At 36.6% G+C, this 144,179-nt stretch overlaps 2 protein-coding genes across 2 annotated transcripts; one reads left to right on the forward strand and one right to left on the reverse strand.

The window, feature by feature from the left end:
- Positions 1 to 20,037: 20,037 nt before the first annotated feature.
- Positions 20,038 to 83,379, reverse strand: LOC145999270 (uncharacterized). The gene is made up of 4 exons (XM_083136207.1): positions 83,243 to 83,379; positions 66,188 to 66,786; positions 21,839 to 22,517; positions 20,038 to 20,199 (listed from the first exon to the last, which is right to left on the reverse strand). Exons 1-4 carry the CDS (start codon positions 83,321 to 83,323, stop codon positions 20,038 to 20,040), a joined length of 1,521 nt encoding a protein of 506 aa, XP_082992333.1. The 5' UTR covers positions 83,324 to 83,379.
- A 56,073-nt stretch (positions 83,380 to 139,452) lies between these two features.
- LOC145999271 (protein CFDP2-like) lies at positions 139,453 to 140,049 on the forward strand. The gene has a single exon (XM_083136208.1). It carries the CDS (start codon positions 139,453 to 139,455, stop codon positions 140,047 to 140,049), a length of 597 nt encoding a protein of 198 aa, XP_082992334.1.
- Positions 140,050 to 144,179: the final 4,130 nt, after the last annotated feature.

A 144,179-nucleotide genomic window follows, 5' to 3' on the forward strand; every position in this document is an offset into this window, starting at 1 on the left:
GCAATTTATTTGTGTTTGTATATTGCATTAAAGCTGTATTATTCTCTTTAAATTTATTTAATTCCTTTTCGTATGATATTCCTTCTTGATGTAATTTGTTTTGTAAAAATTTATTTTCACCTTTTAAGTTTTTTATATAAGCACCTTGTTTTTCAATAGTTATATCTTGCTCACCCATTACTTCTAAACAATCATTTACAAACCGGTCTGCTTTATCTTTACCAATAATTAGAACTTTGGCAGCTTCTGTTTTGGTTGCAATATTTGGTAACTGAAGAAAATCACTTTGTGTTTTTTCAACTTCTTTTAAGAAATTAACATCTTGCACATAATGTTTACTCGTTTTTGTAAAGTAGTTAATTCATCGCTGTTTTCTGATTGTGTTGTATTCTTTTTTATTTTTTCCATTAAAGCATTTTCTGAAGTACCTGCATTAAGGTTTTTAGACTTTCTATTTGTTTTTTGTTTAGATGATGTTTGCTCTAAAACACTATCTTCCCTGTCTGGTATCTGTCTAGATTTAATATGATTGTGTTTTGTAATGTTATTAGATGATTTATTAAATTTTATTAATGTTTCACCAGTTAAAAACTTTATTTGCTCTCTAATTCTATTTTCACCAATTTTATTTTTCTTAGCAAAATCCTTTAAAGTAACCTTTTTTAATTCTTGATCTCATATTAGATAAATTCTTAAATGATGGAATACTAGCCTCTGTCAAAGCTGAATCCTTTTTTAAAATAGTATTCATTTTTTGTTTAGGCGTTTGGACTCTCTTTTGTTCAGGCATTGTTTATTTATATATGAAAAAATATTTAATAACTTATGTGTAAGTATTATTGTAAGTAATAATTTTTTTACTATTAAATGGAGGTACCACAAGATATTACAAGAAGGTGTTCTACCTGCAAGACTCTTATAATTTTTAATGAATTTGTTAAAAATAAGAGTATGAAATATGGCTATGGATATACATGTCATGTCTGTCAAAATTTACGTAATAGTAAGCTACTTGAAAAAGTATATTGTGATATATATGTGAAAAATATGTAACAAACTTACATTTTAAAAGACACACAAAATCTAAACTCCATGAATTATTAGTAAAATTATCTAAACAAACAAAATAAATATTATCAAGTGAAGTTGTAGTATGTTAAAGTTTTTCTTTGCTAAAATTTTTTCGTAATAAATGGAGGTACAAAATATTGGTACAATGCAACCAAATAATTGTCTTATAAATAACACAATGGATCTAGAGAATATGAAAATACCTAATTTAAAAGCTATTGCCAAACAACATGACATTAAAAGATATAGCAAATATAGAACAATTGCAGAACTAAGAGAATATATTAAACATATGTTACATCTAAAACCATTTTCAGAACGTAATCTAGAATTTGCAGAACCGGTTGATATATTAATACTATTAAAGGTAGAGCTAACTTGATAAGGTTTGCTAAAGAAAATGGTATCACTGAATATAGTAAATATAAAAAAGAAAGTGACCTTAAGTTCTATATAAGAACTAAATTAGAAAAATTACCATTTGCAGAATTAAATTCAAGTGACGATGTGTTTAATCCTATTCCACATTATCAACCCCCATTTGCCAATCTCAAATAATAACGAATTTACTAATAAGAATTCCGAGGAGAGAGAAAGAAGAAACCAAATAATAAGAGAATATTTAGGTACACCAAGGAGAGCTTTTAATGACATGGTTAGTGATTTTCCATTTGTTTCTAACAATAACACAGATTTTATAGTACACTTTAACGAAATAAAAAATAAGGTAATTAAGTATATTAATAGTGGTTTAGACAAATATCCAAATTTACTTATTTATTTTACAACACATTTTCAATATCATATCTTAAACCCAGCTACAGGAGACGTAGTAAGTACAGAGACATGGCATCTTAGATGTCGTACTCTTAATATTGAAAGGTCAGCTAGAAATAGGTTGGGAACTATACATGAATTAGCAACAGAAGAGATCAGGACAAAGTTTGAACAATGGACTTATAGAAATACAAAATTTAGATTTGATCGAGTAAAGTATACCGTGCTTAGTAGAGATGTGTATCATCCAATAAGAGGTGGAACTTGGACAGAGCTACCAAAATGAATTAAAAATAAACAGTGTTGCATTAATGTGAAAAACGTAAAAAACAGGATTTTTAAGTGTTTTAACAGAGAAGATCAAAGATGTTTTGAGTATGCATTGGAAAGTATCTTAAATCCAGCTAAAACGAAAGATCGTAATAGACCGTCTAACTATAATATTGAAAAATATAATAAATTATGTATGACTTATCCTGTTGCAATTACATCAGAAAATATTGAAATATATGAAACATTTCTAAACATCTCTATTAATGTATATGGTATTCATAATGAAATAGGTAAAGAACAACTTTACACAATGCACACCAGTAATAACATCGATCTACAAAACAAAAAGCATGTAAACATATTAGCTATCGAAGCTGTACCTTCAAAAGTTCTGTCCCAGCAACACACCATTGTGTGGGTATAAAAAATTATAGTGCACTTGTTAGTGGAAACATTCATAATAGAGATAAACACATAGATACAAGTCCAAAATGTCATAAAAGATTTGGTAAAAAGGAAGCTTTTACCAATCACATTTCAAATGTAAATCTAATATAGACGATAGTGGAGTTGAGATAGTGATGCCAACAGATAAAAATAATATAAAAAAATATAAATCATGTGGTGCTGAGCTCTTTCATCCGTATACTCTAACTTTTGATATGGAGAGAACACAGGAAAAACCAGAAGGATTAAAAATAAATAACAAAGAGATTATAACTACAGGAGATAGTGTTAATATAGTAAAAAGAAGGGGTGATAAAAGCCAACTTATGAAAGAATTTAATGAAGATCTTGTAAATTTAGCAAAAAAGTATTATACTAACTGTATAAATAAAAACATACCTGCTATATATGATGAAGAGTCTATGAAAAAATTTGAAAGAGCAACATATTTGTGGGGATGAGTTTAAAAAAGGTGATTGTAAAGTATATGATCACGATCATACCACTGGCAAATATAGGGGTGCAGCACATACCAGTTGTAATCTTCACTTAACGTTGCCTAGATTCATATCTATATTTATACACAACCTTAAGTATGATAGCAAAATATTTATAGAGTGGATAGTAAACCTATGCAAAAACGAAAAAGATATACGTATTCTCCCTGATACAAGCGAAAATTACAAATATATTACTTTGCGAGTTGAAGTTGGTGAGTATAAGCAAAAATATGATCAAACTAAATGCAAACTATGTAATATAAGGTTTAAATAATTACTTGATAGTTGTAAGGTTTGTAAAAATGGGGGTTCTAATTTAAATATCAAAAAAGAAGGTAGCATACAAAAATTATACATAGAAGTTAAGTTTATAGATACGTATGCTTTTCTTGGTACAAAATTAGATAAAGCTATTAAAAATGAATTAGGTGTAAACTCGGCATTTTGTGCAAAATGCAAAAAACTTAGACCATTAAAAGACCCAATACTTCGTGATGTGCGCAATAGTATTATCGCATGCGAGTTTTGCAATAAAGAGATATTTACTGTATGTAACTATACACGATTTGAATTGTTTAACAAAGAATATGAAGATCTACCACTAGAAGATAAAGTTTATCTACTAACAAAAGGGGAATATCCGTATGAGTGGGTTGACACATACAATAAATTTAAATATACAACATTACCACCACAAGAATGCTTTGTTTCCAAATTAACCGGGGAAAAGATAAGTAATAAAAATTACCAATATTTAAAGCGAATGTGGGACCATCTTGACTTCAAAAATTTTGGTGAATTCCACGATTTATATCTTAGATTAGATACTCTCTTATTACATGATGTGTTTACAAATTTTAGAAAGATGTGCTACGACAATTATCAGCCAGATCCAGCATATTACATAAGCGTGCCACACTTAGCAGAGGCTGCTGCTTTAAAAATAACTGGACAAGAACTTGAATTATATACAGATCAGGAAATGTATGATCTAATGGCAGAGGGTATTAGAGGTGGCATCAGTATGGTAAGCAACCCCCACGCAATTTCAATTAATTGTTACTTCTATGATAAAAAGAAGGATAAAGTTGTTAAACTATCTAAAAACAAGCTGAAGAGAAAGGTATATACAACTCTAAGAAACATGTTAGTTTTATAATGTATCTTGATGCAAATAATTTATATGGATGGGCTATGTCTAGAAGATTACCTATTAAAAATCGTAAGTGGATGACCACAGAAGAAATAGATTATGTTAAAGCGAATATTTTAAATATTGACAATGAAAATGATATAGGATATTCATTAGTAGTTAATCTTAAAATATCTAAAGATTTGCATGACACATTTAATGACTATGCACCTGCACCAGAGCATTTCGTCCCAAACTTTGATGATTTGTCAGAGTTTCAACGATACATGATTGATAAAAATCTTGGGACAAAGCCAACAGGCAAAAATAAAAAGCTTATGTGTACTTTAAAAGATAAAACACATTACATTGTTGATTATAGAATACTTAAAGAATATATTAAGCTTGGTGTTGAGTTAGTTAACATACATAGTGGGATTAAGTATACACAAGTAGCGTGGTTAAAACCATATATTGAGAAAAACACAAAACTTAGACAACTGGCTAAAAATGATTCTTAAAAGGAATTTTTCAAATTAATTAATAACAGCGTGTACGGTAAACAGATGGAGAATGTTAAAACTAGAACTAATGTTGATATTGCAAAAACACCTGATAGATATCTCAAATTAGTGAACTCAAAAAAATATCAAAATAGAACTATTATTAATGAAAATATAGTGTTAGTTCATGGTAGAAATATGAGAGTAAAGCTAAATAAACCAATATTTGGTGGATTTTGTATACTAGAGTTGTCGAAATTATTAATGTATAGGTTTTATTAAAAAAGAAATATGGTGATAAAGTAAAGCTGCTACAGACTGATACAGACTCATTCATAATTTATGTAGAAAGTGAAGATTTCTATGAAGACATAAAACAAAATATAGAATGGTTTGATACAAGTGACTATCCAGATGACTTTCCAATAGACATACGTAAATCTAATAAAAAAATACCTGGGATATTTAAAGATGAGTTCAATAGCATACCAATTAGAGAGTTTGTTGGTTTGAGATCAAAGATGTATTCCTTTAAAAATGATATTACAGATAAAAAAGTGTGTAAGGGTATTAAAAAGTCTAACATAGAAAAAATTAAGTTTGATAACTACAAAGAATGTTTGTTCAACACAAAACAAACCACAGAAGATATACACAGAATACATTTGTGTAGTCTGCAAATGTACACGACAAAAGAAACTAAGATTGCGCTATCACCATACGATGACAAGAAATACCTACTAGATAGAATTACAAGCCTTAGTTATGGTCATTATAGTTTAAGTCAAAAGTAATATCCAGATCAGATAAGTCAATATCAAATGGATTAACAATGAAGTCATACCATTCCTTTAATTTGTTTATGATATATTGTAATAATCTGAAGAGCATTTATCATATAATATTTTTCTTATAAATTGAACCAAATAGTATAGAAAATATTATTACATTAAATAATGGTTGTGTATTATTACCAAAAAATATAGCTAATAAGACTTGTAAAACGTTTCAAGATAAAATTGGTTGGAATTGTATTTCTCAACAAACAACAATGACATCAAATACTAATGTATTAGAACTAACAGAAAATATCTTAACACAGCTAAGGTTACTAGCGGATATGAATATATTGATGAAAAAAGTAAGATTCATGTGGGGAATGAGATTGTAATAAATCCGTCAGACCTAGCAACATTTGAAAATGAGATCATCTCAGAAATTGAGAAACATTCTATAAAATATAAAGGACGAGAATATCCTTGTTGTAAGCATAATATAGTTAGTTATTTCTTTAACACCAACATGCATTATTATCATATAGATTTCGTTGACTGTGAAAATGTAACTTATGGATGTAAGTGTGAGTGTGGCTCCTGCAAATTCTAAAACAAGATAATCTAGTGTTGGATCACCATGTAACACTGAATTTGATACACCATAATGTATTAGAGTTGTAATTATTTTTCATTACCTCTTAACCCCGGCAAATTACCGGGGTTTTATAAAATGGGTAGTTTTCACAATTTTGACATTTTCAGCGATTTTCAGCAGTTTTGAGCCTATTTTGCTCAATAATGAAGTGTGTTTTTGTGTCATTGCATATTTTAATATATTTTTAGTTTTTTAATGTGATTTTGGATGGTTTTTATTAACTTTTTTATTTTATAGATTTCTAGATTTATTTTTATTTTTTAAATAAAATTGATATTTTAAAATTTTGATATTTTGATTTTATTTTTGTTTAAAACAGCCAAAATTTTGAACTTGCGGTCGGACCGGCGAAATCACTATACTACTATAACTTATCGATTGATGGCAATAATAAATTGTAAACTTGCGAAGATCAAGTTTTTTCAAGATGGCAACGTAGCTTCCATTGTATGCAAAATTAGTTGTTATGACAAAAGTTCAAATATGAATGGCATGAAAGTTCACTTGAAGTTACTTCTGCACCAAGATGTGTGCTTGCAACGTAATCCGCAACGGAACATTCACAAACTTCCTTTTTGTGAAAAGTAAGGAACAGTGTCTTACTTTCTATGCAAGCAAACCAGCATCGACGATGCAAGAACGGAACTTCTTATCATCTTATCCTAAGGTGACATCCACCTACCTCGCAGGTTTAACATCTCCTGCATGTCTTGCAAATGGTACCTGTGAGGCTGATCACTTCCAAATCAACCATATTCAGCTGGTTTCGTGCAGAATTTTGCACATTACACGCCGCTAAAACAGATGCGCATTCTCGCATATCCATCTTTTTACACCGACCTCTTGCAGCCCAACCCTAGCGTTGTTCCAAACGTCCCATGGCGCGCGTTGCTGTGAGCCAACTTGGCCAACGTTGGGGGCACGATAATTGCAAATTTGTTTTCAAACAATTGTCGCCTAAAGATTGCCTAAAGATTTAACAATGACATATCATTGTAGAAAAAACGTTACATGCTTGCCTATCATGACAACTCAAAATATTTTTTTAAAAAATAAAAGAACAAATGTCCCAAATGTTAAACACCATCTTGCAAGAATCACAAGAATCAGATGTTAATGCTGCCTATGCAGATCTGCCATCTGCCGAATTTTTGCAACACTATGTGAACGATACACTTCGTGAATTCACTGCAGACATGTATACCTCAAACAATCACACCTTTTGTGTTCGATGGAGACTTAGGACGAATAATGGACTATATTTCTGAGTGCATAGTCCAAAAATCGTTATACACTGACTGAAAAATGACTCACTCCTCCACCCCATTCCATTAGCAATCTTGTTCTTTGAAAAGGAAATGCACTGCATTTGTCTGATTACAAGAACAGATCGTTTTGCCTTTGAAAACCCATGTTTAGGGTACAGAATTGAAGAACAGGAGTGATATTCAGAAAATAGTTTATGTAAAATGTATGCCTCTAATATGGGACTCCCCCTTTCACAATATAGGCAGAATGAAATTACTATTAATACTAATCATATACTTCAAAGCTCATGTAGCAGAAATAACATTTATCTCGGAACAATATCTGAGTAAAAGAAAATTCCGAAAGATACAGTATTGGCAAAAAAAGAAAACCTACTGGTGCAGATCTTGGATAAAAACTGATAAAGAGGAACTCTACTAGATCGATATACAGAGTGACCACTCTAAGATCATGATAAAATTAAATTATAATTACTAGTTTTCAAGGCAAACTTTCCAAAAATTCAAAGGTACAAACAGATGCTATGCCTATTTCAACATTATGCATTACCACCTTTCATCACCGCCACACAAACACACACACATATATTAACAAAATAATGGGTCTGTGATTCCATTGAATCCACAAATTCTAATTTAATTCAAAGAAACGGTATGGTATATATATTATTTAATATATTCAATTCAAGGTGTAGAGTTTACATTTGCTATTTCACGTACTCAGGCTTCAAATACATGTACAAACAGAAATATACTATTCTATGAAAAGTTGTTAATTGTGTAAGTATTTCAAACTCAAAATTACACAATGAACTTCATATCTTGCAATAATCTGTCTGTCAGATAGATTGTTCTGCAAAGGACACTAACAAAGTAAATGTACTGAGAGAGATTTCTATTATATCTTCGATGCAGCTTTCATTTCTATTCTTCCTTGATAAAAATAAAAGCTAAACTGTGAAAAACTTACCTCGGGGCATTTGCAAATGTATGAATTCATTTGGATTTACAAAAGTTGCAATTTTTTACATAGAATTCACGCATAATTAGCAACCCTGATTTAGTATAGTTGATGCGGAAAACATATTTCAGTATGTATAAATGTTCTGAACATGTATAATTGATACAGTGTTGTACCATCATGATCAAAAGGGGGGGGGGGGTGTACTATAAGATTATTGGAAGTAGTCTCTTACACTCTGTCCTAATTATATTCAATAAATCTGAGGCTAAAGTAAAGTATTCATTAATGTCGTTGAAATATATATTCAGAAACTACACATGAATGCTATAGGAAGATAAAACTGATAGTTTTTTGTATCATGCTGCCCTTTCTTCTTGTGTGCAGGTCACATTTTTTCCATTTGCATTGTCTTCTGCTATGAAGTCTCACATGTATATTAAGTATCTTCATGGTTAAAATCTATGTTTATAATTAAGCAATTAAAAGTATTCTCCTTGATGTGAAACATAATATGCAAATAATATATGGAACTTTAATGTTGGGATTTATAAAGTTCTTCATTGTGATGAATACTTAGAACTGTTTCAACACCAACCTTTTGAAGTATTCACGATAAAATAAAAAATACAGTCATACGTAGTGTTTTATTATAAAAAGTCAGGATATTACATACACAGTGCAAAACAGAAAAGAAAACATAATTTTAAGGTTCTGGCAGTTCACATGACCAGTGAAATTATATGCTGGTTTTTCAAGAATGGAAATTTTTTAAATATATATTACATGTTATAACTAGGGACAAGAAGTTTTCTTTTTATTTTTTCCTAAATTTTGAGGTTATTTATTACTACAATTCAGTGTTATTTAAAGCAAAATTCGGTGACATTAATTGAAAATCTGTGTTATTTTTACATGCATTTTTACGGTTTCTTCTATGCATAAGATTTTCACATTGCCTTAGTTATGGAAAATTAAGGCAAATAGTTTTAATGACAAAAATAAATCAATCGAAGGCTTACCTTTGTGAGAACTGACTAAATTTCTTGCATTTGGAAAACTATTTCATCTCATCGGTCACTAAATATGAAATGTTTATTGATGGATATCACCCAAATCTTTGAACACAATCTTATTTCAAACCTTTTCACTCTCACAAAATAAAATTTTCAAAAATTGTTTACTTAAATTCATTTTCAGTTTACAATAACATTGATGATTTTCCACGCACAGATTGTACATAGTAAAAGTTCACAGTATTCACTCACCACACTTCCCATATTTATAAAAAAAAAAACTTCTAAATAGAAAGACAGCAGTTTTTTTTCCCCCATTCACTCTAATGGAATGATTGCTTTAACGAAGGCTTCCACAGTTCGAAGTGTGATTTGCACCTTGTCTTCTTTCCTTCTCTTAAGCTTCTCGAAGCCTTCGACGACAGAAAGTTGCCGGTTTCTAACACTCACTTTATTCTTGTTCTCGGGCCTCTCCGACAGCATAGTGGTAATGTCGCCACCTTGTAATTAAGTGGTCCCGGGATTGATACCTGGTAGAGGCACCACAGTGGTCTGGATTCAACAAACTTTAGGTCCAGTCCCGATTAGCCTTTATGTGCATAAAATGTATGTGAAACAGCCTTTCACTTCCATTGTGCTTAATCAAGGAATCCTTCCGCTCTCATGTTATTTTGCAATTCAGTGATTACAAAATAATATAAGTTCTATCTTAAGCATAAAGTCTTTCAGAAGCAAACTATGCATTCACTGCTGGCCTTGGGATGCTGCGGAGTACACCACAGTAGGAAAAGGAAATAAGACTGATAGGTTCGGAGTGAAGGATATGGTAATGTGGATTAATATACGTTGCACAAGATAAAAACCAGACGGTGAACAATTAACATATTTAATATAAACTGGACGTTATGTCCGAAACATTCAAGTACATTGAATCATGATATAGCAAGAATACATCTGCTTATGATTTATCTTCTTCTGGCCGTGAAGACCATGCCTTGTAGCCATACGCTTAATACCTGGACCGTATCATCCCTCCAGGTGTCCCATAAAAAAAAATCAGGTATGCTGATGACCGTATCGATCTGGTGGGCGGCGAATCCTGGTAGACCTTCTCAGAGACGAGTGAGGTGTGCTAGGACCTGGTCCTGGGTATCCGGCTCTGCCTGGGGTAGGTTCTGGTACTGTTCCACCAGGGTTGGCTGAATTTCTATTTGGTATTGTAACGTTGAAGTCGTCGTCATCTGCAGTGTCACGTGAAACACGTCTCTTCAACCACCTGGGATGTACCACTCTTTTGATTCCATCTTCCAACATTATCTCGTAGCGGATGCTATCCCCAATTCGACGAATGACAACTCCTGGGATGTAATTTGGAGTACCGTGCTTAGGTGATTGAACCCAAACTGCTGAGTTGATGGCGAAAGTACCATATTTCGACGAAGAGTCGTTCCGACACTTTGCTGATTTTCTCGGCTTGAATGGAGATTCACTCGACAGAGGCAGATTGTTTGGTTCCCACCAAAATCTGGGTCGGTGTTTCAAGACCGAAAGTGCTGGTAGGCTTCCTTTTCCACCCAGTCGCGTGTTCTGAAGGATGAAAAGAAGGTTGGCGATCCCCATATCAAGTTCAAGCGTGCTCAGATTGGGTTTGTCAGTTATAAGCTTGACAAGAGCGGTTTTGACAGTACGAACGTATCGTTCGGCTAAGCCGTTGCTAGGGCTGTGATAAGGCGGTGAAGTAACATGTTTGATGCCATTCTTAAGACAGAAGTTACGAAATTCGAGAGAAGTGAACGTTGGGCCGTTGTCGGATACGATAGTATTTGGTATCCCTAGCGTGGCGCAAGATTGCATAAGCCAGCGGATAGTTTCCTTTGTGTCCAATGTGTGTACAGGCCATACTTCTGTCCACTTGCTGAAGGCGTCTACTATCAGTAGGAACTTACGCCCTGCAAAGAAAAAATGGTCTATATGCCATCTCTCGTTCACGTACGAAGCGAGAGGCCATGAAGAATCGGGTCCGTTTCGGACCTTAGGAGCGTTTGCTCGGCATGTATTGCAGCTCGCTACAAAATCCGTAATCTCTGCTGACATGCCTGGCCACCAAAATCTGGATAGACACAACTCTTTCATACGAGTTGAACCTATGTGTCCATCGTGTAAAACTCTAAGAACTACATTCCGTTTAACTGTGGGAATGATAAGTCTACCCGACCACATGAGCGTTCCCTGCTCGTACGTAAGGTGAGCTCTTCTTTCGAAGAAAGGTGCGAGCTTCTTCCGTTCGGCGGACATGTCGAGTTGATCTGGCCAACTATTTACTACACATGAGACAACTAATGAGAGCAGCGGGTCTTCTGAAGTAGCGTTCTGTATAGAGTCACGTGAAAGAGGAGCTACAGCGTCTTCAATGGACCCGAAATATGCATGAAGTTCTTCTTCCCCAGCTGGTATTGTGTCATGTGTTTGCGTAGGTAACCTGCTTAGCATGTCAGCTACTTCTACCTTGCTGGAATGAATTATATTATATCGGTATGAAGATAAAAGTAGAGCCCATCTCATCAATCTATTGGATGAATGTTTTGAAATGGCTCGATCCGGAGAAAATATAAACTTTACAGCGCGTGCGTCTGTAACAATCTCGAACTTGGATCCGAGTAAAAATTTGTGAAATCGCTTGATACCGTGAACTATGGCTAGAGCTTCTCTCTCTACCTGGGAGTATCTCCGCTCCGTCTCACTGAAGGTGGTAGAAGAGCAGGCGATAGTCTGTAGACCGCTTTCAACTCGATGACACAATTGTGCGCCGCAGCCGAAAGGAGAGCCATCAGTGATAAGTACAACTGGCTTTGTTGGGTCGAAAGGCACAATAGGATTTACCTGTCGAAGTTCCGCCATGATGCTGTCGAACTCGTGTTGACAGTTATCGTCCCAGTTCCAAGAGACGTTTTTCTTGAGTAAAGAAAGTAAAAAGTGAAGTTTCGAAGCTAAGTTCGGTACAAACTTTCGATGAAAATTGATCATCCCGATGAAGGAACGTAATTGTGATTTGTCTTGAGGTGGTGGAGAATTTAGGATGGCTTCCAAGTTCTTGTCTGACGGCCGTATACCAGTGACGTCAATCTTGTATCCTAGGTACTCGATAGATGAGGTTAGGAATTGGCTTTTGCTGGCGCTCGCTTTGACATTGTGTTTGGCCAGACGATTCAGGACATCACACGTGCGTGTGAAGCATTCTTGCAATGTTTCACCTCCGATGATGACGTCATCAAAGTAGAAAGAAATTCTGGGAATGTCATCTAGAATCTTCGCTAGGACCATTTGAAACAGATCTCCACTTATGTTTATGCCAAAAGGTAGTCTGTGAGGTTTATATAAGCCCCAAGGTGTGTTGACGACAGTAATGCGTTTGGCAGCTTCAGAAAGTTCCAACTGTCCGTAAGCCATTTGAAGGTCAATTACCGTAAAGTATTTACACCTGGCCAACTTAGAGAAAATATCCTCGACTCTAGCAATGGGAAACTTGACGTTTTCAGTCATTTTATTCACCGTTCCTGAGAAGTCAGTGCAGAGACGAAGTGAGCCATCTTTCTTGGTAACAACGACAAGTGGTGAGGCCCAATCAGAATATTCGACCGGTTCCCATAACCCTACTTTCACTAGATTTTGAATAGAATTATGTCCACAGCGCCAAGTTGATAGGTTCGGAGTGAAGGATATGGTAATGTGGATTAATATACGTTGCACAAGATAAAAACCAGACGGTGAACAATTAACATATTTAATATAAACTGGACGTTATGTCCGAAACATTCAAGTACATTGAATCATGATATAGCAAGAATACACAGAATACATCTGCTTATGATTTATCTTCTTCTGGCTGTGAAGACCATGCCTTGTAGCCATACGCTTAATACCTGGACCGTATCAAAGACACTGCACAAATCGTGCATCTGCAGTAATTATGACTGACTGAAATTTCCCTATGAATGTCAAAAAATCCATCTGACCTCAAAATACAGTTTTGTGTACACACATACAACCACATCCCTAATGAATCATTTTAAATTTACACAATGTTAAGGATAAAGACTTCCATTGTTACGTGCATGCTATTCATCAATGTTTGTTTCTAGTTATGCAGTGAACCAACATGCCATTGATCAAAGAGCACATTGATGCTACCTTACATTGTGGTGGACAGTGCAAAGAAACTTGGAGATCTCTTCAACTGCAGACATACTGAGAGGTGGCTGGCCAATTGTTCATAGCGCAGTAGTGAAACTCGTTCAGAAATTGATGCAAAGGAAAAGTGTTTGTGGTCACTAAGAAGCAGCAAGCATGGTTTCAGCAATACTTGCGAAAAAAATCTATAGGAATGCTGATATTGTTGATATTGGGAAGCACATCTAGGAGAAAAGTCAAATAACGAAAATTAAATTCATCAATTTTCAGTTCACATTAAATGTTACAATATTAATTTTTCTCAGTGCATCAGCTGTGGGTGAGGGAAAGATCCTCTTATGAGCTACATCAGTGGTTTCTAAATATCATTTTAACATGTTGTATTATGTAATCTGCTAAAAAGTGATCATGTGTACATAGGTGACAATATGCACAGCTCAGGCCAATAAAATCACTATCCACAATGTACAGTGGGAACCATTCTAATTCCCGGATGATGGGGAGGGAAGCTTCTCCTTCCAGACAGCTGTCGCTGCTAGGCTGTCGGTGGGGACAAGCCATGACAGGTGGTTCTACCTGCCTGTTACGTCACACCGGGAATCGTCCTGCGTGGAGGTCACAAGCCCCAACTGCGAAGGTTGTGGGAAGGAAATGGAAAGGTGTTTCAGATGTATTGCATGTTATGTCTGCAAGGGGGATATGTGTATAGTAACTATCGTATGAAATATCGTGCCGATGCACACTGCATTTACAGTTCGATTCTGATTGAGGCTAAATGAGCATTATCAATTAATACAATTATATCAATTAAATAGAGGGCCAGTCTTCCCGAGTTCCAAACTATAGATGCATTTTTAAAAACATCAACGTGTGTTGACTAAAGTGATAACGAAAACAAACAAAGAACCTGGCAAAGGGTTGATAAAAAGCAAGGGAATTGCAAGGTTAGTGGCTTTATTAATATTTTCACCCATCTCACTCAGTGGCCACGGTGGCTCAGTCGGTAACGCATCTGACTACCATGCTAAAGGTCCCGGGTTCGATCCCTGGCTGGTTCAAATCCGGGAACTTTTCTAACGTTGGAAGTGGCCCCGGCACCCACCCAGCATCGAATAACATGGGTACCTGGGGAAAACCCTGGGGGGTAAAGGCGGTCAGGGGCATGATGCTGATCACATCACCCCCACTCACAACCGGATCAAGAAAGTGTGGGGCGTTACCCCCACACCCCCTACACGCCTTCATGGCATGGTGCTAAGTACAGGGGAGCACTTTACCTTTACCTTTTTACCATCTCACTCTATATACGCTTACATGGGAATAATGGTGATAAAATTTCTCAGTTTGAATTCTCCCTTTCTCCCTATTCAATTCAATTTTGAGAAGTGTGATTTTTATTAGCACAGATTTGACCTAAAAGTAAAGAAAGATATCTGAAAACTTGCAAATATTCCTTCTTCTTCTTTTTTTATTGCAATCTGTGCAGTGTGTTGAATACAAGGATAAAAATATTATTCAAACTCTTAAAATATGTTCAACTTATGGCTACTGTCAAAATCTTCCGCATCTACACTGAGGTAATAATGTTCCCAGAAGCACAAACACACATCAAGTTTCGTTTGCATAGCCTACTCTGAAATACACGTTGTAGAAAACGAAAAACGACTGACTGCCTAAAAAAATTAAACAAGTCACTGGTTGGACTTGAATTTTTATCACTCGTTCTAATTGCTTGTGCACATGACTAGATAAATGCAAATAATTTGTATACATGAAGGCTAAACAGATCTTTTGGCATGATCTGTAACATAATATTATACATTCATTGCTTTCTATAATCAGTGTCTTTCCTAAGGAGCAAAGGGTGGGGTGTATTGACGTTTTAATATGTAGACTGCTCTTTGACGTTTTAATATGTAGACTGCACTGCTCTTGCTATAGGCCCAAAGCTACACATGAGGATTTGACTGTTCGGGGGAGGGAGGGGACACAATTTGTTTCCAGTAACTATATTTTAAAGATGTTTACTCTGTACATCAAATGATGATAATTGCATATGTTTCTGCACATACAAACCTCAATAAAAACTTATTTATATGTGCCGTCTTGCCTAATTTGTAAAGATGTAATTTCAAACCAGTTATGTTGTAAGTTAATTATTTATTGATTTTCTATAATTTACTTCGCTTTTTTTGCCAATTTTCGCTAATTTTCAAAAATGGGGTGAGTGATGATTAGATGAAATTGATGAATGAACACTCACAAACATCCAGGCCAGGATTCGAACCTGGGAACCCTGCCACCATAGCGCAATGTGCTAACCTCTCAGCCACGAGGAATGGCATGTTGTTAGTTTAAAATCGCTTGATAGTTTGTCATTGTAATTCCTAATCAATACATGTGCAAGGCCTCCCCGATGGCATAGTGGTAACATCGTCATCTCGGGTTCAATACCTTGTGGAGACACGTAGTGGTTCAGATCCCACTTTAATCTGTAATTCCAATCCACGATTAGAGTAAAATTACACGCACGTATTCATATTAACTTTACAGAAGTCATGGTAATTTATTTCAATGTTTTGAGAGAGAAATGGATTACGTCTCGGGGAAGCACCGACCCCTCCACAAACACGTTATCACTCTTCTAAATGCCATTTAATATTACATGATTTTTATTAATTCTTTGTTCTGAATTCATGGACTGCGAACTTTACTTTTATTGCCTTTTAGGCCTCCCGATGTTGCAGTTGTAGCATCGTTGGCTTGTAATCAAGGGGTCCTGGGTTCAATTCCCTGTGGAGGCACATAGTTTGGATCCCACTTTAAACTGTAGGTCCAGTCCCGATTAGCCCTACTGTGCATAAAGTTTACTTTAAACACCAACTCAATAAATCAATCAACAGGGTAGGCTCTTTCCCTGGCATTCCTTACTTTTCATTTTCCACTAACTTTGGAAATTTATACTTTGATATGATGACAGGAATACAGAATTGATAAGGCAAAAATGGGAGATGATACCAAAGACACTTTTCACTTGGTCACAATTATACGAGGTTCACTATTTATATTTTGAGGCTAACAATGAAAAAAACAGGAATTTGGCATTGAAAACTGCTTTATTGTTTTTCGAAGTATTCTCCTTTATGGTCAATACACTTTTGAATTCGTTCGAACCATTTGTCAAAGCAGTTTTTCCAATCTTCTTGAGACACCTCCATTATATGGTTTTTCAACGCATCAACGGCGTCTTCCGCCGACGAAAATCGTTGTCCACGCAATTTATTCTTGACATTCGGGAACAAGAAGAAGTCATTGGGTGTCAAATCAGGACTGTACGGCGGATGACCCATCAATTCGATTTTTTGACTGTTCATAAAGTCGGTTGTTAGACGAGATGTGTGACAGCTGGCATTGTCTTGATGAAGAATGATCTGACGGCGTTTGTTTATTTTCCGCATTTGACCGAAGACCTCTGGCAAACAAATTGTTGTGTACCATTCAGAGTTAACCGTTCTACATTCCTCTAAAGGCACAGTTGCCACATTACCAGTTTTCCCGAAAAAACAGGCGACCATTTGTTTCGATGTGCTTCGAGCGCGAACAATTTTTGTTGGATTGGGTTCATCTTGAAACACCCATACAGTCGACTGCTGTTTACGTTCCGGCTCATATGCATATATCCATGATTCGTCACCTGTTACAATCTTATATACGTCTTTTGAAGCACCACGATTGTATTTATTGAGCATTTGTTTGTACCAATTGACGCGAGCGTCTTTTTGAGTTTTTGTCAAATTGTGAGGGATCCAACAAGAACATACCTTTCTCACAGCTAAATGATCATGTAATATTTTATATCTGCTGGTGGAACTAATGCCTATGGTTGCCTCAATCTCACAGTATGTCATATGAAGATCTTGCAGTATTAGGTTTAGCACAGCATCAATGTTTTCTTGAACAACAACTGATTTCGGACGACCTTCGCGAATCTCGTTGGTGAGCGAATGGCGGCCACGATTAAATTCGTTATACCAGCATTTCACAGTGGCAAAGGATGGGGCTTCATCGCCAAATGTGGAAGTAAGTTGATCGATGCACTCTTGTCTTGATAATCCACGTCGAAAATCGTAAAAAATCATCGCACGAAAATGTTCAAGAGTTAGGCAACATAAACAACACAAATGAAGCTATTGACAAAACATTTGAAGTACGTTATGGTCAAAAATGCCAGACGATTCCGTGCAAACGTTAAATCGCGCCTAACTTCAATCAGTGTTGCCAAGGCTCAAAATATATCCGATTCAAACCCGCCCATAGTTTGAACCAGAGACTAGTTCAATATGTCCTTAATGACATTATAGATTGTGATTGATGGTAGAAACATGATTGATTATTGCAAACCGAAATCTGGTTAGCTTATTAGTGCAGAAAGCATAAAAAGTTTGTGTCATAAATTTTATTTATTAGAATAATAATACGTAAATGACAAGAACATGTTGCACTCTATCTTCTCTACATTTCTTTAAATAAATTATATTATGAGCTAGGAGAGGCATTCAAGTTAAACCGGGAGTTTTGTTTTTTCAGAATAAGGGAACACATTTGGATGTATAGAAAATACTTTTATTTATCATGTAATCCTGCTCTAAACTAATGCACTCATTACAGTGTTTCACGGGCACTTGGATACCAACAGCGTAGAAAGGTATGTCAATGAATATTTCTCGGTCATGATCAAACTGCTTGCTTCTTCATAACACATGGCAAAGAAATTCATTGACAAATATATATATATATATATATATATATATATATATATATATATATATATATATATATATATATATATATATATATATTCTGTGCATCAAACATGTGAAGTGTATTTTCCAAAATTCTGTTAGTTAGACTTTAAAGTGTGCCAATAGCTAACCATCCTTCGGAGTTTCCAACTTCTATAACAATTCCAGCTAAAAGGATCTACATTTGTTGCAGTGATCATGGACACACAATTGGTGACGTCATCTTAGCATCACGCGCCCCATCTAAATTATGCACTATATTTATTCCATATTTTAAACCCTCTTGTGAGTCTCTGTCTCTAAGCTCCCCAGGAATCTAACCTAGGCAGTGTTTGAAAATGTCCAAACTGACCAAAATTTATAGCTATGTGTGTGAAGGTTTGTTGGCAGAAATTTGCTCCCAGCAAAGCAAATTCAGTCAGGATTTTAAAGTAACGAAAGTAGTTACTTTGTGAAATGATAAACTGTGCCTCAGGTTACATTTTCGGGTAAGGAACATGGGCGTCGGGAGGGGTCTGTGGACTTTAAACAACAATTCAATAAAACAATTCAATTCTATATTATTTCGACTATAGATGGCCTCAGCCCTCCCCCCTTCCCTCTCAGTCACAAAAAAAATTCTGGCTACGCCCATGGTAAGAAGTTCAATTGATTTACTCAAAGTTTTTTTTTTTTTTTTTAAGTTAATAGTCATGTGTATACATTTGCAATGTGGGTTATTTTGGATGATGTGGTTTTTCAGGTTCACTATCAATTTCGTGTCTATTTTCATGTGAGTTTATTATAATTTTTGAAAATGAATGTTCACTTTTGAGGATAAAGACGAGGAAAGGCTGTCTTCAGTTCAAGCATGTTACATGTTCTACGAGGTTTAGCTTATATGCAAATAACATCGTTACTCTTTAAAGTAATGGTAAATCAAATGCAAATCAGTTACACTCCATAAAAAGTAACTGTCTTAGTCACATTTTGGGCAAAATACTACAACTGGCTTTCTTTTACGAAGTAATTTTACAAAGTCTGAATGCAACAAGCACTTGATCTGTCTGTAATCTGTCTATACGTGGGAGAGGACATTTTCAGATCAGTTTTCAATAATTCATTTTCATTTCTGTCACACGCTTGGAAAATAGTTAACTGCATTAAAATTTATACGTAAAAATAGTCGTCCAGTGAGAATCGAACTTTTAACGAATCATGTTGATGAGTTAATAGCTCAAAATTTTGCATTTAGCAAATTTGATGAGTTATATTACGTGCATATGCTTAATGTATACTTTCTTAGCTTTGTGTTAATACTATTGATAATAAAATACTTGGGACAATAATGGTAATTAACAAGCGCTTTTCAAGTTGCCGCCCCTTCCCTCCTCCTACATGGAAGGTAATTGTGTAAATTACTGTGTCGTGCAATCTGTAACCTTCCTTTCTAAACATAAAAACAAATTGATGATATTGAATATAAAGGATCATTTTCAGAAGATTCAAACTCAAGAACGAACACCTGTTTGGTCTACTGGCAGATGAGTTATCATCTTGACCTGACATTGCGCACTGTGGTGATGATTTATTATTGTATATATATTTTTTTTAAAAAAAATAATCACATGTGCTTTAAAATTAATAAATACTTCACTCGTCTCGAAACACTTACGAATGAATTACTCCCTATATATTTCCTTTGGAGAATGCTGTTAGAGGAGTGTTGTGAGCATGCAAAAACTGGTTTTGCAGCTTGCCTGCAATTAGAAGTGCACCAGGTGGGGGTGGGGAGAGGCTGTTCATTGCAGACACCACTTGGCTCGTACCCAGCGACAGCGTCCTACCTGTCTGCAAGGAAAAACTTCCCCGCTGTCTGGGAATACAAATGATTCCCACTGTACAGGTTAAAGAGCCTGTTATGACAGCTTCCATCTCTGTTTTGTACCTTGGATGAAGAATAAGCATAAAAATTGGTTTGTCAGTTAAAAATCAAATATCGGTATTATCTTTCAACTACTGGTGGCATGTTTGAAAGCATGGATGAGATCCCTGCTGGATATAGAGACGTTCCTCCTGATGTGCAGACAATTGATTCTGAAATGCAGATGTCAAAATCCTGAAGCATGTGAGATGTGCACAGAGTCAAGAAATTTCTATTTAAAAATCCATTTAGAAATACCGATGTTTGCAAAACTTCCTTAATGAATTCTGTTAGGTGTGTAATCTCCTCACATGCATAATAACTTTATGTTTGCAGACAAAATATTTGATTCAAATTAAACAATTAGTAGATTTTGTTTCAAGTGTGTCCCCATATGTACCATGAAGTTATCTTTACAGGAAAATCTTGTCATAAATACAGTTTCTCTTTGAGATGAAACGTCCTCGTATGTCTCTATTAAACTTATCATTCAGGCCAAAACATTTGTTACAAATTGAACAATTGAAAAGCTTCTCTCTAGCATGAATGCACATATGCGAATTAAGACGTCTTTTATTCCCAAAACATTTGTTGCAAATTAAACATTTGAAATATTACTCTTGACTGTGAAGCTTCATGTGTACATTAAGTGTACACCTCCAGACAAAACATCTTAGCAAATTGAATAGGAAAAGTTTCTTCGTACTGTGAATGCTCACATGCACATTAAGTCGGCTTTTAGGAGAAAAACCTTTGTTGTAAATTGAACAATTAAAGGCTTCTCTTTTGAGTGAACACTCATATGTACACTAAGGTCTCTTTTAGGGGCAAAATATTTATTGGAAATTGAACAATTAGAAGGGCCTCTCTTTATTGTGAACCTTCACATGGTCCCTAAGATGTTCTTTACGAGCAAAATCTTTGTTGTCAATTGAACAATTGAAAGGCTTCTGTCCAGTGTGACCCCCTCACATGCTTATTAAGATAACCTTTAAGGGCAAAACTTTTGTTGCATATTGAACAATTGAAAGGCTTCTCTCCAGTATGACGTCTCACATGCTTATTAAGATGAACTTTACAGGCAAAATCTTTGTTGCAAATTGAACATTTGAAAGGCTTCTCTTTCATGTGACCAGTCATATGTACACTAAGATCTCCTTTACGGGCAAAATTTTTATTGCAAATTGAACAATTGAAAGGCTTCTCTTTAGTGTGAACATTCATATGTACACTAAGAATTCCTTTACGGGCAAAATTTTTATTGCAAATTGAACATTTGAAAGGCTTCTCTTTCGTGTGAACAGCCATATGTACACTAAGATTTCCTTTATGGGCAAAATATTTATTGCAAATTGAACAATTGAAAGGCTTCTCTTTAGTGTGAACATTCATATGTATACTAAGATGTTCTCTACGGGCAAACTTTTTATTGCAAATTGAACAATTGAAAAGCTTCTCTTTAGTGTGAACATTCATATGTATACTAAGATGTTCTCTACGGGCAAACTTTTTATTGCAAATTGAACAATTGAAAGGCTTCTCTATAGTGTGAACATTCATATGTACACTAAGAACTCCTTTACATGCAAAATATTTATTGCAAATTGAACAATTGAAAAGCTTCTCTTTAGTGTGAACATTCATATGTATACTAAGATTTCCTTTATGGGCAAATTTTTTATTGCAAATTGAACATTTGAAAGGCTTCTCTTTCGTGTGAACAGTCATATGTACACTAAGAACTCCTTTACGGGCAAAATATTTATTGCAAATTGAACAATTGAAAGGCTTCTCTCCAGTGTGAACCTTGACATGCTCATTAAGATGAAACTTACGGGCAAAATACTTGTTGCAAATTGAACAACTAAAATGTCTCTCTTGTGTGGGAACACTCATAAATGTATTATGCTCAGCTTCATGGACAACAGTTTTCTTGGAAACTGAATCCTTAAAAAACATCTGTGGTTCATGGGTTATAAAATCACCTTTGTCAGGGAAAGTGTTGTTGGAAATGGGGGCTATACATTGCTTTCTCCTGTTATTAGGCTTGGAACCCTCAACATGTGCCTTGCTTGCAAGGGTTTTTGTTGCAGTTTCAGCTTCTAATTTTTCAACTGTACTAATACATTCTGCAATTTCTTTTGGCTGCTCTTGTTTTCTCAAGTTTCCTGCGGACACTGGCAAATGTGGAACTGACCTTGGGACATCTTGTACTTGTTCTTCCACATTGTTCTTGATCCTGTAGCTGAAAAAAATATGATACAAATGTAGTTTCACTTTCTGAGTAAATAATGAGAAAGACTAACATGTATAAATCAATGGAAAGAAAGGAGAGTAGAATAGACTGTTGAAGGTGACGTATATATTATTGTGTAGAACTTTCAGCAAAAAAATGAAGGCTGGACCAGGATTCGGACCCAGGTCTCTGGCATTCGATGCCATTGCTCTATGACTGAGCTACTGAGCCAGCTTGACTTTGAATGAGCCTTCACTTAAAGTTCTATGTAGTACATCTATGTGTGCCTAATTTAATGTATATTACTCCTGCAAGAATAAATACATAATATTTTTTTCTACTACTTAGTCAAAAAATATTCATATCTTTGCTTTAATTTTCATTAGGTTGGCCATAAAGCTTGGTACATATCAATAGTGTGACAATATGTTGTCATTGTCTCGCATAGTTACATTCATTCAATCTTCCTTTTCTTCTTTCTGTTGCGGGGTAAAAAAGAGTTACTACAACCATATCTACTTGTGACCTCCATTTGACTTAAGGCTGCCACTGCACAGTGTCAAAGCTCAAGGTCAACGTCCATCCTCACATGCCCTCAGTCTCTGAACTCCATCTAGGTCTCATCCCTCTCTCAGTGCTCAAGGTAGACCCCTGGTCTAAAATGAACTCACTTGTAAGTCTCTTGCAGGCTGCAGACCAATCTCTGGAAGCTGTATATTTGCAAAAGTAAAACATTCACAGTAGTCGTAATTGGGTGATGGCTCAAGTAATTCAGAAAATGATTTAGGTGTTGTATTCAGCTGAAATTTTCAGCCACACTATGTCCACTCCAATAAAATTTATTAGGCACAAATACATGTTACCTTTCAACTTTCTCTTTTTTACAATGCTTCCAATTTTTTTTTTTTTTTTTTTGATATGATGTTTTAAGTCTACTTTATGCACAGTAAGGCTCACTGGGACTAAACCTACAGTTTAAAGTGGGATATGAACCACTATGTGCCTCCACCGGACCCCTTGATTACAAGGCAACGATGCTACCACTGTGCCATTGGGGAGGCCTACAATGCTTGTAAAGGTGAATGCCACAGAAATTACCAATTGTTTCCAAAAATATTCTCTACATATTTACAGGTACAAGTATCCTGGGTAACTGTAACAACTTTTCTCATGGGATTTCGACCACAGCATGGGACCATGGCCACTCACCATCGTGGGAAAATTGGGGAGCTGTGAATAAGTAGCATAAACCAGTCATGGATACCTACAACAACGACTGGGGGTTTGTTGTGCTGACCACCTCTGCTGAGGCATATGGGAGAGAGACAGGCAGTCATTAGGTAGACCCTGAACCTTACGGGCTGTTGCACCACAGGTTGAAGGAGGAAAAAACAACTGCCTTCAACGCAATTTTTATTGGATAAAAAAGTCCAAATTATATCATTTTGGAAGATATTATCAATGTACATTAATATTTCGATTTGGTATCTATTGCCACTGAGAGTCTCATGTTAATAATAATGGAACCTACTTTCTAGTAAGTACAAGTGCTAAGCAATTATTTTGAATATCCATATGGTTGGTTTATTTCTTATGCAGAAGTAGTAAAGCGGCCATTATCACATAGAAGGAAGTGTATTTTTGGTAAACATAGATGTAGCTGTAACAAAGTTACATTTTTGGAAGATTAGCTGTAGCTGTAGAGAAGCTACTTTAAAGTGTAGCCTTCTGATTACTGCTAATATATTTGCTCAATACTGGTGCAGTACAAAGCACAAATAGTGACAGGAAAAAATGAAATGCTGTCTACTCTAACTTTTATATTATTGAGATACAAATAAATTATGTATATAAAAGCTCATAAAAATGAAAAGTGTGCTGCATTTGATGAAAGGATGAACCGAGATTTATAGACCAGTGCAGGTGCGATAGAAAATGAGAGCTTTAGCTTGGGCAGTCAAAATTGGAGAGGCCAGACTCAAGACTTATTACTGAACGTAAATACTGAAACCAAAAAACCTTGGAATCTTGCCACCTTTTGGTATGGTGATACTCAACTTTAGGCTAGGAAGAAGTAAATGAGTTGAGTTGCTTGGTGGGGTTTACTGCCTCTGTGTTCTCTAAAAATTGTTCTTAATATGCCGAACAGTGACATATGTTGAATTATGTATGAACAGTACATATGTTGAATTATGTAATCTGCTGCAATATGATCATGTGTACAAACAACGGCAAAGGTAATAATAGACCTCACGGCGAAGTGGGTTAGAAACCCTGTATGCTTCAGGACAGCTTTGATAAGGCACCTGAATTGTCTCGAGCTGAACCAGGAAGATGGCGATCTTTAATCCTCAAGGCCATTCTGCAAAACGAATGCCAGAAGAGGTTAGTGTGTCGATTTGCTGGGTGATGATAAGTAGATATGTTCCTGTTTTCTGTTTTCGTTATTTTACGTTGCTTTGTTACTTCTGGAATTTGAATGACGAATAGAGTGATTCGATGAACTGAAAACCAACCCCATGACAAATTGGTTAGCGTAATGCGCTTCAAAGTCGAATAGCTGGGTTTTGAACCTGGTCTTCATCCTGCCTCCACCTATCACATCTTTAATCTTTATCATCGCAATTAACGGAAACTGGTAGAACAATGGCATGAAATAACAAAAATCTAAGTTTCGGTGTCCGCTTTTGAGCTTGAAGCATTGTTGTTTCGTCAATCAACAAACAGCAACGATAGATCGTGAGAGTGAAATGAAATAATTCTTATTTTCTAATGAATAGTAACAAGAGAAGAACGATAGGTATTCCTCGTATTTTTCGCAAAAAAACTAATTTCCAATCTGTGGTGATAATGAACTTTATTTAGTGTCCAAAATATGTTTAAAATGAATTTACGTTAATCCATGCACATGTAACCCACTGCGGAGGGTCTTCAGGATGGCGTAGTAATAACGTCAAGCCGTGTAATCAAGGGGGCCTGAGTTCCATACCCGGTGGAGACATATAAAGGTTTGGATCCCACTTTATACCGATTAGCCTATCTGTGCATAAAATGGACTTGAAACAAAAACCGAAACTAATTAAGAACTTCTTGTAAAATGAAGAATATTTTAAAGAGTATATCAAGAATGGTAACAACAAAAATGATTTCGAAAAGCAACAATACGCAAAGCACCTGAAATCCCCACTGGCTTACAACATGATACTATTCGTCATATAAGAATTATTATTTCAGAGTTCAAACTCTGACATTTGCAGAAATTTGCAGCCTTGAAATTCATTGCTACTCTCAATGATTAAGTGCTTTCTTAGCTTTGCATTGCTCTGGTTCGCTCAGTCACTATCTTTGTGTGAGCTTAGATTAAATGTGATAGAAGCTTATAGTCAATCCTTCACACAACTTTGCTGTATGCTTGCTACAGGTTTGACATATTAACATAACATTAGCGTCGCTTTTCTGCCAGTTTTTTTTAAAATTGCGACGATGAAGATGAGTGAACATATGATAAATAGAAGATTCAAAAATAACACCAATGAGCAGGCCAGTATTCGAACCTGGGACCCCTGACGTAAAAGCATCTAGTGCTACTACTCAATCAATTTTCACATAGAAACTTACACTTACACATCTCTTCCTTACATATGTATTTTGTTTTACCTGCTGCACTTCTCTTATGGTGAATACTAACCCCTCTTTTCTGGTTTATCTCATGTTTATAGCTATTGTTTGTAGTGAATGATACTTAGTTCTATTAAGCCCTCGCGAATCTTATTCCGAAGAAAATCCTGTTAGAGGATTACATGTGCAGTGTTATTCATAATATATAATAAAGTCTGCTTTGGTCAGCATTTTTAGTGTATCTAATTAAAATTGCATTTTCATTTCGTGTTGAGGAACATTTTCGTCAGCCAGACTTTGCATTTAAAAAATGTAGGTCAAGTATATATTAGTCATTCTGAATTCGAGTCAATTAAAACATTTTGCGTTCCGAGATTATCCATTAGGATAAAATTTGGACGTAATGAATGTAAGTAGAGAAAATGCAACTTCAGGGTGGCTACAAACAAGCAGAAATGAAATTCCCTGACTTTTCCAGGTTTTCCAGGACAAAATTTACATTTTTCCCTGACAATTACAAGCTAAACTAAATTGATGTTTTTGCAAATGGAAATAATAAACTCATAGAGATCCACATATGGTTTTGTTAAGTACCAATATTATCTTCTATGAAATTGACTTAATTTCTTTATTCTCTATGATTTAAATTCAAACTGCAAAATAGTGAATTTGGAAAATTATTACAATTCACAAGCTAGGGAAAGATTACGGAATTTTGTCATACACAGTAAGTTTAAAATAAAATACTTGATTATTTTTAAAGTTACGACTAAATTAGATAAGAGAGAAGAGTGATTGTTTAAGATATACAATTTGTAATTTATCAGTCTCCTTATACATTCTCGGTATAATATGTTGATATTTCCAGTGTCCACTGAGATTTGGAACCCTCTGCTTGCAAGAACCGTGAGTGCGGACTCATTTTTCAATGCATAAAGCTACTTCTCTCTTCTCTGTAAAGCAAACAACTTAACTCTTGCATATGAGTGAAACAACTGAATCGAACAAAATAAAGTGTCATATTTCCTTACATTATCAATGGGATTTCTGCTTCAGTACAGTATATCCAAATGAAGTACTGTGAAACTGGCAAAAAGCAGTTATACCATTAATGCTGATGAAAAGGGTATATAGGTATTAGAAATATAACACAAGGAATTTATAGAATTGCATTGTATAGGTACCTGATTTAGCTAACCACACATTAAAACAGGAACACTCTAATAATAATGGTCGGAGAGCGAGACACACACATGCAGGCAGGAAGAAGTGGCATGTAGCTGTAATCTGGTACAGTTGCAATGCAGCCGTTTTAGGACAGTTCTAGGTTAAAAATTGCAGCTCTCATACAGTCTCCCACCGACTGCGATGTAGCCTACATTGCATGCTCAGAATTTGCCACAGAGCCACCAGCAATCGTGTGGTGTGCAGACCAGACGTCGTGAGTGATAGTATGGTCACACGATGGTGCAGACAATTCACGGAAGGCCAATCGAATGTGCACAACCCCATACAGGTGAGTACACACGGGCCCTTTGCATCACTTCAGGTGAGAGATCTTGGACCACTCCCTGTACAGCCCTGGCCTTGAATGTACCGACTTTCATCTCTTTGTTTAACTGAAGAGGTTTCTGGCAGGGCAAGGATTTGACAGCTACGCTGCGGTAGATATAGTTGCAGTCTTTGCTGTCACACATATACCATGGGCATATAAAATTTAGTGCCATGCTACGACAAATGCCAGAACAACGGTGGTGATTATGCCGAAAATTAGGTTAGGAATCACTGTTACGAATGCAATAAACTACAACTGATATTCTTGTTTTATTTATGCCTAATCGGTAAGGACCTTGATATTTTGACTTTCTTTTTGAAATTGGTGTATTTTCTTATTTTTTTATTTTTTAATATACGGTGTTATTTTTCCCAAAATTCACATTTTCATTTTAGCGCATTTTCTGGCAAATATCTGAAATTATACCTTCATGGTGTTTTAAAACTACTGTTTCAAATTGTAAGTCGCATGGCCTACGCCTCTTCGTGAGAGTTTCATATCTTGAAAGTTATTTTGGGAAAGTTATTTTCCATACCCCCTTTTAAATTTTAAGGACGGGTTTTAGATAATGGAATTTTCCCCATATATACTGAAGGGTGCAGAATGACCATAAGTGGCGACGCACCAAAAAAATTACAATCAATCAATCTCACGTGACAGTTATCGATATATTATGGCACCAAAAATTGGCATTATCTTTTTTTGACTTGTTAGTGTTACGTTTCCGAAAATTCGCGTTTTGGTTTTAGAACATTTATCTGCCAAATATACCAAAACTTAATACTCCATTGTGCTTCTAAACTATTATTTTAAATTGCAGGTCACATGGTCTATGTATTTTCGTGACAGTTTGATATGTTGGAACAGATTCTTGAGGAAGTTTAAGTAAAGTACTTCCCTGCACTTTTCCATGAAGGGGTATAGGGGTGTGGAGTTAGGCCCCACACTTTCTTGATCACGGCTGAAGGTGGGGGTGATATGATCAGCACCATGCTCCTGGCTACCTTTATCCCTAAAAGTTTCCTCAAGGTACCAGCTTCATATGATACTGGGTAGGTGCTGGAGCAGTTTGAATAGGTGGAAAACATCCCGGTTCTCTCCTGCAGGGGATCGACCCCGGGTCTCTCGCATAGTAGTCAGATGCCCTAACGACTGAGCTCCATTTTTACTCGCTCGACAAATGCCGATGGTGCGCACTTAGCTTGGTAATTCAAAACATATCTCGTGTGACAAATACGAAGATGTGGCTCCCGTGTGATGGTAGATATCTCTCGATCTCCTGTTAGAACCCTGCCACTTTGATGAGTGATGGAAATGGTTTTGATAGAAGTTGAAAAAATCGTGGGAAATACATGATTTAATGTGGCTGTCGGAATTATTCCATGTACGTATAACTCTATAGTAAAATGTTGGAAAACTTGCATGTTCTATGTACACAAACATGGCCTAGAAAAGACAAGAATGTTGGATTTCATGGAATTATTCGTTGTTATAGGGCATTTCTTTTTTAAAAAAATCGCTAAAAACGCCAACAATTCGCATTTTATGCCAAATTCGCATTACTTCGATATTTTGAACGCTAAAAATATGTCCAGACATCAATGGACATTCCTAAACATAACTTCGCAGCAATTGCTTTTTTCACGGTTTTGGCGTTTGCGAAAAATCAATGTCCCTACTAATCGGAAATTACTTTCTGACCACCCCTCATATAAGTCAGTAGATGGAAAGTGAAAATTTAGCAGGGCTGGCAGAGAAAAGTCAATTCTTGAAGAAAGTGATTTGCTTTTATGATTGAATGATTCGAGTAAATATGATATTAAAATATTTACATATTTATTATTAGTATTTTATTTCATAATATTGGACATTAACCTTACTCAGTGAGAGATTAATGACCATCTCTCACGAGTTTAAACAGACAGGACAGAGTGTGGTGTTAATTTTTTGAATTTTTGAATTTGAATTTAAAATTTTGGGAGCGTCAGCACTTAGGCTAATTTGCTCCCGTCACATTATACGGGGTCCAGCCCCTTACCATTACAAATTACAACTCAAACGTTGCATAACTAAAAACTTTAAAACCTTAAAATATTCTGACTTGTTAAAAGCTGAGGCTGTAAACGCGCACTCAGCACACACAAGGACATAAAACAGGACAACACACACAAAATTATACTGGCAATAGCGCCAGTCGCCAGAGCCTCGTTAGTCTCTTGTCCAGGGTGCACTACGTGGAAGTGAGGTTGACTTTTGGGTGCACTACGTGGAAGCAGCACCCCTTACACCCCTGTGGTGTTAATTTGATTGCAATACTAGTGTTGCAGTAAATTTGAGGTTGGGAGCATGCACTGTCAATTTGTATAACATTCACCAATGCAGATTTATGTTTCACTTTTTCGTGATAGTATTCAATATACACTGCTGGACAAAAAAAAGGGACACTTGCATTTTTTGTGTAAACACATAAATTCTGATTCGAAGGCTAACTAAAGGTTGCAGAAATTATTGGAAATAAGAAAACCTGAATATATTCAACAGAAGGCAAATTAAAATTTATTGTTAATAAGATAAATTAGAACAAAAATGAAAGTTACAGAAAACTACCAAAAAAAAAAAAGAGAAAAGGAAATCTTAACAATATATTTTTTAATATTGTTAACTGGTACTGGTGGGGTATATAAGCTGTCTAGTAGTGGGTGTTACCTCCCCTGGCATCAATTACAGCTTGTAACCACCGTGGCATACTTCGAATAAGGTTGGTAATCACTACTTGGTCCAATTGCTCCCATTCTTCTTGAATAGCAAGTCTTAGCTCTTCAATTGTTTGTGGAACTATTGCGCGGTTTCTGATATGTCGTTTCAGTTGATCCCAGACGTGCTCTATCGGATTTAGGTCTGGACTTTGTGGTGGCCATTATAATCGCGTAATCGCAACTTTGTCCAAGTACTCCGTGACAATATTCGCAATGTGAGGATGCGCATTGTCATGCATAAAAACAAAGTCCGGTCCTATGAATGGTGCATATGGTACTACATGATCTTCCACACATTCTGTAATTTATCTGCAAGCTGCCATTGGCCCATTCTCTACAAGAACCAACTCTGTACGTCCTTGTAAAGAGATACCTTCCCAGACCATGACACCACCGCCTCCAAAGGGTGATATTTCAAAGAAACAACATTGCGCATAACACTCATTAGGTCTTCTATACACGTGTTCACGCCAGTCTGATGAACGTAGATTGAATTTTGACTCATCGGAAAATAAAACCTTTTCCCACTGCTCCACATTCCAATGTAAGTGTTTTGTAGCAAATTCCAGTCATTGCTTCCGGTGACGTGCTAACAACCTGGGACCTGTAGCCGGCCTCCGAGATGATAAACCACTTTCATTCAGATTTCTACGAACTGTTCGTGAAGAAACCACAGGTCTATGAACATTTCTCAAACGCTATACCACAATATTTGAAGTCGTACGACGGTCTCTTAAGACTATGATACGCATTAACCCTTAGTTCGTCGCCGTAACACATATGTTACAAAAAAAAGTATGTCCCTTGTAGCCGCTGTAACACATATGTTACAAACAGCTCTAGATACAATTATCGAGGGTTTGTCACACTTATATTTGTATATTGAGGTTGAAACACTGACAGTTCGTTCGGGAAATTGTTTTGCAATCTTGTTTCGAAAATTTCAAATCCCCCCCCTCCTTTCTCGGAATATGTTACGTGTTTGGGCTCACCCAAACACGTGTTCGCTCTTCAGTTGACATACACAATAAATGCTTGGTATTTACGATGCTGTTTTCCTCCAAGCTTCCAACGCTGTGATTTAGTACTGATAAGGCACACATTCTTCTTTCTGGTGATCCAGCTGAAGTAGTGGCGGGGGGGGGGGGGGGGCAAGGAGAGAGGGGATTGGATGAGGTTTGGCAGGTGTCAGCTTTCTGTCGCCTCTCTGTTAGAAATGCAATGAAGCTTGACGATAGCCAGAGGCCAGAAGCATGAGTCTAAAGCGTGCGTCTATCCAGAAGTATAGACAAAACAAACGATTGCAAAGGCTCCCTTCCCTCCTCTGTTAGGAAAGGCCTCACCATAAAACAGTTCGTATCATATATCAGCTCATCGATTTCCCTAACGCACAATCCTTTCCTTCCGGACATATTTCCACAAAGAGCCGAGTCAACATCGAAGAAAGATTCACAGTAGCTACACAAGATGCAAGTACAAACGGAAAAAAGCAAAAGTTCGGGTTTTCTCCCCAAAGTAGCTGGAGAAGAGGGGGCAAAGTCCACATTTTTATGTTTTTTCATTGAAATTCGGGGGATGCAGCCCCCGCCCGTAACCCCCCTACGGTTGGGGCATCCAAATTTTACATGGTTGCATGCACCGATGTATTGCCTGCAAAACAAAAGTTATTCGAAGTAGATTGGTCCCATAGTGCCAGAGTTATTACGATTTTTCTCCATTATGTATACGAATTCAAATTTCCCGCTCAAAGCCTCGGCGACACTGGGCTTACTTTCGTCAGACCGCGCGGCGTACTAAGGGTTAAAAGATCTTTCCGTGCTGTTGTGCATCATTTCTGACCAGAACCCGGTCTTCTACCATAGGAACCAGTTGAATCATACCATCTGAGAGCTTCATGGATAGTACTTTGTGCCATATTTAGCACCCTAGCAATATAGTGTACACTACGACCATCATTGCCAAGAACTACTGCTTTTACTACCTCTTCACGTCTCATTTTCAAGCTAGCAAACTTACAATACACTTGCAAGAAAAATACCAGCAATGACAATGTCAATAATATCTGTTACTATGGTTACTATGAACCAAAATTCATGGCTCTCTAGACATTAAACAAAATAACATCAACAGGAATCGAAAATCAATAACTTAAAACAAAATTTCATGAAATTGTTTTTGAGCCTACTAGGTATTCCAAATAAGTAAATAAGAGTAAATAAATAAATAAATAAATAAATAATAAACGGAAAAACTATGGAAAATGTTCAATCATGAATGTTCAATTGTTCAATACTTAACTGAGAGCGTAATTCATAAGTAATTGCAAAATAGATGTTAAATATTAAGGTGTCCGTTTTTTTTGTCCAGCAGTATATATCCCGTTTGGTTGGATTCTTCTTGATATCTAAGAATAGGGCAATGCCATTGTAAACGTATGTTAACTTGTGCTAAACCAGTAATATATCAGGATGATGAAAGAAAACCTTCGTAAGCACTGCTACATTAAATAAGGTGAAGTGAGCCAGAAGAGTAATAAAATTCCAGCAGCATATTTGCAGTCTAAAGCTCTTCTTGTTTATGCATGCGATTTTTGTTGGATGTTGCAGTCCATGCAATTTCTGTCGCATGTTGTAGTGAGATACTTTGTCGGGTGGCGATATTCGACAAAAATCGTATGTATCAATGGAACCTATTTGTTTCCATGTTCCTTCAGTTTGACCAACAAAATTCCTTACTACGACGTCCGACAATTATCGGACGGCACCAACCACTCTTATCCCCTCCATCTGTTGACAAGTCCCCTTACTACTCCCATACAGACAAGAAAAAATGATAATTCAATGCATTTTCCACGTAATATTTAGAGGCTTGACCTTTACTCCCCCGATGATACCATATGGTATCATGGTGCTGATTACGAAATGAATGTGCTTTTTGGACCTTCATACTCTTATGTTTGGGTGGAAATTCAACACAGGTCTGGAGCAAGCCTGGGAAATTCATATTGATGACCAACCTCCACCCCTCTCCGCAACATATCCGTGCCACATTTCCGAACAGAGCTTCACATCTTGGCTCATTATTCATCTTGTATGGCACCCAGGAACATGAAACATATTTCAATCTCTTTGGAAACGTCCATTCTTTGAAAATAATACTAAAGTTCGCGCCTTCTCCCCAAAGAGTGGAAGAAGAGGGGGGGCAATCTCCAGATTTTTGTTTTTTCCGTTGAAATTCGAGGGTCGTGCCCCCAAAACCCCCTTCATTGTTCGGCGTTCTGAATTGTACACGGTTGCATGCTCTGATGTTTTAGCTGCAAAACAAAACTTATCCGAAGTAGATTTCTCCCATAGTGCCCGAGTTATAACAATTTTCCTTCAAAAATGCAAATTACATATTTTTTGTAAGAAAAAAAATTCACATTTTCGCTCATTATTCAATTTGTATGGCACCCAAGAACATGAAACATGTTTCATTATCTTGAGAAATGTCCATTCTTTGAAAAGAATGCTAAAGTTCGCGCCTTCTCCCCAAAATAGCGGGAGAAGAGGAGGCAAACTCCAGATTTTTGTTTCTTTCCATTGAAATTCGGGGGACGTGCCCCCCAAGCCCCCTTTCTGGGTCCGGTGTTCTGAATTGTACACGGTTGCATGCACTGATGTTTTAACTGCAAAACAAAAGTTATCCGAAGTAGATTGCTCCCATAGTGCCCAAGTTATAACAATTTTCCTCCAAAGAGTGTTCGAATTTAAAATTCCCGCCGAGAAGACCGGGCGAGAGATTCTCTCTCTCTCTCTCTCTCTCTCTCTCTCTCTCTCTCTCTCTCTCCTCCTGCCATCACTGGTTTCTGGCGCCGTGGTTGTGTTGCGCATAAAAAGGACCTAAAAGTTGAGGCCGAAACTTACGAACGAGATTTCCTGTTCCTGTGCAGAGATCCACAACGATATCTTTAAATAAATAAATAAAAAATGTCAATGAAGACGATATTCCCTGACACTTCCCTGACTTTCTTTGACACCTCAAATTCCCTGACTGTTCCCGGTTTTCCAGGTCTGTCGCCACACTGAACTTTTATATCGAAATTAACATGTCCAAATGATCTGTGAAAGTAGTATTTAGCATGTGCCTGCCACCGTGGCAGAGTGGTTAGCACATTGCGCTTCGATGCCAGGGGCCCCAGGTTCGAATCCTGACCTGGGCATGAATGTTTGTGAGTGTCCATTCATCAATTTCATCATATCATCATTCTTAGCAAATCAGATAGAAGTGGCACAAGAAGCGAAGTAACAATCAATCAATTCAAGTATAGGCCATGATTGGATCTGGTAGCCTGTATGAACGAGATGTGACCCTCCTCTCAAACAATACGTGCCTTGTCCCCACCGAACGAAGTGTGGATTAATGTCAGTTATAAATTAATTGTCCGAAAGCACGTATTAGGCATGAACAGAACAAAATATACTCCTGAGGAATTACAAATGTTATAAGCCAGTTCATGGCCGGGAGCATGCTGTCTGTCTATACAATTTCCTCAAAAAATGGGATAAAACCCGGAAGATTGAACCCAACATCGGTTTCCACGTCACTCCAGAAGTTATCCAAGCTGCTCGAGAAGAACGAGAATTCACGTTGGATTTGTGACGTGATAGTGAGGGGGAAATAAGAAAATGAAGGGGAGAGGAAAGCGTTCGTGGAAGAGTGACCTTCACGTAGATTAGGAAACACAGTTCAGCAGGAAAAGCCGAACCTGCAAGTTGTACATAGTGATACATGCAGGTTTTTAGTCTTTTAACATTCTTAACATGGGAATAGGGTAATTGTGCAAGTTTTTAGAGAACTACGAGTTTTTCAAATACGTCTAGAGGGGGTATATATCATAAATGTATCCACACCAACCCTTGTCCACTATCCTTTTATTACATTTCGACGTGGTACCATGTTAAGTACCTAGTTTTTTATACGAACCTGAAGAAGGGGATAGTTACTTTTTAACGTTAATTTTTAATGTCTTTTTTATAACTATTAACTTAGTTAAACTAAAAATCCCTTGTTGTTCGTTATCCTAAATAACATTTTGTTTCTTTACGCTAACAAGATTCTATGATTATTGAATGGGTTCATTTCATGTGTTAATTACGAGGCATTTTTAAGTCAAGTTACTAGAAGGGGTGATTTTGTGTTTCCCTTTCATTTAGTGCTTATGCCGAGGATTGTGCATGATTGGTGAATGGATGATTTCTGCGTGATTGAAAATTGACAAGTTGCATTAGAGAATTTGTTCTTGAGGGTACAGCAGTGGTGTACTGGTTCAATTGCCCCTAGAGATTGTTTCTGTGTCTTGGTTCTCATTAGAGACTGAAACAACATGCAAAAGTGCATCATTAGCTTCCTACTTAGTGACTTTTGTGATTACTATACTGAAAACAACTCCAACTGGTGGCTGACCTTGAAGGCTATTTCTGGCCCTTTCTGTCCCCCAATCATTTTCGGGGGAGTGTGATCCAATGGGTGTCCACAAGCTCAGTTGCGAAGTAAAACTGAAGGTGACGTTGCCAAGTGTAGTTCTGATTTTGCCAGTTGTCTTTATATGACTGTGTGTCCGCCTGCATTCCGACCTGTGGGTGGTCCTTCTGGAAACTTCATCGCTCAGAACCGCATGTTCAGTTCCATTATAAATTTATATTGCCCACCTAGCACATTACAATTTGCGTTTTTCAGTCATAAAGATATTGTGTGTACCCTGTAGAATCCCATAATAATTTACTACAAACAATATTTATGATCTGCTACAAATGGCCATGATTGGCTGCTGCTACACATTCATATGATGTATGATTTATTTCATTCTGTTGACCATTGTACAGTGGTTGTTTTCCACACATGGTATGGAACATGTCAGTACATAATTACAGTTAATAATCATGTTCAAATACGTACAAGTATATGTGTGTGTGTATGTAAAGATATTATACTACATTACTATATAATTGTTTGGTAGGTAGATCAGTGTCACCGATTGCTTGATGACTTACTTACTCCACCTACTACCCTACATATACCTGCACTGTGGCCACTGAAATCCTACTGGCCCCATTCCAGTCACACACATCAAACGAGAGACAAAAGATCAACATTTCAACACCTCAAAGAGTAGACTAAAAATGAGCATGACAGTAAGAAATTAGGTTTGCTTTTATATTCAAGAGAGCTCTTCTAGCGTGCATGGACTGTTACAGTGTAAAATCTCACTAAATGCTGTCTTCCTGGTTTGTTTATGATGAAAGGATGATACCAAATGCTTCTCAGTAATTATAACTCAGTTGGGCTTGGCAAAATTTGCTGAGATTAAACAAAGAAAGCCAGCATTGAGGGGGAGGGGAGGAAGGGGGGTTGAGTTTTGATGCACAATCCATGCAGGTCACTCATAAAAATAATATCAACCTGAGGCAAATGTTGAAAAAAAATATATGTTTAGACATCATTTGGCATATTATTTTTGTAATGCAGGGAGGGATCACGGTCATCTATAGTCCAAGGGAGGCCGGAGCCTTCAATTTGGCAACCCTGTAAACCATGACATCAGCCAGCCAATGTTACTCTCAAGAAACATTAGAGAATGAACGTCCAAACGTAAAAAAAGTAAAAGTTTCTCCGTAATCACTTCATTCGCTCAAATTGCATTCGCTAGTTTATTCGTTATTTTGCATAAGTAAAGCAGTATGTTATTAAGTTGTTAAAAAAATGCATTAAAGTTTTTGAGATGCATTCCAGCATTTCACGGAGCATTCCGTACTTTTCATATGTGGTGAATCATAAAATATAATAAATATCCAATCATTATGTCATTATGATTTTTAATTATGTGCAAAATAAATCAGCTATGTCAAAAAGCTATAACCGTGACATAGAGAATAATTTAAAACATGTTTATGCAAAAAGCAAATTCCACGCTGAGAAAAGTTGTGTGCATGAGGCACCACATGCTAAGCTTTAATGTTACTTGTATTAAGTACAAGGCCGAAACTAGAACACCCATAAAACAACAATTCATATAACCTTTAAGAGCATAAAACTTAAAAAGCCTAACCTATCGAAAACAGTATAACACAACACTCATTCCTTCACTGTAACAAATCTCCACAAGACAAAAACAATGGAAATGTAAAACTAATTCCTAAACCATGCAAAATTATCCACTTTCTCTCTGAGAGTATTTAGCCACCAACATCAAAAATGCCACTTGTTTGGAAATATTTATTTTAAGCTAATTAATTTCGTGGAAGGCATTATTTTAGCCTGTACATATGTATGCATTAGGGTGATGACTTTTTCATTTTTTCTTCTCAAAAATTATTTCCTGTAGCACAAATGGATGAACTTTTGCCTATTTATGACTAAAATGAGGTATATTCCATTGAAATATTGAAAAAGGTCACGCACAAACCATTTTTAATTTTTTTTGTATGCCATTTTACCATTTCATAAAATTGTATTAACAATATTTATATATAATATAATTCAGCAAACGGAGTTGTGCAATAATTGATGCACCAGAGAATTGTATCGAATATTCCAGAAAATCATAGAACGCGGTGCACCGTCCGGCCAGACTGAGACGTCAAGGTGACGTAATTACTCGGGAAGCTTCTGTACAGTACTAAAATTTTCTTCAGCTGTTTCGCAGTGTGGTATAAACTGCTATATAAGCAAGGTGTTCAAAGCGGATAGTTGAGTTTTAATTAGATTAATTTGGTGTCAATATTATTATTGCCTTATTATAACTATTGCGCAATATCCAGAGTATATTATAAAGAAATCCTTGTATTATTTGGTGAGCTACATTGAACTCATTTGCTAATTATAATTGAGCATCTAATATATTATTAGCGTATGTCTTTTTTTTTATTTTCTATAATTCCTTTTTGCTTGTTTTTAAATAAAATATATGGAAACTCAATAACAGTTTCTTTAATTTGTTAAGTATTTAATATTTACGTTAAGGCCTTTTCTATTTCAGTTGCTGAGTAGAAGACAACATGTCGTTCAAGAAGAGCTCTTCTAACACGGAGAAGAACAAGGAAACCTGGACAAAGAACTTAGTCCAGTTTCAAGCGCCATCAAGAAGAGGCAACGTGGCAATATATGAAGCACCCTTGAGTGAACGGAGTCGCATGCCCCTGAAAAGCCACATCATTGGATGCTTCAAATTTCTTGAATCCACTGCCAAAGAATGGAGAGAGAGGATCGGTCTAATTGCTGTGGAGCTTAAAGCCCTATGGAGCAAACATTGAACTTCCCGCATGTATCTGATCAAGCATTTGTGCAAAACTAGCAAACCTTCTGAAAGACTATGAGCGATGCAGAAAGAAGCAAAACTTTGATTCATTGAATGAACTGTTTGATGTGACCAAGGTGAAAGGCGAAAGGATGTGCAAAGAGGATGCAAAGAGGATGAGAACCTCTACAAACTGCAAATTGAGAGCACGGGCCAGGTTGGTTATTTCAGTTGCAAACGTGCTAGTGCAAAGACCATCCACCCATCCAAGTGAAAGAAGGCAATGGAAGCGACTGTGTCAACACTTAACAGCTCGGCGCCACCTGATTGTTCCGACGGTTACACGGACTCATCCGACAACAGCAAAGACAGTCCTTGGGAGGATGAGAATGAAGCATCAACGAGCACAAGGAAGCATAACCCAACAGGCATTGCAAGACACCTTGTTACAAGCTCAAAGCTGTTGTCCCACGGAGCAGCAAAGGTGTGATGCCAGCTTTCTGGTGAGGGCATTGAAATCCCAACCCATATGTCAGTCAGCAACCCACAAGTCTATCTACACGAGCTGTTCAGATGAAGAAGCACTTGGTGAGCACGCTTCATCTGGAGAAGTGGAGCATACACTTTGACGGCAAACAAATTGATGGCTTTGAATATCAGGCCGTGGTCCTCAAGAATGAAGCAAAATAAATTAAGTTGTCTGTACTCAAATTGAAAGATGTGAAAGCTCAAACAATCGCAGAAGGACTCCAGGATGTGTTAGAGGAGTTCAACCTGTGGGGATCAGTTGTGATGGTTGTTGCCGACACAACAAGCGTGAATACCGGCAAGAAGACAGGCGTTGTTGTTCGGCTGCAGCAAATGTTTGAAGAGAAAGGTCACCTCAAACCCAAGTTCATCAGTTGCCAGCACCATGTGCTGGATCGTGTTCTTCACGTTGTCATGGACAATGAGCTCCATGGTTCGACTAAATCACCAAACATCGAGTACTTCTTTGTGCAGGATTTGATGAGCATAAATTGACAGCAGCCTTCAGCAATGGTAAAACTGAAATTAAGGAAACAGGCAGCTGGAGAGACGACATGAAGTTTCTCTACCACCTCACTCGTGTCTTCCGCCACTTCACTGACAGGAATGAGATCCCCTTCGTGAAGTTTCAACAGATCCCAAACATCAGCAATGCACAATGGAACTCTTGTGCCATTCTAACCCTTCTTGCATTTATTCTGATGCCTGAAACCCGGAACAGGCTGCGTAAAATTTGTTCATTCATTTCCAGCTAATAGGCTGACCATTGGTTCCGCAGTCAATTGTTCCGTGCTGAAGATATTGATGAACTATGTGCAGTTCTGAATGACTACCCAACAGGTCTCAAATGCTTGAAAACCCGATGGAAAACAGATGAATCACCAGTCAACATTGCCTGAAGCAACCAGTGCTGTGAGCGTGCGATCAAAGTTATGCAAGATTTGTACGACTACTGCCGCAACAAGGACAACCTCCCACTGAGATTCATCCTGTCCAATGACATTATCGTGAATAATTGACTTCCTTGTGTGTTTGATGACACTATATAATGCTGTATATATGTACTCTAAAGCTTGTGTTCAATTTTATATCTGCTTACAGTGACTTCAAAAAATGGGCAAAAACACTGATAAATATTTTTTATAAAATCATTTTGTGCGTGAGGTTTCTTATCTAATCACCTTGAAAGTAAGATTTTATCTAATCTTTAATGAAAGCTCATCAAATTATGATGCAGGGAAATGAGGTTGTAAAAAAGTCATCACCCTAGTATGCATACAAAACAAATATATGCTCATATGTACATTGTAATTACAATGTATTGTCTGTTGAATAAAATATTGGCAAATTATTGTATCAGATTGTTAACAGAACTTTCCGGGAAGAAAGAAGCAAAAGGAATCGAAACACCCCTTTTTGAGATAATAGACTGAGTCCGGTACACAAAGGGAAGTAAGCGCTCGTGGATTTGCACGCAGAGTAGTTGAAGCAGTTGGCGCGGAGATTTTCACTGGAAGGTGGTCGTGCAATTTAGTGCTCTGTCTGTTGAGTTTTGCATACCTCCGGTGACATTTTCTTCTGCCGAAGTGGTAAAGTAGTCTCTTCAGTCGGAAGACCACGCTAGTCCGCCGTTGTTTGCAGAGGCACAAGAAACGTTAAATCGGTATTAAGGCTCTCCGGAAAACAGATCGTCCGGGAATGAACTTTGTCTGTAGCAGTTTAGCAGATTTTCATTCAGTGTAGCCGAGATTGCAGAGAAGGATTTTCTCCAGCCACAAGACACCGAGGATCGTCGGAAAAAGAGGACGGAACAACGAGGATTTTAGTGAAGTGGTCCCCAGTGACGAGAGCTCTCATGTTTTAACCCCCACAAGCTTGATCTTCTGATGAAAAAATCCCACTAAAGTTTGAAAAGCGCTAATTCTTTCTAAAGGCCGGACATGTAATCGTGAGTAAAAAGGTTAAATTTGTTCTTTTTTATAAATATACGTGAGAGTAATTTTTCTTATATTTCTTTTACCAAGATAATCTAAAGTACTGGTGTCAACTCTTGTATTGGGTTTACTCATGTAAACCAAGAACCACCAGCAAATCAGTGTGAACCTTTAATTTTTGTTGTGAAGTTATTTCTTAGTTTTCTTCTGTAATAAAAGAAAGTAAAGGTAATTGGTTATTTTTTTCCTTCAAACATTAAAATCTATAATAATATTTGAAATCAGTTTATGTCAACCGAACTGTAGTTAAAAAGCAAAGCTAAGTCTAATACTACTAACAATAACGACAAAATCACGTTTTATAGTTATATGGTGTCCGAAACTCCCGGGAGTTGCCTTAGATTGTCTTGGTTAAAGAAAAAAAATGAAAGGGGTAACAGGCATTGTGTAGCGTCATTGTCGGCGATGTTTATGTAAATATTGAGTGTTGCAACCTGCATTCTTGTTTGTCGGCAGCATGGCTCGTACAATATGGAAAGCTCCTTGTTGCGGCAGATTGTTGATTTCTGACGTTTTCCTGCAAGCAGTGCAAAAATGGAGCTGGAAATGAAGTTCATGATAATGAAACTATAGACGACAAAGAACAGGGTGTTTCAAAAGAAAGTGACGAATTTGGTTGTCAAGTTGACGTTGGTCGGGGAAAGGAAAATGATGTCTTGAATTCAATTTTGTCATTTATGGAACAGAGTAGGCTAGCGCAGGAGAACTTATGCCTAAAATGGGAAGAAAATAAGGAACAAGATAAGCTAAAATGGGAGAGATTATACAAAAAAATGGAACAAGATAGAAAGCAAGATAGGTTAGAATGGAAACAGAAAGAAGAACAAGGTAAGCTGAAACGGGAAGAAAATAAGGAACAGGATAGAGTGAAATGGGAGAGATGATGCAAAAAGATGGAAGAACGTAGGCAGGAAATGAAGGAAGTAAGTGTTGGTTTCCAAAAATTGAGTGATCGAATGTCAGTTCCAGAACAGAAAGTACAGATGGCGGCGGCGTGCAAGCAGCGAAAAGTTAGCTCCGTAACAAAGACTGTATACATATGTGTTTTTGTCCTCGTAACGGTCTAACCCTTGCTGATCAGGGCTATGGAATGCAAACCATCAAGAAACGAGACAAAAATGACCAATGTGCTGCTCTGGAAGTGTGCTGTGAGAAGAAACATTGATAGTTCTGTGTGCGACAGCGAGTTGCTTAGTGACCATTACATGGTATTTAGGAGAGATAGGCAAGATGTGTACCCTGAATGTGCGGATCATTGTGGTGGCGTCCTGACTGCTGTTACATCGGACATAGGACCGAGAAGACTGACTTCCACCGAGACCGACATGGAAATAGTTTGGGTGGAAATCCCCTTGAACGTAAGTAGGAAACTTTATCTAGGAAATGTCTACATTCCCCCTCCCCCCTCTCCCAACGATCTGGATAAGCTTCAACATTCACTTCTCCTCGTACAATCGCAGATGAGTGAAAATGACATATTAGTGCTGGTCGGTGATTTCAACTTCACAACAATAATGTGACAAAGAAGTAATAATGAAAACAAGTTACATCCAGAGTGTATTAAAGACTCAGGAATAAATCGTGACTTTCTAAATTTAGTATCCGAAGCAGGCAGGCCTATCTCAAGTCAACCCCTTCCCCACCCGCAAGGACCGGTTTCTAGACCTTATCTTTGTGAATTCAGTGGAAACCCACCTGAACGTATCGCTGGAGGAATCTGCAGTTCCCTCTGACCACGTAGCGGTACAATGCAGTGTTGCCATATCTCGTGTCACCAAGGCTGCTAACATTAAAAGTGGTCACTCGTATGCTTGGCACAAAGCGAGTATTTCTGAGATCAAGAGCCTACTTGAACGTGTGCCGTGGGGCATTATGCAGCTGACAGACGATGTTGACGAAATGTGCGAAACCTTCTGTGAACTGTTATTCTCATCATTTGATGACACTGTACCATTAGCTCGTAATAAGCGAAGGAAATATCCGGCCTGGTTTGATGGGCAATTAATATGTCTCTTAAAAGCAAAAGAACGTGCACATAGAAGATGGAAGCAATCACGACTACAGAGTGACTATGTTGAATTTTCCGCACACAGATCAAACTTTAAAAAGATGCAAAAATCAAAATATACGAAATATTTAACCAGCATGGATGAACAAATTGACAGTAACCCGAAAATGATGTGGAACTTCCTTAAAAGCAAATCCCGCACGAGTAGAATACCATCCCACCTTTACTACGAGGAAAAATCATCAACACATCCAGAATCCTCATGTGAACTCTTCTCTGAATATTTTTCTAGCTTCTATTCTGCCGAGCAACGCCAGCTGCTAGATAACACACTGGAAACTAACAACCTGCTCGCGATACCTCAACTCACACTGACAAGTGGGGAAATAACATCAAAGCTTAAGGGCGCACAAAAAGGCAAATCCACAGGTTCAGATCTTCTTCCCTCACACTTCATCTCTGCTTGTGCAAATGAACTCACTACTCCGTTAGTAACCCTCTACAATAAAATCCTGGAAACAGGTTTCTTCCCCCGCCGATGGAAAAAAAACTCTCATGACCCCAGTTTTTAAATCAGGAGACAAACACAATATTAGCAATTACCGTCCAATATCCCTTCTGCCAATATTCTCCAAAGTATTCGAATCACTCATTTTCGATCACCTCAGATGGAATCTAAGAACCGTCATAGCACCTCATCAGCATGGTTTCGTGCAGGGCAGATCCACAACCACGAACTTAGCAGTGATAACACAAAGCATAGCGGACTGTATAAACAACAAAGGACAGTTGGACGTAATCTACACAGACCTCAGCAAAGCATTCGACAGAATGAATCATTCCATCCTTCTCCGGAAACTACTTAGTGTTGGAATCTCTGGTAACTTGCACAAATTACAAGCAAGCTATCTTTGTGATCGCACACAAGCAGTTGTACTAAATGGGTTCGCCTCTGCCGAGCGAAGAGTTTCGTCGGGAGTCCCCCAGGGATCCAATTTAGGTTCGTACCTTTTCCTTCTGTTCGTCAACGATATTTTGAGCCACCTGCAAAAAGTCAATATTCTAATGTACGCAGATGATATGAAACTGTACTATCCAATCAGCTCATTGAATGACTGTCATACGCTGCAGGAAGGCCTAAACTCCTTCGCAAACTGGTGTATGCAGACGGGAATGATCATAAATGTGAATAAGTGCAACGTAATGTCATTCACCAACAAGAAAAGAACCATTACACACGAGTATAAAATTGGCAGCTCGACGGTGAGGCGTACGAGAGTTGTCGTTGACCTAGGTGTCCACTTCACATCTGACCTGTCGTTCAACATGCATTATCAAGCCTTAGTGAAAAGGTGTATAAAGTTAGTTGGTTTCATTAGAAGAAATTTTCTGTTTAATTTTTCTGTGCCTACGGTTGTAAAAATATACGTCGCACTCGTTCGTCCAGTACTGGAATACTGCAGTCCCATATGGAATCCACAGTACAAAACATGGCAAGAGGAAGTGGAGAGCGTCCAAAGGCAGTTTGTGAAATGGCTGTGCTTCAAGGTGAACATTGAATATCATAAAAAGAACTATACATCTCTATGCAAGCATTTCAGTCTGGAAACTTTGTTCAACAGAAGAGTCGTCAGTGATGTCATTTTTTTACAGAAACTGATTAATCACGGCTGTGAGTGTTCTGCACTGTTAGAAAGTATAAACTTTAATGTAGGCCGACACAGTGCAAGAAACCGAAAATTATTCTACACAGAGAGGTCAAGGGTGAACACGCATAGGTTTTCACCTGCAGTGCGAATGCAGGACACGGTGAATGAACTATTAAAAACTGTAGACTTTGATATGTTCACAGACTCACATAGTGTTCTGAAAAAAAAAGATAATCACAACAATAAGTTCATAAATTGATGTAAATATTGTGTACATAGACGTTCATACTTTCATGTATTCTTTTTTTCTCTTCTATCTTCTTATTTATTCACAGTGTATTATGTTCGACATAATTGGGAAATGTATCCTGTGCTGAACAAACAAATAATAATAATAATAATAATCAGCTGTAATGGAGATGAAGGTCATTAAGGTGAACGCTATCCAGGAAAGTAAGGTTCGATTTCAGGCCGGAATCGATGAAGTAAAACATGATTGTAATGAGGTCCGTGAGAACAGCGAAAAGATAGAAGATAATTCTGATGAAGTACAAGTGGATATAGAAAATGAACAAAAAGAGATATATTGGAAAGTACAGGCTCTAGAGGAACGAGTGTGCGTGTTGGGAATGAAAAGGCAACAAGTTGAAGATGAGTCACTTGGAATACAGCAATCTCAGGAAGTGATAAGTAAAGATGAAAGTTTTCACGAAAAACCTGAGAAAGATGATATGTTTTCTAAACTGCAAGAATGTATAACTTTAGACGTGACGATACTGAAAATGACTCTGATCAGTAAACCGAAGAAAATTAGAATGAGACCTAGATATAGTTCAGTAAAGGAAGTGAAGAAAATGAAGAGAAAGAAATTGAAAGCTGCAAAGAAAATTGAAGAAGCGTCAGTGAAAGCGAAGAAGAAAGTTCGTAAAAGATCTAAGAATGTTAGCGCAGAAAGATCAGACACAAGTATGAAAGAGATGAAACCAGAAAAGAGAGCAATGCATTCATCTAATGAGCATGAAAGAAAGTCCCAAAGAAACAAGACAGGAAAGAATGGAAGAAAGTTAAGAAGAAAGTTGCTTGTGGTGATTCTCATAGTGAGAAAATTGAACCTACGGAAAATCGGAAACAAAATGAAAAGACTTTAAAGATGAGAGAAAGTTCAAATATTGTTGAGAGATTGTTAGTTTCCCTACTTGAAGAAAGTTGGAAGAGGAGGAAGAAGAAATTTGAAAAGCAGAGAAAAGAGATGAAAAAAGAAGAAGAGGAATACGGAAACTCTCTAATTTGTTGGGTAATATAATAAAATGTAATTATTAAGTTAGTAAATTTTAGAGGAAGATCTAATTTTCCATTTCTCTTGATGAACATTTTGAAAATTACTAGTTTATGTAAATTTTGATAAAATAATGGAAATTGTTCAAAATGTAAATAAGCTGTTTAAAAAAATGTGTGTATGTTGTTATGAGCTAAGTATATTGAAAATGAAAATAAAAAAAATATTTAATGTCAGTTGTTTTGTATAGGATATGTGAAAACTAGTTGTGGTTCAATGTAAAAAGTTTAATGGTGGTTTTGATAAAAGCTCTGGTAACTATTATTGTCAATGAGTAGGTAGATAATGAAAATTTGAATTTGAAAATAACTTTGTAATAAGAGAAAAATGCCAAAGAGTAAGAGAAAAAATGGAAGTAAGCCTCAAAATCGTTAAGAATAATGAAGAACAAATGAGAAAGAAGATAGAACAGTCATGCTCAGAAGAAAATTATTTGAGGAAATTCTTTGGAAAGCAAGGTTAAATAGCATTAATAGAATGTTGAAGTGATGAGAGTTCTTGGACATAGCTTTATGAGGTAAAAGTCAGTGTGTGTTAAGATATAGTGCGAGAGAGGCACATAAATATAAGGTCGAAGGCGGACTGGAAATGTTGAAAAATAGTAGGTCGAAGGCGGACTGAAAATAATGTTAAAAATAGTAGGTCGAAGGCGGACATAAAATAATGTTAAAAATAGTAGGTCGAAGGCGGACTGAAAATAATGTTAAAAATAGTAGGTCGAAGGCGGACATAAAATAATGTTAAAAATAGTAGGTCGAAGGCGGACCGAAAATTTGATGATATTAATGTGCATGCTGATATATAATAAATGTTGATGTGCATAATTCTGTTGCTAGTCTGAATAATAAAATGCTATTAGAAGGTCAACATGTTAAAGATGAGAAAATTTCCTTAAATTAGAAAAATGAGCCAGCTGATACTTTGTAGAAAGAAGAAGAAAAAGAGGGAAGAACTAATTATTAAAGGCATGATAATGAGGTTTACTAATTAAGGTTATTTTGAAGGAATTTATACATATTTCGCATCCTATTTGAAGATAGTAGTAAAAGTAATAATAATTTTTGATACTATTCTGCCAAAACCAGCCGAAGGGCATATTTCAGAGTAGGATTGTTAAAAAAATGTGGTTTTTAATAGTCATAAAAAGTCAGGTTGATGATAAAGAAAAGGCTGTAAAATTTAGAAAATATGTTTATTTCTGAAAACAAGTTAGAGAGTTTGATGATTTTGCAGATACAAGGTGGGTACATGAAAATGATACTATGTGTTCAAAATTAGTTTTATGTAAAAGTAAAAGAAAACAACTGAAAAAGTGAATGATGGTAAACAAATAAAGGATTTTTGTAAAATATATATATATATATAATAAATATTGTAATGGTGTTGATTAGAGATATGTAATGAATGAAGATATGTACTATGTGATGAAAAGATTGCATAGGATGATGATTACGCTTGAATGTTTACAAAATGGTGGTTATGCATATACTTTAATCGAAAATGTCCATACTATGAGATTGGAAAATAAAATAAAACGGAATTGAATATCACTATTATGATTGTAAAAATTGATCTGATATTATCTTTCTTTTGAAATTTTTGTTTAAAAAAATAGAACGATAGTTATGTAAAACAGATGGAAAGGTTGATGGTATTTTTTTAAAATAAATTTGAATAATATAATATGAGTAAAGAAATATATATATATATATATATATATATATATATATATATATATATATATATATATATATATATGAGGTCTGGTCGAAAATTTAAGGAGATAAAGAGACTTGTAAAGACATTAGCTCTCCTTGATCAGTCCATCTAATGTCTCTTCGGGGAGGGGGCATCTGTAACAGATTGTTAACAGAACGTTCCAAGAAGAAAGAAGCCAAAGGAATCAAAACACCCCTTTTTGAGATAATAGACTGAGTCCGGTGCACAAAGGGAAGTAAGCGCTCGTGGATTTGCACGCAGAGTAGTTGAAGCAGTTGGCGCGGAGATTTTCACTGGAAGTTGGTCGTGCATTTTAGTGCTCTGTCTGTTGAGTTTTGCATACCTCCGGTGACATTTTCTTCTGGAGAAGTGGTAAAGTAATGTCTTCCGTCGGAAGAACACGCTAGTCCGCCGTTGTTTGCAGAGGCACAAGAAATGTTAAATTGGTATTAAGGCTCTCCGGAAAACAGATTGTCTGGGAATGAACTTTGTCTGTAGCAGTTTAGCAGATTTTCATTCAGTGAAGCCGAGATTGCAGAGAAGGATTTTCTCCAGCCACAAGACACCGAGGATCGTCGGAAAAAGAGGACGGAACAACGAGGATTTTAGTGAAGTGGTCCCCAGTGACGAGAGCTCTCGTGTTTTAACCCCCACAAGCTTGATCTTCTGATGAAAAAATCCCACTAAAGTTTGAAAAGCGCTAATTCTTTCTAAAGGCCGGACATGTAATCGTGAGTAAAAAGGTTAAATTTGTTCTTTTTTATAAATATATGTGAGAGTAATTTTTCTTATATTTCTTTTACAAAGATAATCTAAAGTACTGGTGTGAACTCTTGTATTGGGTTTACTCATGTAAACCAAGAACCACCAGCGAATCAGTGTGAACCTTTAATTTTTGTTGTGAAGTTATTTCTTAGTTTTCTTCTGTAATAAAAGAAAGTAAAGGTAATTGGTTATTTTTTTCCTTCAAACATTAAAATCTATAATAATATTTGAAATCAGTTTATGTCAACCGAACTGTAGTTAAAAAGCAAAGCTAAGTCTAATACTAATAATAATAACGACAAAATCATGTTTTATCGTCATATTATGTCATAAAATATGGAGACGCTGTACGGAAATATTATGTTCAAGATACATTTTACACTCTGTAATACTCGCCTATACTGGTTTATCGCATCCAAAACTACTCTTACGTCTTACTTTTAAAACTGTAAAACCAGTGTATCAGATCTTCCATCACCTAAATATTTAGTTTCTAAAGAGTTTCTAATGTCATTAAGACTTTCTAGCAAATAAAATAGGTTCAAACTACTGTACACGTTATTGGAAAGTTCCATGCTGCATACGATATGTAAAGTGTGCCTTGCATTTTCTGTATATTTCCAGTTATTTAACAATAACTTTCCATTTGTATTGTTAATGTATGTTTTCCACTTACATCATAATGTCAATCTTCTGTCCAGGTTTGGAAAGGGAAAAACATTTTACATGGATTCCCATGTTTCTTTAAAAGTCATCAGCAATCTTGCTATTCGCGCTCATACCTTGTAGCTTGATTTTTAAGCTGGCGAGACAGGATTGCCAAATTTAAGAATTCTGGCCTAAATAGAACTGGCCGTGGAGGGATGCAAATATCCACAATCATTTTCTCACCTTGTAGTAAATTGTATGCTTTTGTGTGCATCGTGTAAGATACTATTTTACCATCTATATTGATTAATTACCATCCTCTAAGAAGTCTCAAAACATACAAGTTGGGTTTCATCGCTCTGAGCAAAGATAGAAAATGTACATTTTGTGTGTGTGTATAATTTAAATTTGTGTAAATTGAAATTTAAGTTTAGTTGGAAAATAAATCTTTCTTGTATCCTACAAATGATATTTAAGGATAACAATTTTGGAACAGTAAATTATTTTTAATGTCAGATAGACAGAAGATAATGTACAAGACAAACTTTTAATGAATCAAATAAAAACATGTGTATGGTCAAAGTTAAAAATTCTGTTTAATATTTATGGGTATGATCTTCCTCTGCATTTGCATATGATGAACTTTCATTGTAGCTCCACAGTACAATATTTCTTCTGTGGTAAATTTACTGCATTACGGGCAGTTTGTTATTTTAGTGCAAGGGGAAGATAATTTGGTCCTATTATTGTTAATCTCATTGCATATCACGTGGATTGATTTAATAAACTCTAATGTAAATAACAAATCTAGACTCAATTACAATAATGAAGTATTAAATAAGATTTTTAGTGTTATAATTGAAATGTTTCTTGTCTTGAATTTTATGAAAACCATAAAATGACCCAATATCATATATATTTAGTAAATATATAACAAATTATAAATTTTCCAGGTATTTCCTTTGCACAAGACAAGATGCAACAATTTTAATTAATCCTTTTTTTAATTTATTAAATTCCAATGAAAAAAGTCGATTTGCTTTCCAAGTATTGAGCTCAAACATCGATATGTGTATTAATTGATAGTTCCTCACTTTTCGAGTATGTTGTCTTCACCCCCCACATAGTTCTGCTTGTACTGGATATGTATAGTCTGTGGTTTATAAGGCCTTAGAAAATTGATTGATTGATTGATTGATTTAGTTTATTTTACTTCGCGTTTTGTGCCTCTTGGCTAATTTGCGAAGATGGGGATGAGTGATGAAATGATGAAATTGATGAATGGACATTCACAAACAACCAAGCCCGACCGGGATTCGAACCCGGGACCCTTGCCTTAGAAAAGTGTTCACACAAGTCAATAGACAATATGCTCAGTGTCCCATCCTGTAATAGGTAATCCTTGATAGCACTTTAGTTACCAGTCACTTCCTCATGTGGGAACTTTGGCTGCACACCATAGTGGGCATGGGTGGAGGGCAAAAGGGATTTACTACAATAAGTTTATAATCATTTAGATAATTTTTTAAGTAACTAAGAAAATTTACTAAACTGCAATGGTATTGCATGCAAGCAAAATTTGATGAGGTGTATCAGGATGGCACATAAACAATTTTTCACAACTTGCACACACTATTCTGTGTTGTACAAATATTTTAGTCATCTGAAGTTTGCTCTATCATATGATCCAACCATTCTGCAAAAAAATGTAACAAATTAGTGCATAATATATGCACACTATTCCACATTTTCTATATACATGGTTTGGCAGGAATTTGTAATTCAAAATGGTTGTGCCAACTTCACACTTGCTTGACCATTGGCTCAAAATGGACCTAAACCAGTGCCAAAATTCAGTGCACAATTTTGCTACTTTGAGCATGCTACCCTGGAATTTGCACACACTCCTATCAGGCATTCAAAGTATTAGAAACTATCAGATCAATTTCTAACCTGACCTGCATGACCACATCAAACAAACCAAAATTAGTGCATAATGTGTGCATACTTCTACAAGGGATGTGAAGCATTAGAAATTCTGATAGTTCACCAGCATGACCACTTGTTCCAGACTTTGATATCTTCGAGGAAGTTTATTTAATTAAGAGTTGTTGAATGTTGTCCATAAACACACTTTCGGAATCATCAATAGCTTGACTGATCATTTTGTCAAGTGAACAGTCTGTGATGGGTATAACCTAAAAAGGACTGCTGTATTCGTATTCCTCGCATTGTGGTCGGTGGAAATTTTGTCAACAGACACAGATCAAATATACTCAAGTATTGGCCATACACAGTGTTTGAATTGAATTTCCCCAGGGAAATTCCCCCTTCTACTTTTTCCATCCCCGGCTCTACATTTATATTTTTATTCCCAACCAGAGAAAGAAAATTCCCTCCTCTGAATGTGTATTCTATTATTAGTTTGGATGTCATGACAGTTATTCACTGCTTGAGTCATAAATTCAAGCTTGCTGTTGTGAAGAAAAGATACAGCCATTGCACTTAAAATCTTTTATGGGTGTACTTTATTTTTGTATATTCAGTCAAAACAGCAAAATCAGAGGGATCTCTTCGAGAGTTGTCAAGCAGTGGCAACAGCAATAATGGAAATTAACAAAATGTTGAACATTTGTTGGGTGGCATCTTATCAATTTGTGTCAGCAGTAGAGTCCTGAGCTCAGTGCAGCTATCAGTTGAAAAGAAAGAATAAATTTCCTCAAACAGTTTTCATTGCTTCCTTCTACAGGGTGCTAGTGTATTTACTGCATAGCAGAAACTGGTTGTGGAAATGAAATCACTAACTTCAATGAAAGAGTACCTTGGAGAAAGTGTAAAGATGCAGAATTTTAGTTTTCTCAAAACACAGCATTTATGAGTGTACCGCTAACCGAAACATCTGAATACGTTGAAAAAAAAAAATAATATTTTCAGATCATCATTTCCTTTAGGGACTTGCTGATAAACATTAATTCCAGATTTGAAGATCATTAAATATTCGAAGGAACTACTGTTTTGAACCATGAGAAGCAGCCAGAGAATGAAACAAAACATATGTTTTACGGTGACAAAGAAATCACTTTGATGTGTGGTAGGGTTAAAATAGAAAGAGACTGGTTAGTTGTCAATGAATGCAAAAACAAAGACAAGCTCAATAGGTGCTTTGCTGAGTGAACATTTTGTAAACTACAGACCATTCCAATATCAACAACTGATTGTGGAAGAGGTTTCAGTAAATGTACAGGGTGGCTCAATAAGTCACTTAACACCCCCAGTACAAGGCCACTGCGGCATGGAACGTGAAAAATGTCGATGACCAATCGTTGACTGGCCAAGGGGGAACCACATGGTCCCCCGCATGGTCGGCAGCCATCTTGATGTCCGCTATCTTGAATTCAACTTCAGAAATTTAAATGGGAAGGGGGTCGTGCGACATATCAAAATGGGCTAGAATTTCACCAGGAAAACAACTGTGACATTTGTTTTCACCTAACTTTAATGGTTGCAGAGTTAACAATACCACAAAGTTATAACACATGCTCAATATGACGTCCCTCTTGCGCAACACACACGTGTAATCGTCTCTCCCATGACCTTACCACATTCTGAAGAACCTCAGGAGTTATTGCAGTACAGGCGTGTACAATGCGTGTGCGCAAGTGGGCCAGATCCCTGATTTTCGTAGCATACACAATGGCTTTCAGGTGTTTCCAGAGGTAGAAGTCCAATGGTGTCAGGTCAGTTGAGCGCACAGGCCATTCCACAGTCCCTCGGCGACCAATCCAGTGGTGAGGGAATTGTTGATCCAGGTACTGACGGACTATCATCCCATAGTGCGGTGGAACACCATCTTGCTGGAACCATTCAGGATAGCTCCCATCCTCAGACAGTAAGGATGGTAAGATCTGCTCCCGTAGCAGAAGCAAGTAGCCCTCTGCATTTAAGTTGCCCTCAATGAAAAATGGACCAACAAGTCGGGAACCCCAAGTACCACACCACACCATTAGCTTCCCGCCTCCCGTCACCTTGCTGGAATCTGTCCAATGTGGATTTGATTTTCGGGTGACCAGTACCGCAGATTTTGCTTATTCACCTCTCCCGAAACATAAAAATTAGCCTCATCACTGAACAGAATCTTGCTACCGACGGCAGGGTCACGTTGCAGTTGTGCTATAGCCCACTCACAAAACTGCAAATGCCTGTCTGGATCATCCTCACTAAGGTGCTGCTGCAGCTGTATCTTATACGGATGCCAGTGGTGGTCACGTACAATCCTTTGAATTGAACCCCTGCTGACACCGCTTTCCAGCGCCAGTCTCCGTTTGCTACGGGTTGGGGACTATGCAAATGATGCCAACACCGCTACAGCAGTACCCTCATCCGTGGCTGTTTTGGGACGTCCATGTCGCGGCTTGTCGTACACATATCCTGTATCTTGAAACTTTACTTTGCCAGCAACTGGCTGAAGGCCAAATGTGACACCGGTTGTCTTGCAGGATTGCGGTTATTGAAGTCTGCGACAATGTCATGCGTACTTCTCTCCCCTGACATCAATATGATGGCAATCCGTTCCTCACGTGTTAGTGGCATTTTCGTTCAGATTAGTGAAAAAGGAAATATGATACTCTTGACACGATCAATTCACATCATCACTCTTCTAAACTTTTATGTAAAGACAAAACACAATCGTAATTCCCATGCCAACCAATACTACAAGATATGTACATACCGGTAAGTCAATATCCGGACATTTTCAGTGATTGGTCTAACAATAAATACCACATAATCACATACTAATGATTATTTGAACAATAAACATTTAAGCAAAAAGGAAAGGATGTGTCACCCTACCATGCGGAAATCGCCTTTAAATTTAAAGTTAGGTGAAAACAAAACTACAGTATTTCACTTCCAGCTTTAGTTGTGAGTTTTGAGGTATGTAATGACAAATTTTGCAAAAGAGGTAGAAAGAAAGCTAACAAAAAGCCACAGGAAAACAGATTCCCCCACCTCCCAAAAAGCCTTTTTTCCAGGTAATTTTCAACTCTACCTTCCTGTGACAAAATTTTCTGAAATGAGGCTACAGGAAGGAGACCATACTGCAACACATCATTTACACATTAAAATCCGTAGCAGTGATTGGGTGCCAAAACTGAGGGGGGGGAGGGGGAAGCAAAAGGAGTTTAATTTTTCCTTGTAAACAAGGCTTAGCATTAAGAGGTCATAATGTAGATCAAAAACTGGCTGGGAGGAGAGGGCAAGTGCCCCACCATGCTCCCTTAGTCCTTCCCCCTACTGATCAGTAGTTCTGAAGTATTTCCCCTCTCTGCATTTTCTTCAATTTGAACACTGCATTTAAATGAAACACCACAAATCCTGTATTTTGCACCAAAACTGGGAATCCCAAGTGGATCGAATGCAACCCTTGCTACACTACTGGATAAGTAACACATGACTGCATTTGAAACAACATATTTTCAAAACTGTTAATGATACTTCTAGATCTGTTTGTATTTCATTAATATACTATTGATTTTATGACATGCTCGAATAATGAAATACATTGTAAAAATGATTTTTCTGAAGGATTTGTGTTATAGAAGTCAGGCTCTCGCATCGGCCCTGTGAATGCAAATAGTTTGAAATTTGCAGGTAATCATGACAAAATAACACTTTTGAACATGTCACCATCATATTTAAAAAGTGCCTGCCTGGAATGTCCAGTTCTCAAAAGGTTCATTGGAAAAGCACGTGTGCATTCTTAGAGCATTTTCTGTACTACTTGTCCTTAAACTTGTATGCAAGAGTTTGTTTGAGTTCCTTGTTTTAAATCCACTTTATGCATATTTGGGCTAAATGAGACTGGACCTACACAGTCCGGGTGCCAAATGGAAAAGCTTGACTTGGGATATGAATAAAATATTTTGACTGATTTTGAATGCTTATGTTATGTACATTTGAGATCCGATTGATGCCACACTGTAAACCTTGAGCGATTTGAGTAATTCAAGATGGGTTCAATATCTCAGTAACCAATGGCCATAAACAGAAAATATTTTTTTTAGTTTTGATCGTCATTAGATGCACTACGAAAAAGATTCTGTGTAGTTTTTTGCTAAATTACCATAATTAAAAAAAAGCTAATACTTAAAATATGTAATTTTTCTCGCACCTTTTGAAGTTTTTGCCTTGTAACTTTTGAATAAATTAAAAGACTGGAAATTGTTTTGAATAAATGTGTTAGCCCAATTAATAACCTTTACATAAAATATGTCCCAAAATGGAGGATAGTGCCAAAAAAGTGCTTCATTATAACATCTGTCTAGATTTAACAATTAATCCTACCAAGTCTCTTGCTTTTATCAAAAAGTCAATGATTTGAGACTTAGCCGCCGGCTTGTGATAAAGATGCACTTTTTTGGCACTATCCTCCATTTTGGGACACATTTTATAGTGTATTTTTCAATCAAATGCATTAAGTCTTATATTGATGTAAAGGTTATGAATTGGGCTACCACTTTTATTAAAAAATAATTTTCTGTCATTTAATTTGTTCAAAAGTCACAAGGCAAAAACTTCAAAAGGTGCTAGAAAAATTACATATTTTAAGGATTATTTTTTAAATTACGGTAAAACTACTGACATTAGTGAAAAACTACACAGAATCTTTTTTGTAGTCCTTCTAATGAGGATCAATAATAATAATAAAAAAAATCTTTTTACAAACATTGGTTACTGAGATGTAGGTCATTAACTGCATAGTCCGCCATATTTGGATGCCATCTTGAATTACTCAAATTGCTCAAGGTTGACAGACTGGCATCAATTGGATCTGAAATATACGTAACAAAAGCTTTCAAAAACAGTAAAAACATTCTATTCATACCTCAAAACAAGGTTATGCCATTTTTTGTCATTTGGCACCCACACTAACAGTTTGGAGTGGAATCCAAAATGCTGTGTGCCTCAGCTTTGTGACATGTAACCACTACATCACTGGGGAGGTCCTTGCATGCAAGTGTGTTCCAAGAAAACATGTATGTGGAACTGTATAAATTTATTGACTCAATGATAGCGTACATCATTAGATTGAAGACTTAGTTGGCACATTTAATGGCCAAAATGTACTTTTTTTTAAAAGGAAGTCATAGAGATTAAAATGAATATCAGTTTGCAATTTCAAAACAAGTTACATCATCTGGCATGTGCTGATAGCAATGCCAGGTGCATAGAATTTTACACCTAGGTGTGAAATTTCGGTGGGAAATTATAATTTATGATTTTCCTTGTAAATATATGGTCCCTCACCATGGCTGTGCAGTCTAAGGTGCCATGCTTTGCGCTAAGACTATGAGACCTGCACAGGTTTGAGTCTCGTAGGGAAAGCGTAACAAGAGATTTCGGCCTATGTGTGGGACCGGTGGCCACTCACCATCATGAGGAAATTGGGGAGCTACAATTGAGTAGCGTAACCTGAGCATGGAAACCTACAGCAAAGACTGGAGGTTTGTCGTGCTGACCACATGAAACCCTGTAATGGGTTGGATGATCTGCCACCTCGGGCAAGTGAGTGAGTAGGATTCAGGTGGGAGTGAGGCTGACAGTTGGTGGTAGGCCTGGGCCCTCATTGGGTTGTTGCACCATGGGTTATATAAATATATGGCCAATATTAGGCACATGACGCTTCTGTATGTTGACAAAACTTTGGCTCCGTAGTGTTGTCTATAAGCTCTAATACTAAGTCTTGATTCCCCAATTGGTCGAAGAAACATTTTTCCTCCCTGCCAACTGGGTGCATTGTAAAATATTTCACTGTCATCTCAATACTGTGGCCTTATGCTTTGTTTGTGTTCATTATCAATATGATTACACATTTATTGCTTGTAACAGTTACTCAATTTACAATTTTGAGTCTGGACCGTATGTTTCTTTATTGTGTTACTGCTAAAATTCAGTGGTTACAACAATCAGTGCTATAAGAACATGGCAATAAAATGTACTGGAAGATAAAAACATTAATATTATTAAAAAAAAAAAAAAAAAAGGGCCACTGAAGTGCGAAAACGAAAACTGCGGATGATATTGGTCAGTGTGCTCTGTCATTCATGCAGTACTTCCCTTGTTTAACACACACACACATATGTAAAGCCCCTATCACATGGGATTAGATTTCTAGTAGGAATGCCCTAGTTGGTGCTGAATTAACTTTCTAGGTAGCAATCATGGCCGCCTGGTTGACTGCTTCACTGGTTTGGAAGAATAGGACATGTGCTAATTGCTACTTACTTTTCTCGACTGGATTCTGTGGAACAGCCAATCAGAGCAAAGTTTCACCATGTGAAGATAATCTGTGAGTGTCCAAAGGAGCACTTTTGTCTGTGGTTTCCGAGTGTTACTCCAGCAATGTATAACATATACAGCATGAAAGGTGCATTGAGTTACACCATCTATGCTGAGTGCACGGTGTTTACATTTGAAACAAGTAAAGTATTCTTCCATACGTGTACAGTAAAAGTTGTAAAGTATGTATTTAAGCAGCACCATTGTTTTGTACCTAATAACATTCAGTTGAATAGTTATCAGCTTTTACAAATGTGAAGTGATACATTGTTGAAATCTCATGCAGCTGCCATTACAACTTCCCTCGTATGGGAACAAAAGTCTATCGACAAATACGCTGATAATTATTGTGTGAGGCGAAAACTAGTAAATTGGTAGTCAGTCTAGCACCAACTAGGGCATACCTACTGCAAATCCAGTTCCGTGTGATGCGGGCTTTAGTGACTGGGTCCAAACTTGCTTCAGTAATTTTTGGATGGGAGGGGGAAATACTGGTCAAAATTGTAAAGTCAAGTTATATGCTTCAGTCTGGTTCAGTCAGGAGTTATTACTAAAAACAAGTTTCATATTTCATTTGCACAATAAATATGCAAAATCTCAAGCTTGTTTGAGAATTGGATAAATAAATCAAAATGAAGTGCAAAAATTGTGAGTCCTATAGTTAAGGTGGTTTGAGTTATCTGATGAGATTTTGGTTATAACCTTCACATGAAGAGAGAAGAAAACAGGTTAGTTTTATGAGGTAAAATTATAATCTAGACAGTACAGTGGGATCCATGAGTATTACTGTGCAAATTGTCCACGACTATTTTCATTAATATTTCTCTTTCAACCTGTGTGATTTTAAGCAATGTATTTTTATGTATGCTTGTGAGGAAGTTGTCAACAGCTTGTTTTGAGTTTTCTCTTCATTCTTGAAGCTCTTATTGGGTCAAATAGAGAGCATGAACATGGTGATGAACAATTTGCATGGTAATACTCATGGATCCCATTGTACATATAGGCATAATGTCCACAAAATTAAACTTGCAAGAATGCACAAGACTACACCAGCAACGCCCTTTCTGCATTCAAAACTAGGGCTGCTCATACACATATGGGTTAAAAAATCTTTTCTGATCTTTTTGCATAGTTGCTCATTTTGTTCCACTTTGTCCAATAAACTAATGTGTGAATTTTCTTTCAGATTGGATAACATTCAGAGGTTGCTCAAGGAACATATATTTTGACTGTGGTATTGTATACTTTTGTATAGCTTTCTTATACTATGAAAGTCTCTGTACTGAGAAGAAATTAATATTTGTGTGTGCAGTTGTACTGTTGAAAATGTTGACAGTGTTACTGAAATAATATTACTTTTAAAGGTTACTGAGCTGTTTTGAGCAATGGAGTCCCAACACCTCACCACTAGAAACAAGACCGCTGTATGGCTTATTGGACATCAAGAGCCTCATCTACCGGATTATGTGTTACCTACAACAGGAGATGTTCTTCGAACCTTCTTCCATTACCATATTTCACTGAAAGAGACAGTTTCTGCCAGTTTGAAGAGCACTTGTGAGGAGCTGGTGACCATATGGGGAAAAGCCAGTATCCCTACTGCTCTTGAGCCAAACATTATCTCGAAGATGAAGGGTGTTGTAGATGAATATAATTTGATCAAGAAAAACAAATCACGAGTGTCACAAGCACAGAGAAACAGGAAGGAAGTATTTTCAAAGAGAATGTCAAAAAATTTTGACATTGCTCATAAAGAAGCAATGACTTTGATCAAGATTGAAGAAGACAGACAGTTCCTGAAGGATCAGCGTGAAGACAGAAAGATGTGAATGGCTGGTGTAGATGTGCATTTGGCAAAACAGGAGAAAGGGCAAAATTACGGAAAGAAGCAGAAGAAAAGTGAATGGAATGTGAGAAACGAAGAAAAGAGGAAATGACGCCCATTGCAGCAGTTGGCATTTCCAGTAGCAGTGAGGAAGACAATGGTGGTGATGCAAATAGTGATGATGACACTTATCAGATTCAGATACCACTGTATTATATATAAAGAAAAGTTACATATCTCGGGCTGAATCTGATGGTCCTGCCCCAAGTACCTCCAAGAAGTCCCGAATTTTACAAAACATGCTCAGTTCCCCAGAAGATCGTATTAATTTGTCAGACACCAAAATTTACAATTTTAGCTGCAGCTATAGCAAAAGCAGATTGTCAGCATCTTGCAGACACTAACTGTGCAATGTAGAAGGTCAGCTCATACTGCCAAAACCACAGGCAAAATATAAGCAGATTTCACACAAGCAACGAAACCAGCCCTTACTGTTCACTGAGATGGAAGAATTATGAAAAACAGTACAGCTGATGAAACTGCTACCAGAACAACTAGTTTAGAGAGACTGGCTGTCGTTGTCACTGGCCATAACTTGGAAAAAAATACTCGGAATTGCCAAAATACCATCTCGAACAGGAGAAGCACAAGCAAAGCTACTTATGAGCTGCTTCAATTCTGGGAAGTGTGTGATGACATTGTAGGGATGAGTTTCCACACTACTGCATCAAATACAGGACTAAGAAAAGGTGCTTGTTCACTTCTCGAAAATAACATCGATCGTAACTTGCTATATTTTGCTTGTCGTCACCATATACAACTAACAAACTCTCTAGTCTTCTTAAACCCGAAGGTTCATGGCTGCAGCAACACAGGCCTTCCATCTGTCCCTATCTTGAGCAAGACCTATATACTCTTTTCCATCCCTACCAATTTCCCTTAGGTCCATCTCAACGTTGTCCCTCCATCTTCATCTTGGCCTTCCTACAGGTCTCTTACCATCAGGTTTCCCAACAAGAATCCTGTGAACTCCTCTTTCCTCTCCCATTCGTGCCACATGGCCTGCCCACCTAAGTCTTCTTGATTTAATTATTCTAATAATATCTGGACATGAATACAAATTATGTAGTTCTAAATTATGTAACCTTCTCCACTCACCTGTCTCCTCATCCCTTTTAGGTCCAAATATTTTCCTAAGGATCTTATTTTCAAATACTCTCAATTTATGTTCCTCTTTCAATGTAAGGGACCAAGTTTCACATCCATATAATACTACAGGCAAAATTACTGTTTTGTATATTTTAACTTTTAGTTTCTTAGATATTAAACGAGAAGACAAAAGTTTATGAAGAGAGAAGTAACATGCATTTCCTGAATTGAGCCTGCTTTTTATTTCCTCTTTAATATCATTTTCATTTGTTAATATTACTCCTAAGTATTTGAATTTAGAAACTGGTTCAAACGAGTTGTTATCAATAATTAGATTTTGATTATTACCTAATACTTGGTTTCGGCCTGTAAGCATATATTTAGTTTTCTCTTTGTTAACTTCCAAACCTATCTCTTTAGCAGTTTTGAAAAATATTTTAGCATTATTCTTAATTGTATTTATATCATCCCCTAAAAAGTCAACATCATCTGCATGTGCTAACAACTGAGTCACACCATTTCATTTTAGTCCTTCTTTAGTTTCTCTTACCTTCCTAACAGCATATTCTAAGGCAAAATTAAAGTACAATGGATATAATGCATCTCCTGGTTTTAACCCATCATGAATTGTAAGTTTGTCAGACACATTAATACCCACACGAATTTTACTTTCTGTTTCACTGGTGCATACTTTTATCATACTAACAAGCTTCTTAGGTATTCCAAACACTACTAATATATTATATAATTTATCTCTTTTGACTGAATCATATGCTTTTTTGAAGTTAATGAATAGCTGATGGACATTTTGATTATATTCCCACTTTTTTTAAGTGTCTGTCTGATGTGAAAAATTTGATCTGCAAATTGATCTGTTTTGTTTATGGTGTTAATCTTGTTAAAAGAATGTTAGATAATATTTTATATGTTGTTGAGAGTAGAGAAATTCCACGGTAATTATTGCAGTTCATTTTATCACCTTTTTTAAACACAGGAACAATTATGGATTCTTTCCACTGTTGAGGGATTTCTTCTTTATTCCATATTAAACAAATTAATTTATGAATTTGACATAGTAATGAATTTCCACCATATTTAATTAACTCAGCTGGTATTAAATCAATGCCAGGTGCTTTGTTATTCTTTAGCCTTTTAATAGCATCTTTAACTTCAGTCAAGTTAGGTTCTGGAACTAAAGGTTCTGCTGTGTGTACTTCATTTACTTCTGATTTATCTCCTACATGGGCATTTGAAAGGTCATTAAAGTAGTTCTTCCATCTATTTAGAATATCACTTGTGTCAGCTAGAAAATCACCGTCTTTATCTTTTATCAGGTTTACTTTAGGTTACCACCCCTTTCTAAATTCATTTACACCTTTATATAAATCTTTGATATTTTTGTTTTTGCTGTTTGTTTCAATTTCGTTAATTTTGCTTTTGAAGAAATCTCCTTTTTTACTTCTAAACATGTGGTTAACTTCTTGCTTTATTCTATTATAATTGCTTAGATTTGTATCATCAGAGTTATTTAACAACCTAAGTCTAGCCTGATTTCTTATTTCTATTAGATTATGACATTCATTATCAAACCATGGCTTACTTTTTCTTGGTTTATGGTATCCTATACTTTCTTTAGCTGCTGATTCTATTGCATTACGTATGTACTCCCAATTCTTATTTACATCTGCTTCATTTATATTTTCATCATCATTTAAATCCTGCAAAACATCAAATCTATTTGACAGTTTAATTTGGTAATCTTTCTTAATTCTTTCATCAGAATTTTCCTGTATTAAACTTTATACCTTTAGATTTTGTTGCTTATGATTTATCATTGCGAGTCTTTCTCTTGATTTAGCAATTACTAGATAATGGTTCACTGGCACAGTCAGCACCTCTATGTGTATGAACGTCAATTATACTAGTATGTCTTCTCTTATCAATGAGAATATGATCTATCTGATTATGAATTTTACCATCTGGAGAAGACCAGGTATATTTATGGATATCTTTATGTTTAAAAGTGGTACATCTCACAATTAAATTCTTTGAGGTTGCAAAAGTAATCAATCTTATACCATTGTCATTACTTAATTCATAAAGACTTTCTTTACCAATCGTGGGTTTAAATGTATCTTCTTTGCCAATCTGTGCATTACAGTTACGACAGTACGTCAGAGGTGAGGGTTACCTGCACGCAATCACGTTATGAGAGCATTCAAAAACTAGTGATCCAAATATAGCTCTGTTTCAACGATTCAAACTGAAATGGCCAGAAATCAACCAAAATGATTTCAATTCTCTTTCTAATCCATGAGCTCTACCTGTTCCATGAGCAACTGAATTTAACAGTCAACGAGGAAAACAATCTCAATGAGTTTTGCTTTTTTGCCAGTATCATTTATGTAAAAGCTTGGTTATGCTCTCCCATAGCCAGTGATGCTGCAGTAAATGATTTGCATCTTTACAAGGAACTGAAATACTATAAAACAGTCAACAAATCTGTGGCTCTAAAATCGTCAAAGAAATTGAAATCACACCTATGGTATTTAGGTTCAGAACTGGTACCACTGTGTTTATTTTCAGATAAGCTGTCTCCTGAAGAGAAAAAAAAATGGTTATTACAAGGATGAAAAGCAGTGGAGAAGATTGGAAAAGACGGGGAATTAAGCTCACAACTGCAGATGGACTAGAAAGCAAGAACCTACATGATCTGATAGACTCTGCCTCTACTTCTGCCTTAACCTCTTTGAAAGTCAATATTGATTTCATGTTTAATATAGACCCACAATTGTGGAATGATATTGAAGAATACAAGGAAGCAAAAAAGATAGTAAATTCATTAAAGGTCATCAACGCTGCAGCAGAACGGTCCATTGCCCTCATGAGTAGTTTTAATGAATCCATTACTAAAAAGGAATCTGAAATGCAGAGACTGATTCAAGTTGTAGAAGAAAACAGGAAGAAAATCCCTGCTGCTACAAAGAGATCCCTGAAATTGCAAAAAGTTACTTATAAGACACATATTCATTAGTGTAATTGACATCTTTAGTTACTTATCTTAAAAATTATGCCTTCCTTTATATTTCTTAATTTGTTCATCAGGAAGTTTAAAGAAATGTTATTGATTTCTTTCATGAACAACATATCTACACACTCTTTCTTCAATATTTTAGACTAATTATTGTATTTCGTAGTGTCTAAAAGCAGTTGAGATATAGAAAAAATACAAGTTCCGTAAATCAATTTAGTAGTATTATTTCAAGGTCGCTGAGCAACCTCTAAACACAAACCATCTTCTTGAATTTTGGAAGGTATATTCTTTAATGTGAAAGCAACAAAATAAGCCACTATGTGAAATTCCACCTCACAATTTTTTTTTTCCTGTACACTCCTACTACGCACGTAATGCCACAATGTGGTATCTCATCTCGAGTGTGCACAGTTTTGCTTAAAACATTGATAACAACATTTATGTTGTTTGGCATGGTGATATGCATGCTGCATCAAACTATTTTTTTTTACTATTTTAAATAGTATAAGGAGAAACGCCACATAACATATCATCATGCAAGTGTATAATTCTGCTGACAGGCAACCAACATATGGTAATGGTTCCGACTGTTTTATGATTTTTTTTAAAAAAAATCTCCTAGCAGAAAGACTAATTATCGTAGAATTTTGGAAATCATTGTCACTCGAAATTTGAAACTTTCTTAAAGAAGAACTGCTGGATTCTAAAAAAAGTTATTTATGTAGATTGATTGATTGAATTGTTGATTTAAGTCCACTTTAAGCACAGTAAGCTAATTGGGACTGAACCTTGAATTTAAAGTGGGATCCAAACCACTATGTGCCTCCACCAGCACACCTTGACCACAAGGAGACGATGTTGCCACCACACCATAGGGGAGGCCCTTTATTTATGTTGAAAAATAAAACTTAAAAATTACCTTACACAAGCATGCATGCTTCCCATGGACAAGGTATTCTTCATTGACAAGCGACAGTTAGCATTGTAGACTTGTGGAAATGAATGTAGAAGCAAATCAGAACCTTAGTAGAATGCATTTTGGGACTTCATTTTAATGGTAAAACTCCCCAGTATGTGTTAACAAACATAAATTTAAAACAAACCATGTAAATATTCCATTCGTACCACATGATGAAATCGCAATAAAACATAAAGAACTTGGACCCAAAATATTTACATGCTGTGTAACCTCAAGGGGATGGGAAAAGGCAGGGGACATAACTCCTCTTTAGCCCTGTATTCCTAAAAAAAATTAAAGGCAGGAAAAGATGACAAAATGAGGGCTGACTATCAAAAAAGTATATATAACCCCCCTCCTCCTTGCAAAAATCCTGGATACACCACTCTACACATGGCTTGATCTCATAAAAAAAAGGCATCAAATGGAAGGAAATTTCAGAGGACTATAAATTCAAAACTAGAGTTCATATTCCAAAAGCAAAAATAAATATATGGGTTCTTATACAGGGTGGCTACTTTAGAACCATGATAAAATTCAAGTATAATTCCCGGTTTTCAAGGCAAACTTGCAAAAAATTCAAGCAGATTTTATTTTTCTATTTCAAACTTACATATATTACCACCTCTCAACATCCACACACAAATGTCTTCATAATATAAAGGGTCTATGTGATTCCAACATCCAAAAATTCTGATTCAATTAAACGGTATACGCAATATAATTAAAATATTTAATTTAAGGTGTTGAGCTTCTATTTACTATCAGAGGCAAAACCACGAATTTTTGTTGGGGGGCAAGTACCAGAATAAACTAATAATAATAATAATAGTGCTAATAATAATGTTATGCTAATAATAATGTTATTATTATAACATTATTATTATTATTGATTTGCTTTATTTCACTTTGTTTCTTGTGTCACTTTAGACCAATTTCCAATGATCCAATTTTTTGCAGCCTGAAATCAATATTGATTTAATATGTTGCAACTAATTTCACGGGATCCAAATGCATTCTCTCTTTTACAACTTTTGTGCACCCCGATGGTATAGTGGTAACATCGTTGCCTTGTGATCAAAGGGTCCCGGGTTCGATACCCAGTGGAGGCACATGGGGCAGCGGTTCGGAAGACTAAGAAAATTTTATGCAAATATTTTTATTTGCATAAAAGGTGAAGTTGTGGGCGGTAATAAAAATTGTAATTTTTCACGTCTATGGAAAAAAAATCAAGTAGAATTCAAACATAATTCCCGGAGCCAATAATTCATGCATAATTCCCAGAATTTGAGGAATTTATGTCTAATGATATCATGTAACAAATTTTATCCCAATCTGACATGGTGGGATGGACACTTTTGGAAAATCTTATATTGAATGACCAGTAACCCTGCAGCACTGGTGGCACAATACAGAAATTGAAATTACATGAATCATAATCTACAAGCAATAAGGTCCAATTTTGAACCTTAGTACTGCCATGCTCATTTTCAATCCTTGTACTAAAATTTTCTTCACCTACCTATCTGCAGGATCTGCCATTTCGCCTTCCACCTCATCAGGATTCTCTACAGAATACTTCATGTCCTTATCTTCACTTAAAATTAATTCACCATTGTCACTGTCCTCAAATGGCATTTTTTTAACAAGTTGTCCATGATAACATGGATAAAATCCTTCACTTTCATGAACATTTTGCCCACTAGGAACTTCCTGATTTCTGCCTTCAAATTGAATCCAACTATAACCACTCACATTTTCCACTTTACAAACTAAATTTTCTTTCATGTACTCACTCAATAGTTTGCTGTCAACAGAAGCATCATCTATGCACTCATTAGATTGTTTGAGGTCAACAGAAGCATCCTGTTTGCAGTGATTAGATGGTTTGATGTCAACAGAGATATCAACATCACGAGGCTCCTTGAATGATTCTGTTTCAGTCTTGACACATGACTCATCCGGAAGCCACACATTCTCCAGAGATGTTTGTTCACAAACGAATGGATCGGCACTTTCTGATTCAGACTTTATGAGCACTTTCACAGGAGAGAAACTTCTGTCAGACACTTGAACAGCCAAACTGTCTTCACAATCATCAGACCAGGATGCAGAAACCTTCTGAAAGACAATCACAAGCAGTGTGGATTAAAAATTATGATCTTTAATTTAAATGTCTTTTTTACTTCTTATAAAAAAATAATCAGATTTTTTTTATTTATGAGGCTCAGTCAATAAATAACGAGGCAGAGGATATTTCACAGTACTTACGTAACGTCCCTCAGAAGTAGTGCCTGCCACTGTTAGGCATTTGTGACTCCAGTCACAAAATGGCATGCTCGTAGAACTCCTTTGGCTGCTGTTGGAACCAACTGGACACGTACTCCTTGACGTCATCGTCCAATTGAAACTGTTGTCTCCGCAGCATTTTCTTTTTTGAGCTCATCGAAGATGTGGAAGTCACACGGGGACAGATCTGGACTTCCCACTTGAATTTTTTCTGACATTCCTTTGAGGAGGAATGAGAGGAAACAAGATGGCACCAGTTGAGTCGGTCGAATCCTGTGTAGCTCTTTCAAAAAATCGTGTGATCACCGATATTAGGTGTGTTAAATGTAGAAGAACTGTTCGAAATGGTATCTTATGCAATTTGTGGAACCATTTTTAGATGCGTAGGTATAAGTGACAACGAGTTGGCAAGTGAGGGAACTGAATGGATGTGTCCGAGGTGTGTAGGTCTACAGTCCAATGTGGCCGTTACACATGTGGCGAGTGCACAGAGTGGTGGTGGTAAGGGGGAAGAAGGCACTCTTCTGGAGATAATATCTGTGCTGATATTGAAACATTGTAGGGTGAGAATGCGCTGTTAAATAAAAACCTGGAGGCATGTGACCTGCAGTTGGGCAAGGGATGATCTTGTGGTTTAGTGGTATCAAGGGCTGAACTGTGTGGCAAATTGTTTCGCATGGGAAGAGAATACACTCTATGAGCCAGAAGAGGAATCACATAATGGGTGATGGTGTTGTTATTAGTGATAATAGGTATGCAGTCTTGGGCAGAGAGGAGGATACATAAGGGGACCAGGTTGGTGAACCAGGGCTCACTGGGAAAGTTGAAATAGGTGAAGTGCAACCTAACCTACAAAGAAATAAGAATAAAAGAATGGGCAGGATCAAGATATACTCTGATAGTCATGGGCGTGGTTTATCTTCAATGCTAACTTCTTCAAAATGTGCTGATAATCTAAAAATTGAAAGTGTTGTGAAACCAGGTGCAACTTTTGAACAGGTGGTAGGGAACAAAGAATATTCAGAATTATCATCTGATGACTTTGCCATATTAATTGGTGGATAAAATGATGTAAGCAAAGATCAAACATTTGATGCTGTAGCTACACTGCGAAAGACTTTGGGGAGGCTGACTCACACAAATGTGATTGTAGTAAATGTTCCACACTGCCATGATCTCAGAAGCTGGTCTATTGTCAATAAAGAAGTAGAGAAAGCTAATAGCATGTACAGTAATGTATGTAAAAATTTCAAAATGTAACGGTTATTAATAGTTCCAAACTTGCTAGACAAATGCATACCAGGCATGGCCAACATTCGAATGCAAATGGAAAATTGGAATTGTGTAAAATTATACACAGGATTATTCAGGATAGGCTAATTGTTAGACAACATATGAATATTGCTGTAACTGATCATACGGAGCAGGGAAACCTGTAATAGTGGCCAAGTGTAATACTAGTGAAACTTGGCCTATATCTATATCTACAAACCAATCTAACTTATATATGCCTAACAATATCATCAGTAAACCCAAATGTATCACTTCTTCATATTCTTAACAATCAGGTGTTAATTTTGGTTTTGAGAATGCTCATGGGGAAGTTAGAGCATGTTGTTCTAACTCTCACACTCCATTGGACTTAAAGATAGGTTATCTCAATATACAGGGATTCGGCAAAGAACATGAAATTTATTAATGATTTTGCTAATGGAAATAGTTTTGATGCTGTTTGTCTAAGTGAGGATTTGTGTTATAAAAGTGAAATTTCCTTCGAAACACTAGATGACTTCTATCTGTTTAACAGTTATAGTAGGGAAAAATTCAACAAGGTGTAGTGTCTATATATATAAAAAATGCATTTGTACATGCTAGTCATAAGTTAGGTTTTGAATTCCTCTGTAGTGAATTAAACTTTGAAGCCACATGTTCATTTATTAGAGACCTGAAACTAGTAGATCACCTAATGGGAATCCTACTCTTTTTCTTTAAAAACTTGAGGAAATGTTACATTTATCAGTAAGTCTCAATGGAAACACTTTAGTATTGTAATTGGTGGTGATCTAAACTCTCACTTTGATGTAACAGAAGATAAACAAAGTGTGACTGGATTTAAAAATCTGCTCAGGCAGTTTAACTTTTAACTATATGAATAATAAACACACTAGGGGTTCAGCATGACTGGATAATATATTTACAAATATAAAAACATCTCGTATAACATGTGATGTAACTGCATTTGCATACTCAGATCATGATTCTCCTTGGATAAAAATACATAACTTAAAACCGTGTGATTGTAACTGTAAGGAATCTAAAATAGAGATCTCAAGACCAATAACAGATGATAAAATATTAAACTTCAGGAACTTGCTCTGTAATATAAACTGGCTAGATCTGTTAAGTAAACCTCTAGTCCTTGGATACAGAACCCACATTGGCTGATGTAACATTTGAAAAGTTTCTAACAGTATTGTTAGATATTGATGATAGGGGTATTCCCCAGAAAAAGTGTAAAGTTAGTCTCAAAGTTAATAAGAAGAAAATACCAAAAATAATGCTGGTTGGTACACTCCTAAGTTAGTCAGTATGAAATGTAGGGTTCTATTATACTTAGATTTGTTTAAGAGGGATAAGACAGATCTGGCTAAATCAATCTACCTGAGGGCAAGAAAGGAATACAAATGGGCTATAAATGAATCAAAGAAATTGTATAATCTAACTAATATTGAGGCATCCAGGAATAAATGCAAGACTGCCTGGAAATTAATTAATTTGATTGCCAAATACACCAAAAAAGATGTTATAGAAATCTCCCCTAATGACTTTAATAAGTTTTGTATTAATTCTGTTGAGGAAATTCGTAACAACATTGTACGACCCTCTGAAACAGTATCCAACTTACTTGAACAGTATAGCGTAAGACAATCTGAAATAACATTTGTTTTTTTCTGAAATAACTCCAGAGATAATTATAGATGTTGTGGAAAAGCTGAAACCATCAGATAGTGTAGATATCTATGATATATCCAGTAATCTTGTGAAAAAAATCATACATTGTATAATTCTTCCACTGACCTTTTGGAACTTTTCCAAATGTGTTGAAATTATCAAGTGTTGTACCAATTTATAAAAAAGGTGAGAAAAATTGTTTAGCCAGCTACCTTCCCATCTCACTGACTCCAGCATTTTCAAAAGTTTTAGAATCAATTATGCAATTACTTGGACCATAATAACTTAATTTGCAAATCACAGTTTGGTTTCAGGAAGGGTAAGTCAACAGTTGATGCCATGGACTCTTTAGTCAAAAATGTACTTAAGGCTTTCAAAACTAAGGACTTTGCTCAGGCTTCTTTCTGTGACCTGAGCAGGGCTTTTTTGTGTAGAGAACACTTCACTTTTAAAAAAGATCACATACTACGGCATTGGTGGTACAGATCTATTTCATTCAAACCTTCAGAACCGTAAACAAATTGTCTGCATAGGAATGGAGAGGTCAAATGTGGTGTACCTCACGGTTTGGTTCTTGGACCTTTATTGTTTGCTCTCATGATGAATGATTTACAATTTTGTGTCACTGCTCACACAATACTGTATGCAGATGATACTACCTTCTTTAATGCCAGCTCTGACTTTAACACTACTAAAGCCATAACTGATAATACCCTGTATCAATCTTCTTTATGGTTCAGAGCTAATGGTTTTTGCTGAATGAAAGTAAAACCCAGCACACGTTTTTCATCTTAGAGACATCCCGATTGATAATAGCTCAGACAATGTGAAATTTCTAGGTATTGTCATTGATAATAAATTATCATGGGAGCTATATATTAAATACATAACTGCCAAGCTCTCCAGGGTCATATATTTGGTAAGGAATCTAAACAGTCATGTACCTAAAGATTACGTAAGATCAGCTTACTTTGCTTTCTATCAAAGCATTATTTCATATGGAATTTTACTTTGGGGGAACTGCAGTTATGTACAAGAAATTTTAATACTGCAGAAAAGAGACATGAGAATAATTACCAACTCACACAAATTAGTTCATTGTAAACCACTGTTCATTAAGTTAAAATTTATGACTGTGATAAATCTATATATTTACACAGTGTTGTTGTATGTAAAAAAAATTGCCACAACTACAAAGTAGAAAAGATGCACATTCATATACTACAAGAAACAGCAGGCATATAAATATACCCTATCCTAGACTCTCAAAATCCCTGAACAGTTATAAAACATATTACAATGGTGCATTTTACTCACTAACTATTCAAATAAAAATATATAAATAACTTACGTGAGTGAGTACTCACTCACGTAAGTTATTTATACATTTTTATTTAAACAGTTTTGCTATTTAATAAGCTACCTCTTGATGTGACAAATATGCCTATGAATGTATTTAAGCATAAAGTGTATGCCTGGTTAGTTGCTACACCATTGTACTCAACTCAAGAATTTTTTGAAATTAAAAATATTGTATTCTAGTGCAACTTAAACATAAAAGGGGTTATAATTTTATATTATTTTATAATATATTTTACATGTATTTTGTTCTTGATGTTGTCTATTGCTGTACAAGCTTAATGACAAAAAATATTATTATTATTATTATTATTTGTTGTGTTGGTTGTGTGTGGTTTAGCATTGTCATGCAATAGGCAAGATTGGTATTTTGCCCAGGTTTTTTCCAGGTGGGTTTTTCATTATTATTTCTTTCAGATAAAACCTGGGCAAAACTGGGTTTTATTGTTTTTTTCAGGTTATATTTAAAATATATAAAAAAATTAAATACATTTTTCCCCTAGTAGTAATGTATCATAACATTCAAATGTATTGCTTTACACCCTGTCCCAACTCTCTCTGGAGCAAGCAAACAAAAACAAGTCTCTGCACAAGTAGTAAAGTTAGATGGCTCCATCAATGAACATGGGAGAGAGAGAAATGGATTGCCTGGAGAGGAGTAAGCGACTGCAGTTACCAACCTTCACAGCAGCATGTACTGCTTTGCTCTGCCCACTCTATTTCCTTCCCTTTTCTGATGCTAAGCACACCCTTGCTCCAGAGGGAATAGTTATTTAATATTTCTGTTCTAAAATATTTGTCCAACAACTTGATTCAACTCTTCCTGGATGGTGTAATAGTTAATGCTGTTGCTTTGTGATCAGTTTTCAGGGTTGCATTCCCAAAGGAGGCACATACTTTGGTGTATCCAAGAATCAAATTAACGGGTAGGGGGGGGGGGTACAGAATATGTCATTACCAGTGTTTTCTTTCTTTCTGGTAGTCAACAACGGTACTCTACACTGCCACCTGATTATAGGTGAGGACTAATAACATTTTACTCTAAGATGAGAAATGCCTAGGATGCCAGAGGTCCTTGGTTCGAATCCCAAACTGGGCATGGGATATTCTTTGTATGTCCCTTCATCAATTTCATCATATCACTAGTTTTTATCTTTGCAATTAGCCAAATGTGGCAGAAAAGAGGAGTAAAATAAAGCAAATCAATTGTTCAACCAGTGAAACAACAAACAAGAGAAATCGATATGTATGTATATGTGTGTGTGTGTGTACTTGGATGCATCATCGTTTATGAAAATGACACAAATTTGAGTAGTTGTTTCGATGAACACTTTAACAAACAACACGGTAACATAACATAACAACTTTAATAATGGAGGAATTTTCTTAATTAGGTTTGCTACCTTCTTCCTCCATAATGATACTCAAATTTAGATGTTAAATTACATGTTTTTCAAGGTTATGCACATTTTCAGTTAATACCATTAGTGAATATTTCATTCTGAACTTCGCCGGTCCCTGTGGTGGAGTAGTTAGAACATCGTGCTACAATGCCAAGGGTCCTGGATTCAAATCCCGGTCTGGGCATGGATGTTTGTGAGTTTCCATTCATCAATTTCATCACATCATCACTCATCCCTATCTTTGCAAATTAGCCAAAAGTTGCACAAAAAGCAAAGTAAAATAAACCAAATCAATTAATCAAATCCATTCTGAACTTCAGTTTATGAAACAAATTATTTTGCGAATGCAGTGTTGTACATATGTTGGAATGAATTATGCTACAAACACAGTTTTTCTAATTTATTTCATATGCCATAGACCATAAAATAATCCAAAAATACTATGTAACACAATGTTTTAAATCTGCTTCAAAACAGTTTGTTCACAGTTGTGTTTTCCCATTATTTTTTGGACTTTTCAAGCATAAATACCTCCTCCATGTATTAACCATGCCAAATTATAAGTTTGTCGTTTTTAATTGTCTGGCTGATTTCATCCAAATGGAATAATTTATACATCTTCCAAATATCTGGCTAGCATTAATGCTGAATAAGAAAGGGAACGAGTAATTACTCCTGCTTGATCGAGAGAACTTGCAAATGCAATCATACCAAAATGTGAACACCTTCCGTAAGTTGGCTTTATTCCAACTACTCCACAATAAGCTTTCAAATGCTATAAGAATGGCAACTCTCATGATCTATTTTTAATTCACCCAAATAGTATAAATGATAATCATATTGGTAAGGCTAAGGTTAGGGTAAAGACTAAGTGACTTGATCTAGTAAATACATAGGGGAGTAATCCTATTGAATTATTAAATAAGATTATTGAAAATATACTAATAAATATTAGAGTTCTTCCTTGGTGATTAATTATTCCTAAAAATGTTTTGAATTCTTCATGTAATTTTACTATTATTGTGTTATATAACATAGAGGTCCGTGACTGTATTAATCAAAATGGAGTTGGGAGTATTAATAATCCCAAGAATGTTCTTATTCAATTTAGTAATAAATGTATAATTGATGATGTTGGGTCGAATAACGAGAATAATCTTGTTATCATTTTCAGTATTTAATTTTTGGTTTATTTTCTATTTTAAAATTGTTATTATTTAATAATTTATTATAATTATAGTAGTTAATAATTATAAATAGAAAATAAATTAATATAAATGTTGTAAATAGAATAATTCAGTTTAACGAAAACTCAACCGAAGAAATTTCCGAGCTGGTTCTCATGGGAAGTTATAAAGAATATCAGGAAAAAAGCATATCATAGGCAAAAATGGAAAAATAACGCTCCCCACCCTGAACATCATCATGAGAAATTTAAAGAACTTCGGAATATTGTTAAACAAGGGATTCAAAAAGCATATACGCATTATATTTCAAGCACAGAGTATAACATACTTCATACCCCTAATCTCATCTTCAGCTTTGCCAAAAATATGAAAAAACAAAAAAGAGCAGAACCTTTTCAATATCAAGGTAAAGTACTTTCTGACACTCTAGAAGTAACAACAGCATTTGCTAAATATTTTCAATCGGTGTACCGGCAGGATGATGGAAAAAATAAGACTTTGAATATTCAAACTTACAGTGAAATCGATAAACTAAACCTATCAGATATTAGTCTTAAAGAAATGAAGATGCCATTAAAAATCTTAAACCGAAAAAATCTATTGGTTCCGATAAAATTCCGCCTTACATACTTAAAGGATGCGGTGATATACTCAAATACCCCCTGCACACGCTGTTCAATCTTGTACTTTCCACCTCAACATTTCCAGATATTTGGAAATTAGCAAAAATTACCCCGATACCAAAAACAAATAAGCAAAATGATGTAGAGAATTACAGACCGATAGCAGTCCTGGCAGCACCTGCCAAGCTCTTAGAGCAAATTCTTTACAAGCACATTTCTTATCACATACGATCAGTGATCTCTCCTTATCAACATGGTTTCTTATGTAAAAAGTCTGTCTGTACCAACCTATCCGAAATAACTCATTTTATCGCAACCGCGGTGGATAGCGGAGCTCAAGTAGATGTAATATATACAGATTTTTCGAAAGCGTTTGATACCGTAAACCATAGAATGTTAATAGAGAAACTGAAATCACACAATCTATCGAATCCGATGTTACAATTGTGTCAATCCTACTTAACAAACCGCAAACAGTACGTAACGTTTCAGGGAAATACTTCCGATGAATTTGAAGCTACATCCGGAGTTCCCCAAGGCTCTAACCTTGGTCCCTTATTCTTTCTCATGTACATAAATGATCTTCACGAACATCTGAATCAATCGGGTAAACTACTTTTTGCGGACGATATAAAAATATACAAAAGAATTTGCAGTTACAGTGACTGTACCGAGTTACAAGCGGACATAAACAGTCTTGTGGAATGGTGCAAAAGCAACAAACTAATCTTAAATAGCGAAAAATGTTACCAAATGTCATATACTCGAAACACTACATCAATAAAATACGACTATTGCATAAATAAACAAAAAATAAAATGGGTAGAAACAATCAAAGATCTAGGAGTTCTGTTTGATTCTAAACTTACATTTCACGCGCACGTTAACTTTGTAACAAACGACGCTTACAGACTTCTGGGATTTATAATGCGTACATGCAAAGAGTTCAAAAATGTCGGAACCATAATGATGCTTTATAATGCTTACGTTAGAGTGAAAATTGAATACGCAAGCATAGTGTGGCACCCTCAAACCCAGCAAGATATAAACAAAATAGAACAAATTCAAAGTAAATTCTTAAGACACTTAAAGTACAAACTAGATGGTATATACCCTCAAATGGAATCCCGTGAGAACCTTCTCAGATATTTTAACCTAACAACTCTCAACAACAGACGCATCATGCATCAGCTCATTTTCCTCCACAAAATTTTAAATAATCTCATTGAAGCTCATTTCGCCCTGTCACAGCTCGACTTCTACGTGCCCTCAAGCAAATTACGACCAAGAAGGCAACTCTTCAGCCTCCCTCGTAATAGAACCAACGCTCTGACAATATCCCCAATTTGGAATGTGTAAAACATTTAATGATACCATCAAAAGTGAAAACAGTGTGGACTTATTTTGCCCGACCGCAATTTTGAAAAGGAGTATACTAAAATTACATAAATTACGATAGAACCTAAGATTTATATGTTTGTTAAATGTTTTCTGTCTATATACTACATTCATCTGTGCAATATTTCAATAATGTTATCACAAAATTATTGTATAATGAACGCCATTAATGGGTAATATACCTGTTGCGTTCAATTTCTGAAATAAATAAATAAATAAATAAATAAATAAAAAAGTATCCATAAAGATAATTTAGGTTTGACACTCCTATGTTATGTATTAACTAACTCTTTTCATTAGAAGTAGTTGTTATATTACTATTTTGTGGTTTAAGAGACCATTACTTACTTTTCAGTCATCTAATGATTCTTGCATAATTTTTATTAATTAATAAGAGATTTGTGAGTTGTAGTTTCAATAATAATTGGTATAAATCTATGATTAGATACACAAATTTCTGAACATTGTCCAAAAAATAGACTAATTCGACTAATGTTTACTCCTGCTTGGTTAAGCCCTCCAGGAGTGGCATCTATTTTAATTCCTATGGATGGCATGGCTCATGAATGTAATACATCTGCAGATGTAGTTAGTACTCGAATATCTATATTAATTGGTAATACTGTTCGGTTATCCACATCTAATAATCAAAATGAGACTATTGTTATTTCATTTGTCGGGGTCATGTATGAATCAAATTCTGCTTTTATAAAATCGGAGTATTCATAGCTTCAGTATCATTGATGCCCAATAGTTTTTAGGGTTAATGAAGGTTGATTAATTTCATCTAATAAGTATAATAAACGTAGTGAGGGTAGTGCAATAAAAACTACGGTAATTGCTGGCATAATTGTTCATATTGTTTCTAGCACTTGTCCTTCTAAAAGTATTCGGTTTGTTAATTTATTATTAAATAATGATGTTATTAGATATCCTACTAATACTGTAATTAAAATTAATATTGTGTGGTCATGGAAGAATATTATTTGTTCTATTAATGGAGAGAATCTATCTTGTAGTCCTATTTGATTTCAGGTTGCCACTTTTACGTAAAGGTAATCCTTATATTTGAAGCTTAAATTCAATGCACTTCTCTGCCACCTTAAAAATTAGTTGTTAATAAGTAGTATCGGAAGTTCTGAGTATGTATGCTCGGAAGGAGGTGATATTTGATATCATTCAATTAATGATGCTTGTTGTAGGTTAAATAATGTTGGTCGAGCACTTGTTATACCCTCTCAGGTAATAAAAATTATAATAATTACTGCTGTAAATGATAAGATTGATCCTAATCTTGATACAATATTTCATATTGTATATGCATCTGGATAATCCGAGTATCGTCGTGGTATTCCTCTTAATCCTAGAAAATGTTGTGGAAAAAATGTTAAGTTGACTCCAATAAATATGGAGATAAATTGAATTTTAAATCAATCTGGGTTTATTATTACTCCTGTAAATAGTGGAAACCAATGTACTAGTCCTGCTATAATAGCAAATACTACTCCTATAGATAATACATAATGAAAATGTGCTACAACATAGTATGTATCGTGTAGTACAATGTCTAATGATGAATTTGCTAGTTAGTACTACTCCTGTCAATCCTCCTATTGTAAATAAGAAAATAAATCCTAATGCTCATAATATTGAAGGGGAGTAATTAATTTGTGTTCCGTGGAGTGTGGCAATTCATCTAAATACTTTAATTCCTGTTGGTACGGCAATGATTATTGTAGCTGCAGTAAAGTATGCTCGCGTGTCAACATCTATTCCTACAGTAAATATATGATGTGCCCATACAATAAATCCTAGAAATCTGATTGCTATTATTGCATAAATTATTCCAAGAACTCCAAATGTTTCTTTTTTACCTCTTTCTTGAGTTACAATATGTGAAATTATTCCAAATCCTGGTAAAATTAGAATATATACTTCTGGATGTCCAAAGAATCAGAATAGATGTTGATATAAGATAGGATCTCCACCACCAGATGGATCAAAAAATGAGGTGTTTAAATTTCGATCTGTTAGTAGTATGGTGATTGCTCCTGCTAGAACTGGTAGTGATAATAATAGGAGAACTGCAGTAATTACTACTGATCATACAAATAATGGCACTCGTTCTATAGATATTCCTATAGTTCGTATATTAATTACTGTTGTAATAAAATTTACTGCCCCTAGAATAGAGGAGACTCCTGCTAAATGTAATGAAAAAATTGATAGATCTACAGAGGCTCCGGCATGTGCAATTCCTGCAGATAGGGGAGGATACACTGTTCAACCAGTTCCTGCACCACTTTCTACAACTCTTCCTGATAATAGCAGAGTTAATGATGGTGGTAGTAGTAAAAATCTTATATTATTTAATCATGGGAAGGCTATGTCGGGGGCCCCAATTATTTATTAGAGGTACTAATCAATTTCCAAATCCTCCAATTATGATAGGTATTACTATCATACAGTATTATGAAGATGCATGACTTACATGGGTATGGAGCTCCTAACCAGACATAAATAAAATTTTACTGCATAAGCAAGCAACCCATTAGGATGAGAAATGACAAAAATCATTTAAAGTGTGTTCCAAGTTAATTATGCCACAATTAACGACATTTCAATAAAATGTACTCAATTCTCCCTTGTAATGTTTATGCATGCAAAAATTGATTGTATCAATTGATTGTCACAGTTGAAACTATGATCTGCCACTATCATTTCCACTCACATAATGAAGTAACTGATAACCAAAATGTTCCCACATTTAAAAATTATAAGCTTTATTAAACTATGCTACATCAATAAATGCAAAGGTTTTATCTAAAAATTTGTGATACTTTTTCTATTTTGTTTCTTAGATATATATAAGTCCATTTCTAGCATGATTTGAGGAAAATAGCCTGAAAAAACTCACTGTGACTTGTACTACATTCATCATTTTTAGTATTTAAAGCTCTGCTAAGCCTTTCTTTACAAGTTTTCCAAAAAATTTTGACAATTGTAGAACCTCACAAGTATTTAAAGCAATAATTTACAACATTTTCTTAAAAAACTACACATTTTGTCTGTCTTTTTGGTGGGTTTTTCTAAAAAAAAAAAAATGCATGGGGAAAACTGGGATGGGCCCACCTGGGCCAACCCTGGCAATTGGACATTGCGAGACCCATTGAGTGCACACTTTACAGAACATCAAGGTGTCCTTGATGATTGTGTGGGCAGTATCATGATGCCAAAATGTCATCCACTCATACATGACGGTCTGTCTTGATGAGTTCATCCACCTGCATAACATGCTGGTCTGTGACACACTTTGGTGCCCCACTCCACGTGTCCTTTGGCAAAGAGTTTGTTCCACTCCTGCACGGGACATACAGTGCAACCAATATACCCATATATTATTTCCATTCGTCGATGGATTTCACGACCCCCTACACCTTCCGCTGTCAAGAAGTGCACAACACCCCCATTGCTCCTCTTTGGAAGCCTCCATTACGCGTTTCAGTCAAACATGGAATGACTGGACATGGCCGCTGCTCAGTTAGCAGCCTTTGCGCATACCTTGCCAGACACGTAACGCCATCCGGCGGGAATACATGTGTGAATCAGTTTGTCACACCTGCACCTCGATTTCAGACCCATCGACCCATTTCTAACTACCATAGTTTTGGTGTAATATCCTCTGCCTCATTATTTATTGACTGAGCCTAAAAAATCACAGGTTGTTAAAAAAAAAACACACAAAAACTTCTGCACACTGCATGTCTTAAGACTTTCTAAAACAAAGGGGATGTGAGGTTTGATACACCCTAGTGGATACAGGGACAAAGAAAATTGGCTATAACCAGATGTAGCAACTCTTTTGAATGTCAATTGTGGCGTACACTATAGTAAAGTCCCCCATGCATATTGCATTGTGCCATTAAGACTGTCATTAAGACACATTTAGGGGAACGGGATGTGGGGGATAGAGCTACACACATTCTCGATCTTGGTTCACAATGTAGGTGATGTGATCAGCACCATTCTCCAGCTGCCTTTACCCCCAGGTACCTATATATTTGAGTCTGGGTGATCTGACCTCAGATCACTCACCTTGGCATGAGACATGCTCTATGATTTCAGTAAAAATACAGATGGGCAGAAACTTGAGTAGACAGGCAGAATACTTGAAATAATACAGAAGACAGTCAGCATGTTCCAATGGAGCAATCTAATATAACAGTGGTAAATAATTCTTTGGTCCATTTTGTCCATGCTGTATCTGAATGCTGCTCCAATTCAGAAAATCATTACAAGCTATGCATTTACAGTGTAACTTAGAATAAATATTCCTCAGAAGGTAGTAGCTAAAGAGGTAAACTAAACTAAACTTGAACTTGGGGTTCCAGTGTATGTGTGATCCGATTTTCTTATGTAAAATATACAATAGCTAAGAAATATCTTCTATGACTGGTTATTAAATGATAAAATACTGTGTTTTGATCTTCTGAACAAAGGTTTCTATCAGGGATGTTATACAGAGTGTCCGAAAAGTCACGCAACCCGGTGTTTTCGACCGTATAACAGAATAGCGAAACGGAATGAGAAAAAACGCTTTCTGCCAAGAGAATGTCCTGTATATTGGGAAAATTTAGAGAGACAAACATATGTAAGAACATGCATGTTTTAATAACAAATAAGTAAAGTGTTGCCAAAGGCGGAAAAAAATATTTGCAAATCGTGTGTATTGATGCACAGAACTCATTGAGGTAAATTATTGCAACATTTCACAATACCAATGAACAATTTGGATGGCCATCTAATGAATTTGACAGAAAAATAACTTTGACGAAGTTTCAAAAACATTGCAGAAGGGAATAAATGGGCTGTTCCAAAAATCGATGTTTTCACAATATTACGAGGGACACTGGCAACACTGTTGCTGTCACGTGTCACTAACAGACGTGTTTCACCTCAGGCTATCACACTAAGGCACTTTTAACGACAAAGGAGAAAGTTGGTTATTCTCGAACATATGCAATAAATTACATACACCTTGCAACCCTGAAATGTGGGTACAGAAGAACGTGTATCAATTGTTATGTTTTCTGAACCTTAGGTGGTTGTTGTTTGCCGCGAACGGCATTCCAGATTGTGTCTACTTATGCTGACGTCGTGCGTGTGTTTTTAAAATTCCATATTCTGCACAGGAAAGAGTGTTTATTGTTGAAGAATATATCCGAACATCGTCATATTCTTGCGTAAGAGAAGCATTTCGTGCCAAGTTTCTGACTACTCCCTCTCCAGATATGTCGTCAATTTTTCGTCTTGTGCAAAGGTTTCGCCAAACTGGGTCAGTACATGACAGGCAACGTTCAGGGCGCCCTTCTGTGTTAGGAGCTGTTGTTCTGCAGTGTGTTAAACAAAGAATGGTGACGTCGCCACAAAAGTCTGTTCGGAAGCTCGCCTCAGAATTGGACTTACGCAAGTCAACTGCTCACAAGGCTATACGGCAATTGAAATTTTACCCGTATAGAGTTTGTGTTGTTCATGAATTGAAAGCGGTGGATGTCCCGGCATGGTTGCGTTACTGCTATTGGTTTCAATCATTCGACAAAATGGTGTCAATGTACTGAATAAAGTTTTTTTAGCGACGAAGCCTGGTTTTAATTGGATGGGTATGTCAACAGCCAAAATTCCAGGCATTGGTCGACAGAAAACCCACATCAGTAACATGAACTACCCTTGCACTCTCCGAAAATCGGTGTATGTTGTGGAATATTGTGACGTCGTATTTTGGGACCGTTATTCTTTGAGACAACAGTGGATACTGCTGTGTACGGGGATCTCATAATGCAATTCGTTGCTCTCCTGGAAGAAGACGAATGTGATGTTTGGCTACAACAAATTGCCATACATCTAATGAATCTCTTCGTATGCTGAGAGAATTTTTTGGTGATCGTCTAATATCCAAGGATTTATGGCCCAGTCGCTCGCCAGATTTAACATCTGGAGATTTTTTTCTGTGCGGTTCCTTAAAGGGGAAAGTATACCAAACGGAACCCAGAACATTGGAGGAGCTGAAACGAAACATTACACAGGAAATTAATAATATCGGTGCTGCAACCCTCAGGAAGCTATCTGAGAACATGATCAAGCGAACCAACTTATGTATCCAAAAAAATGGTGGACACTTCAAACATTTGCTTTAATTTGTAGTGATACCCACATTTCAGGGTTGCAAGGTGTATGTAATATATTGCATATGTTCGAGAATAACCAACTTTCTCCTTTGTCATTAGAAGTGCCTTAGTGTGATAGCCTGAGGTGAAACACGTCTGTTAGAGACACATGACACCAACAGTGTTGCCAGTGTCCCTCGTAATATTGTGAAAACATCGATTTTTGGAACAGCCCATTTATTCCCTTCTGCAATGTTTTTGAAACTTCGTCAAAGTTATTTTTCTGTCAAATTCATTAGATGGCCATCCAATTTGTTGTTTGGTATTGTGAAATGTTGCAATAATTTACCTCAGTGAGTTCTGTGCATTAATATACACGATTTGCAAATATCTTTTTCCGGCTTTGGCAACACTTTGCTTATTTGTTATTAAAACATGCATGTTCTTACATATGTTTGTCTCTCTAAATTTTCCCAATATACAGGACATTCTCTTGGCAGAAAGCGTTTCTTCTCATTCCATTTCGCTATTACGTTATACGATTCGTAAACACCGGGTTGCATGACTTTTCGGACACACTGTATATATAAAAAAAACTACATTTGTCTTACAAATTAGCATTTCAACCACCTCATTTTAAAAAGTTCTCGATGAACACTCATGTTATAAGATTGAAAAGCTAAATGTGGTGTTTATTATTACCCACTCTAGGTACATCTTCCATTACTAGTATTTTATTATGATGAGTGCATTAACATAGACATTTATCAAGAATGTATGGTAAAATATAATGAACACATGCAACTCTTGCACATTACGTAACTCAATTGAAATTGAAATATATTTTTTTAACATGGCAATATCTTGTTCTGTAGATATATTCCATTCCTTATGTATTTTAAAATAGTTTTACAATGAGGTCCATGCCACACACAAAATTTATTTGCTGTGCCAAACAGGAGAGGATAGTGTAATATGAAACACAATTTTATTCACAAGAACCCTGATACTTACATATCTCTTTCACAGTGGTTCTTCAAGAAAGTATACATGATTACATTATTATTATAGTAACAGCAGGTGTAAAAATAATACTTTTTCATTTCTTAGAAATACATCTATTACCACCCCAAGAGCAAATAAGGGTTGACTGTATTTTTTAGTACATCACAACTCCTTCAAGTAAAAAATAGTAACTTTACCTCAAAGCCCATCTCCCTTCTCGGCTTCTCGTCTGCAGATGATGGGTTTTCATTCAGAAGGTTTTCTGATTCAGAAGACATGTTATGGAAGTCCTGCAAGACTGTCTGGCTTGTCTATGCATGGATAGCTCACAAACTTTGGCAAACTGTCATCCTCTGAAACCTAGAATGAAGAAAACTGAAGACATAAGTAGGGTAGGGTTGGGACATGGGTATTTAAACAGTGGGTAGCTAAATAAAATTTGGGTAAATGCAGGGTATTTATGAAAATTATAGTCATCTACCAAGAACCACCATAGCTCAGTTCGTAGAGCATCTGGCTATCACTCGGAAGACCTAAGCTCATCCCGGGGCAGGTGATCTGCACAACGGAAAATTTTCCCTGTTTCTGCATGGCTCTGAGGTTCACCCAGACTCATATAAATCAGTACCTGGAGGTAAAGGCAAGATGCTAATCAACATCACAACTATGGCTATGATCAAGAATATGTGGAGCTCTATACCTCCACACACCCCATGTGCTTTCACATCATGTGTGCACAACAAACAGGGATACCTTGGCCTTTTTATTTCTTTAGTTACCTACCTCAAAAGTAGATATTTATTACAAATTAAATGTTCCCTTTATATTTTGTCTTGAGACAAAAATATAAACATTCCTCTTTGCAATTGTTACAGTTGAACATCTGGATTCCCTACCAAACCTGTAAAATTTATTGTAAACTGCATTCTTAAATTATACAAAGCTTTGTATATTTCTATTCCTATTATATTTCGGTCATTCCAGTTATATATTACATATCCTCACTTTCCTAGCTACATTCACATCTCTTACTCAGTAAATGTTTTTTCTATTTCAACCTTACATATTACCACCTCTCACCCTCCCACAAATATAATTAACAATCAAAAGGGTCTGTGTGATTAAAGGCCGACACACACATCTCTGCTGCAGTGCAGATCACAATTTTCATTTCATCTCCCTGCCTCTTAGCATCACATATTCTACCCTGCTCGCCAACCTTTGCCATTGTTGCCGATTGTCATTCTATTCCTGGACACACTCGCGCAAACATAATTGAAAACAATTGAATAGCGCTCCAGCTCACAGTTCACAACGTTCAACAGGGACATTAATGTGACAATATAGCATGGCGTAATGGTTACTTCTTTTAGGCGGTGCATTTTCATTGGCTAGTTAGAAACTAGTGTGGCCAATTGTATTAATGAAGTACTTATGTGGATGCATGAGCATTTCTGTGTTTCAACTCTTGGCTCCATCACATGTTCTTGTAGGAATTGTACAAAGGAAGGAAGCTGGTATTTTTACTGCTTAATGCGATGCATATTGTTTTCTTTGTTAAAATTGGCATGCTTTGATGGCAAGTTCATAACATAACAAAGAGAAATCCACACAGCTTATCGTCTGGTGGCAATATATGTACTTGTTTTATTCTTATTCTTGTTATTGTTGCGGAAGCCAGTATAGTTTGTAAAAGTACAACAAAGTCAGCTGACTGTCACCCATCATAGAGAGGCAATAATTCTGCATAAGGAGAAGTGTTTGTGGTCCAATTGTCGAGGTTTAACACGTTCGCAGCGCAGATTATTAGTTCTCAAACCAGTAGTAGTGTCAGTCATGTATCACATGTTGTTGCAGTTCCAGTACCAGTGTGGATGGGCTTATTGGGAGTGAACAGTTAAAATGCCACTAGGCCAACTAATGCAATGGAAAAATAATACAGTGTTTACTTTATTTGAAATCACACAAATAATCAATCACTATGAAGAAGTCTTCTTTGCATCATTTTGGGTAATTTTATGCATGCGTTAGTCCAAATTTAGCAAAGTTTTAGTCCATATGTATGTACATATCAAGCCACTTGTTAGCACATATTAATTCCAGCCCTCGTTATAATGCATGGTGTCTAAAACTCAATGTTTAGATAGAGCTGAGTTCTCTAATTTCCTTGTTCTATGAACAGATGTGCCTCGGTGCACTGTAGCGATTTCTCTATCGAACAGATTAGCAACACTGGTTCTCACATTGCACTGCACCGATCGTGCCAGAGATATGCGTGTCTGCCAATACAACATATCCACAAAATACTAATTCAATTAAATGGCATATGTACACACTCACATATATATATATATACTTATACATATATAATATTTAATTTCAAGTGCAGAGTAGTTTACATTTGCCATTTCACTTGTTCATGCTCAGAATACATACATCTACAAACACACGTCACAAATGTTAAGGAATACATTAATCAAATAAAAAAAATGTTAATTGTATAAGAATTTAAAATTCAAATTTTAATATTTTGAAATTAAGTTGTTGTATTTCCAGTGGTACTCAAAAAGTTGGTAGTGTGTGCAGCAGGACAATATTTTAAATATTATTAAAATGACACTTTATTAAATTGTGAGTGAGGCATGCACCCATGACTGATTGCAGGTTAATATAAGCACAATATTATGGGTGCATTCCGAAAGTCTTAACGAAACAAACACATTCAATGAAAATAACTGGGCTCGTGAATTTGGTGAAACCAGTTATTTTGCAGACTGATGGGACGATCTAGGCAAAAGAGCAGGCATAGTTTTTTTTTAGAGAACCTTTCCGCATGGTGTCCAGCAGAAGGAATGTTCTTAATGGCAAAAATAAACACTACAGCGGACACGACACTGTTACTCATTCTAATCACATTCTAAGGACAGTTGAGGCATACTCATCTTGTGCATGTTGCTTCATGTTGCTATCTATTAAAATTATAATACATTTTTGAACTAGTTCAGTTTGAATCCATCAAACACACGCGTTGTCTGCAAGCACCGAACAAACCAGCCACTCGAAAATGATCCGCTAGAGGCGCTGCTGTTGAACCCGGTGCTTGGTATTCGTCTGCTTTATACATTACCGTATGAGGGAAACGGATTCCTTCAAATTTACAGGAGAAAGTACTTACGGAAAGTACAAAAAGGTGTGTATTGATACCTGTTTATCCCCCTAAATATATTGTATTTTTGCCACCTCCCATCACTTTTTCTAGCTGTATAGATTTAATCGCAATAAGTAGCTAATGAAAAGTCATGAGAGCAATCATAAACAGAGGACTCCGGACTCCAGATTTCACAGTGCCCTGCAGATGCACTATTTTCTTTTTGGGTAACAGTTTACTATGGGTGGTGATGGATTTCTTCAAATTTACAGGAGAAAGTACTTACGGAAATCATTTTCTGTAGCGTTGTGGAAGTTTGTGAATGTAGTTTTGATCCATTTTAATGCAAATACATGTTGTTTTCTGCAAAAATCTCTGTCAGACACGCTGTTTCTGCTGCCGCCATTTGCTATCTGCACGAGAGCACAATGTTCCATGTGTTAGATGACGTAAACACCTTACTCAGTGTTTCAAACTCACCGTGTTCTCACTAGAACATGACGTGACGAGAATTTTGAATTTTTTAAAATTCTTTTTGCCTAACCTAATCTTATGGAAAATGGTTTGTGGGGATAACGTGAATGGTTTTTGGGGTTAACATGAATGGTTTGTGGGGCTAACATGAATGGTTTGTGGGGCTAACGTCAATGGTTTGTGAGGCTAACGTCAATGGTTTGCGAGGTATTAGCATAATTTCAAATCCAGGCACGAAAGTAGGTATTTTCCAGTGAACAAGGTTCCAACACTGCATAAATCGACAAAACACTCACACAACGGGCGATGAAGCAGTACACTATCGCCATAATGTGTGTTACAGAATCAAAATAACAAGTAACAGTAAGTATTCGTAAATGTAAGACATAGACATTATCTTAGTTAGAAATGCATTATTTCACCTTAGGAAATGTTCCGCATTGCAAAATAGTAAAATAAATAAAAAAAGAGTGAAATAAATGATTTATAGGTGTCACCCCCATACTATAATAGTACCTCTTTTTGTTAGCATTGCTCTTCCATAACTTTACCTAACTTCTGTAATGACAATTGAATGTTGATTAAATTTAATGGGTGAAGGGTGGATACAAAGAGACACTCATGCACAGACTAGGGCTTGAACTCTGATCTTTCAGTAATGAGATCGTGAGATGGAGAAATAAGGGAAATCAAGCAATGCAAACTTTTGGAAAAAAGTTAATCATACACAAAGATGGTGTTTCAAAAAACCAATTGAAAATTATCACTGGGACAAAATGCAGTTTGCTTTACTGATACCCACGTATCTGAATGGTTAGCCCTTTTCTCTAGGGAATGCAAGCTAGTGGATTTTTTATTTGCTTTATTAAACTTTGCTTCTTGTGCCACTTTTGACTAATTTGCGAAAATGGGGATGAGTGATGACATGATGAAATTGATGAATGGACACTCACAAACATCCATGCCCTTGCCGGGATTTGAATCTGGGGCCCCTAATGTCTTAGCGCAATGTGCTACGAGGGCCAGCGGTACCCAGTGGAGGCACATAGTGGTTCAGTTACCACTTTAAACTGTACGGCCAGTCCCGATTAGCCTTTCTGTACATAAAATGGGCTTAATACACCAAATCAACCAACCGTGGGGGAGAGGTTATCACAGTGCACAATGACACCAGGAGTTCCATGCTCGAACCCCCACCTGGGAATGGGTGTTCTTTGTGTTTATCCAGTCCTTAATTATATCGTATCATCTTCGCGATTAACCTAATGTGACAAAAAATCGACGCTAAGTAACAAAAATCAAATCAAATCATTGATTCAATGTTAGATTTGGTTTATTTTAGTTCACTTTCCTGCCACTTTGGGCTAATCGCGAAGATAATAAATTGATGAAGGGACACACACACAAAGAACACCCATGGCAAGCAGGGATCTCTGGCTTAGTAGTCAAATGAAATTGTTTTATATTTTCGAAAGGCGGTGGGAGTTACGTGTACTTTCTTTACAAATACTGGGCACTAAAGTGTGTGTGGGTGGGGGGGGGGCTATCACCCACACCAACCATTCTTGGGCACCTCTCCTACACCAAGTGTCAAGGTCACCGCACCTCACTGATGTTAACAGACGTAAATCTCAATTGAATCGAACCATGTAAAAATTGCTGGTATGAATGAAGAATATAGAGAATGTTGTTAATCTTTGGTATACTAACTACATTTGGCCTTCTAATAACGAATCTGTTGTTGAAATGCCTTGGTCTATATATATTGCAAAATTACATTCTTCATTACCACATTCATTCTCCATACGTAAACATAACAGCCATCTTTGATGATATGAAAATGTGACATTCAACATTTTGTGCTGTCTACAGCATTGCCACACTGTTCCTTCCTTACTTGCAGAGCATTAGTTGTTGTATTGCACTTGTAGAACATTATTCGTTAAAGCATGGCGGAGCAGAGGAGTGATAAAATTGATAATGTGCAAGATTTACTTAAGTGGAGTGCGGAGGAGGATGGACGTGGGCTAATTACGAAATGGATGGATTTCAGTGTTTTACCCAATGGGAAAAGATTTAACTGATGATGCCACGAAACTTTTTCGAAGCTTAGAGTAAATAACTATCTTGAATTTCATTAATATTTGGTATATTAACTACTATTTGCCTTCTGATCAGTTATAATTGGTACTACTTTCAAATAGGTGAGACACCTTCAAAACATTTATTTCCCACTCTTTTGCATTGATATCATACTACTATGTATTGCGGAACATTTATTTAGGTGAAGTAATGAATTTCTACCGAAAATAATGTCTATTTCTTACATTACCGAGTACTTACAGTTCTTCATTATTTCCACACACAATATGGCGATAGCATCCCCATTCATCACACGCTGTGCCAGTGTTTTGTCGATTTCCAGTGTGCATGCAGTGTTGCAACCATGTTCACTGAAGAATACCTACTTTCGTGCCTGGATTTTTTCATGAAAAAAGTTCAATATTTGACATAAAGAGTAATTATTAAACCATTGGCATCAGCCCCAAAAACCATTGACGTTAGGCCCAAAAACCATCCACGGGTAGCCCCACGAACCATCACAGGGTTGAGGCATGCCTACGAGGTTAGGTTAGGTTTCATTAGCACTCATATCATTCAATTTAGCATATATGGACAACATTGTTTTTTTTCTCGATGAAAGAAAATACACGGAATTCTTTTGAATTTTAACTTTCCGCATCCTGCATTCCACTTCTTTCTTCACGATTTAGTGTTGAATTAAAAATTCAACGGCATCTTCCACACCTGGCAACAACTTCACGGCGCATCCTTGACGCGTCATCTTGTAGCGATAACACGGCATGGTTTGAAACACTGACTATGGGGTTTACGTCATCCAACACACGGAACATTGTGCTCTCATGCGGAAAGCAAATGGCGGCAGCAGCAACAGCGTGTCGGGCAGAGATTTTGGCAGAAAACAACATGCATTCAAATTAAAATGGAACAAAACTACATTAACAAACTTCCACAATGCTACAGAAAATTATTTGCATAAGTACTTTCACCTGTAAAAAGTAAGAAATCCATCTCACCTATATGCAAGTGTTACCTTATAATTTTGTTCGTAAAACAATGCATTACAGATTTAAAAAAAAAAATCAAATTAAATCTGCTTTTTCACGATTTTCAAACGTGACCGCAGCATTCATCAACAGATTTGGGTAACTATCCGATATCGCCCGAACAGATTTATTCAAATTTACAGGATAAACAACTTACTGAAATCAGTTTCTGCAGTATTGTTGAAGTTCTTGGAAGTATTTTCTTCCACAGAAACTGAAAACTTCACCATAGAATGCTACAGAACAAGAAATAATCACTTGTTACGTAAGGAATTTGCAACTTCTGCAACATAAGGCCATTGTTTCCATTATGTACATGCAGATGGCGCAAGCGTCGAAAGTCACGCCAGTGATTTCAAACGTGCCTTTTTTAAGAGATTTTTTAAAATTATTTTGGTAAATATGCGATATCGCCCAGACGAATTTCTTCAAATTTACAGGAGAAAGTACTTACTGAAATGAGTTTCTATAGCATTCTGGGCGTTCTTGGAGGTATTTTCTTTCACGGAAAGTAACAACTTCGCAACTTCGGAGTTTAATGCTGCCGAACAAGAATTAATCACTTTTTACATAAGAAATTGGCATTGCCTGCCACATTATGCCATTGTTTCCATTGTGTGCGTGCAGATGGCGAGAGCATAGAAAGTCACGTGATCTCTGCAGTGTTTCCAAACGTGCCTTCTTATTACGAAAATTTCTATTTTTAACTATGTTCGCCGCGCTTTCTTTTTTCGATGAATTTAGGGGTGAAATAAGTGCTAATGGAACCTAACCTAACCTTGTATGAATGGTTTGTGGGGCTAGCTGTGGATGGTTTTTGGGGCTAATGTCAGTGGTTTGTGGGGCTACCCATGGATGGATTTTGGGGCTAACGTCAATGGTTTGTGGGGCTACCCGTGGATGGATTTTGGGGCTAACGTGCATGATATGTGGAGGTAAACATGAAAAAAAAATCAAAATAGTACGTAATTTTCCGTCATGAGGGTTTGAAACACTGCTTGCGCACTGAAAATCGACAAAACACAAGCTGGAGTGTCATGACGCACGATGATCCGTTACGAGTGCATGCCATATTGTCTATTACAGAAGGGGAACAAGTAAGACAAATAATCAATCGTAATATGAAAAGTTGACAGTATTTTACGGAAAAAGGCATAACTTTACCTTAAAGAATGTTCCGCAAGGCAAAATAGGTAAGTAACAGTGGTAAAATTAAGGAAATAAATGAGTCAAAGGTGTCCGGGCGTTATCGCATATTTACCATTGTTTTTTCAACTATGCTTACCTAACCTAACCTTGCCGGAAATGGTCCATGGGGTTATCGTGAATGTTTTTTTGGGGCTATCCGTCAATGGTTCGTGGGGCTATCCATCAATGGTTTGTGATGACATAATGAACACGAAAGTAGGTATTTTTCAGTTAAGAAGATTGAAACACTGCATACCAACTCCAAATCAAAAAAACACAAGCACAACGTGCGATGATCCATGACGAGTGCACGCCACATTGTCTGTTACCCAAGCATAACAAGGAAGACAAATAATGACTCGTAATATGAAAAGTTGACATTATTTTATGGAAAAAGTCATAACTACACCTTAAAGAATCTTCCGCAATGCAGAATAGGTAAGTATCAATGCAAAAATTAAGGAAATAAATGAGTGAGAAGTGTTCGGGCCATATCGGATAAGTACCCAGATTCGTGATTAGAAAGAAAAATTTAGTTACTATAACAAATATTAATGAAATTGGAGACATTCTCTGTATTCTTCATTCGCTCCAAATTGCATTCGTAGCAATTAAATCGCAATAAAACAAAAGGAACTTGGGCCCCTTCGGTTTTAGGCTCCGCTCTCTTCCAGCTTGAATTCAATGATAATTTCATGCCTCTAAACAACACACATAGATGAACAATTCTTATTAAAATTTCGGTAACTACCAAACATCTCTAATTCCCTTATTTTCGTATTTTTCATATTGATACTTACATATTCTGCATTCGTAAGGATTCTTCTATTTCGCGTTTCGTTTTTTGCATGCAAATAATCTCAATTTTCAAAATATCGAGTATTTTTATTTTGTTCTCTTTCGCTTGTGTTACACGCGATATGGCGGAGAAATCTTGATTAGCGTAGGCCATGATCAGTGGTTATGCAGTGTTGCAACCTTCTTCATAGACAAATACCTACTTTCGTGCTACTGATTTTGTATTTTATTCCAGGTTCGAAAACTCCACGAACCATGCATGGATAGACCCACGAACCATTCATAAATATTAGCCCCACGAACCATGCACGGCAAGGTTAGGTTATGTTCTGTTAGGTTAGGAAACATAGTTAAATTTGTTTTTCAAAATTAATTTTTTTTTCGGGTTCGAAAACCCCACGAACCATTCATAAATAGCCCCACAAACCATTCACGGATAGCCCCACGAACTATTCACGAATAGCCCCACGAACCATTCACGAATAGCCCCACGAACCATTCACAAATAGCCCCACGAACCACTCATGGATAGCTCCACGAACCATTCATGGATAGCCCCACGAACCATTCATAAATAGCCCCACGAACCATGCACGGCAAGGTTAGGTTAGGTTCTGTTAGGTTAGGAAAGATAGTTAATTTTTTTTTCAAAATTAGAAATTTTTTACGATCCATTCATATATAGCCCCACGAACCATTCATAAATAGCCCCACAAACCATTCATAAATAGCCCCACGAACCATTGACGGAAAGCCCCATGAACCATTCATAAATAGCCTTAGAGATACTGGGCGAAACGGGGGGGGGGGGGGGCATCAACCTCACATTGAGCATGCCACTGATCCTGTGCACGTCATGTTGTCGCAAGTTCGTAATCAGAAATGATGAACAGTAACTCACGTTTATTTACGTTCTAGAACTGTTACACAGTTACAAAACCGCGCATTTGGAAACACTGACCGGTTGTTACGTCATGAAACGCTCACAAATATTTGGTTCATGTAGTAGACGGACATCAAGGGAACAGTTTTCGTGCATTGGAGTGACATTATGTCGAAAATTACATGATTTATCGGCAATAAAATTTCAACGAGGTGAAAACAAACTTCCAAGACCTTCCTAAAGTATAAATAAACCCATTTCGGTAAGTACTTTCTGCTGTAAAATTGAAGAAATACGTTTTGGGGATACGAAAATTTTACCCAATTCTTCATAAACCCCTGGCACTGATAGGCAGTGGAATTACATTACACCCAAAGTATATACCACTGAAGGTACTAATTTACTTACACGGGAACAAAATAACCAGCCTTATACACCTTCATGTGTTGTGTTCGAGGTAAACATAAACAAGAGAGATGAAGAAACAAAACAGTAAACAAAGCGCTAAAACGGCTGCAGAGTTGCCAGATCAAAATTAGAAAAGTCCGTTCTTCCTTCTGGATATGACCATGATATGACGTCGTGTCGAAAGTCAGATGCAATCCGGAGGGCCTGCTTATCAATGTCCAGTTATTCTTGGCAACTGTCTGCTGCCACGTTCTTTTTCTGCTAAGAACTCAAAAGAAGAAGAAGAAGACAAGCCAATCATATGATGCGTAAAAAAATGTGGGCGTGTACAAGACGCAACGAGAGATCACGTGATTCAAGATGGCGAAACTAAGCCAAGCGTCAGGTTAACCTTGCAGCAGGTTTTATGTATCAATCCGCGCGAGAACTGAGCAGCGATGCCAACCCTAGCATAATGGTGCTAAACCTAGCATAATTTAACCGTATTTGGCACCTAGCACTCTGTGTTTGGCATAACAGCCAAATCTAGCATAATCTTAGTCTGTGGCATAATCTGCAACGTCGGTAGATATTGACCTCAAAGGCAAGTGCTCTGAAGAAGTAAAAATAAAAGTAACTGCACATCTTTATTTCAGTAGTGGACATATTTCCAACAAAAGAGAGTAAACCGGCCCAGGGATCCCGTTCCCCACCAACGCCTTTCATCTCTTCCGCCTCTTCCTGCCATAAAATCAAAAGTTTGTCCTTTCTCAGTACCGACACACGGGGTTCCACAAGGTAGATAGAGATGGGGTGCCATTTGCCCTGGCTGTATTTTCGCAAGGAATGTTTAGTAGAAAGTTGGATTGACAAGTAAAGCTCATGTGCCGCTCTCCATTGTCGGCAAATTTTGACCATCTATGTCTTCAGCTTGTGTTCGGTTCGGTTCGGTCGGCATCTTACCATTTCGGAAGCCGTCTCCCGCGGCGAAAAATGCGTTTTTCCTGTGTATCATTTTAATTCTTCGTGCGTGCGTCTTTCAGTGTATTTTTGAGTGTGTGTTTGAGTGTATCTGTGATTGTTTTTCCTGCTTAATTTTTTTTTTGTAAAATATATTCGGAACAATTTCGAAAAAATGAGTACTAATAGCAAAACAAGTAACTGTGAAACTCCCGAAAAGAAAAAAGACCGTGGAGATTTAAACCAGAAATGGGAGTCGTATGCTCAGATATATAGAAAGGATTGGGAAAGAGGCGGTTTTTATTTGTTGGTTTGGTGAGTACCCTTTCTCCTTTCCTTTTTCTTTTTTTGAAATAATGTTAGTTTACATAGAAATGCATTGTATGAGCATTTGAAAGTTGTAAAAAACTAACACAAAAGTGTGTGTGTCTAGCGGGGTGTTATTGGAGGGAAATGGGTTAATACGTCCTTCCATATAACGCAAAAAATGCAGTACTATATGAAAGATATTTGTGAATTATATCATAGATTATACACCTCCCTCCGGCAGTAATTGAAAGGTAACGACGCTTATACTGTGTCTTGCCATCTTCCCTCTCCCAATCTGCTAGAAGAGATACGTGAAGAAGTATTACAAATTTACGGAGCATTTACTTTACAAGCGCCCTAGTTCGACCCTTGGTAAGGTATGGACATGTAATTATGTTTTTATTCCATCCCATAGTCCATAACCATTTCATCAGTTCTTCATCCACCCTCATTGTCTCTCCCAGAGACCCTAAGGCAAAAAAGCGACTTAAAATAAATAGATCTTAGGGTGCGATACAATATAACATCTGAAAATGTAATAAAATATATTGTTAATAATAATAATAAAATAATAATAATAATATTATTGCCCTAGCACAACTGGGTGGCGTTCTAGCATAATTTCACAGTTCGAACAGCACTTTTCGTAGCTGAGGGGTTGGCAACGCTGGAACTGAGCTCAGAATCTTCCGTGCCAGTCTTTCCTCAACCGCCGAGCTGCTTACATCGGAGACACTGAGAAAATCTACAGTATTGCCAACCGCACAACACATCAAAACCCGCATGCATGTCAAGTGGATTGTATTTTTGCTTCTCTTTGTCTCCTGAAACATAACATTTTAAAAGTACTTTCCGCGCATATATTATTTAATAAATGTGTCATTAATATAAGAGCGAAACAACTTCTAAACATGAGAGCATGTGTGTATATTTCGAGCACGCAAAAATAAAAATAAACAAAGATAAAAGTAAACAACGATAGGCCCCTCTTGAATTTAATGACAAATTATTGTTTTTGGTTTAGAAAGAAATAGATTTATGAAAAACTTGGTTGCTTCGTTCGCAATACATCCGTTACTGTAAGACACACGCACTTCAAGTTGTACCACCAAAAAAGCATGATTTGTTATTGGTGATATATACAATCAGGTGCATTGTCTGTCGCTATTACTCTGGTTTCAATTTATGAATCACTTCACTAAACCAGGATTCAAATCTTGGTCTGTCTATTTGTTGCTGATAATCACCCTTCCCTTTCTTTGCGCGGAACAGTAAATATGCGCCTTCAACAAAGCTTTCATTGCCGCCAGTGGGTGAAACAATAAGCCTCCCCCTTCCCCTCATCGTCGGTTTCTCTCTCTCTCTGTCTCTCTCTCTCTCTCTCTCTCTCTCTCTCTCTCTCTCTCTCTCTCTCTCTCTTTGTCATGCGTAAGAAAGTGGTCCGTCTCTCCTAGGAAGCCAAAGTTTAGGGTGACATGATTTCCGTTCTGTTATATTGATTGATTTAGTTTATTTTACTTCGCTTTTCTGTCTCTTTTGGCTAATCGCGAAGACGAGGGTGAGTAATATGTTGAAATTGATGAAGGGACACTCATGGGTCGACCGGCATTCGAATGTACCATTGGATTTTAACTAAATCTGGGACTAATTATTAGGAAAGAACGTGTCTCATTGAGTTTTGAATTGTTTTTTTATTATTATTTTATGCACAGATAGGCTAATTGGGACTGGATTTACAGTTTAATGTAACTTCGTTCTACCATCCTTTCCAGCGGCTCTGCAAACTACTCTTTTGCTACTTGATGTTGACTAACGCCACGTCATACCTTTTTGCTAATATTTGTCATCAGTCAGACTAATTTCAATGGCCAATAACCCCCTTCCCCCTCCGCTCTCCTCCAAGTAACTTTCCCTGCATTCATGATGTGTGATTTGATTTATTTTCATCATTTGTAATATCGGACATGTCAATGAATAGTGCAACGTGGGGCGTATTATTGAGCAAAGAACTAGGTACATGACCTTCAATGACCCCTGAGAGACAATAGACGTATTAGAGTTCCAGAATGAACCTGGCTGGCTTCCCAGCGATCTCTACAGAGCGTCTCTTTAGTCAAGCTACGAACCATCATATTATCTTGAAACGGGGATATAGAAAGCGCAGTAGACCTACTACAGCAGATTGTAAAAAGAGCGGAGAGGGATGAATACACGAGACAAGACTGGTTGTGCAATTGTTATTTTACGTTGCTTTTCTTCCTGTTTAGGCTAATCTAGACAACGAGGACGAGTGAGTGTTGATATGATGGAATTGATGAACATTTACAAAAAAACAATCATGCCCGGGCTGGGATTCGAACCCGGGGCCCCTGGCCTCGTAGCGCGATGTGCTAACCACTAAATCGCGGAGGGTCGGCACGAGACAAGAATTGGATGGTAAAATGGAAAATGTAACCAAATCAAAAATATGTTTGTATGTTTGTTTAGGTAGAACTTAGAGGAAAAAAATTAAAACAAGTAATCAAGCAAGCAAAGCAGCACCGGAAAACATAGGTGCCGATTTCTAGCGATATTAGGGGGGCAAAGTTAAGCAAAGTATGAATAGGAATTTCTTTCCGTGTGCGGGTAGTTACACCGAAAACATAAAAACATGTATCAGCAGAGCCGGATTAACCTATGGGCAACTGGGTCAATTGCCCCTGGACCCCCACCAAGAGGAAGCTTTGAAGGGCCTCCACCAAAAAAAAAATATTTTATCCAGAAGGCTATGCTTGTGAAAAATTACATAAGAAGTTGTATTTTAAAAATAAAAATAAAACTTCAATATTGTCGTACGTCTACACTCTTCTGGATCCAATTGTAGCACAGCTCTCAGTCTATCTGTTTGTAGATATCTGAAGCTCAGTATACTTTATACCATGGATTGATTTGGCTGTATTGTGAAAATATGGCACACCTATTCAAACAACCAATTCTCAGATAGATTAAGGTAATAAATAATCCTACGAAGTACATAACTTTCTTTCGTTAATAACATCGTATTAGAACTGTGAGTTTTTCTAGGGGGAAAAATGTGGAGATGCTAGCGCTTTCTCAAAAATGAAATTAGTGGAAAACAGGCTTCGTGCTGCCATGGGACAGGATCGCTTATCCAATCTTTGTTTATTAAGCATTGAACATGAACTTCTTCTGATTGGACTTCGATGATGTAGTAGATGAATTTTCGGCGAAAAAGGCAAGAAAAGTGTGTCTACTGTAAGTGTTAAGCCTTTGGGAATTTTCTTGAAGAAAGTGTAGTTACTACAATTTCCACAATGAACCTGTCGGTAGTTGTCCAGTAGATGGACCGTGCATATGTAGTGACATATTTACTCTTAATTGTAAATAATATAATTTATAATAAATTATGTACGTAAGTACAGTCTACTGCTCAGTTCTCTGTTTCCGTCTGAACCCCCTTAGTATTTACTATATATTGTAGTTACGGTGTTCACTCTTCATAATATACTGTAGACATTTAGACCCAGAATTTTACTGCTGCTATAGCGTTACAATTTTCGTCCTGTAACTTTCTTTTACTGCGCTATTCTCCCTGCAAACCTATCTGCGATATGTTCGATTGTGAATGATTACTGATTCTAAAATCAGGCCTACCATTTCAACTGCTGAAAATTGGTGGTTAACATATTTAGCTAATAAAGCTCCTAGTAAAAAATAATAAAAGAAATGGGGGGCCCCCACACAACATTTTGCCCAGCGGCCTCCACAAACCTTGATACGGCCTTATGTATCAAGGTACATCGAACTTTATTAGCTAGATAACGGTAACGCCCTCGCCTTGCAATCAGGGGTTCCCGGGTTCGATCCTCGATGCAGGCACATAGTGGTTCGGATCCAGTCCTAATTAACCTTACTGTGCATAAAGTGGACTTCAAATAAACAAAAGCGGGCGCGCGTATTTTTTCAAATGTTTGTTACGCATCGTATAAGTACCGGGTGTCCCAGAAGTCTTTCCCTGATTATAAACTTTATTCATATCCGCTATATGCAATGTAGAGATGTGAAAGTGGTGCCAAAATATTGGAAAACTAACCAAGTTTATTTGTTGCAGGTTTCAGTAATGTGGCTGTAGTGTAGCAGTGTCAGTGCCAAGGAATCCGGAATTAATGCTCTTGACATCGGGTGGGATCTTTCCATACAATGTTTCTTGGACTTGACAGGATTTGGGAATAAAGATAAATTCCATTTTTTTTAATACCAACTTATTGATGGCAGATATTCTAGACGAAATAATTCTGTACATTTGAAAGTTCCTCTGCACTGTTATTGGTGAGCGGGTTTCGTGATACCAGAGGACATGCTGAGCTTTCTCCTGATTTGTGAACATTTCCGGTTTTCTGGGCACTGACACTGCTACACTACTGCCACGTTACTCAAACCTGCAAGAAAAAAAAACTTGGTTAGTTTTCCAACATTTTGGCACCACTTTCATATCTCTACCTTGCATATAGCGCATATGAATAAAGTTTGTAATCAGGGAAAGACTTCTGGGACACCCGTACCTATAACACTGCCACTTCCAGCGACACACACATGTTTACAGGTATAAATGAAAACAACATTGCTACGTAATCTTGATTAAATAACAACAGTGGCATATTTCAGCAGAACATATACTTTCAACTTCTACTCGACTTTTCCGAATGTGGATATTCTTCAATCACAATTTTCAGTGCAATCTTCCATTACTTCTTTAATGCCAAATATATCCAGATTTTCCTTATGCAGTTGAAACAGTGCTACAGAGATAATACGCTTTGGGTCACCGTACTTCATTAGTAGTTCTTGAAGCGATGCAAAGGATTGAAGCTAATTGAAGCCTCGGAAGAAGTTTTTCTTTTTATTGTTAGACATAAAATCTTATCTGCTATGTCACGTAACCATTTTCAAATTGATAGTACGTGTAATATATCCCACTAGAGTAAGCTATTTTGCAGTACATGAATAAAAATTAACAAATAGCTCTGTTTAGTCAGTCATGGTCTTTTACAATATCTTTTTCGTTATTACATGCAGGAGTGGATAATGAATTTTCCATCTGGAGGAGTGTAACTTCATATTTCGGGGGTGTAAGAGTAAGTTTTGAATCAAGGTTGCTCATAAATTTAGCGCTGGTGAAACGTTATAGGGGATGTTGAGGAACTTCTTGAGGGCGTGATGTTTGATAAATTTTAATTTTGTGGGTGGAGGGGACACCAATAAATTCTTGTGAAGCATGGAGATGTAAATGAGAGGTACACGTTGATCCTTTTTCTATGGTTGAAAGTTTTGCACAGAAGTGGAATGCATTTGTTCTGTGATCATGCAAAGCATGGTGCGAAATCCTGTGAGGGATTTCCCCTCACCAATAATTTTGTCCTAAGATATTTCCAAGAATTTCGTGGGGGAGAATTTTTTCTTACAACAACAAAAGATAAGCAATTAGTCTTCATTTCAAATACTTTACTAAGAATAATATTGATAACGCACACAAAGTAGTGTGCTTGGAAGAATGACACAATGTTTGCTACATTCCAACTGCAAATTATTTATCATATCTGCAAAAATAAAATGCGGATAAGGATTACGGGAAATGGGTGTAAGGACAATCACAAACACAAACAGACAACCGAACATGAGTCCCACGGAGGATTATCCTGGCTACAAGTCTAGGTGCCAGAGCCTCGTTAGTCAGCAAATGCAGTCCAGGGTGTAGTGGAGAACAGGTCCAATTGTAACACAGAGCAAATGCAGCATTCGTTACTGTGCTCCTGTCGTGAGGCATCTGCACAAAGAAGAACTCAGTCGTGAGTGTCTCATGTGGCGGCGTTGCCTATGTCATGATTACTGCAGCTATTACTCGCATTTTCTCCCAATTTAAACATGTAAGTAAAAACGTAAAGCACTCCTTTATTGTTTAATAGTACTTTCTTGATGTCGTCTGATCAACGTTTGTCTATACCATTGCAATACGCCTTATTTTATGTATTTGTTAATGTAGATATGAATTTCTGGTGTCGTGGTCGTGGTTAGTAGCTGCAAGCCCGCAAACAATATGGCGTCAAGCCGGCCCCCGTGACTGAGTGGTTAGCATATCGCGCTACGAAAGCCAGGGGTCCCGCGTTCGAATCCCGGCCTGAGCAGGATGTTTCTAAATTTATTTATTTATTTATTTATTACTTTAAGTCTACTTTATGCACAGTAAGGCTAATCAGGACTGGACCTACAGTTTAAAGTGGGATCCGAACCACTTGTGCCTCCACCGGGTATCGAACCCGGGACCCCTTGATTACAAGGCGACGACGCTGCCACTGCGCCATTCATGAATTTCATCATATCATCACTCATCCCCATCTTTGCAAATTAGCCAAAGTGGCGCAAAAGGCGAAGCAAAATAAAGCAAATCAATCAATATGGCGTCAGGTGGGGCAAAGGTAACATTCAATTGTGACAGTTGTAACACTGTTACAATTGCCCCTTGTCCTGTCCATTCCCATTTAAAATATTCGCTTGTTTTGTAATATGAAACATAGGTAGTACAAAATTTTGAAATATTACATTCTATTTGATTGAGAATGGTAAGAGGTAGAAAAATAAAAGACGAGGCCCTTCACAAAATAACATAAAATAACAATGAAAAAGCTGTAAAGTTAGTTCTGGAACACAATGTTTCAATCACACACTATTTGTCATGTGACATTGACCCGTTTTAGTAAGAAGAAAAAGGGACAAAAATGGAGTTTACACCTTTGAGTTTACGTGGACTCTTGTAGCCAGAGTATCATGTATGTGTATTGCATAAGGCAATAATGAGAAAAGGAGAGACTGAGAGAAAGATACCGTGATAGAAAGTTAAAGAGCAAGAGCATAATGAAAATGGGGGGAGAAAGTGAGAGAAAGATGACGAAACAGAAAGAGATAGGGAGGTAGAAGAAACAAACTCATATATATTTATATATATACATATAAACACACACACACGTACATACATGTATGTATGTATATGTGTGTGTGTGTGTGTGTGTGTAAAAATAGAAATATGCTGTTGATGCAGATTCCTCATTAATTTATTATCATTGTCGGAAATAATTTTAAATGTGTTTGTCATAAGACGTAGGTAAGGTAACCCATTAACATTAGACCATTGCAGCTATCATTTCTGGATCCGCTACTACTTCTACTGTTACGTAGGCAACGCACATTCCAGGAAAAGGTAAAGTGTTGTTTTGAAGGGAAAATGTCGGTTTGAACAATGTCATCTCCTATTCACATGAGTGCAAAGTCAAAATTCTTAATAGTGCACAACTGTTAGAAGAGGAAGTTAGTCAAAAGGGGAATAATAATGGGGATGAGTGATGATATGATGAAGGGACACCCACAAAGAAAACCCATGTCCAGGCCGGGATTCGAACTCGGGACCCCTAGCGTCGTAACGTGCTGTGCTAATCACGCTACCATGGTGCACACAGGTGACGTCGGCAACCGGTTCGAGAGACAAGAAAAACTTTCAATATTAATTTTCAATATTTTAGCTTGTATAAAAATACATGTTAATTTTTAAACACGTTTGATTAATTTCAAACGAGGGAAACTTTTTCATCATTCACGAGTGTATTGCAACTGTTAGCATTATCCTGTTATAGCTATTAGGGAACGGGTTTTTTAGTACATATAGGTATAAACTGTAATACCTGGATGGAAGCTGCACGCAATACTCTTTCAAACGATAATGACTTATGGCCAGGCATGGATTCACGGGGAGGGCGATAGGGGTTTTTAGATATATTATTATGCCTAATATTTTTGAAGATTCAAATGATTACCAAGTTTAACATATCTGGTCGTTCAGTTTACTGTAGCAGGAATTATGATAACGACAATAAAAACATCTATTCCAGCTTTGGAATCCTATTTTTGCAAAACAATAAGTCTAGTCTCTAGAACTTGGTTCCTATTTATAGTATGATATCTCGCTTATATAATACAGAGCAAGTGTAGATTAGAATTGATTCTACTGAAATTCGCCCCACCCAACTGTAACCTCTGGATCTGGATCCGCCACTGCTTATGACTTGAAACTTTTTGGAACATTGAACAAGCAAGCGTCCTTTCTCTGGGAGGTGTTTTCTTTCAGGAAGTAAAAATAGAAGTATCTCCAGATCTTTATGAGGACATGTTTGTTACAAAGGGAAGAACAACATACCGAATGTGGTGAAGTTTCCAAGGACACGATGGGCGGCATGTCCTCAAATTTGGAGACCATATTACGGTACCTGCATCCTCTCGAGCAGTGGTTTATGACGGGCAACAAGTAGAAAACGGCAGGGTCACAAACAACAGAAGTGTCGCTTATTGCTCCTTCTCGGCGAACTTCAACTAACTGGTAGTGGTAGCATGAGAGTGACAAATACTTGCCAAAAATGAACACCGTTTTCCGAATCAAGAAATTCAACTGTGTTGCGGATAAAATTTTAATTTCGCATGTTTTTATAGCAATAATGTTGATTTTTGGCTGTTGCCATATATTGCTGTACCCGTTTGAAATCACTTCTACGTGGCGGAGTAGTTAGTAGAGCGCGCTACAACGCCAGGGGTCCCAGGTTAAAATCCAGGCCGCCAGGACATGTGTGTTCTTTATGAGTGTCCTTTCATAATTTCACCATCCTCATCTTCGCGATTAGCCAAAGGTGGAGAAAAGCGAAGTAATCAATCAATCGTTTTATGTAGTAGTAGGGTTGCTAACATATGTATGTTGTTGTTTTTTTTCCTCGTTCTATTTGAATGGGAATACGCTTTCACAATAAATGAATGAATGAATAAACAATTCGATAGAATTGTACTTTGGGAGCACGAGGCCCTGTGTTGTGACACGAGTCGCACATCTAATGGCGGCGCTGAGTGTTGGACAGAAGTTGAACTACGCCATCATTCGAGCATCGCTGCTTTATAAATAGAAATGTGCAGACTGCCAAGGAAATTATAACGGGTAATATGTATTATTTGGTTGTGGTGGTGGTGGCGACCTATTAAGTCTTAAATTGTCAGGCGAATTCCGGTGCGAGAGATTGAGTATTTTTTCGATGGAAAGAGGGGAATATCAATGTTAAATCTTAGGTAATATCGGGAATTTTGGTATGGGGACTGAACATCAAATTTGGACCACTAACTAAAATTTAACTAACTCTCTAAGAATCTAACCTTCTTAAATTCGAAGGTTTATGGCTCCAACAACGAAAGCTTTCCATCTGTCCCTATCCTGGGCAAGATCAGTACAATCTTTTCCATCCCATACATATTTCCTTTTGGTTCTTCTCAACGTTATGCCTCCATCTTCGTCTTGGTCTTCCTACAGGTCCCTTACCATCAGGTTTTCCCAACAAGAATTCTGTAAACTCTTCTTTCCTCTCCAATTCGTGCCTCATGACCTGATCACGAATGTTTTCTTGATTTAATTATTATAGTAATGTGGTCATGCATACAAATTATGCAGTTCTAAATTACCTTCTCCACTCAGCTGTCTCCCCTTCACTATGGAAAAATTGCTTTCAAAGAGGGCACACAACGAAGAAAAATGGATGATATTTGAACTCTCATGTAAAAATATGACTAACGATTTGACATAATTTACCTTAGAAGTAATAATTGACTGTAGGCAGTGCTCGAATTGAAGAAGAGGAGGGAGGGGGTTGGGTCATGGAATTTTGTCGCTCCCACATTTTATTTTCCAACCTCTGCATGTTTAAATTAATTTCGAACGAGGGAATGACTTTTTCTCCATTCCACCATTGTTGTTATTAATTTTATAAATTGAAGTAATAATTATCGTTTAATTTCAAGTCAATTCACAGTAATAAAACAGCCTACATTGTAACTTTTGTACTACATTTTACATTAAAAATCGATGATTGTAAAAGAAATCTATGTAATATTACACTGGTCTGTAGGTGAAACATTTTTTTTCTAAAAGTTATATGGAAGTATTGACGCCATTAAATTACTATTTTTGATGGTTTACCATATGCATAAATAGCAAATATCTTACTGTGAAATTTATCTGATTAAACAAAAAATTCGATAGAAGTAATAGTTCACAGAAACCCTCGAGATATGGAAATAAGCAGGCCATAAAGTTTGAGATAAAGAATTCTTAACACCTCCAACCTCCGAAAAAAAATTCTGCCTGCACCTTTGGCTTCCGAAGAACTACATATCAGGCAACAATCTCAAAATATAAAGATAGGAAGCTCTGAAAATTTACCCTCCTTCCACGTTTACTTCTAATCGAACACGGGAGAGTAGGGGAGGGGGGAGGGCTCACGTTAGCCTCCACATAAATCTGGGCCTGGCAATGAGTGAGTTTAAGTGAAAACGTTGGGACTGTCTTCACAAATGCATCTTCATGATGGGCATCGCGAGTCATCTCATCTACAATCTATCCAGGGAATCTTCTGGAGCAAGGCCGTTCTTAAGGGTAAAATTCGAGTGCGAGGAGCGAAGCAGTACGCACTGCTGCAGAGGCTGGTAACTGCAGTTGCTTCTCTCCCCTCCACGAAATCCCGTTCCCTGGCATGTTTTCAGTGGTTGAGCCCTTTCACGTCATGACTTGTGCAGAGTTGCTTTCCTTCGCTCCTGAGATTCCCTGGACAGAGCATAATGTACAGGTTATGCGGCGGCATACGTTAGAACAATTATCACCAAATAACCTATGCCACCAAATTACGTTACTTTATCCTGTTAGCGATTCCTGTAAAATGTAATAATTGTACTAAGTACACTACATAGTAGAGCCTTGTATATAAATTACTCCATAAAATTAGAAAAATAAATAATATTTGTGCCTTCATGGCGTGGTGCTATGCACAGGGGAGCACTTTTATTTTTACTTTTTTTTTTATTTATTTGCATTTTTCTTGTGCGAGCTGTACGCTGTACGCACTACATAAATTTTACTTTACACACACTTTCTCTTCCCTTACAGTCATGCATTACCCTCTTTACGTTAATGTAAAAATACTCTTAGTAGTTGATCAGATATAAGAAAATTAGACATAATAAGTATAGTTTAGCAATCCAAATCTTGTACATGCAAATAAAGTTGTATGTATTTCTAACTTCTTGTCGGGTTACACTTTTATTTCAGGAAGTGAATTTTTCGCTTGAAATAAAACACATGTAATTTTTTCTACAGATTACCAGAAGCAGAACGCGTGAATTTGTGCAGGAGACACCAAATTCTATTCCATTTTTAGAAATCTGAGTACTGCACTATACTATATATAAGATGTATGAAACAATATTTGAATCAGTCACACAAGCAATCAATGTGCTAAAAATAAATTTTAACTCTGTTGCAAAATAATAATAATACTGATAATAATAATAATAAATATCTGTGCACCCTATGTCTCCAACATTGCAGCATGTATATTTGTACCTACAAGTGAAAGTGAAGGAAATCCTGGCAGGGATTCTTCAGGTGCGTAGCTAGTTTCCTTTAGATTAGTACAAAAGGTATACAGAATTCTTCTCACCAATCGTTCTTCACTCTTTTATTCTCACGAGAGTTGAGGCTGCCTTCTACCACAACTGTCACATCCTATTTCCGATGATATATCGAGCTAGGCGTGCAAAATGGCCACATGTGCCCACGCACCCACTAATTTTAAAACAATCAATCAATATCGAGCCAGACATTTACTAGATTCTCAAAATACACAGAGAATGAATAAACGTAATGTCCATTATTTCCCACTTTAAAAATTATAGTTTTTGATTCTTCGGCAAACATCAAACGTACAATAATGGGTGCTGCCGAAAACGAAAGTTATCATATCCTAAGATGAAACCATAAATACACAACTGAAATAAAATAAAAAATCAAGTAGCGAAATTCATGGAATTAATACTTGTTGCTTCTCTTAACTATCTTATTTAAAGTTTATGATATGGTAGTAGTCTGTGTAATTCATGGAATATTAGAGAGAAAACCAAAGCTTTGAAAAAATAAATTATAAAAATAATTTCTAACAATTTATCTCAATAGATAAGTTTCAAAATGTGTTATTTTGCAGCACAATCTATGTTATTTTTCGCTGTTTAGTGTGAAAATAAGGGTTATTATTATTTTTAAGTGACCTTATTTTAGTGTTATTTCTATTATTATAAAACACTATGCTTTGAGTCTGGAACTCTGAATCGCGAAAATGAGGAAGCAAAGTCTCTGACGGCCAAAATTGAATTGTGGCTATACTACCCGTTCCAAAACCTTTTGGAATCATTTTCCCTCCTTCAGATAACAGGCTCAAAGATTCCTACAAAGACGCATTACACAACTGATCATGTTTCCTGCGAGCTCTGTACCCGAAGCTTTCTAGAGAAATGGCTTTGAATTCACTTTAGTGGTCGTTTCCAAGTCATTTGCAAATCTGTTTCATTGGAACAGACAGTACGTGACAAGGAAGACATGTAAGAGATTTATTATTCTTGTCGACATCTATGTTATTCTTTTCCATTATTATTTCCAGCATCAGGTGTTGGAATGGTTCATTAGCGGGACCGGGACTTTTCTGCCGATCCCCCACTCCTACAGGAAGTAGCCAACGTCCAGCATTTCCATCTCCGCAATGCACAATTGAAATCTGATGAGACAATCATTCCTTACTCACTGTTATTTTGTTTAATACGTATTAATTTTCTGTACGTAATTCCGTACTTATGACTGTAAAGCTGTGTCGGTCTCAGAGTAAAGTTGAAAATGACGGCGATATCCAAAATCGGTCTCCGGCAAAAATAAAATAAATAAAATATAATTAAATTAAAAACAAACTAGGTAACAATGGCGACGAGACTCTATGCACCGTCCACGGTTTAACAAACAAACAACAAGCGTATCAATATATACTGATTTTCAAAGGTGTTTTATCACTGAGTTAAATTTTGCGTTTCTGAGTTAAAAAACAAACAACCAACAAATGATAATGTAGATTTTTGCGGAATGTATTATTTCGTTCACTGACATGTGGTTTAAGGTTAAAATTTAATGTATGGGGAACTTGGCGAGGGAAAGGGTCATTTTCCTTCCCTGAAATTTTCAGGCCTAGTAAAATTTACAAGTTCAGGACATTTTCTGATGAACAAAGAATGAAAGAGTAATTTTAAATACCAAATAGTAGTGGACGCTATTTCCACAGATAAACGTATATAGGTTTATGTCTCTAGGTTTATAAGTTTATCTGTGCTATTTCTATGGGGTAAACAACTTGTCGATTCTGCCCCTCCCCCTTTCCAAAGTTAATCCCAAAGTTCGATTTTGCCTCCCCCAACCAACTTTCGCCATGCATTTCTGCCTAAGGCTAAAGCCGTACGGCCTCCCCTTTAGACAGAAATCTGTGACTTTGATGAATAATTCACATTCCTTCCATACTCGTATCTGCAACAATAGTTAACAGCTTCCAAGTTTGGTGAACGAAGGGGAGTTTCATTGCTTCGGCCGGAGTGTAATGTACAGTATGCACTAGAATTCAATACTACACATTTTTCAGATATCTGTATCATCAAAAGTGGTCTGGAGTGTGTCGTAAGGGATGATGTCAGTTGATTTTGCATTGCTTCTATTCATGTAAATATTAATTATTTTGTTGTAAATGCACTGAAAATACTATCTGCTTGCCAATAATAAAATTAAGGAAGTTGAAAAAAGTTTAAATTGATTCCATTTCACAGGCTTTAAGCTTCAGGATATTTGCAACGATTTTCGTAGTCTTTCTTAGTAAACTAATCCTGCATCAAAGAACAGCGAAGATGCCTGTTGTGAACATTTTTTGAATCGACAACATTCGCAAGGATATTACGAATGAAATCGAAACCAGATCACATCTTCCGAAAATAAGAATTCGATTTGAGTAGGCAGTTGCCCACCCGCGTCCACACCTGACGCCGATATAACATGAACAGAGGTTTGTGGAGGCTGAGGTTGATCCTTTATGAAATGATAATAAGTTACACATTCGCTATATTTCTGAATGCTTGCACCTGTGTTCAACAGAGCCCATCTTAAGACATGAAGGTGTGTTCTGTATGCAGGGATAATTCATTGGCTGAATCTAATGAATGTATGCCAGTGATCAGTGGTGTATCGCAGTTCACTGGAGCCCCCTTCAAGTATAATATTGGGGCCCCTTAGTGAAAAAATAAATAAATAGACGTACAATAACAAAAGTTAGGTACCCCTTCCCCCGTTTAAATCAAATTAACTTTTACCGCAAATACCCTGCCTTCCCATTTTTTGTCATCGACATAGGCTACATATCAGTGTTTCTCTGAACTAAATCAAAATGGTCTAAATCTCTGACCAATAACTTTATAAGGAATTTAGACATATTTTATCTTGCAGTGACACAGACAGGATCAATTTTCGGGAGACTTCACACAGCCAAATATTTTACTCGTGATCATTTGTATTTTTGGCTCGAAACATTTTTAAAAAGAAACAATTAGGTTACATATAATACACATGTATAAATACTGTTTGTGGAAAGTGATTAATAAGTAGTAAGCCCAGAAGCCCTCCTCTTTTGGACTTTGAGGTGGATGCGCCTTCAGCCCCCAAAGCCTGGCTGCGCCAGGCTAAGCGTCTATGTCAGAGCCGCTCACATTAAGCTTCTTATACAAATAGTTATATACTCAAGAAAACTTATGATTTCAGTTTTGGGGGTTGAACCGGACCTCTAGATTGTCGATGGTGACCTAGCACGACAAGGTCAATTGCAGTTTGCTACGAGAAAATAGCAACGGACTCCAGTCTTGACTCTTGAGAGATAGATAATAAAGCGGCGATGGGACTTTATTCACTGAAAATTTGTCACTCAATGAAATGCCGATTGGAAAGACTGGGCCACTCACAAAAAACAAGTTGTTGCCGCACGGGCAAGGTGTTTAATTTTGATGTTAATGGACGTATATTGTGTTTGTGTTTATAATGTGTTATAGTTGCGATGTGTTTGTGTGTGTCTTGTGTAGTAGTTGTGCTGTCTAATGTGTTTGTGTTCGTCTTGTGTAGTAGTTCCTCCATTCATATTGGGGGTTAGGCGTAGAGCTGACAACTCTGCACTGTAAAAATACATGTCAAGAAACAGCAATATAAGGCCATGGATGTTCCCAAGGTAAAATATTCCGGAGGTAAAATAGTCCCCCGTTCGGATCTCCGGGTGGGGACTACTTTGGGAGGTCCCTGGACTAAGGATAAGATCTACATTAGGAATAAGGATATTAAATTAGGCACCTGGAATGTTCTGAGCCTTTACCGGCCTGGGGCATTTCAGTGTACAGTTAATGAGATAGTTAAGTATAAATTAGATGTAGTAGCTGTCCAGAAAGTTAGGTGGCCAGGAGAAGGGAATTGTAAAACTAAAAATTATACTTTTTTCTATGGTGGTACTGAAAATCACAATTTTGGAACAGGCTTTTTCATAAATAATAGAATTATCTCGGCTCCTAAAACAGTAGAATTTATTAATGATAGGATATCATATGCAGTTTTACAGGGTAGGTGGTGTAAAATTATTTTAATAAACATACATGCACCAACGGAAGATAAAGATGATAATACTAAAGATGATTTTTATACAGAGTTAGAACAGGTCTTTGATAAATTTTCTCAGTATGATATGAAAATTCTGTTAGGTGACTGTAATGCACAGATTGGCAAAGAAGAGACATTTAAACCCACGATTGGTAAAGAAAGTCTTCATGAATTAAGTAATGATAATGGTATAAGATTGATTACTTTTGCAACCTCAAAGAATTTAATTGTGAAAAGTACCACTTTTAAACATAAAGATATCCATAAATATACCTGGTTTTCTCCAGATGGTAAAACTCATAATCGGGCTTGGTTGTTTGTGAATGTCCATTCATCAATTTCATCACTCATCCCCATCTTCGCAAATTAGCCAAGAGGCACAAAACGCGAAGTAAAATAAACTAAATCAATCAATCAATCATAATCAGATAGATCATATTCTCATTGATAAGAGAAGGCATACTAGTATAATTGACGTTCGTACACATAGAGGTGCTGACTGTGCCAGTGACCATTATTTAGTAATTGCTAAATTAAGAGAAAGACTCTCAGTGATAAATCATAAGCAACAAAATCTAAAAGTTCTAAAATTTGATACAGGAAAGTTTACTGATGAAAGAATTAAGAAAGATTACAAAATTATACTGTCAAATAGATTTGATGTTTTGCAGGATTTAAATGATGATGAAAATATAAATGAAACAGACGTAAATAAGAATTGGGAGTACATACGTAATGCAATAGAATCAGCAGCTAAAGAAAGTATAGGATACCATAAACCGAGAAAAAGTAAGCCATGGTTTGATAATGAATGTCTTAATCTAATAGAAATAAGAAATCAGGCTAGACTTAGGTGGTTAAATAACTCTGATGATACAAATCTAAACAATTATAATAGAATAAAGCGAGAAGTTAACCGCACGTTTAGAAGTAAAAAAAGAGATTCCTTGAAAAGTAAAATTAAAGAAATTGAAACAAACAGCAAAAATAAAAATATCAGAGATTTATATAAAGGTGTAAATGAGTTTAGAAAGGGGTGGCAACGTAAAGTAAACTTGATAAAAGATAAAGACGGTGATTTTCTAGCTGACCCAAGCGATATTCTAAATAGGTGGAAGAACTACTTTAATGACCTTTTAAATGTCCATGTAGGAGATAAATCAGAAGTAAATGAAGTCCACACAGCAGAACCTTTAGTTCCAGAACCTAACTTGACTGAAGTTAAAGATGCTATTAAAAGGCTAAAGAATAACAAAGCACCTGGCATTGATTTAATACCAGCTGAGTTAATTAAATATGGTGGAAATTCATTAATATGTCAAATTCATAAATTAATTTGTTTAATATGGAATAAAGAAGAAATCCCTCAACAGTGGAAAGAATCCATAATTGTTCCTGTGTTTAAAAAAGGTGATAAAATGAACTGCAATAATTACCGTGGAATTTCTCTACTCTCAACAACATATAAAATATTATCTAACATTATTTTAACAAGACTAACCCCATATGCTAATGAAATTATAGGTGATTATCAGTGTGGATTTAAACGTTACAGATCAACTACAGATCAAATTTTTCACATCAGACAGACACTTGAAAAAAAGTGGGAATATAATCAAAATGTCCATCAGCTATTCATTGATTTCAAAAAAGCATATGATTCGGTCAAAAGAGATAAATTATATAATATATTAGTAGAGTTTGGAATACCTAAGAAGCTTGTTAGTATGATAAAAATATGCACCAGTGAAACAGAAAGTAAAATTCGTGTGGGTATTAATATGTCTGACAAATTTACAATTCATGATGGGTTAAAACAAGGATATGCATTATCTCCATTGCTCTTTAATTTTGCATTAGAATATGCTGTAAGGAAGGTAAAAGAAACTAAAGAAGGACTAAAATTAAATGTTGTGACTCAGTTGTTAGCATATGCAGATGATGTAGACTTACTGGGGGATGATGTGAATACAATTAAGAATAATGCTAAAATATTTTTCAAAACTGCTAAAGAGATAGGTTTGGAAGTTAACAAAGAGAAAACTAAATATATGCTTACAGGCCGAAACCAAGTGTTAAGCAATAATCAAAATCTAATTATTGATAACAACTCGTTTGAAACAGTTTCCAAATTCAAATACTTAGGAGTAATATTAACAAATGAAAATTATATTAAAGAGGAAATAAAAAGTAGGCTTAATTCAGGAAATGCATGTTACTTCTCTCTTCATAAACTTTTGTCTTCTCGTTTAATATCTAAGAAACTAAAAGTTAAAATATACAAAACAGTAATTTTGCCTGTAGTATTATATGGATGTGAAACTTGGTCCCTTACATTGAAAGAGGAACATAAATTGAGAGTATTTGAAAATAAGATCCTTAGGAAAATCTTTGGACCTAAAAGGGATGAGGAGACAGGTGAGTGGAGAAGGTTACATAATTTAGAACTACATAATTTGTATTCATGTCCAGATATTATTAGAAGAATTAAATCAAGAAGACTTAGGTTGGCAGGCCATGTGGCACGAATGGGAGAGGAAAGAGGAGTTTACAGGATTCTTGTTGGGAATCCTGATGGTAAGAGACCTGTAGGAAGGCCAAGACGAAGATGGAGGGACAACGTTGAGATGGACCTAAGGGAAATCGGTAGGGATGGAAAGGAGTATATAGATCTTGCTCAGGATAGGGAAAGATGGAAGGCCTGTGTTGCTGCAGCCATGAACCTTCGGGTTTAAGAAGGCTAGAGAGTTAGTTAGTTAGTTGGACGTATATTATTATTCATAGTTTTAACGATGCCATTTCTTTCCGATAGACCACTCATATTTCTTTGAGACGTTTTCATGAAACAAGAACCATTTTGTTATTAGATCATCAGTGCTCGAAGAGCGTGTGTAAGGGGGGAAAGAGTGTAAAAGACGCAAAAAATAATAATCATAAAGCATCCCCCAGCTAGGATAATTTGCATAAGCATCCTCCTCCACCTTCTGCATTGTCTTCACGTTGATCCATGTGATGATCCTTCCTTCTATCCTCTAACTCGAACAAGAAAATTCGCAGCTAGGAATTTTCACTTCGAGCACTGTATACACCCTTTGCGAAATAAGGGCAACTGGACCTCAGAGCAAAAGGGATAATTGCCCCCGGGCTCCACCTCCTGATTTTTTAGGCCCCTTTGAAATAAAACATAAGGGGTGTGGACAATGTGGGATATTTATCTCTGATCTTATTTCAATTTCATATTGAGGCTACGTTTACGATAAACTTTGTAACTGTAAACGTACGAGACGAGAGAATTTTCCTACCGATTGCCATATGTGAGTAAGTTCATTCTGTACTTCGGTAGAGACCAAGTTGTCAAGTTGCCCGGGTCCCTCAGGCTGAGACAATACCGCAGACGTCGTCATATCATATATTACTGGGAACTAGATTTCTGTTTCTTAAAACCATTTTTTATTTAAAATAAACGACACAACCTGCTGAATTTTTGGGATTATATAAAATTTCAGATGCACAGAGAGAGAACATAGCGGGCCCCTACAATTTAGCGCTCCCGACATTGCGGGGGCAGCCGCTACGTCACAGTCAGTGATGGACAAGTTCAATCTGACATGTCGATAGTTCATTTGACATTGATTTTGGAAGATACTAATACGCTTATTTATGTATTTCTAATTTATTCCATTTGCGTTGGCGTTCTTCACCATTTAGTTAACAGCGACGATGAGGATGAATGTTGATTAGACGGAACTGCTGAAGGGTCACTCACAATTCACAAAGAACAAATTACGCGAACCCGGAAACATCAGGAGATAGGTTCTGATTATCAGCGAACCAGTTATTGTGCGTGTCATAGCCCGGGCCGCCGATAGTGGTGTGCTACGCGTGCCACCACGAAAAACATAATTGTTGTGAAAAGAAAAATTGCGTCATAACAAAGTTGTATTTCTGCTAACGGACAACTATGTCCCCTTTTGTCAAGCCACCAGTGAAAATTCACCGACCCATTTGTGACTCCAACTTTCCCTGATTTCGTGCCTAATGTTCGACCCAGGACAGGTATCATAAAATGATTATTTGTCTGCAAACTGAGGCCAAACAAAATTCAGGATGTGCCGTTCTGCGAGAAGACGAAAACAAGAGTCGGCATCAAAGCCTTGAAGGTCCGCTGAGCTCTTTACTACAACCTCTCGTGTTTACAACCGCAGCGGCAAGATGAAACCGTCTACCGAGTGTGTAATAAATACTCCATTAGTGCAAAGCACGTAACGCTTTTGTTTTCGAGAATAATGGGTAGGGGTGTGGATTTGTAGTCAGCAAAAACCTCTGAATCAAATAGGCAAATAGGCACCCAAAGGATAAAAATGCATTTCTCTGTTTTCTGGCCTGATCGTGGCGACGATGATGAATGATGATTAAATGAAATTAGGATAACGTTATTTTATATTAAGGAAATAAATTTAAGCGTACCTATTACTGTGAAGAGGGCTCCCGCAAAGTCTACTGGTTAGCGCTCTAGATTTTGGTGCGAGTGGTCCCGGGTTCGATTCCCAGTACGAACTCTCAAAATTTCGGTGTCATCCCAGCATCGTGAGAACAATTAAGGAGCTACTTGAAAAGAAACAGTAGCGGGCTCCAGTCTCGAAAGCCAGAAAATAGTGGCGATGGGATTCGATGCGCTCACCACGGGTCACCCAAAGAAAAGCTGAGTGGCAGGCTGTGCCCCTAAGACGGCTCTTGCGCCACGGACTTGTTTGTAGCAGCATTACTGTGAAGAATTTCTAGATTAAAGATAAGTTCAGTTCGTTTGCTTCACTCATATCATCCCATTTTTTAATTCCTACTATTCAAATATCTAATTCTCAAGAAATGCACTCGCTCGAATCCTGACGTGGGCTTGGATGTTCCTTTGTGAGTGTCCCGTCTTCAATTCTATATATGCGTCATTCGTGCTCATCGTTACGATTTAACTGAGGCAGAAAAGTGGCGTAAAATAGAATAGTAGCAATAAATATAGTTTGATATGCTTTATTTTACTTCGCCTTTTGTGCTACTTTTGGCTAATTTGCGAAGATGGGGATGAGTGATGATGATATGATGAAATTGATGAATAAACACTCACAAACATCCATGTCCAGGCCAGGATTCGAACCCGGGACCCCTAGCGTCATACATCGATGTGCTAACCACTCCGCCACAGGGGCCGGCAATCAATATTTTGCCTGTGTGTTCGCGATATAGTCCAAGTCGTATGTATCAGTGGCGGCGGTAGCTCGTCTGTGAACCAGATGCCAAACTACTTGTACCCGAGGGGGGTGGGTGGGGGGTATGCTTCATGTCATCTTCTGAGCCAGGTGACAGATTGCCTCTGCTTTTAGATCAAGGTGAGTGGACCTCAGTTTTAAACAGTTCCAAATTTGACTCAATCATTCAAAAGGACCCTGTTCGCATCATAAATCATGATTACCCAATTATCAACCATGAAATATCAGAATCAGTCAAATTCAATGCCTTAAAAAAAATGGACCGAATGTGAATTTAGAATGCAGAAAAACATAACTATTGATGAGTAACAGGGACTGTTGATTTCACAGGAAAAGCAGGACTAGTGTGAGATCTTCAAACGAATACTGTATGTCCTTAAGTATTTGGCAGAACATAATCTTGCATTACGGGGCCTGGGGCATAAAATATTTGCGGGAAGTATAATTAATTTTTTTTTTTTTCAATTTTTGTTCCTTAGTCTGAAGTACAGGTGTTGTCCTACAAAATCATAATGTAAACACTATTACATGTCCATTTCGTTTTCATTCTGATGTATGTCGTTGCCTTATAACCAAGGGGTCCCGGGTTTGATACCAGGTAGAGGCAAATGGCATAGTGATTAGGATCCCACCACTTTAAACTGTAGGTCCAGTCTCGATTAGCCTATCTTGGAATAAAGTGAACTTAAAACAACAAATCGATCACTCAATCAATCTCATGTACCCCTAGTACATATTTAATTGCAAAACCGGGAAAGCTCAATATCATATTGTTACTTTAACTAAAAAAAGTAGCAATATTTATTCATATCCAATCCCATAATTGTTTTCTTTACTCTTCATTGAATTTTGACACTGTAGTGAATTTGCATTCTTTCCATAAAATAATACTTTCTTATATTTAATTCTATAAGTAAACAAACAATATATGTTATGTATGTTTGATACAAACATTTGGAACACTATAATTATGTAGTAGCTAGTTTGTCAAAATAACATACGAATGCAGGCGATATCAGATTAGTTACTTAATTGGAAACACCAGCGTCCTATAAACTCGTAAATAACTCACATAAACTATTATTTTTATCTAGCGCGGTGTCCCCTGGAGGCCGGGGCTTCGTGTGAGCGCCCGAGTTGCCACGCTCTGGGGCCGGCAATTGCTGTCATGATCCCCTTTCCGTACTTAGTGCGTTTTCTGGCAGAAAAAATACATATCAACAACAAGAGTAAATTTACAATACATGGCTGCGAACACACAGGATAACATAATTTTTTTTCTAGGGCATGTATCGCTAAAACAAGGTCTCAATCAGCAGTCATTAAGAAAAGCTGGTTGCCAAATTTTAAATGTTATTACTGCTAAAAGGCGATACTGCGAACGGTAATAACCAGGTTGGCGCTAGAGAAGAATTTTACGAGAAACTGTTGTTATCGATATTTTAACATTACATAACACAAAGGCCTCGCGGATATAGTTCGCACAGGGCCTCGCGTTCCCTAATGGCGGCATAGGCGTGCGCACAGGCGGCAATTGCCCCTCCCCCCTAATCATGGACGTCCGCAGATTTTTTTTTCCATGGAGAAAAGCAGGGTAATTTTCCATGGGGGCATATTACCCCGATAATAGTGTTGCCCCCTCAAAAGACACTACTTGAATTTGAAGCTATCGCATTAATGTATGTAAATTACTGTGACTGAAATCAAATTATACGTGTGAAATATATACTTTTTAGGTTCACATTCGATTTCTAAGGGGGAGGTGTGGTCATCCTTGCCCCCCCTTCCAGACATCCATGTTTCTACATTATTATACTTTCACCTAGAAATTTGCAATTTCCCACACCCGTACAAAATCCGCAGAAATGGCTCCCCTGCGAAGAATGTGTAGCTTGCATAATGAATGGTTAGAGAGGGGCGTACACTTGGACATATTTGCTAAATTTTCTGAGTATAAAGGCTATTTAATGGACAACACTCTTACTTAATTTTATCTTTTCTGTTTTCTTTCTTTACCTGCTTTATGTGTGTATATATACACACATACATATATGAATGTAATTGTGTAAGATTTGATTCATTTTTTATCCACGGTAATGTATAAGAATGATATATGTAACCTCTATATGTATTTTTTTTATATCTGAAAATGTGTATAAATATTATTTTAAGTGTATAAATCCTCAAATTTCCCCAACCTTGGATGGAAATCAATTCTAGAGGGGGCAAGGGGGGGGGGCAAAAGGTAAAAGTAAGCAAGACTAGTATAATCTAAGAGTAGAAGAACAAAAGAATACTCAAGATGGAATTAGTTTTCACGTTTTTCTTGCATTATTTCTTCCAGACGGCCAAGAGCACCTGCAGGGGGCAATTGTCCCCCTCGACATCAAATGTTATACAAATAAAAATAGATTTCGTAAAATTTTCTTGCTCGCTTCGCTCGCATTATCTTCTTTTCTTGCAGTCTTGTCAAGTTCAGAGTCGTAGCTAGGGGGCGGCGGGAGTTGGCCTTGGGCGACGAACGATCGAAATGAAAAAAATTGAAAAAAGAATGCCATGGCGCCCCATGATATTTGTTGTGCCATGTTAAATCAATATTGTTTTCAGTTTGCAAAAATTTGGATCTAAATTTCTTTTTGCTCGCTTTGCTAGCAATTTTATTGTTTTTTTATAATGCATTGTAAATTACCAAAGAGGGAAGTTTACCTCAGACTCTTGCTACTAAACAGTTTTGTGTTAAATGCATGAAAACAATTGTTTGGAGGAAAATGAGAGCGGAACATTTCAGGGACAATTTATTTATTCGTTACAGTGCGCCTATGTTACTGGATATATATATATATATATATATATATATATATATATATATATATATATATATATATATATATATATATCGATGCAATGCAACTAATAACAGTGAGATAAAGTGAGGTCTTTTTTCCGACTGAACTTTTATCAGGCTTTTGGCTCCCCTAATCAGAGGGTTTGCGCATGCCTATGGTGTGTGTGTATTTTAAAATAGAAGACAATTACAAAACGGTTTTGATAAATTGGTGTTATTTTACTTTGATTTTCTGCCACTTCGAGCTAAGCGCGATGATGCTGAATGTGCTCCACAGGGGGAAGTTGCCCCCAACCTTAGACGGAAGTCAATTAATGGGGAGGTCAAACACTGACTTCCAAGGGCAGCTGCAGAGGAGCAATCGCCCCTTTGATCTCAAATCTTATGCAAGTAAAAATACATCTCGTAAAATTTTCTTGTTTGCTTCGTTCGCAATACCTGCTTTTCTTGATCTGATAAAGTTCAGACTGTAGTTGGGATGGCGACGGGAGTCGGCTCTTGACGGTGAACGATCTAAATGATAAAATTGTAAAAAAGAGAATGCCATGGTGTCCAGTGAAATTATTTGCGCTCTATTAAATCAGTATTGTTTCCTGTTTACTAAAAATTGGATCTAAAAATGTTTTTGCTCTCTTCGCTCGCAGTGTTGTTTTCTGTAATGCATTTTAAGTTACCTGAGAGAGAAGCAAGATTTATCTTTATTGATTTTCTCTTAAATGCATGAATAATTATTTTGAGGAAAAGGAACGTGCCCATCTCAGAGACAATTTGTATAATTTTTGGGTGGATGAAATGATTATGTAATGTATTTTAAATAATATATGTTGAATATATATGTATTAAAGAAACGTTGAATACGTACACGTAGTGTTAGCGAATATTTTTCTAATTTTACGTCGCTTTATGTTGCATATGTGGTACATGAAAGTTATGCATGTTACTAGGCCCGTACCCAGGGAAGGGGCCCCCTCGAGTCATGACATTTTAAAATGCGAACCAATAAAATGCTACGAAAATAACATCGACGATTTTTTAAAACTTGTAAAAATTTCAATTTTGTCCTTGCATAAATGAGTGTGTTTGTTGTGTAGAGAGGCAGTCTCCAGAAGTCTGCAATCATTGATGCAAGGCTACCAGCAGTGGCGGCGATTGGATGGGCAGTGCCCCCTCCACATACACACACAGTGGCGCAACCATAGGGGACAGGGGGCATTGTCCCCAACCTCGGACAGAAATGAGTTCTAGGGGGCAAACATTGACGTCCAAGTGTACCTGCAGGGGGCAATTACCGCCCACAACTTCAAATTTTATGCAAATAAATCTTCCATAAACTTTTCTTCCTCGCTTCGCTCGCAATGCCTGCTTTTCTTAGTCTTATCAAGATCAGAACCGTAGCTAGGGAGGCAGCGGGAGTCGAACGTGGGCACCGAACGATCTAAATGAAAAAAGTTGTAAAATTGATTGACTGATTGATTTACGCACAGAAAGGCTAATCGAGACTGGACCTACAGTTTAAAGTGGGATCCGAACCACTGTGCAATTTGACTTTACCGGGTATCGAACTCGAGACCCCTTGATCACAAGGCGATGATGGTACCACTACACCATCGGTGAGGCAGAAATGTTGTAAAAGAGAGAATGTATTGACGTCCCGTCAAATTATTTGCGCCCTATTAATTCAATATTGATTTCAGCCTGGAAAAAAAAATGGATCCAAAAATTTTCTTGCTCGCAATTTGTTATTGTTCTTTGTAATGCATTATAAATTATTACCAGACCGAGAAATACGACTTGTCTTAATTGATTTTCTTTTAAATGTATGAATAATTATTTTCAGGAAAGGGAGCGTGCACATTTCAGACAATTTATGTAATTTTTTCTGTTGGTTTATTGTGAAATGGATGAATTGGTTGTGTAATGTATTTACATAATATATGTTGTATAAAATATGTGTTAAATAAACTTTGAATACATACACGATTATATGTCCACTTCGCTCCATGTTGCATATGTGTGAAACATCGTCCATGAAAGTTAGATGTTAATGTAAAAAAGAATAATATTTGGAATGCATTTATCAAGCATTTTGTGTCTTTAAAAATAGTTTGTGTACTTGTTTTCCATTATTTATGTGAAATTGAACGTGTTGAAAAAATAATTGAAATAGTTTGTTCGAACACAAATGCTATGGCACCAACTTCTACCACCTTTTTGCATAATTTACGAGGGCAACAAAGTCTTTGATACTACTACTACTACTACTACTACTACTAATAATAATAATAATGTTGGTCCTGGGTTCAAATCCCGGCTTGGGCATGGATGTTTGTGAGTGTCCATCAATTTCATCATATCATCACTCCTTCCCATCTTCACAAATTAGCCAAAGTGGTACAAAAGCAAAGTAAAATATAGCAAATCAATAATTACATTATTAAAATTATTATTATTGGTACGTTTATCCTGATACTTGCCCCCCAGACAAAAAATCGTGGCCTCTGCCCACACACATACATACATACACACACCTATTTCCACTTTGCTCCTGCACTGTGGCCTCTTAATGCTATGCCTTGTCTACCCAGACCCGGTGGAGGCATATAATGGTTCGGATCCCACTTTAAACTGTAGGTCCAGTCCCAATTAGTCTATCTGTGCATAAAAGTGGACCTAGAACAAAAGCTCAAACTTGTCTAATAAGAGAACGTAAATTGTCCTTGCTCCCCAGTTTTGGCACCCAATCGCAGCTACTGGCTACCAGGTGAATTATTATTTTTTCTTTAACCTCACTACGATTCTTTGTAGCGAGGTTAAGCAATTGTAATAATAACTGCTAATGCGTATGATTTAATTAACTTGGCTATTCAATGGTTCTGGTTTAAGAAAATAAAGGAAATTTGAAAACATTTTTAATTTGTGGAACTCTCAATTATCTGAATAATTCTGATCAGTAGGTATCGGCGATTAATTGCCAAAACTGGGAAAGGAGAGGGGAACAAGGGCAGTTATTTCAAGGTGGCAAAAGGGTAGAAGCAACTGCCTCCAGGTGCCTAGAAGGGACTTTTTTGTCACATTGCCTTGATGGGAATATACAGGGTGATTCAAAAGTTCCAGGACACCCTTTTTCTTCTGAAACCGATGCGGTATATGGCAAATCTAACTTCACCTGGGTACATCAGGGTAAGGGACCCATGTGAGGATGCTTCCAGGACATGGCCGCCATCTCTAAGTCGATCGAGGTATTTTTTTTCAAATGGCATGTTGGGAATTAAAATACATTAGAATTTTCCAAGGAATGCAATGCTGTAATTAGTTTTGTGATAACTGTAAAGGTACAAGAGTTATTGACACTGGAAGCTAGCAACTACATGCTGCGGTACCCATCGGTATGTTCTAGAGGATGTGCTCAATGTGGTTTTCATTGTGCCGAACACAATCTTTCAGGCGTGAGATCCACTCTGCATGGACCCACATGAGCATCTGTGGAGGTATTTGATAACAGGCCCGCATGATAAGGTAGGGAAGGTGGTGTGCATCATGGATTTTCTAGGCATACTCAAGCTGTTTCAAAGTAACCCCATACAAAAAAAGGCTAGGGGTGTGTGTTCGTCACAATGGAAACCACATTGAGCACATCCTCTTCAACATACCGGTGGGTGTCGCAGCACTCCGTTACAATTTTACAGTGTCAATAACTTCTGTACCGTTACAGCTATCACAAAACTAATTACAGCATTGCATTTCTTGGAAAATTCTAATGTGTTTTGATAATCCACATAATAATTTTGATAATGCCATTTGAAAAATTTGACTTCGATCCAATATGGCGGTCATCCCAATAGTACCCTCATACATGGGCCCCTTACCCCAATAGTACCCTCATACATGGGCCCCTTACCCCAATGTACCCAGGTGAAGTTGAATTTGCCATTACTGCATCCGTTTAAGAGAAAAATGGGTGTCCTGGGACTTAAGATGTGCACATTATACTCCCAGTGTTATGCCTGCCCATCAAGGAAAAAAAATCTACATCCACCTGTGCAAAATGGTACCTAGTACCCTACCACTTTTCCCACTTGTTTCCAAATTCAATATTGCAGACTGAAAACATAATTTTATAAATAAATACTTTGCAGTTTCTTAATATTTAATATTCTCTTCTTTACCAGAAAAACATATAATTAAATCTGACTGGTTACACATTAAATAACACAGAAAAAAATTGAAAATGCTACCACCGATTCAGATTTTCATGAATCTTTGTGCATTTTTAATACTACCAAGGCATAAACACATGCAAACTTTTTCTTCTCTACACCTCATAGTTACGGAGTAACAGAAGGCTAAAGTTTCAGAATTTTGCACAGATCAATCATTGTGGAGGCCATGGCAGTGCCCTGTAGTGCTTAACAGAAAAAGTTAATCTGAGAGAGAAATCGATATATCACTTCGTTTTTTATTCTAAATTTCATAGATATATGTATCTACCATAAAACTTGTCACCAAGATTCCCTTGCACTGAGTGTCGGAAAAAGTTTTGTATTGTAAATAAAGTTGATTTTTTTGTATCAACATTTGGCGTTATTAAAATTGCATTATCACTAACAGTCACTGCAGTAATCATGCCATTTTTTTTCCAAATTGAAGCTTCAAGTATGTTCTAAAAGGCTATAAAATAAAATTAGTGGCTTTTTCACTGCTTATATTAATAAATCTTCATTAAAACAAATTTTATGTACATTCATATGGGGTATTCCATGCCAAATTATCATACAAAAAAATGAATTAAGACTTATTATATTAATGTACCCTGGATTTCATTTGGCAGACTAGAGGCTCTGACATCTGAACTCGCAGCCAGTATAACTATATGTGGAGCTCGTGTTGTCTTCCCCATCTTTTTGCGCAAGTAATATATAGAAAAATAAGTACACCAGGGTTCCCATGTGAACTTGAAATGTATTTTTCCGGAGTTTTCCAGAATCTTCAATTGTTTTCCAGAGTAGTCAATACACAGTGTAGTATTATTTTCTTTTTTTACATTAGCCTCCATTTCCCCTTATAGCCATATCATCACCACCTTGTTCTTCTTATTATTATTAGAGACGAGTTGGACTAGCTGATTCATTGACTTAAAATTTTTGGGTGCATGGCACAATGGCACCATTGTTGTATGCAGGGGCAGTATAAGGCCTTCATGGCACACTGCTATATACAAAGGACAGGGTGCTATATACCTTTACCTATTATGAAACCCTATACTATTATTATTCAATCAGTCACTGTGATAGGAAAAAATCCTTGACCACAAGCATAATTTCTTGACTTTTTATTGACTTTCATGAATGGTAAGTTAATGTCTGGGCTCTTTTCTCTTCTTTATTACTTCTAGGTCCTTTATAGGAAACTTAAAACTATAAAATAAGTTAATACTTAGAAGTTGTTGACAGTTTTTAGGTTTAGGACCTTTACATAAAATTAAAAACATAAAGTAAGTTGATAATTAGTAGTTGCTGATAGTTTCCTGATTACATGGCTTTTGTTACCTACTGAGGAAAAAAGTTCATGATGAATAGTTGATAATCTTCTCTTCTGTAGCAACAGCCTCCTCTTCCTATATCTTGTGTAGTTATTGGAGACTCACAGGTGAAGTATGTGTCCCAGGTGTTGGTTTGCTGGATACAAGTTACAAGATCTGGAAGAAGTATTTGTGGAGATAACTCCATTATTTTATGTTGTTGTCTCAACATGGGGACCAACAACATACCCTGCTATTCCTTGAGGAGTTGAGGAGAATTCTGGATATGTACAGGCAGCGGCGGCTTGTGACTTTTCAAAGATGCGTGCTACAAACTGATGCTGTTTTCCATGTACTTATAATGACCACTACCCCCCCCCCCCTCCCCACGAACTTTAAGTAGTCGACTTTCGATCTCGCCATCGAAGTTCCGGGTTGGAGTCTCGGCCCGGGTATGGGTATTCTTTGTGAATGCCCCTTCATTAATTTCATTATTACAAAGTATTACAAAGAATACTCATACCCAAGCCGAGACTCCAACCCGGAACTTCGATGGCGAGATCGAGTGCCTTTAAATACAGTGTTGTTGTCAAGATGTTCCTTAACAGTTTTGTCTAAACTGCTGACAAAATTAACGAGCCCTATTAATAACCCAGTGTTTGCGGAGAAATCTGTTTCGTCGTGGCCATGCAGGGCAAACTCAAAAGCTCCACAGAACTTGATGCAGTCTATGATTTTTGACAAGACGTAGCGATTTTTTTCAACATGTTCATTATGCTTTTGAAGCAATTCTAAATAAGCGCTGCTTAACTGCGTTGCTATGTCGACAGTTCCGACAGAGACATTATTCATGTGTTTTTTGCTTTCACTATGCTTTCTCATATATTCACTTAAATGTCCTAGATCTTTTACCCCTCCTTTAGACCACGAATCATTACTTCCAAAAAGTATGCAAGCAGAGGCGTGGCGTGCATGTAGCCGCTGTTACCGCAGGTAACACTAAAATATAAAGAATTGAAGAACCTGTCTTAAAATATTATTACGTACATAAACTGGTAATATTGTCGTAAAGTAAACATTGCAGACTGACATTTTTTCTGACACCGGCAAAAGCGAATAGGAGGACTGATCCGGTACGCTCCACAGGCAACATGAGGGAAGGACCCTGAGCCCACCAAAGGAAGACTTGGCGTAGCGGTAAAGACTGTTATGGCGGGAGGAGAAGGCGGGCTGTTTAGCCGGCGCAGTTGCCGGTGATCCTTACAGGAAACATACCAGTGTTGCCATATTCAATTGACAGAAAAGAGCTAAGTCGCCTAATCGGGTCTATCTTACTCTGAAGGTGTCCAGTCACACTGGGGAACGATGGCGCAGTGTTATTAGCGTCGCCGCCTTATAATCAAGGGATTCCGGGTTCGATACCCGGTGGAGACACAAGTGGTTCGGATCCAACTTTAAACTGTCCCGATTAGCATTACTGTTCATGAAGTGGACTTAAATCGCCAAATCAAAATTTAAAAAAATCAAATCACACTGGGGCAAAAGCAAACTACCAAGTGATAATTTGTATTTACACTAAATATCAGCGATTATGAAAGTCCTCTTTGTCCTTCTTCGACATCATGGGCGAGAAGGAGAGGAGAGGGATGGGTATGGTCAAGGGGTCTGTCCTTCTAAAAATGTCAACCTAAAATTCTATATTTCACACATATAATATTATTTCGGTTACAGGAATTTATGATAATTGTTGATAATACAGATTGACATTGACATACGTTGACGCAGGAATGCAATAATTTCGGATTGAAGCAATGTTTTTGAGGTGGTAGAACTGTTTTTGGGTGAAAACAATACTTACAAGCATAATTTCCCGATTGTTATATTAGCACGCTCTGAAGTGTCAGGTGTCGCAGGTTCGAATCCTCAGCAAGAAATGGTTATTTCAATGTTCGTTGTTATTATTTTACTTACATAATTATAAAAATTAATAATTACATACACAAAGAAATAATAATTTTATTTCAATAATTCACCACGCATCGTCATCGTCACGATTATCCTATAAAGCGAAAGCCTTAAAGGTAGCAAAGGACGTAAAATATACGAAATAGTAGTGGTGTCAGAAATGAGATTTCAGTGGATTTAGCGAAACATGGGAGTGGGAGTAGTTAGGAAACAGATGAAGACTACATCTACTCTACATACGTCTTATTTGAAACGAAAATGTTTCGCGATTTGGGCAAATCTGGTTTCAAAAGAACTAAGATGGCAACATTAGTAGAACTGGACTTCTTGCAGGTTCCGAAGGAAATATTGGGGAAGGGCCGATGCTGAGAGGGGAGGGGGCAAGGAGGGTGCTTCACGTGTTACAAAAGTAAACAACGGTTTGTGGGAGGGACTGTGCAGTGGGAGTTTTGTGACTGGTGTCTTTCGTCTTTATGTTGTTTTCGGGCATTGTCAATTAATTTATGAAGCTTGCCCCGAGTTCCGAGGTGGCGGGTTCATCCTATCTGGACAGTGTGTGTAATCGTGCGATAGAAGATATTTTGAAGCAATCTTTCGGTTCGTTATTTTGCAGAAAACATCGAAATTGTGGCGAAAGGGAGGCCAAAGCCTATTTTTAACGATTTAAAAACCAAGTCGTCTGCTGGATATGACCGACATTTCAATGTTTCGTGGTATAACGACTATCCGTGGTTATGTGGATGTGTGCAGTTTTCTAAACTCTTTTGTTGGCCATGTACTCTACTTTCGGGTGAAAAAAAAAAGTGTCGAATTCAGATGTGGATAACATGGACCATGACCATGACGCACCCAAAAATTCAAATTCAAATGAAAAACTTCTCTTTATGACAGCATCATAGAAGTTTTTTGATTTGATTTGATTGATTTTGCTTCGCTTGTGCCACTTTTGGCTAATTTGCGAAGATGGGGATGAGTGATGATATGATTAAATTGATGAATAGACATCACAAACGCCCATGCCCAAGCTAGGTTTCGAACCCGGGATCCCAGCATCATATAACTATTTTCAAAGACGGATTGATCTGCTCTATAAGTAGCCTTCGATGTTTCTGTAAGTATCAAATTACGTATTATTGTGTCAACAACCAATTTTTGCGATTTCACTTTAGTCCTTATGTCAACATTTTTTTTTCTGATTAATAACTTTACCAAAATCTAGTATTGAATTGCATACGTACCAGATTAATATTATATGAACTACTTGGAAGACATTGGGGGGGGGGGGCATGAGGTGGGGAGGCGCCCAAGTCTCCCTTAAATGTCCTACTGATAACCGGTAACACTTTTAAAAATCCACGCCACGCCACTGTATGCAAGGAAAACAGAATAATGCATTTCGAATTTGACACCCACAAAGCCATGGTTCACTATCGTACAGTTTTCTATTAAATCGCCTTTTATACTTAGCGTTCTTACCTTCCTTTGCATTTTGCGATAGATCCAAATCTGGCAACGGTCGTCCTAGCGCTTTTATTTCCAACTTTTCTTCAAGTGTTCTTCAAGAGAAAGGTTGCTGCAACAAGGAATCCACCGAATTCATCGTACACTCACTTTCACTTCTAACAACAACAAAAAGCTAATCCTTCACAACAATGACCACCACTTCACGCACCACGCGATTTTAACACAATGAACCGCGCGCAAAATTTTCGGGTCTGGAAGCCGGGGAAAAATGACGGTACTCTGTAAGTTTGTTTCTTGACGATTGAAGTGCTACATAAACACAAGGAAATATATTTCTGGCATTTAAAAACAGGTAATTTATATAAAATATAAAATTAAAATTTCCTAAACATAAATTACATAGCAGAATCCACTTTCGGAAGCAAAAAAGGTACGGACTATAGTTTCAGAGTTGCAATCTTTACAACTTACCACCAAAATAGATAAAATGCTAAGGGGTAGTGTCAATTCGCGTTCCAACTTTTTGCAGGTGCTGCTAATGTATACGACATGTTACAAACATTGCATAAGTCTACACTGATAACGTACAGAACGTTTGAAAGTGGCATTAATAAACGTTGTTCTGACAGAGGCAATAGGTTGTCGTAGACTTTCTTCTTATCCTGAGATGGCACACTTACCATGCTGTGTCTTACTGTAGCACACTACCAGACGATTTTACTCGAGCCGAGACCCTATCCCCCATATGAATCAAGGAGTGGGGTGTACAGTATTCATACGCGCAGTGACGAAAAAGGGGCGAAAACGTGCTGTTGAGATTCTAGCATGGTAAGGTATTCCTTATAGCCCCAACAGCGTGAGGGAAATACGTGGCGCCGCTGGTAAATATCCAGGCTCTTAACATGAGAAGTTTCATTTCACTTTAGGGTTTCATTAAACTTCTTGCATCTGTGAGATTTGCTTTTTTCTTCTTTTCATTTTAACAAATTTAGCAACGTGCTATAGCACGGTAGCACGTATTAAGCAGCCGCCACTGTGTACAGGCAGTTGGTGGCAGCTGTCCTGATGTTTCCAATGTAGTCCCAGGGATTTAACCCCACCACAGCAATTTGTTTACTGCAGAAGGTGACTGGCACATAACTGTTCTCAATGAAACAGCACACATTTTCAATAAAGGTCTTTCACCGTTTGCCCAGGAGCTCTCTTGTCAATGGAAAACATTTCTGAGTTGCAGAAAAATTTCCCAGGATGGACTCAATCCTTCTTTTTCTAGATATAAGCTTCTGACAGATGCAGTTATGCATTCTGTTCAGAAGATAGATTCATCAGATAGGTTTCGTGTGTCAGACCTACAACAGTGTATCCTCAGCAAAGTATGCTGAACACCCCTGCTCATCACATCATCACTACAGATAGGTCTAGGTATACACACAGCCATCAATCATATAAGAGAAAACAGAACACACATGCATCATCTGTTAGTTTGTAGACCAGATATTTGTATTGTGAGGATGACACTGCAGCGGTATGCTAAAGTGGGTTACCTTGCTATACCGCTGCTTTGACTCACGTAGCTGCCACGAATGGTGACATGTCTGGCAAGAATAGTATTAAGTACAGCTTCTGTCATTCTTCAAGAAGGATGCATAAAAATGACCAAAAAATACCGAGGAACATGTCAACGGATTGCCAGTCTTGATATATACACCAAAATTTTCAACAAAAATAAATCTTCCAGTTTAGAAAAAAAATGCAAAAAAGAATTGCAACTCTCATCATAAGAAAATAAACCCAAACTCAGAAGCAACGTCCATAATTTGCCAGTCCTTCAAGTTGCCCCTCCCTGTTCACTTAACAGGGAACCACCAAAACAGACTATGAAGCACACCAAAAGAGTAAGTTATTGAATAAACATTTGAAACAAATAGCAACGAAGTAAGTAGAAATCGAAACTACAATGTCATAACTTTATGTAATTGTTACTGTTTATGGCATACTCATTTCATTTTTTTCCATTTTGAACTGTAATTTGATTTTAGAGCACATTACGGTTTTGAACATTTTGCCTCAAGGTTCTGTCTGAATTTTAAGTAAAAAAAAAGTGGCATCCTGCTTTCACCACTTATATTTATTGTTAAGGCAAATAACCATTGTTTCGCGAGTGATTAAAAATGCCAAAATGTGATCCACCATGTGACTGCATGAATACAGGAATACTATGGAAGTTCATTGGGAAGAAATTTTACAGCAGTTAAGAAAAGTATTTGACAGAGTCACTTTACCTTCTGTAATGTCACTTCAGCTTTTCACAGGTACAGCTGACAATAAAATCACTCCTTTCAGGCTAAAATTTTCATTATTGGTTTCAGAAGTTCAGATTTGTTTTCTTTGCCCAAGTATGTGCGAAGGAAGTGTTCCTTAACGATTTTATTAATTGCGTGAATGGCTCTTGTAAATGGAAGACTGACAGGGGAATGAACAGAAAGAGGAAAGAGAAGGAGCTTCCTCCATCACACACACACACACACACACAATTCTCAAATTTTAGTGAATCGTACAATGTGGAGACAAAAATAAATATTTTTTCAAACTATCACACTTGGTGTTGCATAATGCCTTTGACGGCTCCATATGAATTTCACAGAATATCAGAGAATTTTTTTTCCTGGTACCCTGTCCAAAGTTACAGAAGGTGAAGAATATACACATGTAACTAACTAAATACTAACTCTCTAGCCTTCTTAAACCCGAAGGTTCATGGCTGCAGCAACACAGGCCTTCCATCTGTCCCTATCTTGAGCAAGATCTATATACTCTTTTCCATCCCTACCGATTTCCCTTAGGTCCATCTCGACGTTGTCCCTCCATCTTCGTCTTGGCCTTCCTACTGGTCTCTTACCATCAGGTTTCCCAACAAGAATCCTGAAAACTCCTCTTTCCTCTCCCATTCGTGCCACATGGCCTGCCCACCTAAGTCTTCTTGATTTAATTATTCTAATAATGTCTGGACATGAATACAAATTATGTAGTTCTAAATTATGTAACCTTCTCCACTCACCTGTCTCCTCATCCCTTTTAGGTCCAAATATTTTCCTAAGGATCCTATTTTCAAATACTCTCAATTTATGTTCCTCTTTCAATGTAAGGGACCAAGTTTCACATCCATATAATACTACAGGCAAAATTACGGTTTTGTATATTTTAACTTTTAGATTCTTAGATATTAAACGAGAAGACAAAAGTTTATGAAGAGAGAAGTAACATGCATTTCCTGAATTAAGCCTACTTTTTATTTCTTCTTTAATATAATTTTCATTTGTTAATATTACTCCTAAGTATTTGAATTTGGAAACTGTTTCAAACGAGTTGTTATCAATAATTAGATTTTGATTATTACCTAACACTTAGTTTCGGCCTGTAAGCATATATTTAGTTTTCTCTTTGTTAACTTCCAAACCTATCTCTTTAGCAGTTTTGAAAAATATTTTAGCATTATTCTTAATTGTATTCACATCATCCCCCAGTAAGTCTACATCATCTGCATATGCTAACAACTGAGTCACACCATTTAATTTTAGTCCTTCTTTAGTTTCTTTTACCTTCCTTACAGCATATTCTAAGGCAAAATTAAAGAGCAATGGAGATAATGCATCTCCTTGTTTTAACCCATCATGAATTGTAAATTTGTCAGACATATTAATACCCACACGAATTTTACTTTCTGTTTCACTGGTGCATATTTTTATCATACTAACAAGCTTCTTAGGTATTCCAAACTCTACTAATATATTATATAATTTATCTCTTTTGACCGAATCATATGCTTTTTTGAAATCAATGAATAGCTGATGGACATTTTGATTATATTCCCACTTTTTTTCAAGTGTCTGTCTGATGTGAAAAATTTGATCTGTAGTTGATCTGTTGCGTTTAAATCCACATTGATAATCACCTATAATTTCATTAGCATATGGGGTTAGTCTTGTTAAAAGAATGTTAGATAATATTTTATATGTTGTTGAGAGTAGAGAAATTCCACGGTAATTATTGCAGTTCATTTTATCACCTTTTTTAAACACAGGAACAATTATGGATTCTTTCCACTGTTGAGGGATTTCTTCTTTATTCCATATTAAACAAATTAATTTATGAATTTGACAAATTAATGAATTTCCACCATATTTAATTAACTCAGCTGGTATTAAATCAATGCCAGGTGCTTTGTTATTCTTTAGCCTTTTAATAGCATCTTTAACTTCAGTCAAGTTAGGTTCTGGGACTAAAGGTTCTGCTGTGTGTACTTCATTCACTTCTGATTTATCTCCTACATGGACATTTAAAAGGTCATTAAAGTAGTTCTTCCATCTATTTAGAATATCGCTTGGGTCAGCTAGAAAATCACCATCTTTATCTTTTATCAAGTTTACTTTAGGTTGCCACCCCTTTCTAAACTCATTTACACCTTTATATAAATCTCTGGTATTTTTATTTTTGCTGTTTGTTTCAATTTCGTTAATTTTGCTTTTCAAGTAATCTCTTTTTTTACTTCTGAACGTGCGGTTAACTTCTCGCTTTATCCTATTATAATTGTTTAGATTTGTATTATCAGAGTTATTTAACCACCTAAGTCTAGCCTGATTTCTTATTTCTATTAGATTATGACATTCATTATCAAACCATGGCTTACTTTTTCTCGGTTTATGGTATCCTATACTTTCTTTAGCTGCTGATTCTATTGCATTACGTATGTGCTCCCAATTCTTATTTACGTCTGTTTCATTTATATTTTCATCATCATTTAAATCCTGCAAAACATCAAATCTATTTGACAGTTTAATTTGGTAATCTTTCTTAATTCTTTCATCAACAAACTTTCCTGTATCAAATTTTAGAACTTTTAGATTTTGTTGCTTATGATTTATCACTGAGAGTCTATCTCTTAATTTAGCAATTACTAAATAATGGTCACTGGCACAGTCAGCACCTCTATGTGTACGAACGTCAATTATACTAGTATGCCTTCTCTTATCAATGAGAATATGATCTATCTGATTATGAGTTTTACCATCTGGAGAAGACCAGGTATATTTATGGATATCTTTATGTTTAAAAGTGGTACTTTTCACAATTAAATTCTTTGAGGTTGCAAAAGTAATCAATCTTATACCATTATCATTACTTAATTCATGAAGACTTTCTTTACCAATCGTGGGTTTAAATGTCTCTTCTTTCCCAATCTGTGCATTACAGTCACCTAACAGAATTTTCATATCATACTGAGAAAATTTATCAAAGACCTGTTCTAACTCTGTATAAAAATCATCTTTAGTATTATCGTCTTTATCTTCCGTTGGTGCATGTATGTTTATTAAAATAATTTTACACCACCTACCCTGTAAAACTGCATATGATATCCTATCATTAATAAATTCTATTGTTTTAAGAGCCGAGATAATTCTATTATTTATGAAAAAGCCTGTTCCAAAATTATGATTTTCAGTACCACCATAGAAAAAAGTATAATTTTTAGTTTTACAATTCCCTTCTCCTGGCCACCTAACTTCCTGGACAGCTACTACATCTAATTTATACTTGACTATCTCATTAACTGTACACTGAAATGCTCCTGGCCGGTAAAGGCTCAGAACATTCCAGGTGCCTAATTTAATATTTTTCTTATTCCTAACGTAGATCTTATCCTTAGTCCAGGGACCTCCCAAAGTAGTCCCCACCCGGAGATCCGAACGGGGGACTATTTTACCTCCGGAATATTTTACCTTGGGAACATCCATGGCCTTATATTGCTGATTCTTGACATGGCTTTTTACAGTGCAGAGTTGTCAGCTCTACGCCTAACCCCCAATATGAATGGAGGAACTACTACACAAGACACACACAAACACTTCACAACTATAACATATATATATACACATGTAACAAGATCTAAATCTTCATTAGGAATTATTTTATATGTGTATTAGGGACCATACCAATCAATAGCCAAGAAAAATTAACAACTCCAATATTGAATGACGGTAACGGTTCTGAATATTTTATGATTTCTCCTAGCACAAAGACTAATTATTATAGAATTCTGGAAATCATTGTCACATGAAACTTGAACCTTCCTTAAAGTAATGAGCACTGTTTGGACTCGAAAAAAGTTATTTACGTTGAAAAAAACAACTTGAAAATTACCTTACGCACTTCTCATGGACAAAATAGTCCCAGTCGACAAGCGACAGTAAATATCGTAGAAGCATGGGAATGAATGTAGAAGTAAATCAGAACCTTAGTATAATGCATTTAGGGACTTTATGTTAATGCTAAGGGAACCAAACCTACCTGCCTAACCTAAACACAAAAGCATATATTGAACAAAATCTTAAGTAATTTCTAAAACTCCGCAGTATGTGTTAACAGATATACATCGAAATCGAACCATGTAAAAATTGCATTTGTAGCATGATGAAATCGCAATAAAACTAAAGGAACTTGGGCCGCTCTAAGTCCCAAATTAGTAAATATGGAAACACAGTGTTTGAGTGCCAATTTAGAAACAGATCTGCTTTTAAAGAAAATAATATGCAGAGCCACAGAGCAATCCATTCAAGTGTAGACAACAAGGTGCTCGCAGCCGTATGTCGGCACTGTAGACTGTTTGTGAATCAAGTGCGCAAGTTTCCGTAACTAGTTTAAAGAGTAATCTATTTACTTATAATTTATGTAATTTTTGACGGCTTTTGATGAAGTTACCCAAAACTCGCTGCACTTTGCATTGATTAATGTTGGTAATTTCTTGTGAATGTCACGTTTCAGTTCTTTCAACATGTGTGGATATGACTTGTATACAGCATTTTTTTAATCTACTCCAGAGATAAAATACTCCTCCATGGCCGTGTGGTATAAAGGGCTGTGCTTTGGACTCCGACTGCGGGATGACATGGGTTCAAGTCCTCCTGGGTTCTCGACCTGTGTATAGGACCGGTGGCAAGTCACCTTTGTGAGGAAATTGGGGAGCTACGAGTGAGTAGCGTAACCCGGTCTCGGAAATCTACTATAACTGCTGAGGGTTCGACGTGCTGATCCCACATCATCCCATTACCAGTTGAAGATCTCCACACCTCCAGGTAGGATTGTGGGAGGGAGACTGGCAGTCAGGAGATAGGCCAAGGCCCTTTGAGGGCTGTTGAATCATGGGGGTAGAGATAAAACTCACAATATGTAACAAGTATCCAAAAACTTCACAGTCGCCAGACTAATAAACAGGCACACAATAAAAAACAAGCACCCTTATCACTTCACACTCTCATGTCTACTTTCAGTACTTCTGTAAAAACCAGTTTCTAACTCCCCTCACCAGCTTATTTAGTGGATGTCTTTATCAAGAATGTGTGCGCATCAAAGGTGACTAGACACGTACAACAGTTGTGTCGTACTGAAGACAAGAATTAATTCAGTCTTTGAAAAATGTAAATGATTGTATTATGATATGGAATAAATGTATACATTTAATATATGTAGGAAAGATAAGCTTGTTTCACCAGAAAAGCAAATAATCTCACGAGATAATGCAATGGAGTGGAGTGACATTTTGGTACAATCACAAGTTTGCAATAGATACAGTGTGTGACATTTCACACATAAGATATAAGCTTCTAGACATGTAACTAAATTCAAATATACATAATAGAATTACTTTGTGGTGTTTGCTAACAAATGAAAACAACTTGTATATGACATAGCCTGAATGGATTAAGGAAAATGTATTATTTATTTATTTTTATTTATTTGAAAAGTGTTTTAAAACTGCCGAGAACAGCTTTTCAGCCTTAATACAGCAGAATTACATGTTACAAGGTATCCAAAACCACAGTATTGGACAAGAGAGCATTACAAAATATTTAGCAAACATAACCTAAAACTACAAGAATTTTAAAAATGCATTAAAAAATATACAATATGTGTATGATCTTTACAAATGTAGTAAAATTTGGCTTCAATTATTTGTGAAGCATTTAGGCTATAGATTATACTTATTTTTGTTTGCAAAATATACAAATTATAAACACTTGCAAACATTTAAACTTTAATGTAATTAAATACAACAATAATTTCCAGAATGATTTACTTTACATGAAGAAGCACCTCTTTTCGTGAAATGTTCCAATATGGAAAACCAATAGATTGATTTGCTTTATTTTACTTCGCTTTTGTGCCACTTTTGGCTAATTTGCGAAGATGGGGATGGGTGGTGATATGATGAAACTGATGAATGGACACTCACAAACATTCATGCCCAGGCCGGTATTCGAACCCAGGACCCCTGGCATTGTAGAATGATGTGTTAACCACTCCGCCATGGAAAACCTATTTGGCCAATAGAAATATCAATAGTTTCCAATTATGTAATATGGGAAAAAAAAATTGCTTCTATTTACATTCTTGAGACATTTATCACGGAACAATTACTTGCACCAAAAGTAGTAACAATCCTCATAAATTCTGTGAATATGCACTACATGAACTAATTTGCTTATTTTGTTTCATATTTTTCAAAATGCATAGAAACCGTCACTACTGACAAAATTCATGAATACATGGACAACATAAGATACCTATTTATTCTTTTACAGGAAAGGCACATGCTCATTTACATATCTGGTATAAGAAGAAACTAGGTTAGGTAGGAGAAAGAACTCACCCTGCAAATGTATATGCACAAAAAAGCATTTAATTCTGTGTAGAAATGGGTGACTTACAATTATGAAACCGATTATTCTTCAAAAATCTTACTATCCGAATCACACTCATGGAGATCTGAGGGAAGCTAATTAAGCAGATGAAATAATTTTCTCTCATAACAGAATGTGAGTGGGTTAGGTAGGTTGTGTTAGATTGGTTTAGAATGTCTGAACCTTTTATTGTAATTTATGTGTATAATATTTGTTAAAAGCATCACATATGTGCTTCTAGGTGCTAAAATTTACAAGCACGAAGTTCCCCAATGTATTTTTGGTGCAAAATTACTGTCAGATGTGACAATTAGAAAAGATTTTTTTTTAGTTTTATTTATCTATTCAAACTACATTATAACAACAAACACTTGGTCATAAGTGCAGAACATGAAAAAAGAATTAAATTGAAGTTTGGCACACTGTTACTACTGTATGAAGACATTTTTTATTATTTGGTTTATTTTACTTCACTTGCCTTCCATTTCTGGCTAATTGAAAGATGGGGATGAGTGATGATAGTGAGGCATTTCATGAAGTGCCCTTACTCCATGTAAATAACAACATGAACTAATCTCGAAATTATTATTGTTTTTAATTGCATTATTGTTTGTGAATACGTATTTCACAAACAAAAAAATATTAGCTTCTGAAGTCAAACGTTGCTACATATCACATTTTCATTAATACTTTTCATGCATTCAGGCTAGATCATCAACTCCAGTATTTTTTTAAAATTCGTTAGCAGACAGCAAAACGTACTTTATACTTCTATGTGAAATCAGTTCGTTATGAAATATTTTAATCCGATCACATTGCTAGAGCCTTATATTATACAAGTGTGAAATGTCACACAAGAACACTGTAATGCCCCTGTAAAATAAAATTGATGACGGGACACTCATAAACAACACACATGCCCAGACCAAGATTCGAATCCAGAACCCAAGACCGAATATTGTCAGTTTTCTAGTCAAGAGGGTTGAAGTGTCAATTATAATAACCTAACCACTTAAATTACATTTTATGGGCACTTAAATACAAGGATGTAGCTACTTTTACTTGAAAATTAAGCACAAAAGAAAAGGAACCAAACTGAAGTTTGAGATCGAAAAACAATAAACAATCCCAAGCTAGCAATGTAATTGCCAGCTTTGATTTAGAACTTAATAAAGCAAAAGGATGGTAAAAATTTACTATCCTTCGGACACCTCTAATTTTTTCGTTTCGTCAATTTTTGACATTCGTACTTACGTATCTGCTTCGCGGAACATTCCTGAAGGTGTATCAATGTTGTTCTGATGAAATTAATTGCAATTTTTCACATTACCAGTACGTCTTTCTGATAGGCCTTTTCGCTTGCCTGAGACGAACTAACGTAACCACGCGCCAATGGTTCGTGGGGCTAGCGCCAATGGTTCGCAATTATTTCCAATTTCTAGATCCTGATACTAACACGACACCAAATTTTAACTATGTTTCCTAACCTAACAGAACTAACCTATCCACGCGCCAATGGTTCGTGGGGCTAGCTATTCTCCGTTGGAGAATTGATTTTCAACGAACAACATGAATTTCAGCTATGAAACATTCCCACATCACACAAAACACCTTCCCGATGTTCGACAATGCTACAGGAACTTATTACGGTAAGTATTTTATTTCTGTAAAAATAAATAAATGTGTCCGAAGGATAGTAAACAAGTACCCCAAAAACCATTGACGTTAGCCCAAAAATTCACGATAGCCTCAAGAACCATCACGGGGACGAGGTATGCCTACTATGTTAGGTTAGGTTCCATTAGAACTCCATTCATTCAATTTAGCATATACGGACAACATCGGTTTTTCTCGATGAAAAAAAATACATGGAATTCTTTTAATTTTAACCTTCCACGTTCCATGTTGAATTACAAATTCCACAGCATCTTCCACACCCGGCAACAACTTCACGACGCATCCTAGATACGTCATCTTGTAAAAGCAGCAATAGAGCATATTGTGCTCTCGTACAGAAAGCAAATGGCGGCAGCAGCAATAGCGCGTCGGAAATAGATTCTCGTAGAAAACCACATGCATTCGCATTAAATTGATCAAAACTACATTCCCGAACATCAACAACGCTACAGAAAATATTTTGCGTAAGTACTTTCTCCCGTAAATTTGAAGAAATCCGTCTCCGGTATAGTAAAGTGTTACCCGTACGGTAATTTTCAAGTTTTTTTTTTTTTCAACATATATAACTTTTTTCGAGTCCAAACCGTGATCATTACTTTAAGGAAGGTTCAAATTTCGTGCGACAATGATTTCCAAAATTCTACAATAATTATTATGTGCTAGGAAAAATCATAATTAAAACAATCGGAACCGTTACCACGTTTGTTACCTTCCTGTCACGCAGAACAGTCTGAAGACTTCCGAAAGGGAACATAGGACCAAAGATGATATTCTACAACAGCAACTATAATTTTAAATCATTAAGTTTGGAGTTGCTAGCATTTGTCGACGTGTTCTTTCACTACTTTAGCGTGCATACAACGTTTTTTACAAACCAATTTATCTTTGTTTTATAGCGATTTCATCATGCTATGTATGCAATTACGTTAGGTTACGATCTGTTAGAATTACCTAAAATAATATCGCTAAATGCTTTCTAAAAAAAGTTCTAAATTACCTGTACATTCATTCCAACTAGTCTACGATACTCCGTGTTCTAAATACATAATAAACTTGCATTTTTGGGGGCAAAATTTTCACTTCAATTAATGTAAGAAAACAAAAATATTGGTACACGCATTATTGTTACACGTGTTTACTGAAACTCATTTTGGGCACAGGTTTGTATTGTATCGTCAATTTGTGACAGTTCGGTCACTCGTCTTCATTTGTTCGTAAGATTTGTAACATCCTCTGTCATTGGTTAGCAGACGTATTACGTGGCAGCAGCAAATTTGAGCCTCGTGGCAGCAGACTCGGCCAAATTTTAACTTGAAATTCGTGATTAGAGGCCTCAATTAGTGAGTTTGAGTAATATTAGAAAAATCAGGGAGGGGTCCAGTATTGTAAATTCTTATTTGAAATAATTGTCTAGTAAACAAGAGGTGAAACATCATAAGTGTGAAGAAAATCCAAGAAAACAAGAAAATATTTAAATAAATTTAAATAATCATAGTGTGAAACTCATCCAAGCTGCTGTAATGGTCTGGTCGGTAGGGCATGTGACAACCATGCGGGACATCCGGGTTTGATCCCTGGAAGTGTTTGGAATTTTTCCGGCTCTGTCCCCAATAATTCACATGTGGATTGCCTCACTGTTCTTACCAACAAAGCATTTTTAAATAGTTAAGCTCATTGTAGTTTGAATTCAGAAATTCAAACGTGCCGTGTCGCGGTAAACAATGAGAAGGCAGACTGATGACTATTCTTGTCCACCTAGCCTTTGCCTATACACTAGCCGCTTACAACGAACCAATGACTATCTTTAGTTAATGCTCATTGTTCAAACAAAAAGATACATGTTCATTGAACATTCTTGCAGCTGAGATACGAAATAACTTTTTTCTTTTAAATCATAGTTATCCTCATTTTATTTTCAAGGCATTCATTCTGAAAGACGCGCGTGCTTGGAATGATGTGCTTTTCTCCGTGCTGCATGGGAATAATAATTCAAATTACAGGGAATTAGATGGGTTGGAACAGGTAGAGTAGACAAAAAAGACTTCACAATGTTTTACAGTGGAACAGAACAAAGGACAGGGCAGAGAGGTACAGGCTTCATAATAACTAAGGAAGCAAGAAAAAGTATACTGCAGTTTGGGCCAGTATGTGATAGAATAAGCAAGCTCAGAGTTAAAGGATCTTTCAGAAACATAACAATTATAACAGTGTATGCACCTACAGAAGACAAAGGTGATCAAGAGAAAGAAGAATTTTATGATAAGCTGGAGGAAACATTAGAAGAAACACCTAGATATGATTCAATTATTATCATGGGAGATTTTAATGCACAAATTGGCAAGGAGGATAGGAGAAAAGGAATAAGTGGAGTCTATACCTTACATAGAGAAAGCAACAATAATGGCAATCTACTCTATCAGTTTGCTATTAGAAACAAATTGATAATAAAAAGCACGTGTTTTCCACATAAAGATATACATTTGGGGACCTGGAGATCCCCAGATGGAACAACAACAAACCAAATCGACCATGTTTTGGTAGGTCACAGATATTCCTCCTCAATCACAGATATTAGAAGTTGCAGAGGACCTAACTGTGACTCTGACCACTTTCTTTTGAAAGTAAAAGTTCGAGAGAGAATATGAACAACACAACAGACTGAAAAACTAAAAAGAATAAAATGGAATATGCAGAAATGGAAAAAAAGAAGAAATCAGACAAAGATACCAAGATGCAATAGATCAAAAAACACAAAGTTGGACAGCAGAGGAGAGGAGCTCAACTGAAAAACACTGGGAGAAAATACAAGGAACTCTAAAAGAAGTAGCAGAAGAAATAATAGGAGAAGATAAACAAGTAGGGGAAAGGATTGTGAGAAAGTAATAAAGGAAAAGAACGAAGCTAGACAAAAAATGATACAAAGAAAAACGAGAGGAAATGTCGAAAGGTATCAAGAAAGAGGAATATAGCTAATGAAACATGCAAACAGAAAAAGAAGGAGATAATGAAGAAACAGCTGATGGAGATATATGACTTGAGTAGACAAAATGAAACAAGAAAAGTATATATAGCGCAATCAAAAAAGTAAATAAAGGATACCAACCAAAGGAAATTGGCTATAAGGATAAAAACGGAGCAGTGATAGGAGATCAGCATAGAAAATTAGAGAGATGGGCAGAATATTATCAAGAACAACTAGGAAAAGAAGAGGAACTAGTGGGAACAACAGGAATAGCAGGAATAGATGGATACAATGAGGGAAGCATTGAAGACCCACCAACAATGGAGGAGATAGAAATAGCAATTAGAAAAGCGAAAAATAACAAAGCACCAGGAGAAGGCGGTATAATAATAGAAGTGCTAAAGATGGCAGGACTGACAATGAAAATTGAAATCCATAAACTCCTGGAACGGATCTGGAAAGAAGAACAAATGCCGGAAGGATGGAAAGTTGGAATAATATGCCCAATACACAAAAAAGGGGATCGAACGGAATGTAGTAACTATAGACCAATAATGCTGCTAAATGTGGTGTACAAAGTCCTTACCAGTATTATTAATGAAAGACTGAAGAAATATACTGAAGCTATAGTAGGAGAATATCAATGTGGATTTAGACCAGGCAGGGGTACAACAGATCAATTATTCGTTATACAACAGATAATTGAAAAACACTATGAATATGCAATAGACCTCCTAATTCTATTCATTGACTACAAAAGAGCATTTTATAGTATAAGGAGACCTGAACTGAGTAGAGCTATGCAAGAATTAAAAATCCCCATCAAGTTAATAACGAACCACTTCTTTATATATATATATATATATATATATATATATATATATATATATATATATATATATATATATATATATATATATATATATATATATATAATATTAATAATCAGTTGCGCAACAGCCCATGAAGAGCCTAGGCGTACCTACCGACTGCTGGTCTCCCTCCCACGCTTTCCCTCGTCACCTCTAAGCGTAGAGATCTTCAACCAGTATTGGAATAGTCGGGGGGGGGGGTCGGCCCGACGTATCCCCAGCCGTTATAGTAGGTCTCCGTGACCGGATTACGCTCACTCACTCGGTGCCCCCCAATTTCCTCACGATGGTGGGTTGCCACCGGCCCTATACGTAGGCCGAATAAATTCCGACCAGATCCGGATTCGAACCTACGCCGTCCCGCAGCGAACGATCTCAAGACGAGTGAAAGCCTTAACCCGGACATTTCACATATAATTATTTCATTAATTGGATCATGATATATATTTAATATATAAATGAATAACAATGGAAAATATCGAGAGTTATGAATTACAATGTGTTTGTGTGTGTCTTGTGTAGTAGTTGTGCTGTCTAATGTGTTTGTGTTAATCTTGTGTAGTAATTGTGCTGTCTAATGTGTTTGTGTTTGTCTTGTGTAGTAGTTCCTCCATTCATATTGGGGGTTAGGCGTAGAGCTGACAACTCTGCACTGTAAAAAAAATGTCAAGAAACAGCAATATAAGGCCATGAATGTTCCCAAGGTAAAATATTCCGGAGGTAAAATAGTCCCCCGTTCGGATCTCCGGGTGGGGACTACTTTGGGAGGTCCATGGACGAAGGATAAGATCTACATTAGGAATAAGGATATTAAATTAGGCACCTGGAATGTTCTGAGCCTTTACCGGCCTGGGGCATTTCAGTGTACAGTTAATGAGATAGTTAAGTATAAATTAGATGTAGTAGCTGTCCAGGAAGTTAGGTGGCCAGGAGAAGGGAATTGTAAAACTAAATATTAAACTTTTTTCTATGGTGGTACTGAAAATCATAATTTTGGAACAGGCTTTTTCATAAGTAATAGAATTATCTCGGCTGTTAAAACAGTAGAATTTATTAATGATAGGATATCATATGCAGTTTTACAGGGTTGGTGGTGTAAAATTATTTTAATAAACATACATGCACCAACGGAAGATAGAGATGATAATACTAAAGATGATTTTTATACAGAGTTAGAACAGGTCTTTGATAAATTTTCTCAGTATGATATGAAAATTCTGTTAGGTGACTGTAATGCACAGATTGGCAAAGAAGAGACATTTAAACCCACAATTCGTAAAGAAAGTCTTCATGAATTAAGTAATGATAATGAGTTAAGATTAATTACTTTTGCAACCTCAAAGAATTTAATTGTGAAAAGTACCACTTTTGAACATAAAGATATCCATAAATATACCTGGTCTTCTCCAGATGGTAAAACTCATAATCAGATAGATCATATTCTCATTGATAAGAGAAGGCATACTAGTATAATTGACGTTCGTACACATAGAGGTGCTGACTGTGCCAGTGACCATTATTTAATAATTGCTAAATTAAGAGAAAGACTCTCAGTGATAAATCATAAGCAACAAAATCTAAAAGTTATAAAATTTGATACAGGAAAGTTTGCTGATGAAAGAATTAAGAAAGATTACCAAATTAAACTGTCAAATAGATTTGATGTTTTGCAGGATTTAAATGATGATGAAAATATAAATGAAACAGACGTAAATAAGAATTGGGAGCACATACGTAATGCAATAGAATCAGCATCTAAAGAAAGTATAGGATACCATAAATCAAGAAAAAGTAAGCCGTGGTTTGATAATGAATGTCATAATCTAATAGAAATAAGAAATCAGGCTAGACCTAGGTGGTTAAATAACTCTGATGATACACATCTAAGCAATTATAGTAGAATAAAGCGAGAAGTTAACCTCATGTTTAGAAGTAAAAAAAGAGATTACTTGAAAAGCAAAATTAACGAAATTGAAACAAACAGCAAAAATAAAAATATCAGAGATTTATATAAAGGTGTAAATGAATTTAGAAAGGGGTGGCAACCTAAAGTAAACTTGATAAAATATAAAGACGGTGATTTTCTAGCTGACCCAAGCGATATTCTAAATAGGTGGAAGAACTACTTTAATGACCTATTAAATGTCCATGTAGGAGATAAATCAGAAGTAAATGAAGTCCACACAGCAGAACCTTTAGTTCCAGAACCTAACTTGACTGAAGTTAAAGATGCTATTAAAAGGCTAAAGAATTACAAAGCACCTGGCATTGATTTAATACCAGCTGAGTTAATTAAACATGGTGGAAATTCATTAATATGTCAAATTCATAAATTAATTTGTTTAATATGGAATAAAGAAGAAATCCCTCAACAGTGGAAAGAATCCATAATTGTTCCTGTGTTTAAAAAAGGTGATAAAATGAACTGCAATAATTACCGTGGAATTTCTCTACTCTCAACAACATATAAAATATTATCTAACATTCTTTTAACAAGACTAACCCCATATGCTAATAAAATTATAGGTGATTATCAATGTGGATTTAAACGTAACAGATCAACTACAGATCAAATTTTTCACATCAGACAGACACTTGAAAAAAAGTGGGAATATAATCAAAATGTCCATCAGCTATTCATTGATTTCAAAAAAGCATATGATTCGGTCAAGATAGATAAATTATATAATATATTAGTCGAGTTTGGAATACCTAAGAAGCTTGTTAGTATGATAAAAGTATGCACCAGTGAAACAGATAGTAAAATTCGTGTGGGTATTAATATGTCTGACAAATTTACAATTCATGATGGGTTAAAACAAGGAGATGCATTATCTCCATTGTTCTTTAATTTTGCCTTAGAATATGCTGTTAGGAAGGTGAAAGAAACTAAAGAAGGACTAAAAATTAAATGTTTGGACTCAGTTGTTAGCATATGCAG

The sequence above is a fragment of the Lepisma saccharinum genome, chromosome 15 (genome assembly GCF_977018435.1).
Source record: "Lepisma saccharinum chromosome 15, izLepSacc3.1, whole genome shotgun sequence".
NCBI classification, from domain to species: Eukaryota; Metazoa; Arthropoda; class Insecta; order Zygentoma; family Lepismatidae; genus Lepisma; species Lepisma saccharinum.

Excerpts from the sequence above, each read along its gene's own strand:
- LOC145999270 (XM_083136207.1), bottom strand. The coding sequence starts at position 83,323 with ATGTCTTCTGAATCAGAAAACCTTCTGAATGAAAACCCATCATCTGCA. Across the intron at positions 66,787-83,242 it reads GAAGGGAGATGGGCTTTGAG|AAGGTTTCTGCATCCTGGTC; the intron begins GTAAAGTTACTA and ends ATTGTCTTTCAG. Across the intron at positions 22,518-66,187 it reads ATGGCAGATCCTGCAGATAG|CTACAGGATCAAGAACAATG; the intron begins GTAGGTGAAGAA and ends TATTTTTTTCAG.
- LOC145999271 (XM_083136208.1), top strand. The coding sequence starts at position 139,453 with ATGTTTTACAGTGGAACAGAACAAAGGACAGGGCAGAGAGGTACAGGC.